Consider the following 119,746-nt stretch of genomic DNA (forward strand, 5'->3'; position numbering starts at 1 on the left):
GTTCTCCATATTCTCCAAACCTGTGCCTCGATTTTCTCATGTGAGAAAATCGGAGTTCACTCAGGTGATACTTGGATCAATCTGTGCAAAAGTTTGATCCGAGTGTTGTTAACATAATCGTCACGATTCTCTTGCAAGACAGAATATATAATTCAGTGTGAGCGGGCCCTTAGCCTGGCTTATATCTGCAGGTTAGCAGTGTTGTTGGAAAATACTTGTTACCTTTCAGTCACATTTCTTTCTTTGTCTTGAGGTATTACGTTCATTGTGACAAATGAATCCAAATAGTGCACTCGGTTCATGAATTCTGAACAAAATAAAAAATGGGGATTGTCCAGCCTTAGGCTACAAGTCTACAGTCACGGAATGTCTCTGCAGACTTGTGAATCCTCACATTGCATGCACTGCACACTGTGAGGATTCTCCGATGCCAGGAGCGAGCGGTCATGTGACCTCAAGTATGCAATTTGTATACTTTCAGACACATTCCGACTAGACTATATCTGGCCTCGCCCAATACACTTGCGAGGACACACCCATCTAGTTGGCATGTGACCAAATGTATGCAAATCGCATGCTTGCTTTCACGTGCCTGGTGAACATACAAAAGACCAGGTAAACTCATGTAAAATAGAGCTTAAAATGGGTGCAAACTACAAGAAGAACTATATGGAAATGAAAATTGGCGAAAATACAAAAAATAGACAGAAAACAGGTGCAGATGCAATAATGAATCAAGGATTTGTCTCTTTGTAAGTTAAAGTATTAAAAAGGTTGTCCACTACTTTTAGGGTATGTGTACTATAAAACAAACAAAATAAAAACAAATCGTTCCCCAACTTCCAGCCAACATGACAACGAGCGGGTGCCCTTCTGTTGTGAGTTTACTGCAGTTGTACCAAGCAACCTTCTGTGTGACATCGCTCCCTGGACACTCTGCGCTGTTCTAAAAAAACCTTTAGAAACCAACGTACTTTCCCAAACTGGAAAAAGTAAGTCAGAATCCACCGAACAAGGTTGGAAATCTGTAAAATATGAAGGAAAATGCAGCAAGTCTACAAAATATATAAGACCCCGGAACATTCATAATGGAAAAAATGAAAATATTTCACATAGGGTGACAAGGAACAGGTGAGTCATAAGTGACTAAAGGTGTCAGAAGTGTCTGAATGCAATTCCTGTATTAATTCTGCTAAAAATAACACCACTGAGTTTAACCCCTTAGTGACAGAGCCAATTTGGTACTTAATGACCGAGCCAATTTTTACAATTCTGACCACTGTCACTTTATGAGGTTACAACTCTGGAACACTTTAACGGATCCCACTGATTCTGAGACTGTTTTTTCATGACATATTGTACTTCATGTTAGTGGTAACATTTCTACGATATTACTTGCGATTGTTTATAAAAAAAAAATGGAAATATGGCGAAAAATTATAAAATTTAGCAATTTTCAAACTTTGTATTTTTATGCCCTTAAATCAGAGAGATATATCACACAAAATAGTTAATAAATAACATTTCCCACATGTCTACTTTACATCAGCACAATTTTGGAAACAATTTTTTTTTGTTAGGAAGTTATAAGGGTTAAAAGTTGACCAGCAATTTCTCACTTTTCCAACAAAATTTACAAAACCATTTTTTTAGGGACCATCTCACATTTAAAGTCACTTTGAGGGGGTGTACATGACAGAAAATACCCACTCTTGACACCATTCTAAAAATTACACCCCTCAAAACCACATTCAAGAAGTTTATTAACCCTTTACGTGCTTCACAGGAACTGAAACAATGTGGAAGGAAAAAATAAACATTTAACTTTTTTTGCAAACATTTTACTTCAGAACCAATTTTTTTATTTTCACAAGGGTAAAAAGAGAAAATGAACCACAAATTTTGTTGTGCAATTTGTCCTGAGTACGCCGATACCCCATATGTGGGGGTAAACCACAGTTTGGGCGCATGGTAGAGCTTGGAAGAGAAGGAGTGCCGTTTGACTTTTTCAATGCTGAATTGGCTGGAATTGAGATCGGACGCCATGTCGCGTTTGGAGAGCCCCTGATGTGCCTAAACAGTGGAAACCCCCCACAAGTGACACCATTTTGGAAACTAGACCCCCTATGGAACTTATCTAGATGTGTGGTGAGTACTTTGAACCCCAAAGTGCTTCACAGAAATTTATAAAGCAGAGCCGTGAAAATAAAAAAATCCTTTTTTTCCTCAAAAATGATTTTTTAGCCTGCAATTTTTTATTTTCTCAAGGGTAACAGGAGAAATTGGACCCCAAAATTTGTTGATAAGTTTATACTGAGTACGCTGATACCCCATATTTGGGGGGACCACTGTTTGGGCACACATCGGGGCTCAGAAGGGAAGGAGCGCCGTTTGGAATGCAGACTTTGATGGGATGATCTGCGGGCGTCATGTTGCATTTGCAGAGCTCCTGATGTGCCTAAACAGTAGAAACCCCCCACATATGACCCCCAATTTGGAAACTAGACCCCCAAGGAACTTATCTAGATGTGTGGTGAGAACTTTGAATGCCCAAGTGCTTCACAGAAGTTTATAATATAGAGTCGTGAAAATAAAAAAAAAAATTTCCACAAAAAAGATTTTTAGCTCCCAAGTTTTTATTTTCACAAGGGTAATAGGAGAAATTGGACCCCAAAAGTTGTTGTCCAATTTGTCCTGAGTACGCTGATGCCCCATATGTGGGGGTAAACCACTGTTTGGGCGCACGGCAGAGCTCAGAAGGGAGGGAGCACCATTTGACTTTTTGAGCGCAAAATTAGCTGTCGCGTTTGGAGACCCCCTGATGTACCTAAACAGAGGAAACCCCCCAAGTCTAACTCCAACCCTAACCCCAACACACCCCTAACCCTAATCCCAACCCGATCCATAATCCTAATCACAACCCTAACCATAACCCTAATCACAACCCTAACTCCAAAACACCCCTAACCCTAATCCCAACTCTAACCATATCCCTAATCAAAACCCTAAGCCCAACACAACCCTAATCTCAACCCTAACCTCAAACCTAACCTTAATCCCAATACACCCCTAACCCTAATCCCAACCCTAACCTTAACCCTAATCCCAAACGTAACCCTAATGCCAACCCTTGCAATAGTCTGGATGCAAGTACAGATGTTCGAGAAGGACCTTGGCAAGAAGGGGATCGTGCTTGTAGACCATCCATCCTGTAGAGGATTAGATGCGACCTTGAGCATGAACATGCTCAGGGATCTGGATCACCATCTCTATTCCACAGAAGGGCCTACACCATGTTCCAAATTATTATGCAAATGACATTTATTCCTAAATAAATGGTCGGTGCGAATGACAGTCAGTCTAATAAAAGTCATCACCCGTTAGATTATACATCAAATTTTATTGAAGAAACCTTCCAATGATAACAGTATAATCTCCAAAATGAGTAAAACCTCAAAATGCACTGTTCCAAATTATTAGGCACAGTAGAATTTCTTAACATTTGATATGTTTTAGGGTGGTTTCACACTTGCGTTTTTGTCTGCAGCGTTTTTTGCACAAAAAAATGCATGCGTTTTTTTCATATATTTAACATTGAAAACGCATGCGTTTTTTGTTGTACGCATTTGGTCGCGTTTTGAAACGCATGCGTTTTTTTGCTGCATGCGTTCTTTTTCAGAAATGCAACTTGTAGTATTTTTGAGAGGCTTTTTTTTACACATAAAAACGCATGCGTTTTCATGCGTTTTTTTGTGTCAAAAAATACATTGGAGTCAATGGAAACGCATGCGTTTTTAAGCACATGCGTTTGTTTGCTTTAAAAACACATGCGTTTTTATTTAAAAAAAAAACAGAAAACACACTGATATGCCACTCCCCACCATAAAGGTGATAAAGGGATCCTAACCCTAACCCTAAAGGGATCCTAACCCTAACCCTAAAGGGATCCTAACCCTAACCCTAACCCTAAAGGGATCCTAACCCTATCCCTAACCCTATCTCTAACCCTAACCCTACCCCTAACCCTAACCCTAACCCTAAAGGGATCCTAACCCTAACCCTAAAGGGATCCTAACCCTAACCCTACCCCTAACCCTACCCCTAACCCTAACCCTAAAGGGATCCTAACCCTAACCCTAACCCTAAAGGGATCCTAACCCTATCCCTAACCCTATCCCTAACCCTAACCCTAATCCCTTTAGGGTTAGGATCCCTTTAGGGTTAGGGGTAGGGTTAGGGTTAGGATCCCTTTAGGGTTAAGGTTATGATCCCTACCCCTAACCCTACCCCTAACCCTAACCCTATCAATTTCTGTTTATAGTGGGTTTTTTACTTTATTTTGATGATTGGCAGCTGTCACACATTTCTCAGCATGCGTTTAAAAAACGCAAACGCATGAAAAAACGCATGTAAACGCATCAAAACGCTGCGTTTTTTTCACCACATGCAAAAACGCATGCATCAAAAAAACGCAGCGTTTGCACGCGTTTACATGCGTTTTTTCACCATGCGTTTTTTTTTAAAACGCATGCGTTTTGAAACGCAAGTGTGAAACCTGCCTTAAAGAACTGAAAATGCTCATTTGTTGAATTTGCAGCATTAGGAGGTCACATTCACTGAACAAAAAAGCTATTTAACTCCAAAACATCCTAACAGGCCACGTTACATGTTAACATAGGAACCCTTTTTTGATATCACCTTCCCAATTCTTGCATCCATTGAACTTGTGAGTTTTTGTAGAGTTTCTGCTTGTATTTCCTTGCATGAAGTCAGAATAGCCTCCCACAGCTGCTCTTTGGATGTGAACTGCCTCCCACCCTCATAGATCTTTTGCTTGATGATACTCCAAAGGTTCTCTATATGGTTGAGGTAAGGGGAAGATGGTGGCCACTGGCCACACCATGAGTTTATCTCCTTTTATGCCCATAGCAGCCAATGACTCAGAGGTATTCTTTGCAGCATGAGATGGTGCATTGTCATGCATGAAGATGATTTTGCTCCTGAAGGCACGTTTCTGCTTTTTATACCATGGAGGAAAGTTGTCAGTCAGAAACGCTATATACTTTGCAGAGGTCATTTTCACACCTTCAGGAACCTTAAAGGGCCCTACCAGCTGTTTCCCCATGATTCCGGCCCAAAACATGACTCCTCCACCTCCTTGCTGATGTCGCAGCCTTTTTGGGACATGGTGGCCATCTACCAACCATCCACTACTCCATCCATCGGGACCATCCAGGGTTGCTCGACACTCATCAGTAAACAAGACTGTTTGTAAATTAGTTGTCATGTATGTCTGGGCCCTCTGCAACCGTTTCTGCTTGTGAACACTGTTTAGGGGTGGCCTAATAGTAGGTTTATGAACCAAAGCAAGCCTTTGAAGGATCCTACATCTTGAAGTTCGAGGGACTCCAGAGGCACCAGCAGCTTCAAATATCTGTTTGCTGGTTTGTAATATCTTTTTAGCAGCAGCTCTCTGAATCCGATGAACTTGCCTGACAGAAACCTTCCTCATTATGCCTTTATCAGCATGAACACGTCTGTATTCAGATTCAGCCACAAATCTCTTAACAGTACGATGATCACCCATAAGTTTTCGGGAAATATCTAATGTTTTCATCCCTTGACCAAGGCATTGCACTATTTGATGCTTTTTGGCAGCAGAGAGATCCTTTTTCTTTCCCATGTTACTTGAAAACTGTGGCCTGCTTACTAATGTGGAACATCATTTTTAAGTAGCTTTCCTTTAATTAGAATCACCTGGAAAACTAATTATCACGTGTTTAAGATTGATTTCAGTGATCCATTGAGCCCTGAGACACAATACCATCCACGAGTTTATTTGAAAAACAAAACAGTTAAATCTTTATGACACTAAAATCCAATTTGCATAATAATTTGGTACACATAATAAACAAGAGAAAGAAAGCCACTATCATATATGCACACCACCAAAAGTTATAATAAGTCAAACAAGCTTTTATTGGTAACATGTAAAAACAATTAAAACCATACAAACAAAACCCCCTCCATATACGTGTTCCCAACACTACCCAATACACAACACTTCCATATAGTAGTGGAAAACATGCATTAAATATAACAAATAATCAATAGTATATACATATTAGTAATTGCTGGCAGGTCCGCCCTATCCTGCTTCAACCCTATAGAAAACCTTTGGAGGGAGTTGAAAGTCCGTGTTGCCAAGCGAAAAGCCAAAAACATCACTGCTCTAGAGGAGATCTGCATGGAGGAATGGGCCAACATACCAACAACAGTGTGTGGCAACCTTGTGAAGACTTACAGAAAACGTTTGACCTCTGTCATTGCCAACAAAGGATATATTACAAAGTATTGAGATGAAATTTTGTTTCTGACCAAATACTTATTTTCCACCATAATATGCAAAAAAAATGATAAAAAAACAGACAATGTGATTTTCTGGATTTTTTTTTCTCAGTTTGTCTCCCATAGTTGAGGTCTACCTATGATGTAAATTACAGACACCTCTCATCTTTTTAAGTGGTGGAACTTGCACTATTGCTGACTGACTAAATACTTTTTTGCCCCACTGTATATCGCTTGACTCTTTGGATTATTATTCGCAGGCTGAGAATAACACTCCCATTTTCAATCTGCTTGAGCACTACACAATCAAATAGGACCTTTTTCTTTCCCTGTGTGAAATGAGCTGTGTGCTCTGACTTCTTATACCTATAGTGTACAAAAGTAAAATGGCGCTGCTTTCCCTGCCCTCATCTTTTATAGTGGCTGTGATTGTCCACCTTGATTCAATATGCTAGACCATGTGATGTGATTGCTGCAAGGCATTATAGCGCAGCCCACATGCTCATGACTAATGTTAGTGGCCCATTTTCTGAGTGTTTAGCAGCGGGGACCAGAGAACTGGAGTAAATTTTACTCAAAGTCGATTCTCCATGGATCTATCCACTCATCTCTTTTCAGTATCATTTAGACTCATACATATTCTTTCCATTGATTGAACACTGACACATTTTTTTTTGTTTTTTTGCAATCCAATTGTCTGCAAAAAAAAATCCTCAGGCATGTCTATTTTTAACCCATGTCATGGATCAAACTTGCCAATGAAAGTCTATAGATTCATGTAAAACTCAGAGAGCACACTAATGGCATCCAATTGCACCCATGTGCTATACAATTGTTTACTGACTGTTTGCTAGGAGACGCTTGAGAAATCTCCATCAGTATTTTTGGTTAGGAAAAAGTTTTGGCTTGCAAAACTGTTCACCGTCTTGGCATTTTTTGTGTTTTGCTACCTCACAGCCTGGAATTTCACAGTTTTTTTTGAGGTTTTGCATCAGTTCATGTAAAGATCATGCCTACATCTGTGAACCATTGGTTTTCTTTTTTTGTGACGCAAACAACAAATAGGACAAATTAACTGAAAACTTCAGTGTGCATAACTATTCACTGCCCTTAAGTCACCACATTGTAGAGCCTCCTTTTGCAGCAATTACAGCTGCAAGTCGCTTTGGATAAGTCCCTATGAGCTTTCCACATCTTGCTACTGGGATTTTTGCCTATTCCTCAAGTCAAAACGGCTCCAGCTCCTTAAAGTTAAATGGTTTCCTCTTGTGAGCAGTAATCTTCAAGTCTGACCACAGATTCTCAATTCTGAGCTACCTCCCTGATGAATGCCTTCCTTGTCCGGGCTGAGAGTTTTTGTTGGCCGCCCTCTCTTGGCAGGTTTGTTGTGGTACCAAAGTCTTTCCATTTGATGATAATGGATTTGATGGTGCTCCGGGGATTATCAGAGATTGGGATATTTTATTATAACCCAACCCTGACTTGTACTTCTCAACAACTTTGTCCTGACCTGTTTGGAGATCTCCTTGGTCTTCATGGTGGTGTTTGGTTAGTGGTGCCCCTTGCTTAGTGGTGTTTCAGCCTCTTGGGCTGTAAGGTTCTATCAGGAATGCTGGATGCAGTGATGAGCAGGAGGCAGAGCAAGAAGAGTTAATAGGTTTTATATATATGATTATCTCAACAGTAAATACTCCAAGCAGGGAGTGATGGGTTGTAAATATACAGGCCCACAAAGTGTATATGACAATAAAGTAACTACAACGGGTACAATAATGGGTAAACTTATCAGTCTCTGGTTTCTGGATGATGGTGGCTGGAAAATCCCACGATGGCGCCAAAGGTGGCGCGAGAAGTCCCTGAGCCGGTTCTAGAGAAAAGTGTAGCACTGTCTCTGTACGGCGATGAAGCATCCTGGTCTTCTTTCTCGTGGCCTTGTAATCCTGGAATGGGGTGCTGAACGGTGAAAGGTCTGCTGCATGGCTGAGTACAAAGTCCTGGACTGGAAGCCGCAGTCTCACCGCTGTGAGTCGCGTGCAACGCCAGATCAGCGCTACCAGGAGAGACTGCAGATGTTAGGTGCAGTGATGTTAAGGTCGGAGAATAACACGGAGTCAGTCTCAATAGAGGCACAGTCTGTATGCGCGGGGGATGGCACGCTGCAAAGCGGGCCTGTCAATTGCCGTCGGTCAGCGGAGAGGGAGTCAACCTTCTCCTCTAGCACACGCTGGGTCCCCGCCAAAAGCCCTGCTCCCATGCGCGCAGTCTCTTTTATATCACACCCGCCCCCAATAGTCAGGTACATAGGTCTACTCCGGTCAGGAAGTCCTTCCCCTGGCAACAATGGTGACAGTCCCGACAGTTCCAGCCCGGACACGCAAGAAAGACCACTATTCAGGTCCATCTTCCTACATATATATACTGACAGACCTGTGATACTTGGATTGCACTAAGCATGTGACTTATGAAGGTAATTGCTTGCACCAGAAATTTTTAGGGGCTTCATAGCAAAAGGGACGAACACATATGCACATGCTAATTTTTAGTTATTTGATCCCAGAAATTTAATTTAAGCCTATATTTTTCTCATTTCGCCAACTTCACAGACTATTTAATGCATCACACACAAATCACATGAAAAAATATTTAAACACAGGTTGTAATATAACAAAATAGGTAAAAAGTCCATGGGGGTGGCAGGTATATACTTCGTATCCATGTATGAGTTGCCATTTGATAACACCGATTTGGACTTAAGAAAAGTTTACTCATTATATGCCAAATACTTTGATTACTAATATCTCTATGGAGAGGCAAAATTAAAAAGAAACAAACAAAACCAATGTTTTATTCCACTCTGCAGGCACTATTACATCGTGTGTCAGGTTCAAATTTGGTGTAAGGTTCACTTTAAAGGGAATCCGTCACTGCCAATCAGTGGCGGGGTTATACAAAGCTCAGAATTCAGAAAACCTAAGTTTCCCTAAAACTTAGTGACTTTTGACATTTTCAAAAAGGTACATGAATCCAGATATTAGAGTACATAACCAAAATGGAATATGTGGAGCCAAGAAAGATCAACATCTATGGTAGATAACAGTTGTAGACATTTGTTTTATGATACACTGCCCAAATTATATATATATATACATATATATACCGTATATAAGTGTGGGTTTAAAGCAGAAATACACAACACACCCTTCTATTGAAACACTTGTTTTTTTTGTCTTACGTTCACTAAAATTTCAGAGGAAATTCCAAATTAGAACAAGATGCGAAAACTTGGATTTAGAATAGTATCAAGTGATCAAATGCTGATTTCAGGTAGTGCATCATGGTGCATTATGAGTGATGTCTGATGGCAGAAGAACTTCATAGCTGCATAAGACAAGTGATAAAAGTCTCCTGGAGATCACATTTTGGTTTGTGACCAAAAATGAAGGGCTAGTTACTGTAGCCAAGAAGCCATATCTATGGTAACCTATTGTGTGTGGATACAAGCCCCAGCCTGCAGCGATCACTGGGGGGAGATTAGAAGCGGATGGCATACTGTTTTACTATTGAGATAGAAGAGGCTGTCCACTTACAAAAATATATCCTTAGATGTATTAGAAATAGAAATCCATACAACCTGCTGTATGTTAAGAGTTTTTACAAAGGTCTTCCATTCTGAAGATATTAGCTTTGGTTCCGGCAGCTCCACATCTGGCTTGTGCTTAGCAAACTTTACATACAAGAAGGAACAGTGGCTGCAGAGTGGCTGCTTTCACACATCAGTTTTTTGCTGTCAGGCTGAATCCAGCAAATTTTGAAAAAAACAGATCCGTTGCAAATAGTGAAAAACTGATGCGACGGATCCGATTTTTTGCACCGGATCCGACTAGCTCATCCGGATAATTGGATCCTATGTTTCTGGAGAGAGAGAGAGACCAGAATGGAAAATGCGGAAAAATCGGAGCATTCTTGGTTTCAAAAAACGGGATCCGTCACCGGAATCCATCAGTTGACGAATCCGGCACCAGAGGCTTCCATTATAGCAAAAGCCGAATGGCGCCGGATCCGTCGCTGTCCGTTTTTTTTCGACAGACACAAAAAACGTTCCTCTGTGTTTCTCTGTTCTCTCCGGCCGCCGGACCGACAATTTTTGATGGATCTGGCAAAAAACGGATGAAACGTGAGGCCATCCATCACTAATACAAGTTTATGAGAAAAAAACGGATCCTGCGGCAACTTTTGCCGGGTCCATTTTTTTCAAAATTCACCGGATTGTGCCTGACGGCAAAAAACTGATGTGTGAAAGAAGCCTAAGGCTATGTTCACATGTTGCATTTTTGCAGCATTTTATTTTTTTGCTGTGTTTTTTATACATACATTTTTAAAGTCTATGAGATTTCACAAATGTCGTGCACACAGTTTTGTTTTATTTCCTTACTTAGTTGGAAAACTGCTGGGTTGTTGCAAACTGCATCATGTCACTTCTTTCGGTGTACAGCAGGTGCAGTGTTTTTTCACCCATAGGAAGCAATTGGTAAATGCAAAATTGCAGGTATCAGTTTTTGCTCTGTTTTTGGTGCAAAAACCTAAGGAAGCTAACTCAGCCTTTTTTGTGCCACTAAACCTTATTAACATGCACAAGAGACAGCTAAAATGTAGAAATTAAATCACAGCAAAAAAATGCAGTAAAAACTGAGCAAAACCTGATTTTTGTAAACAGCTTAACCGCAGATTAAATTTTGCATATGAAAACGCAGTGAAAGCGCAATGTGTAAACATAGCCTAAAACATTTTTTTTATTTTTTTATTTTGCCTCGATGTTGTAGGGATATTAGCACTCAAAGTATTTGGTACTTAGCAAGTTATCTTTTGAGTTATCAGATTGCAACTCATACAGGAAGGAGTGCACCCCCCAGTGAAAACTATCTTATAACTCCCACTTGGACTTACCGTATATACTCGAGTATAAGCCGAGATTTTCAGCCCAAATTTTTGGGCTGAAAGTGCCCCTCTCGGCTTATACTCGAGTCACGGTCTGTGGCAAGGTCGGGGGAGGGGGAGAGAGGATTGTCGCATACTCACCTAGTCCCGGCGCTCCTGACGCTCCCCCTGCCTGTCACACTGTCTTCGGGTGCCGCAGCTCTTCCCCTGTTCAGCGGTCACGTGGGACCGCTCATTAAACTTATGAATATGGACTCCACTCCCATAGGGGTGGAGCCGCATATTCATTCCTCTAATGAGCGGTGCCAGTGACCGCTGACAGGAAGAGCTGCGGCACCCGAAGACAGTGTGACAGGTAGGGGCAGCGTCAGGAGCGCCGGGACTAGGTGAGTATTTTATATTCACCTGTCCACGTTCCACCCGCCGGGTGCCGCTCCGTCTTCCCATCCTCTTGCTGTGACTGTTCAGGTCAGAGGGCGCGATGACGTACTAGTGTGCGCGGCGCCCTCTGCCTGAACAGTTAGTGCGGAGAGACGCCGAGACGGGACACTGAGGAGCTGCAAGCAAGAGAGGTGAGTATGTGTTTTTTTTTTATTGCAGCAGCAGCAGCGTTATATATGGCACAGCTTTATAAGGAGCATCTATGGGGCCATAATGAACGGTGCAGAGCATATACGGCACAGCTTTATAATGAGCATCTATGGGGCCATAATGAACAGTGCAGAGCATATATGGCAGAGCTTTATGTGGAGCACCTATGGGGCCATACTGAACGGTGCAGAGCATTATATATGGCACAGCTTTATATGGAGCATCTATGGGGCAATAATGAACGGTGCAGAGCATATATGGCACAGTTTTATATGGAGCATCTATGGGGCCATAATGAACAATGCAGAGCATATATGGCAGAGCTTTATGTGGAGCACCTATGGGGCCATACTGAACGGTGCAGAGCATTATATATGGCACAGCTTTATATGGAGCATCTATGGGGCAATAATGAACGGTGCAGAGCATATATGGCACAGTTTTATATGGAACATCTATGGGGCCATAATCAATGGTGCAGAGCATATATGGCACAGCTTTATGTGGAGCATCTATGGGGCCATACTGAACGGTGCAGAGCATTATATATGGCACAGCTTTATATGGAGCATCTATGGGGCAATAATGAACGGTGCAGAGCATATAGGGCACAGCTTTATAAGGAGCATCTATGGGGCCATAATGAACGGTGCAGAGCATTATATATAGCACAGCTTTATGTGGAGCATCTATGGGGCCATAATGAACGGTGCAGAGCATATATGGCACAGCTTTATGTGGAGCATCTATGGGGCCATAATGAACGGTGCAGAGCATTATATCTGGCACAGATTTATAAGGAGCATCTATGGGGCCATAATGAACGGTGCAGAGCATTATATATGGCACAGCTATATATGGATCATCTATGGGGCAATAATCAACGGTATGGAGCATTATATATGGCACAGTTTTATATGGAACCTCCTTTGGGGCAATAATGAACGGTATGGAGCATCTATTTTTATTTTTGAAATTCACCGGTAGCTGCTGCATTTTCCACCCTAGGCTTATACTTGATTCAATACGTTTTCCCAGTTTTTTGTGGCAAAATTAGGGGGGTCGGCTTATACTCGGGACGACTTATACTCGAGTATATACGGTAACTAAACTTAACTCATTAGGTACCAAATATTTTGCTAATATTTCCCCAAAGCAGAAGCAAAACTAAAGATGAACAAAAATGTTTTAATCTGCACTGCAGTCACTATTACAAGGTGTGTCAAGTTCAACATGTAAAATTTGGTGAACACTTGGACAGAGTTTGGTGTCTCATTTCAACAGCCCACTTCCTTGCCTAGGCATTGGTTTTGACAAAAAAGAAGGCTAACAACTGATACAGATCTTCTTCATGTCTCTAAAAGCCCCCAAGATATGTCAGTAAGTTGGATGTATTTATATTTCTATCATATCTGAAGATTGTTTTTTAAACTGATAACCCCTTTTAATTAGAGGTTTAGATGAAGATTAAAGAAAGGTGTCTCTCTGGAGTGGACATTGACTTTAGCATCTTCATTTTTGGGCTCATTCACACTTCCATTGTTCTCATATGAGTCCTATCTTTGGTTTTCATGGCTAGCACTTCTTGTACCTGTGATAGTCCATAGGGCCATTGACACGTCCAAGATTTTTCGAGGACTGAGCAGTCTACGCAAAATCGCGGAGACATGTTCAGGTTTGATCCTAGTGTTGAATCGAAACTGCTAATGCAAGTCTATGGGTCTGTGAACAAATTGGATATCATCCAAGTTCGGTCCGATTTTCACGGATTGTCAAAAAAAAAACAAGATGGAAAAATGCCTGAGAAAAATTGATGATACTCTGATCAAACTCTGATCAAAATCTGATCAAACTCTAATCAAAGTGTGATAAAAAAAAAACATCTGTTTTTTCCATACATGCAAAATACTGATGTGGAATGAGGCCTTAGGTTGGTTTCACACGTTCATGTTTTTTTTTGCAGATCTGCTAGTTTATACCACGTAACTGAGCGGTGGTATCATGTACAGTCATTTATGTAAATGGAAACTGCCAAATTATCAATCTTTTGACCCAGAAGCCCTTAACAGCACGAAAAAAACAAAACAAAATGCTTTTAATAGGAAAATTAGTTAACCCTGTGCACTGCCTTAAATTGCAACTTAAAAAGTAATGGCGGTTTCAATTTTTGTTATCAATTAATAGTACACATGAAAATAAGAACATTTGTAATATATTTTATCAGAAAAAAACTGCTTCTTTCGCCTCCTGGATTGATCATTCATTCTCAACATTCTCAATTCCAGGGAAAAATTGGTATTCAGTGAACACAGATTTTCCCATTAATGAGAAAGTAGATGACAGTCGGTGCTCATAATGTTTCATGGCTAACTCTTAACTGGTTTCATAAGAGCTTGCAGTGGGATGTCTGTGTCCGCCTCTGGCTTCTACCTTTTCCTCTCCACCAACAAATTTTAAAAGCACCAATGGCCATCTCCTAAGTAATGTGAATATCTGTCTTCATTGAATACAGATTTTACCCATGAAATAAGAGTGGAAATCAATGTAGGCGGTGAAAATAGCAAATTTCGCTGATAAGATGTATTAGAAAGTTGCTTATTTATTTTTATGTGTACTATTGATTTACAAAATAAAACTTATAACGACATGTTATGGCAATACACAGTGCCACCTCACTTTCCTTTTAGAAGTCTTTTCATTATTTTTGCTGTAAAGGCCCTATGGGTCTAAACATCGAGCGTTTGGACCCTTGGCTTTACATTGACGACTATCAACATGATACTAGATGCCACTGCTCAGTTGCACAGGATAAACTAGCACATATGGCATTTTCCCTGTGTCCATTATGTCTGCACTTCAGCTGGTCACCCATGCCCAGTGGGTGGTTCCATGGTGGCTGCACTTAGTGGCATCTCAGTGGTCCTGACATGTGAACCAATAGACATAAAATATTGGAACTGGCAAGGTGTTAAGAATGGTAAAAATAATTATACAGTACAAATGCAGATTAACTATAAATCCTTGGTTATATTTTTATATACTTTGACCAGATGAGTGACTTATTTTGACACCGTTCCCCCAATGGTCACGATATTGCCCCTTGATGGTATATATAATTGTGTATGTACTGACTACAATGAATTAGAAAGTGATGATGTTTGTAAGAAATGTGCACATGGGGATTAAGCTATTCACTGTATGGGTGTACGTTTATACTCTATGGCCATACGAGTGGTTTATTTATGCACTGTTGCACTCTTAGTCTTGATATTGCACTCTATGATTTATATAATTGGATGTGTACTGACCAAAATGGATCAGACACAGTGATGCTGTTTATAAGAGATGTTTATACACTGATTGATTAATGAAGATGCAATGATGAATGGACAAAGGCTGTTTGTAGCTGAAACATTACATGGATGAATAAGGAATGTTTTACATTAGAAGTGCTGCCTCTGCTGCCCGATTATTTGTATGCAAGGAACCAAAGGTTGAGCGATCAGACGGGTTTCCACCATTTACTCCTAGAATACCCAGTGCTGCTGCTTTCTGTTACTATGTGGTTTGTACGGAGGATGTCGCGACATTTTAATGTCCATGCATTTAATGACATTAGTTCTGGTTTCTGATTGATCAACCTTTTGTCACCTCCAGTGTGTATTCATTAAAACTTCATGATATTAGCTTGTTATGAATGAGATACTTAATTAACAATTCTAATCAAAAGTCTATGAGCCATCCACAATGACAAGATGACCTCATTGGATGGACCCTAACTATATGGACTCACCTCTATGTGTGCCTAACCAGACGAGAAGAGAGAGAATCCAGATTAGCTGTAATTTAAAATAATCTGGGACAGATGTGTGGTTAAAAAAGATGATAAAATTTACCACAATCGATTTGCCACAAATTTTAAGTACTCCAAAGTTTCCAATTGCCCTGTGTGAGTATGCCGCTATTTTCCTTACACACTGAACTTCTTCTCTGCTGCACTGTCACAAACATTATGCAGTTTTCTCAGTATTTTATGGTTTTCTCTCTATATATCTATGGCTAAGCTGTGACGTCCTCTCACTATCCAAATTCACCACAAAATGGCTGCTGCATTTCCTGCCTTGGCTTTTGTACAGGCTATGTTAGTCCCTCCTGGTTGGATATAGGTGCAATGCATTATGGGGAAGCCTAACCGAGCTCATGTCACGTGATCTTTGTCTCCAATCTTCTGCACAATGTCTAAATCGGCAATGCCCACTTTAGATGAAGTGCAAATTGTTTAATTGTTTCAGTTGCTGGGTTTAACAAATTCCTAAAAACTCAACATAACGTTATTTCGTATCCAATCAATTTGCTCATCTCTACCGGACAATAGTGCAGAACAGGTGGATGGCTTATACACGTTTAATGAAAAATGTTAACTTAGTACCTCACATTTTATACATGTGTAACAAAAATGGAATTTTTGTATTCACAAATTGCAGACTGCTGTCACATAATAGTATTTTTGTCTTGAAGTGTGTGTACCTCTATATTAATTTTATATTATACAAATTCTGGCATTGTCCTATGTCTTCTGCATTTTGGAGTGTGGTCACCTCCAGGGCCAGTGCACTCTTTTCCACAATGTTTTCCTGTCTATTTATCGTAAGTAGACCTAATCTTCCCCAGGTCATTTGAAGCCTGTTTGGGCACATAAAAAAGTGAGACAATATAGTTGAGATGTCGCTGGTGGATGGCTTATACTTGTTAACACATTACTCATGCAGTTAATTTATTGTAGGGTACTGATGCATGTTGTCTACGATTATGTTTGTATGTCAGCCATGGCACACATGCATTTGCATATGAATTTAATACTATAAGAGCGTAGTCTTGTCCTATGTTTACTGGCTTATTACAGTCACTGGCCATACTAGACATACAATCTAGTTTTTTAACTTAATTGATCACTTGTCGATTGCCTTACCCACTAATAGAAACATTGCCATAATTAATTCCTAGGTTCAGTTATGCTCCAAAGTTTACATACCCCAGCAGAATTTTTGCTTTCTTGGCCTTTTTTTCAGAGAATATGAATGATAACACCAAAACGTATTCTCCACTCATTGTTAGTGGTTGAGTGAAGACATTTATTGTCAAACTACTGTATTTTCTCTAAATCATAATGACAACCCATAACATCCAAATGACCTTGATCAAAAGTTCATATACCCCATTTCTTAATACCGTGTATTGCCCCCTCCAACATCAATGACAGCTTGAAGTCTTTTGTGGTAGTTGTGGATGAGGTTCTTTATTTTCCCAGGTGGTAAAGCTGCCCACTCTTCTTGGCAAAAAGCCTCCAGTTCCTTTAAATTCCTGGGCTGTCTAGCATGAACTGCATGCTTGAGATCTCCCCAGAGTGGCTCAATGATATTTAGGTCAGGGGACTGAAACCTTGGCTTTACTGATCCATTAACAGCAACATTTCAACAGATTTCTCAAGCTTGTTTTTTATTTTTATTTTTTGGAGCGCTGCCTGTTTTTTCTGATCTTTTATTTTGGAGGTTTGGGCATTAAATTCACAGGTCTTATTGTAACCGCTTTCTTTTGGTAGTGCTGCCAATTTATTTGTATATACATAATAATAATTTTATTTGTACATCATTAACATATTCTGCTGCACTTTGCAATTGAGGGGAACAGACAATAAAGACATCACAGAGTAACAGAGGTGTACATAGATATCACGGGGTCCCATAGCATAAGTTCTAATTGCTCCCCCCCACAAAAAAAAGAATAGCCTTTACAGCCTATTGCAGCCCTAGATTTCCTTTTCATTGAACCTATAAAGTATGATGCCTACAAAAGTGCCCCACAAACACTGTATGATACCTCCACAGTGAATTACTCTACAGTACCCTCCTCATGTAGAGTATGATCACCCTACTTTACCCTACATCAACTGCCCCGGGAAAGTATGGTAACCCCAATACATTATGATCTTCCAACTCCATACAGTGTAATGTATCCTACAACCCTCTTTAATCCTTATTGTATAATGCACTACCCATAGCCCTTTATACAGTATAATGCACCCACATAGTTCTCCATATAATATAATGACCCCCTTAGTTCTCCATATAGCATAATTCACTCCCGGTAGTCCGCCATATAATATAATGCACTCCCTGTAGTCTTCCATTTAGACTAATGCACCCCCTAGTTCTCCATATAGTATAATGCACTCCCCATAGTCCTCCTTACAGTATAGTGCACCCCACAGTCTGCAATATTGTATAATGTACTCCTATAGTGCTCCATATAGTATAATGCATCCCATAACCCTCCATACAGTATTATGCACCCCCATAGTCCTTTATATAGTATAATGCACCTCTACTAGTACTCCACATAGTATAATGCACTCTCCACAGTCCTCCATATCGTATTATGGCCAACACAATGTACTCACAGATTTTAAAAAAACAACAGTACTCACTTCTCCGCTTCGCTCACCCACTGCTTCGGACTCTGCAGCCTCTCTTCATTACTTTCAAATATATTGGCATCCAGGATGCCAATACAGTTGGATGTACGATGGTGGGGTATCCACGTGCCCTGCCGCCACTGCAGAGTAACACATGGTGTAACAGTTACAGGAGAAGTGAGGGCCCTTTTTCCCCTTGAGAAAGGCATTTGCCGAAACGCGCGTCGGGGTGGACAGGGGTGGTGTGCCTGCATATGTTACATATCTATCCTTTACGGTTGACCGGTATGTATATCACATTTGTGGCTGTTCTTACTGCTTACACGTGTTCTGAGCATGGTCTCATATATGGAGACATATGAACTGGCCTCCTATTTGTATATTTGATTAGTATATATTGTGCAGGGTTATTCCGTGTATTTGATATGTAGTATAAGGCAACTCTCCCCTGCCCTATTTTTGTATGTGCTGTGGGTGGCACGGTGATTGTTTCTTTCTGTTATCTATTTGCCTGATATTATCTTCAATAAAGTTTTTTCTATGTTTTGCATATATTTGGACTTTTACACTTGTATTAAGCGAGGCCAGATCCGCTAGACGGGATCTGCCAGGGAGTATGCAGATTGCATACCTGACCACCATTCCTTGGGAAGACAACAGCAAATACTCACAGCGCACAGTCCATGCGCTGGGAGGGTTCAAAAGTCCGCAGTCACATACAGTGACTGCAGACTTGTCATTTTAGACCGAACAACCCTTTTAAGTGGAAATTATAAAGGGAAACATGGGCCCAACATGTTCCAATATTTGTAACAGAGCCCTTTTATCTTAATGTTATTTAATATTTGATTATGATAATATCATCTTTTTATAGCATGACTTTCGCGTTTACTCCAAACGTTGAGGGAAGGAGAGCAAAAGAAGGTTGATTTAAAAAAAAAGGGAAAAGAAAACCATCTCCTCGATATTCAAAGCCAAGAAATACAATCTCACACTTACTTTCCATAGACACCTCCCAACCGAACTGCAAAAGTCATTAAAAGACTGACTTCTGTGCAGAGTTATTTTTGTAACTCTGGCTAAGGAAAGAGCAACCTGTGACGGTGACGGTATAACAGCTCTTACCAGAAGAATGTCTCACCGACTCGTGTAAGGAAAGGAAAGATGATGTCATTTTGTGCTGCAATTGCAGAAAGGGCCACAGAGAAGACCCCACAGACAGTGATTGATATCACATTTGTACCAAGTCTGTTCTGAGCAGCCATGTATGCCTTTTATTGAATTGTGTCCTCCTCCTCAAATAACATGTGATGTCCAGAGTCCTCACAACTAATAATTCTTCAGCAGAAAGATAAACCCCCATTAGACAGGACATCTTATTACTTCAGCATGTATACAGCAGCCTGAATGCTCAGCATTTAATTAGCTTTATCTTTCTAATTTATGGAGTTTTCTAATGGTTGGCGCCTATGATTTCTTGGAATTAGGAAGTATAAAGTCATGCAGATAATATGCAGAAAATAAAAACAGTAGTGCAGGAATTAATATATCTAGCAGTTTTTACATCAATTTAGGAATTTGCTCCTCAGACCTTGTGGGGTCATCACAACAGAACCAAATTTCAAAAAACTGACCGTCACATCCAAACATAGACTAAGTGTGAACAGGTGCTGAACCTAGAGTCACCAACTCGTATACAGTCAAATAAATAAGGCTTAGATTCAGTTAAATATTAGTACTTAGATAAACATTCGGTGTAGCTTGCTTCATGGGTGGGGTACGCTGCTGAGTAGCACCAAATTCTACTAGGCCCAAAAGGATTTCCTGGGCCAGATGCGGTTAAAAATAGTACTTAGGTAAACAGGCGATGGGTGGCTGGGCTACTCTGCTGACTAGCAGACACTGAAGCTTTGGAGCAGACCTCTGAATCCCAGGCCATAGTATGAGTAAACAACTCTGCAGACGACCCCACCCACCTGGAATTGACGATAGCAACGTCATGTAAAACACAGCAAGGGGACTCCATAAAGAGTCTCCATTTTTTCCAAAAATTCAGCCACAGACACCACTTAACTGGCATCAATTTCGCCAGAGTTTTTTAAAACGGTTGGTGAGGTGATTTTCAAAAATCATCAAGCTTTTAGTCTCCCCAGGGTGACAAAGGGGTAGAAAAGTCCTTGCGGATCCAGGATTTGTTCATCTTGATGAACGTTAGTCTGTCTACATTGTCACTGCACAGCTCCGTGGGCTTATCTGTCAGCACACCACCAGCAGCGCTGAACACACGTTGAGAGAGAACGCTGGCTGCGGGGCACAACAAGATCTCCAAGGCGTGAGTGGCGAGCTCAGGCCATTTTTCAAGATTGGAAGCCTAAAATGAGCAAGTGTCCAGTTCCACAGTCATGGCATCGATGTTAACTTGGAGATACTCCTGTAGCATCCTCTCTAGGCGTTGGCTATGCATCAGACTTCTTGTCTCCGGTGGCCTTGCAAAGCATGGTCTAAAAAAATCTTGAAACGATTGGAAAAAATTGCTGTTATCACCAGATACGCTGTTACTGTTACGGTTTGAGTGATGACTCGATAGTCCCACGGTTGGCAAGTTAGAACTTAGAGATTCATTACGTGCACCACTGGTGTTTTGTGGAAAAGCAGATGTAAGATTCTGTAACAGTATCTGCTGATACTCCTGCATGCGTGAATTCCTTTCTATGGCAGGAATTATTTCGGCAAATTTACTTTTGTACCGGGGATCTAAGAGTGTGGCAACCCAGTAGTCGGCATTACTTCGGATTCTGACAATCCGAGTGTCATGTTGCAGGTAGTGCAGCAAGAAGGCACTCATGTGTCTTGCGCATCCAGCAGGACCAAATCCTTGTTGTCTTGGTGGCGGCGAGGTGAGAATCATGCTTCCTTCCTCTGCCTTCTCCGCCCAACCTTGCACAACAGAAATTTGATTAAGGTCTCCCTCATCTGATGAGTCTTCCATGCCCAGCGCCAGTTCGTCCTCCACTTCTTCCTCGCCTCCTCCACTTTCCTCAACAGTTTGGCTGCTATCATGCGCCCTCGGTAATCCCTCTTCCCCAGCCTCCAATGCCAGCTGCCTTGGTGCTGCCGACCGTCTGGACCTTGGAGATATTATTCCTTCCGCATACGACTCCTCCTGTTCCTTCTCCTCCTCTTGTTCCACCACCTGACTCCGAATACTGTTTAAGGTGTGCTCCAGCATGTAAATCACCAGAATAGTCATGCTGATAATGACATCGTCAGCACTAAACATCTTCGTCGCTATTTCAAAACTGTGCAGAAGGGTGCATAGGTTCCTGATCTGAGACCACTTCTGCAGCATGATTTGCCCCACCTCTGGATCTCGTTGGCCCAGGCTATACGTCATTACGTATTGCACCAGGGTTTGTCGGTGCTGCCACAGTTGCTGCAACATGTGCAGAGTTGAATTCCACTGTGTGGGCACATCGCATTTCAGCCGGTGAACTGGCAGGCCCAACGACTTCTGTAGAGATGTAAGTCGTTGAGCTGCGGGATGCGGACGGCAGAAGTGAGCACACAGCGACCGCGCCCTCTGCAGAAGCCCATCTAGTCCGGGATAGTGGGATAAAAATTGGTGGACAACCAGGTTCAAAACGTGAGCCATACAAGGCATGTGTGTGACATTGCCCCGGCGAAGGGCCGCACCCAGGTTTGCAGCATGGTCGCACTCAGCCTTCTCTGGCTACAGGTTGAGTGGAGACAACCATTGATGGAACTCGGTCTCCACAGCTGACCACAACTACTCAGCTGTGTGACTCACATTTCCCAGACATTTCAATGTAAACACCACCTGATGCCGTTGAGCCCTGGTGACAGCATAGTAAGAAGGTGTGCAGGATTCCTTCTGCGCAGTTAGAACGCGGGTGGCATTACCAGACAGGTTTTGGGTGCAGGTGGAGGACCGAGAGGAGGTTGAGGAGGCAGAAGCAGTGGAGGACCTTCTAGATACAGAGGATCGACGAGCAACTCATGGGGACGGCAAGACTTGGACAGCAGCCCCTTCTCCTGATGTCACCACAGTTACCCAGTACCCAGTCACCGACATGTAACGCCCCTGTCCATGTCTACTCATCCAAGTGTCTGTGGTGAAATGCACCCTGTCACACACAGAGTTTCTCAAGGAAGAGGTGATGTTGTGTGCGACATGCTGGTGTAGCGCAGGCACAGCTTTCATTGAGAAGTAGTGGCAACTGGGCATGGGGTACTGGGGCACTGAGACGGACATGAGGTCTCGAAAATCCTCTGTATCCACCAGGCGGAAAGGCAGCATTTCTGTAGCCAACAGCTTGTAGATGGTGAAATTCAACCTCTTAGCTTTGTCATGGCTAGGAGGAAATGGTCTTTTACTTGTCCACATCTGAGAGACTGAGGGCTGGCTGCCGTGCTTAGACAGGGTTGAGTAGGGTTTCCCCGGCAAACTGCTGCTCTGTGCAGAAGGTGCAGGCAGAGATGTTATGTTGCCTTGATGAAAATGTGGTCTCGATGTCAGAGAGCGCTCAACACCAGCAGGAGTTTCCACTTGCAAATGTCCTGACGACCTGCCAATCACACTGGCTGTTGCGGGTAAAGAGGTGGAAGGTCTGCATCCAAAACCATGTGCGACTGCTGTCCCCACAGTCACAGAGGATGAAGAGGACACGGATGCACTTGATGGGGCAGACGGTGGTTGACCCGGCCCACTAGGTGGCATTGTAGCACAGTGAGCTTCCTACTGCAACTTATACCTCATATCCATGTGACGGTTCATGCATGAAGTACTCAAACTAGTCATTTTTTGGCCTCTACTGAGATTTTGGTGACAAATCTTACAACATGAGTTGGGTCATCCTTTGCGATCTCAAAAAATACCCAGGCTATGCAAGGCTTAGAGCCCGTGCGACCTGAAAAGCCACCACGACTTCTGCTCAGAGGCACAGTTGGGGGTGAGGATGCAGTTGATGACGTGCTTCCAGTACTCCGTCTCTGTCCAGGAAGGCGCAACCTAACCTCATCTTCAGACTCGTCACTAGCAACCTCCTCCACCTCCTCTGCTGACCTCATGGACTGGCGGGCTGTGGGTTGACAGTAAGTGGGGTCTCCAACCTCGTCATCATCATCCTGTGTGTTCTCACATCCGTCGTCCTCAGAGCCAACCTCTTCCTGCCCTGACCGAAAAGTCAAGTTTTCGTTCCAATCAGGTATCTCAGTCTCATCATCATCTTCCTCATTGTCTCCACCAACAGAATTTACTGTTTGGGAACGAGGGTCTACATTATGCTCAGAACCTTCTTCATCTGGGCCTGGATCCGACTCACCGAGTCGAGTTGCGAGGACCCACTGGAAGAAGCTACGGCGAAACAGCGCTTGTCGGGCGCCGGGGATCCGTACCTGCTCTCCACCATCTGCGTTAGGCACTTTTGCATTTTCATCCACACTTCAGGTAATTGACCTATTTGCAATATGTATGAGTCTCTCCTTCCGTCTTGGTAGGAACTTTTCCTCCTCTGACCTTTTATATGGAGTTTATCTTCCAGCTTTGTTAGCAATATATCTTTTGCACTACTGGATATACATATAGACTCGCCGCGTCAGTAAATATCTTTTATATGGGATACTCTTTACATTGGCAATACACTGGTTAATTTTCAGGGGACATTCATATGAGTATTGTGTGCCTTCCTGTGCTGCCTTGTGCATATATATATTCATGTCACCACAAATTATACCACATGTGATACTTTGGGTTTTAATTTTAATTTTATTATATTAACCCCTTTACCCCCAAGGGTGGTTTGCACGTTATGGACCGGGCCAATTTTTACAATTCTGACCACTGTCCCTTTATGAGGTTATAACTCTGGAACGCTTCAACGGATCCCGGTGATTCTGACATTGTTTTCTCGTGACATATTGTACTTCATGATAGTGGTAAAATTTCTTTGATATTACCTGCGTTTATTTGTGAAAAAAATGGAAATTTGTCGAAAATTTTGAAAATTTCGCAATTTTCCAACTTTGAATTTTTATGCAATTAAATCACAGAGATATGTCACACAAAATACTTAATAAGTAACATTTCCCACATGTCTACTTTACATCAGCACAATTTTGGAACCAAAATTTTTTTTTCGTTAGGGAGTTATAAGGGTTAAAAGTTGACCAGCAATTTCTCATTTTTACAACACCATTTTATTTTAGGGACCACATCTCATTTGAAGTCATTTTGAGGGGTCTATATGATAGAAAATACCCAAGTGTGACACCATTCTAAAAACTGCACCCCTCAAGGTTCTCAAAACCACATTCAAGAAGTTTATTAACCCTTCAGGTGCTTCACAGGAATTTTTGGAATGTTTAAATAAAAATTAACATTTAACTTTTTTTCACAAAAAATTTACTTCAGCTCCAATTTGTTTTATTTTACCAAGGGTTACAGGAGAAAATGGACCCCAAACGTTGTTGTACAATTTGTCCTGAGTACGCTGATACCCCATATGTGGGGGTTAACCACAGTTTGGGCGCATGGCAGAGCTCGGAAGGGAAGGAGCGCCATTTGACTTTTCAATGCAAAATTGACTGGAATTGAGATGGGACGCCATGTTGCGTTTGGAGAGCCACTGATGTGCCTAAACATTGAAACCCCCCACAAGTCACACCATTTTGGAAAGTAGACCCCCTAAGGAACTTATCTAGAGGTGTGGTGAGCACTTTGACCCACCAAGTGCTTCACAGAAGTTTATAATGCAGAACCGTAAAAATAAAAAATCATTTTTTTTCACAAAAATTATCTTTTCGCCCCCAATTTTTTATTTTCTCAATGGTAAGAGAAGAAATTGGACCACAAAAGTTGTGGCACAGTTTGTCCTGAGTACTCTGATACCCCATATGTGGGGGTAAACCATTGTTTGGGCGCATAGGAGAGCTCGGAAGGGAAGGAGCGCCGTTTGACCTTTCAATGCAAAATTGACAGGAATTGAGATGGGACGCCATGTTGCGTTTGGAGAGCCACTGATGTGCCTAAACATTGAAACCCCCCACAAGTGACACCATTTTGGAAAGTAGACCCCCTAAGGAACTTATCTAGAGGTGTGGTGAGCACTTTGACCCACCAAGTGCTTCACAGAAGTTTATAATGCAGAACCGTAAAAATAAAAAATCATTTTTTTTTCACAAAAATTATCTTTTCGCCCCCAATTTTTTATTTTCCCCATGGTAAGAGAAGAAATTGGACCACAAAAGTTGTGGCACAATTTGTCCTGAGTACTCTGATACCCCATATGTGGGGGTAAACCATTGTGTGGGCGCATGGGAGAGCTCGGAAGGGAAGGAGCGCCGTTTGACCTTTCAATGCAAAATTGACAGGAATTGAGATGGGACGCCATGTTGCGTTTGGAGAGCCACTGATGTACCTAAACATTGAAACCACAAGTGACACCATTTTGAAAAGTAGACCCCCTAAGGAACTTATCTAGATGTGTGGTGAGCACTTTGACCCAATAAGAGCTTCAGAGAAGTTTATAATGCAGAGCCGTAAAAATAAAACAAAAATTTTTTCCCACAAAAATAATTTTTTAGCCCCCAGGTTTGTATTTTCCTGAGGGTAACAGGAGAAATTGGACCCCAAAGGTTGTTGTGCAATTTGTCCTGAGTGCGCTGATACCCTATATGTGGGGGAGAACCAGCGTTTGGGCGCATGGGAGGGCTCGGAAGGGAAGGAGCGCCATTTGGAATACAGACTTAGATGGAATGGTCTGCAGGCGTCACATTGTGTTTGCAGAGCCCCTAATGTACCTAAACAGTAGAAACCCCCCACAAGTGACCCCATATTGGAAACTAGACCCCCCAAGGAACTTATCTAGATGTGTTGTGAGAACTTTGAGCCCCCAAGTGTTTCACTACAGTTTATAACGCAGAGCCGTGAAAATAAAAAATCTATTTTTTTCCCACAAAAATTATTTTTTAGCCCCAGTTTTGTATTTTCCCAAGGGTAACAGGAGAAATTGGACCCCAAAAGTTGTTGTTCAATTTGTCCTGAGTACGCTGATACCCCATATGTTGGGGTAAACTCCTGTTTGGGCACACGGGAGAGCTCGGAAGGGAAGGAGCACTGTTTTACTTTTTCAATGCAGAATTGGATGGAATTGAGATCGGTCGCCATGTCGCGTTTGGAGATCCCCCTGATGTGCCTAAACAGTGGAAACCACCCAATTATAACTGAAACCCTAATCCAAACACACCCCTAACCCTAATCCCAACGGTAACCCTAACCACACCTCTAACCCAGACACACCCCTAACCCTAATCCCAACCCTATTCCCAACCGTAAATGTAATCCAAACCCTAACCCTAACTTTAGCCCCAACCCTAACTGTAGCCTTAACCCTAACCCTAGCCCTAACCCTAGCCCTAACCCTAGCCCCAACCCTAACCCTAGCCCTAGCCCTAACTCTAACCCTAGTCCCAACCCTAGCCCTAGCCCTAACCCTAGCCCTAACCCTAGCCCTAACCCTAACCCTAGCCCTAGCCCTAACCCTAGCCCTAACCCTAGCCCTAGCCCTAACCCTAGCCCTAACCCTAGCCCTAACCCTAGCCCTAGCCCTAGCCCTAACCCTAGCCCTAGCCCTAACCCTAACCCTAGCCCTAACCCTAGCCCTAACCCTAATGGGAAAATGGAAATAAATACATTTTTTTAATTTTTCCCTAACTAAGGGGGTGATGAAGGGGGGTTTGGTTTACTTTTATAGCGGGTTTTTTAGCGGATTTTTATGATTGGCAGCCGTCACACACTGAAAGACGCTTTTTATTGCAAAAAATATTTTTTGCATTACCACATTTTGAGAGCTATAATTTTTCCATATTTGAGTCCACAGAGTCACGTGAGGTCTTGTTTTTTGCGGGACGAGTTGACGTTTTTATTGGTTACATTTTCGGGCACGTGACATTTTTTGATCGCTTTTTATTCCGATTTTTGTGAGGCAGAATGACCAAAAACCAGCTATTCATGAATTTCTTTTGGGGGAGGCATTTATACCGTTCCGCGTTTGGTAAAATTGATAAAGCAGTTTTATTCTTCGGTTCAGTACGATTACAGCGACACCTCATTTATATCATTTTTTTTATGTTTTGGCGCTTTTATACGATAAAAACTATTTTATAGAAAAAAATAATTATTTTTGCATCGCTTTATTCTGAGGACTATAACTTTTTTACTTTTTTGCTGATGTTGCTGTATGGTGGCTCATTTTTTGCGGAACAAGATGACGCTTTCAGCGGTACCATGGTTATTTATATCCGTCTTTTTGATCGCGTGTTATTCCACTTTTTGTTTGGCGGTATGATAATAAAGCGTTGTTTTTTGCCTCGTTTTTTTTTTTTTTTCTTACGGTGTTTACTGAAGGGGTTAACTAGTGGGCCAGTTTTATAGGTCGGGTCGTTACGGACGCGGCGATACTAAATATGTGTACTTTTATTGTTTTTTTTTTTTATTTAGATAAAGAAATGTATTTATGGGAATAATATTTTTTTTTTTTCATTATTTAGGATTTTTTTTTTTTTTTTACACACTTGGAAATTTTTTTTTTAACTTTTTTACTTTGTCCCAGGGGGGGACAATACAGATCGGTGATCTGCCAGTTTGCACAGCACTCTGACAGATCACCGATCTGTCTGAGAGCAGTGCAGCGTTACCAAGTGCCTGCTCTGAGCAGGCACTTGGTAAGCCACCTCCCTCCCTGCAGGACCCGGATCCGCGGCCATCTTGGATCCGGGACTTACTGTAGGGAGGGAGGTAGGAGACCCCCGGAGCAACGCGATCACATCGCGTTGCTGCGGGGGTCTCAGGGAAGCACGCAGGGAGCCCCCTCCCTGCGCGATGCTTCCCTGCACCGCCGGCACATCGCGATCATCTTTGATCGCGGTGTGCCGGGGGTTAATGTGCCGGGGGCGGTCCGTGACCGCTCCTGGCACATAGTGCCGGATGTCAGCTGCGATAAGCAGCTGACACCCGGCCGCGATCGGCGGCGCTCCCCCCGTGAGCGCGGCCGATCGCGCTGGACGTAATATTCCGTCCTTGGGAATTAAGGCCCACCCCACATGGACGGAATATTACGTCCAATGGCAGAAAGGGGTTAAACCCTTGGTGGTATGTAGCAGGTTCGTCTCCCCTGTTTTTGTCTGGTGGTAACCCCCCCCCCTGTCTTCTTTTTTTCCCCACTGTTTGGTGTACTTTAGTGTACTGTTTTAATTATTGTTAATAAACATAATACTTTTTAACACTACCCCTCTTTCTTCACTTCGTTTTTCCTTTGTGATATTTTTCACAAATGAATATGTGAGCTATTGAACGTTTGAAGTGACTTCAGCCTGTCTGAATTAGGACAATGGGAATCATACTCCACTGACGTGCAGACACTGCTCCTAGGCCCAAAACAATTTACTGGGTTATATGCAGTAATAATTTAGATACACAGGTGGTGTAGCCAGCTTCACAGGCGGGCTACTCAGATGACTACAAGACAATGCTAGATTACACCAAATGCTGTGAAAAACACTTGCACAGCACTGGCACAGACCTGCCTGGCAAAAAGTGCTATGAACTGCTGTAACCTACCCTGAAAAGGGCTGATATTACAACTAGTCCGGACTCCTCCCGACTCCCTAAACCTATCTCTCAGAAATTCGCTCTAAAATAAAGACTCTTTTACTGTATAGTGCCCACAGCATCAGCGGTGCAGTCTAACACTAAGCTGCAGCAGTGAAGAAATGGTGGCGACGGGGAAAATGGCTGGTTCTTATAGGGCAAGGACATGTGACATACACAGCCAATGACACATGTCCTTGCTTGTGTGCATCACATGCACATTGCTGTTTGTGTGCACTGCTGATAGGCTGAGAGACTGCACTGCCCCACTGTAAATGCGGGAAAGAAAAAAAAATGGAGATCGGCGTTATTTCACCCATCCACTATACACTGAAACAGTCTATTAACAATGATAAACAGTTTTAATGTGCAAATCAAGTTAGGTTTTCGGTGAACAAACAGTTATCGAACAGAACTCAAACAGCCGAATTTTAAGCAAATTGTTCAAGTTCGACGAACAACTCGAACACGGCCCAAAACAGCTCGAATTTGAAATTGGTGAACAGTTCGACTCGAACACAGCTCATCTCTACTCATCACTAATTGGGATAGCATCTTGGAGATGGGAATACCTCTTTTAATATCACTCACCGTCATTTACAACTGCATTTAAATAGTTAAAAAAACAGCAATTGTGGCAAGCTCAAGTCTGTGTTGTCACAAGAAGATGTCAGCTGTGTAACACAGTCGGCATCTGCCAGGTATGGTGCAGATTCAGATACGGAGCTGGTTCCATACACCGACTCCTGATGTGGTCATCATAAGTTGGAAATGGTTTAAGAATTGGTGCATACATTGAATTATTATATAACATCTGTTCTGCCCTGTATCAATATATCACAGCATTTGTGTTTTCAGAATCATCCCTACATATTTAGGAAGTGACTTCTAGAGTGTAGACATGAGCTGGCTACTCCTAAGTCCAGAAATATGCTCATTTTTTCTCCATCATGGCTTTTACATAGAGGAGCACTCCACAAAATTAAATTAAATTTCCAATATTTTCGTGTGCTCAACAATTGCTATAAAACACATCAACACATTGGGCACGTGCAACATTGCTAAGAAACAAAGTCACAAATAAATGTGTTATACAGATGTCTCTCACTAAATTAGAATATCATCAAAAAGTTAATTTATTTCAGTTCTTCAATGCAAAAAGTGAAACTCATATATTAGATAGAGTCATTACAAACAGAGTGATCTATTTCAAGTGTTTATTTCTGTTAATGTTGATGATTATGGCTTACAGCCAATGAAAACCCAAAAGTCATTATCTCAGTAAATTAGAATACTTTCTAACACCAGCTTGAAAAATAATTTTAAAATCTGAAATGTTGGCCTACGGAAATGTGTGTTCAGTAAATGCACTCAATACTTGGTCGGGGCTCTTTTTACATCAATTACTGCATCAATGCAATGTGGCATGGTTATTTCAAACTCTTTGGATAGCAGATTCCACATCTATATTAATAGAACGCCACTGAAAATTATTTTCAGAAACAATTTCAGGCTGGAGCAATGGCAAGGAATTAGTATTGACAAAAGAAGGACACCTTTGGGATGAATGGTCGCCTGAGCATAATCTAATAATCTCACTAGTATATTCTTGGTGAACGAAGTCCTAAAGGAAGTGGATCAATTTGTAATTAATTGTAGACGAAGAACCTTCTCAAACCCTTCCTGCAGGTTCCAAATCATACACCATTCGAAAAAAAGTTTATTTCTGGAAAAAAACTTTAAAGGGAACCTGTCACCTGATTTTGGCGGGACAGGTTTGCGGTCATATGGGCGGGGTTTTCGGGTGTTTGATTCACCCTTTCCTTACCCGCTGGCTGCATGCTGGCTGCAATATTGGGTTGAAGTTAATGCTGTGTCCTCTGAAGTACACGCCTGCGCAATGCAATCTTGCCTTGCGCACGCGCAGTATGCTTTGCCCAACTGCGGGCAAAGCCGAAAAGCCTTAGTGCGCATGCGCTGGCGCACTATGTCCCGGAAGTATTTTGCTGTGTTCTGGGACATAGTGCGCCGGCGCATGCGCACAATGCTTTTCAGTTTTGCCCGCAGTTGGGTAAAGCATACTGCGCATGCGCAAGGCAAGATTGCCTTGTGCAGGCATGTACTTCAGAGGACACAGCATGAAGCGGAGCGGATTACAGGGGTTTTATTCAAGCATTTTTTCATCACACAGAACCACTTCACTTTATGCAATTCTTCATCAACATATATGAAAGTCTCCTTACAGATAACTTCTCTTTTCAGATAACTTCGCTTCACACACAGTGTCTTAACCTAAGCAGAACTGTACCTTGCTCATGCAGTGAGGTGTGGGGAGGGGAATGAGTCCGGTGCTGTAGCTCTCTCACTTCTATCTTGAGGTAATATAAAGGCTCCTGGCTGTCCTTGCTGCCTCTTTGATTACAGCAATCACTTCTCAGGAAGAACTGGTCTATACAGCATGTCTGATTTCAGTCTGACAGGAGACTCTCTAACACACACACACCTTATTCTTGGATGTCCTGTACACAATAACAACTTTCCCAGTGTCCCCTAGGGCTGAGCTAACCAATCCCAGTTTGATGTAACCATTTTAACCCCTATAGTTTCTGGATAATTCTAAATCAAGAGTGCAGCTTCTATCTGTCACATTTGTCCGAATTATACGACCGTCTTTAAAGCGCCCTTACAAACATATACAGTAAAAGCACATCCCTGGCAGACAAATACATGAAAGAGCATTTTCTCCTGGAATGGTAGTTGTCTATCAAATTCTGAGATTTCTACTAGAATTGTCGGGAATTCTCCAGTCAATCAGCCATGTCAGTAACCTGTAGCCACTGGCGGAAACCCTGAGAACCGCATTTTACCTGACGGCATCCCTGGCTCCTCTTTAGATTAGCCGGCCTGACACAATGTCATATGTGCATCATACCGCAACGATGATGTCGCTGCTAATCAAAAAAAGAGCCAAGGACGCTGTGCGGTAGCAGGTGGTTCTCCGGGCTTCATTCAGGAGCCAGAGATTACTGACGCAGCTGATGGACCGAGTCCTGCGAATCCTATGGGTTCTTTCTCGGCAGACGGTCAGCCAGCGCTATCAATCACCATTGAAGGAGCAAAAGCAGAGGACGGAACGGAGCACGGATCCTCTTGGCTGCACCATGGGTTCAATGAGCACCCTAATTAGCACATATAATTACAGTCCAGTTTCTGCAAACGGCGTCAGCGATCAGGACACTACAGATGTGATAACTAGAGTGGTCTACAAGGCAATGTGCTTAGTTTATACAGTCCGTCTGGTCTGGCAGACACCCTTAAAACTAAAATACTCTTATCTTTTTCTAATTATGAAAATGGCCTCACTCCACATCTAGTGAGACTGGACAGAGAACATACTGTCTATGCTAAGATTCTTGACCTGATCCGATTTGTCTGTGGGATGACAAGATGAAACTGTGAGTACTCAAGGTTCTTTCCTAGGAGTTGCAGACATCCCCGCATTTCTGAAACCAGGCCAGCCAAAAAAATAAATAAAATCATCCTCTATTTCCGGAATTGACAGATGTTAAAATAAATCAGCCTATTACTAAAATCGTTATCTACATATCATGCACTCGGTGATCTGTAATGTCAGCGACCGAGTGCACTGTCACTAATTAGTGGAATAACATAATGAGCCTTGTGCTTCATGGAAAGCATCAAAGTAAGATTGGTAAGTCATTAATCTCTGGATAAAATCTCTTGTAATCAAACACATAATAATCACTGAACATCATATCATTCAAGGATTCCAGTGGGATAATCTGCTTCCAGCGGACCTGATCGGACCTGGCTGGCAACGCAGCAAAGCAGATTTATCCCATGTCTGATCTCTAACTAGTGCGTCAGTTTCTCTCCAGCCCGTTAGTATAATATTTCTCTTTTTTGTATATTTCATGCAGATATTTTGTGGTCAATGCTTCTGGGAGCCAGATGCTGGAGCCCACCATCCCCTCCCGGTCCGTGCGTCCTTTACACCAGTGTCCAATACCAGCATTCTTGCTCATCGCTCCCTCTCCCATCCCACTCTCCTGTATGCTGTCATCTGCCCCTATCACCCCCTCCACTTTTTATGAGCGGTGGCCAAATGTATCCCACGGCCTCACTTATTAAAGAAATATTGCAAGCAGATGTGCGCAGAATGGAATATGCACCCTTTCAACGCCACATATTCCTTTCTGAATGCTACCATTTATTTGCAATGTCCCTTTTCACAAATAATATGTTTTTTTTTCCTTTGCATGCATGCGAAATCTGATCAGTATATATGTTTATTCCTTTGTGATTTGCAACACTTAACAGCTGCAATAGTTTAACAGGGGATGGGGAGAGGAAAGGGGCTGCCTCAAGGATATACATGGCATGGGTGTGTAAGCTATGTCCTGCCAAATACTGAAAAGTGTAGGCTGTGCTGGAAACATGTACAATAAGGGGGAGGAAGGATCTGTGAGTGTGGAGGAGGGTGGTATTATATATAATGGATAATGGGGGTTTATTGTCTTATTTAGAGGAGGGGAGAACTTTTAATATGGTGCAATTCTAAGTGTGAACACCAGGTGGCAATGTGGTTCTGTGACCCTTTAGGTAAATGTGCAGGGATTTGGCACAGATGTGTTTGGCAGCCATAAAGCATGTGTCCCTGATCATTCCCAGATGTGGCGTTACAGCCTTATATGGAGAGAGATTGACTGCAGACATTGCCTGTGTCAGTCGCTCATTCTCGGAGTTTATTGCAGCAGTCGAGTCTTCAAAGTAAAAATGTGAGGTGCAGAGGATTCTGTTCATAAGTTCCATAAGTACAAAGGAAAAAAGTGTCCCTATGGGCACAATGCAAATTCTATACACACGCATACACATGATATAGTTGGCTAGGTGTCTGCATATGTACCAATGTGTGATCATTGTGGATTCAGTCCTACATATCTGTACTGGCGGAGCTTAGGAACACGGATGCAAAAAAGTAATACTATTATTTCTCCGGTTAATTTTAAACCCTCTGGTGACACCATTCATGTTTACTGGTGACGACCCTCCGGTAACGCTCAATTGTCACAGTTGTTTCAAGAAACGATGTAAACTAATAGTACATGCGAATATAAGAACCTTTGTAATATATCCTACAGTTCTTTCTCCACTTATGAGCCAATTCACTCCCCCCCCCCCCTGAGCTGCCTGTGCTCACCATTGAAAAACAGCTGAAAAGGAAAACAGACTGCAAGCTCACATGGCAGCTGGTATCAAAACCTATGGGATGAGAACACTGGGATAAGGCACTGCATCTTCTAGCAGGAAATTCCAGAGCTGGATTCACATCTACACTGCTTAGTACTGAGTATATTGTCCTCCGTGCTGCTCTCTATGTGACGGTCAGAGATGGAAGTACCAGAATCCGTCATTTTTGTGCACTGTGTATGGGAAACATAGCAGCTAGTCTCCATCCACTAGCTCAGAGACAAATGAAAATTAGAGAGAGAGCCAGCAAAGGAGAAAAATAATGACAAATGCAGGATACAAGTCATTTGGCTTGAAATGGTATTATTCCTCATGAACACGCGACACGCTCTACTCTAAAAAGTTGACTAAACAGTTAACAATTTCCTAGCTATGAGTTTACTTATCATTATACACAGCACCTCCTAAACTGCAGATGTCACTGATCAGAATCAGAGCTTACTGTCCCAATACAAAATATATAATAGGACCATAATATTCACTGGCAGACACAGACAGAAGCCCCTGTGCAAGAACAATAAATGAGCCCTTTACAGTCCAATAGGGCATGAAATTGCACAATTCCAACTGCTTTGGAGGTGGATGTGGCCCCCTTATCTCTTGAGCCCCTGTATGGCTGCACAGGCTGCACCAATGATATGTCCGCCCAATTCTCATGTTATATTATGTGTCAAAAGGTCCTTTGATCCCCATTAGGCATCATGGCTGTGACCAAAGTCCATAGCCTACCAGCTGAAAGCATGAGAAAGTTTATTTCATATGATGTAAGTATGTTGGCTAAAAAATAGTTATCACATTTACACCATTACCACAAAAAAGGCTAAGAGTAAAGAAGCAAGGGAGGAAATGTTGCAGACAGGTAGATAGATCTTCGATGCAAACTATGGAGATTATCTATCAACATGGAAATTTGGAAACAAGCGGTAAGCCTATTACAGATATCATTCACAACATTTGTGCAAAGGTTTACCAACCTAAATCAGCAGGGATGTTGTCACACCCGATCTTCTGTTGTGTATTTCCCACCCATGATGCTTCTGTGTATTTTAAGAAATAGTCCAATGGGCCCAGATGCAAGATTTGGACCTGGGCCCCATCCCATCCTGGTATATATATATATACAGGTCCTTCTCAAAAAATTAGCATATAGTGTTAAATTTCATTATTTACCATAATGCAGTGATTACAATTAAACTTTCATATATTATAGATTCATTATCCACCAACTGAAATTTGTCAGGTCTTTTATTGTTTTAATACTGATGATTTTGGCATACAACTCCTGGTAACCCAAAAAACCTGTCTCAATAAATTAGCATATCAAGAAAAGGTTCTCTAAACGACCTATTACCCTAATCTTCTGAATCAACTAATTAACTCTAAACACATGCAAAAGATACCTGAGGCTTTTATAAACTCCCTGCCTGGTTCATTACTCAAAACCCCCATCATGGGTAAGACTAGCGACCTGACAGATGTCAAGAAGGCCATCATTGACACCCTCAAGCAAGAGGGTAAGACCCAGAAAGAAATTCCTCAACAAATAGGCTGTTCCCAGAGTGCTGTATCAAGGCACCTCAATGGTAAGTCTGTTGGAAGGAAACAATGTGGCAGAAAACGCTGTACAACGAGAAGAGGAGACCGGACCCTGAGGAAGATTGTGGAGAAGGACCGATTCCAGACCTTGGGGAACCTGAGGAAGCAGTGGACTGAGTCTGGTGTGGAAACATCCAGAGCCACCGTGCACAGGCGTGTGCAGGAAATGGGCTACAGGTGCCGCATTCCCCAGGTAAAGCCACTTTTGAACCATAAACAGCGGCAGAGGCGCCTGACCTGGGCTACAGAGAAGCAGCACTGGACTGTTGCTATGTGGTCCCAAGTACTTTTTTCAGATGAAAGCAAATTTTGCATGTCATTCGGAAATCAAGGTGCCAGAGTCTGGAGGAAGACTGGGGAGAAGGAAATGCCAAAATGCCTGAAGTCCAGTGTCAAGTACCCACAGTCAGCTGCTGGTGTTGGTCCACTGTGTTTCATCAAGGGCAGGGTCAATGCAGCTAGCTATCAGGAGATTTTGGAGCACTTCATGCTTCCATCGGCTGAAATGCTTTATGGAGATGAAGATTTCATTTTTCAGCACGACCTGGCACCTGCTCACAGTGCCAAAACCACTGGTAAATGGTTTACTGACCATGGTATTACTGTGCTCAATTGGCCTGCCAACTCTCCTGACCTGAACCCCATAGAGAATCTGTGGGATATTGTGAAGAGAAAGTTGAGAGACGCAAGACCCAACACTCTGGATGAGCTTAAGGCCGCTATTGAAGCATCCTGGGCCTCCATAACATCTCAGCAGTGTCACAGGCTGATTGCCTCCATGCCACGCCGCAGTGAAGCAGTCATTTCTGCCAAAGGATTCCCGACCAAGTATTGAGTGCATAACTGAACATTATTATTTGATGGTTTTTTTGTTTGTTATTAAAAAACACTTTTATTTGATTGGATGGGTGAAATATGCTAATTTATTGAGACAGGTTTTTTGGGTTATCAGGAGTTGTATGCCAAAATCATCAGTATTAAAACAATAAAAGACCTGACAAATTTCAGTTGGTGGATAATGAATCTATAATATATGAAAGTTTAATTGTAATCATTACATTATGGTAAATAATGAAATTTAACACTATATGCTAATTTTTTGAGAAGGACCTGTATATGTGCTTTATCCTGGTATGTATGTTCTCCTTCCTGGCCACATCCTGGTATAAATATCCCCCATGCTGGTATATATGTCCACTATCCTGGGCCCCATACTGGTATATATCCGCCATCCTGGTAAATATGTCCCCTATCCTGGTATATATGTCCCCCATGCTGGCATATATGTCCCCATCTTGGTATATATGTCCTCCGCCCTGGTATATTTGTCCTCCATCCTGCTAAAAGTCCCTGTCCTGGTATATATGTATTCCGTCATGGTATGTATGTCCTCCGTCCTGGTATATATATCCCCCACCCTGGCGTATATGTCCCCCATCCTGGTATATATGTCCCCCATCCTGGTATATATGTCCTCTGTCATGGTATATATGTCCTCCTTCCTGGTATATATGTCCCATGTCCTGGTATATATGTCCTCCGTTCTGGTATGTCCCCCATCCTGGTATATATGTCCCCCATCCCGGTATATATGTCCTCCGTCCTGGTGTATATGTCCTTCCTTCCTGGGGTATATTATCCCCCATCCTGGTATATATGTCCTCCGTCCTGGTATATATGTCCGTCCTTCCTGGGGTATATTATCCCCCATCCTGGTATATATGTCCCATGTCCTGGTATATATGTCCTCCGTTCTGGTATGTCCCCCATCCTGGTATATATGTCCCCCATCCCGGTATATATGTTCTCTGTCCTGGTATATATGTCCTTCCTTCCTGGGGTATATTATCCCCCATCCTGGTATATATATCCTCCGTCCTGGTATATATGTCCATCCTTCCTGGGGTATATTATCCCCCATCCTGGTATATATGTCCCATGTCCTGGTATATATGTCCTCCGTTCTGGTATGTCCCCCATCCTGGTATATATGTCCCCCATCCCGGTATATATGTCCTCTGTCCTGGTATATATGTCCTTCCTTCCTGGGGTATATTATCCCCCATCCTGGTATATATGTCCTCCGTCCTGGTATATGTGTCCTCCGTCCTGGTATATATTATCCCCCATACTGGTATATATGTCCCCCATCCCGGTATATATGTCCTCTGTCATGGTATATATGTCCTCCGTTCTGGTATATATGTCCTCCGTTCTGGTATATATGTCCTCTGTCCTGGGGTATATTATCCCCCATCCTGGTATATATGTCCTCGGTCCTGGGGTATATTATCCCCCATCCTGGTATATATGTCCTCTGTCCTGGTATATATTATCCCCCATCCTGGTATATATGTCCTCCGTCCTGTGGTATATTATCCCCCATCCTGGTATATATGTCCTCTGTTCTGGTATATGTCCCCCATACTGGTATATATGTCCCCCATCCCGGTATATATGTCCTCTGTCATGGTATATATGTCCTCCGTCCTGGTATATATGTCCTCCGTCCTGGTATATATTATCCCCCATCCTGGTATATATGTCCTCCGTTCTGGTATATGTCCCCCATTCTGCTGCTGTTCTTTAATGTATAACGAAACAATAAACAGTTATACTCACCTCCCACCGCTCCCCCGCCACACAGTGTCTTCTTCTGAAGCCGGCATCTGACTTCATTGTGCAATTGGCGGGAGAGCATGACGTCACTGCTTGGGTCCCCAGCCATGTGCATGCTGATGTCAGTTGCTGGCCTCTGATTGGCCGGCAGTGTGTATTGCTGAGCCCCTCACCTGCCAGTCCTGGTTGCGGTCACAATCTCTGTGACCACGGTCGTTACGCCCACGCTTATCCTAATAATTGATTTAGTAGGTAAACCAGTTTAATTATGGAAAACACCAATTTTTGAAACTTCACCCAGACATGACCGTATTTCCAATTAGTCTTACCGGTTCATTTTTGGGACAGAACCACAGAAATGAATAATATCTTAGACTTGTGTAATATATTTATTTTAGGTTCATGCTTGTGTTTATTAGTTTATTTTGCTTACTTATAAAGTTCTTATATTTCTTATACGTCAGCAGGCGCTCCACAATCAGTGGTCAAATATACATTCAGGCACTATATGAGTACAAGCATCAGCCACCAGAGTAGAAACAGAGGCGCATGCTTATAATAAAAGATCCATAAACAGGATTATTGCTGGTTTACAAACAACAAGTTGGAAGCCATCATCAAGTCCATATTGTTGGTTCTATTAATTAAATTAGGTAATACGGAAATATCCAGTGCAATGTTATTTAGCTGAGCCATAGGCAGTATTAAAGTATACAAGCTATAAGAATAAAGAAAATAAAAATAAGAAGTTCCATCTTCATAAGCCATACATACCATAAAAGTGTCAAACTTTAATGCTGTGGGGGCAAAAGAATGGAGCCAACGTGCAGGTGCAGCGTGAATAGTCCGCTCAGTGGGATGGAGTCTCCTTTATTTGTGTAAAAGTCATGTTTAGGATTTGGACTTCTTTGGTTCAAAGTCATAAATAGTTGTGCTTCAATCTGAATGGAGTATTTTACACAAATAATTAATGTACAAAGAGACCCCATCCTATTGAATGGACTTTCTGCTAGCGCCTGAATTTTCGGTCCATTTTCCTACATCACATTACAGTTCATAAATCCACTATAACACAACCACTAAGAGCGCTTTCACATTGCATTGGGCGATAACGCTCGGTGGCATCGTCGGGGCATACGTCCAAATCTCGTTTTCTGCGGGCATACGTCCGAATCCCCCCCCAGCAGAAAACGGGATTCGGACATATGCACCAACGGGGCCATAGACTATCATGGTGCCAGGAGAGCAAACGTGCGCTCTGATGTGCATAATTTTCGGGAGTGTGTCCCTACTGGAGGCGGACACTCAGGCGCAGTCTACTACATCTGTGTGTCCCCCTCCTGTTGGCGTACACTCTCGAAAATGATGTACTTCAGAGCTCACATTTGCTTTCCCGGCACCATTACAGTCTAGGTCCCATCGGCGCATATGTAAAATCCCATTTTGTGGGGGGTTCAAACGTATATGCCGACAGGGCCACCGAATGATCTGTTCTCGGCGCCGCTCTAGTTGGTCTCCAGCAGTTTGATTTGCCGGATCGCTCCACTGTTTGCTTGGCTAAATGGAAGTCACTACTTAATGTAAGTCTATGAGGCCAGAATGAGCCCAGAACTCAGCTCTCATAGACTTACATTGAGAACTAATGACTTTTACCTCTGACTTCCTCTCAGTCCGAAGTTGCGGTCACAAAATGGTGGCAAGCGAGAGGAGCGACGCCGGGAAGAGCTGGTGAGTATAATATCAGGTGCGGTAAAACTGAAATTAGTGGCACCACTCCAGAGCTGAAATTAAAAAAATAAAAACCCTGGAGTGGCGCTTTAAGGGGTTAGTTTCAACATCACTAATGCTTATAATTGCAAAGTGCTTGAAAAAAAAACAAGCAACTTTCCAGTTTGCTTCTTTTTTAAAATCCTTTCTGTTCTCAATTTTACATTTTATTGGTTAAAACTTATTGGCTAGGTTACCGGCCACTACTGCAGTCTAGAAGTGGTGTCCAAGAATGTGCAGTGCTTACAAGCCCTTTGTAATAGAGTTTGTAAGTGCTGATCTTCTAGACAGCTTAGTGCCCCTGCGCTCCACCTGTACCGCAGAGGTAAATCTGCCTCTGCTTGCAGCACCACAGATTGCACAGCTCGGCCCAGTGGTGCAACTATGTCGCTGGGTTAAACTGTCAGTCATCAGCAGCACATCGCACCACAGCAAGGCAGAATAGTGGCCCACTCTTGAGGATGAAACATGAGATTAGACCTTTAGAGGGGTTGTCCGGTCTTAAGCTACAAGTTTGCAGTCGCTCTATATGACTGCAGACTTGTGAATCCTGACATCACGACCACTGCACGATGTAAGGATTCTCTGCGGCCGGGGACACAAGAAGGCGGCCGTGTGACTGCAAGTATGTGATATGCATACTCCTGGCCACAATCTTACTAGACTGTTTCCGACCTGCTTGTAGACACATGCAATGAGCCAGGACATGCACGTCTTGACAGCATGTGACCACATATATGTAAATCCCATACCTGCGATCATGCTCCCGCCGCTCCCGGCACTGGAGAATCCTCACAGTGTGCTCTGTGCGCAATGTTAGGATTCACAAGTCTGCAGTCACGTGGACTGTATATAACTGGACAGTGCCAACACTGGAGAATCCTCACAGTGTGCTCTGTGCACAATGTTAGGATTCACAAGTCTGCAGTCACGTGGACTGTATATAACCGGACAGTGCCAACACTGGAGAATCCTCACAGTGTGCTCTGTGCACAATGTTAGGATTTACAAGTCTGCCACTGGGCACTATACAAAATTGTTATTTGGGCACTGTATTGTACACCAAAAGGGAGAGACATCGCCACATCCATCCTAAAGCTGACCCTGTGCTTAGCCGAAGTCTCACCCCACGGTCAGTGAGTCCCCTGTATTGAGTGGAAAGGGCGCAACAATGTAACACGATTTATATTAACAGTCTCAAATGTGACGGTTTAGAAAACACTTTAGCAATTTATTCCTTAATAACAATGTTAATAACAGTCATGCTAATGATAATGTAGCATTCATTATTCTGTTACATATAGGGTAAGTTCACACAGGACTTTTTTGCTGCGTATTTTTGCTGCGTTTTTATGCTAATTTTCAGTTGCTTATAGGTGCGTTTTTGGTGCGTTTTTTGGTGGTTTTTGTTGCGTATTTGGTGCGTTTTTTTGGTGCATATTTCTGGTGCGTTTTTTTTCTCTTTTTCCAGGCTAATGCCCTTGGATTTTCAGCAGCAAAAACGCAGCAAATAATGATACCTGCGTTTTTGCTGCGTTTTTTTCAACACTCATTCAAGTCAATGGGTGAAAAAACGCCGCAAAAACGCTGAAAGAAGTGACACGCTCTATGTAAAAAAAAAACCGCAGCAAAGCACAAAATACTGATCAAACAAAAAACCAATGTGTGTGCATGAGACTTCTGAAATCTCATAGGCTTTGCTGTTACTGGAAAAAGCAGCTGAAAATTAGCATTTAAAAACGCAACAAAAAAGTCCTGTGTGAACTTACCCTAAGGCATCATTTTATGATTATTATTTTACTATTCCCAAACAAGAAAATCCCACTGGGTAACAACTCAGACACCGTCCTCTGCCAGTCACTGCCTGCTCCTTGGTTTCCTTTAAAATGCTCTACCCCCCTGTCAGCATGAGCAGCCCCTCTGTGCACAGAGATGTCCTGGTCAACTCCCCTGTCAGGGTCACAATGAAGGCTTGCCAGGCTGACCCTCCTTTTTCACAAGGACCATCCTCTGTAAATGTGTCTCCCCTCCCTGTGGAAGTGTGCACTGCCCCTCTCTGAGCTGTGTGTGTGAGCTCTGCATTCTCAGCAGCATTGTCAGGCTCAGGCTGAACTTCCAGCTCCCCTCCTTCCTGGGATACAGGGGGCACCATGAAGATGCTGAGGGGAGACCTCCCTGTGACCCTGCTGCACCTTTACCTTTTGCTAGGAGGTGGCACAGCACAGCAGGGCCAAGGTCAGGGCCCCATCAAGGAACCATCCCTGCCTGGCACTGGACCTGGTACTGAGATCTTTTTCCCCCCTCCAGACAGAAAATCTTCCTATCAAGGTAACATTACATGATCTTTGATTTTCCAGTAACTTCTACCTATCTTCATCCCAGACTCATGATCCAGACTGATAATAATGATCATAAGGTTTAGCGTTTGCCAAGTCGAAGTAACATCTCGTTCCCATCACCACCAAATTTTGGGGGAATGTGAATCGTAGTCTAAGTAGCGTGTGCTGGAAATGATAGATACATGGAAGTGTGTCGGATTCTGGTTTCTTATATTTACTGTTCTTCTTTTATGATTTTATAGTATCAGATATTTCGACCAAGTTTGTTTTATTTTTCATCGCGACCTTATAAGAATCCGTATTATTTGGCGACAACGTATTACCTTCCTTTAATCAGGGCAATGCTTCGCTTACAGTTATCCGTAGATCGTGCAGAGGTAACGTGTCCACCCACCTCTGTAATTTTGGAAATAAAAAAAAAAGAGATAATATTTTGGGCGGAGGTTTTGCCGCATCGGTGGGAGGAGACACCACAAAAGACACAATGGGGCAAATAGTAGCCAATGACTATGTGGGAATATTAACTGTATACTGGTGGTAGGGAGCCTGGAAGAAGTGACTAGTCGGCTGTTTTATTAAACTTTCCATTGAAAAATGTGGATGTAGAATTATTTTAATGAATACTTTGTGAACTTTACATAATGACTTAGTGTTAAATATTGAAACTTTACACGTATATTGATTGTATGGACAAAATCAGATTTGGGGTAAAATCCAAACTGCTTCTCTTATCACTATACATAATGGGTCATTATGTATTTTTAGCCCACAATGTGTATGGAAATAATGTATAACAGTTTTATTATCCCATAAGAATCCGAATTTTGGCTTTGAGGAACAAAACATTTTTTTTTTCTTTTTTGCAGTTATAACTTTTTTTTACCTTTTGTTCAACATTAGCTGTATGAGACAACGGGCCCGATTCATCATTTGGGATTTATTTCTTCTTTTTTCTTGCTTCTTTTTTTTGTCTTGTTTCTTTACTGTCTTCTTTTTTTTTTTCTTTGAATTTAGTCTTGTTTAGTCTCGCTGATGTTTTTTGCCACAAATTCTTCAAAATGGAACACGCGGTTCATGAATTTGTCAAAAATGATCTTTATTTTTGTCCTCAAGCAGTTTAGTTCAGTGACTTTTCACCACCAAAAGTCACAATTGTTTTGAAAAATTGCAAAAATGTGACAAGTCGGACAATCCTCCAGAACCTTTTGCTAGGCTGTAACCAAAGTGATATTTGCTAAAACATTTACCTTTGGTAAAAGTCACATTTCATGGCACTGTTTAAAACATCTGGATAAGCAAAGTTATAGAGATAAAATAAAAGAAAAGCCTTAAAAAAGAAAGGCAACTTAAAAAGTGCTGCAAAACGTTTAGAGAATAAGTTACAAATACTAAAGATACTAAAATGGAGCAAACAACTGTAGAAAACTGGACTTTTTTGCCAGATTAGTGTACTTTATCAGGCCTCTCAGCTCTCAGGGTTTTCTTGGGTGTCACCTGGATTTTATACCCAATCACCTGGTCACCTTTGCTATTGACCCAATGACTCAACAGGCAGAAGATCTTGCTGCGTTGTTGAGTCGCGCTTCCTACTTTTTGGGGCACAATCTACAATCTACGTCCGATCTCATGAAGTGCAAGTAGACTACCATAGATCCAACCAATCAGCTGCTGTGTTCTACTAATGTGCAATGCTGCCATCTAGTGGCCTCATTTCCCACTCTTTTTTGTACCGTTAGGATAAGGTAGCTGCCAGCAACGACCCTGCTCCTCTTCACTTCTCTTACCACAGAGGTTAGAGGCCCCTAATTGTGTGTAGGTTAGGATAATTATATGAAGATATACCGTATATTTTGTGAAAAAAAAGTAGTTGTGAAGTGATTATACTCTTCTCAGGAATAAAACTGCAATACCAAGAAGGAAAAGTTGTGGAATTCTGGACATCATAGGATGGATAGTCATGTTAATGATGTGCAAATGATGTACAATCATGTACAATGCCCATGCCCATCAGGGCCGTGGGGTACTCGGGACCGGGCCGGACAGTTCTTTGGGGAAGTCAAGGGGCTGTGACCCGGGTCCGTGCCCCTGGGCATGCAATAAAAATGCAAGGGGAGTAGTTATATGGGATTGATTCATGACGCCACCACTGGTGTTCGGCAAGAGATGGCCGATGCTGCGGTTCAGGTCCACTGGGGCCGATGGTGACGCAGCAAAGGTGGTACAGCTCCCCATGGGTAGAGCAGGGGCTCCAGGGCAGATAAAACAGTCGGTTCAGGTGGTGGTGAGTGTTCGGGTGCAGAAAATAAGCAAGGGACGCAGAAAAGTGCAGTTTTCTTTACCTTCACCTCTTGGTAGATGAACATGCAGTCCGGGGTACCAGTTACAGATGACAGCAGGAGTGCAGCTAGCCTGGAAGCATTCAGAGGGTTCACCTTGCCAGGAAGGGTTGGAAGCCTTCCTGCTGCACTCTATTTTCGGGTCCCTGCTGCCTGTAACTAGCTGCAGCCCTCTCCTATGTGTTGGCTCTGACCTGTATGGCAGACACCGCGAGCCTATCATGAGCACTGCCTGTTCACTAGCAGCCCTGGGCTCTTGGTCTGCTGCGGTGCCTCCGGGTGTTCGGTGTGGCCAGGGAGCTTGCAATCACCTGCCTGCCAGATACGGCTGTTGGGGCGTAAAGCACCCACACAGCCAAGGACTCTGGCGTCCCTTTAGTCAGCGCTCCACTCCGGGGTCAGTTCTCATGCAGCTGCAATTTCCCAGAGCCCTTGTCTCCACTTCTCTCTCCGAGTAACTTCCTAAAATACTACACTGACTCCTCCTCCCGACCAGAGAGCAGCTCCCCTGAAGTCTGGTCTAGAGCTCCCCCTTCTGGCCTGAAGCAGGAATTGTGATGCATGCTGTGTATTACCTGGCATGGGGACCTCTTCCTGCTTCCAGGCATGATATCACCACTCAGAGAGAGGCAATGTCACCGTGGCAACCGGACTCTGGGGTGCCACACGTGTCCTTATTTTTTCCGTTTGCTTTTCTTTGGCCTTCTCTGTCTGTAGCTGCACCGCAGATATATTTTAGCCTTCTAGCACTCCTTTAACCATGCCCCTTTATACCACACCCCATAAAGACCACTCCCATTTGACATAGAACACTGAGAATCAGTGTTGAGATCTTTCCCAGGTTGACCTTTGAACTTAGGTGTTAGGGATAAAGTGATCCTACATGAATATATTAGGAAATTGTATACACATAACAATGTCCTTGAACAATTTTCTACAGTGGCACTGGAGGTCTGTCAGTAGAATAAGACCTTCGTCCTAGAGTAATCAGGGATATTATAAAATCACTGGATTGTCACCCTGTACCACCGACACGGCATTGGAGTCCGCCACTGGGTCTGTATAGAGAACCTAAACTAATAGGAATGAAAACTAGGTCAGCACAAATGGCTGCATAAATACTATATTGGCCATCGTTCATAAATGATGTCAATTAATTCAACACATATTGCTTGTGTTGCTGATCCACTGATGTCTTCGATACGCTGAACAGTTTTTGGTGAACCAGCCAAATGTAATTTCATTGTTTACAGTTTCAGTCCATTATGACCCAGTGATATTTTTGATGCCATAAGTGAAAATATTCAGATATTTCTAACCAGTAAATAGTATTGTGTCTAAAACATCCTGTGATCCACTGATGCAGTGCCGAGTCTCCTGCTAAGTACCAATACTTCGTGGAGATGGCACTGGCCCAGTTGGTTTTGATAACATTTTGATCATTTACAATGTGTTGTGGCAGCCTGATGATCCAATGGGTTTGACTTACAAGACTGGCATTTTATAATTAATGTTATGCCTAGTGATTATTGGTGATTTAGGTGCCATCTGTGACCCATTCTGTTTTAGTTGATCCAAGAGGTAAAGGTTCTCCTTGTGGAGAGTGCCAAGTGAACATAAGGAGACTTATAGGCCATGCAGTGCTCTTCTGGGAATTTAAATATGCAAATAATCTCTTCAGAGAGAACAGGATCTCTTATGCCACCTATTGGATGTAGCAATCCTAAAGTCAATATAGACCCCTTAACAAGCATTGCCACGTGACTTGGGGCAAACACCCCCAAAAACATCTGCAAAATAGAGTTTTTAGTTTGGCTTTTAATGCTAAATCATGTGGCAAGGATCATTAAAGGGTCAATATTGATGTTTAGGATTTCTACATCTAATAGGTGGCATTAGAGTTGCTGTCAATCTGTTCTAGTGATTTGGTGTGAATCCAGAAGTAGAGATTACCCATGGTGATCTAGGAAGTTATATTTAACAGCGAGTGACCTCCCGGCTGGGTCAGGTTAACTGGTTGTTCAGTAGCAATCCCTGATTACTTAGTAACCATCCAGTGAGTTCCAGTTGTTGGTTCCCTGTTGTGAATTCTGTGGCAGAGCTCCCTCCTGTGGTCACAAGTGGTACTTCGGCTGGTTCTCTCTGTGAGCTTCCGTTGGTGGAGGAAAGTGGTACTGCGGCTTCGGAGTTTCCTTCCTCAGGTGATGTGGTGAAGTCGTTAGGTGCTGCTCTATTTAACTCCACCTAGTGCTTTGATCCTGGCCTCCAGTCAATGTTCTAGTATTGGACCTGTTTCCTCCTGGATCGTTCCTGTGACCTGCTGCTCTGCATAGCTAAGTTCCTCTTTGCTATTTGTTTGCTGTTTTTTTCTGTCCAGCTTGTCAATTTGTTTTTTACTGCTTGCTGGAAGCTCTGGGACGCAGAGGGTGTACCTCCGTGCCGTTAGTTCGGTACGGAGGGTCTTTTTGCCCCTTTGCGTGGTTTTTGTAGGGTTTTGTGTTGACCGCAAAGTTACCTTTCCTATCCTCGCTCTGTTCAGATAGTTGGGCCTCACTTTGCTAAATCTATTTCATCTCTACGTTTGTCTTTTCATCTTAACTCTCAGTCATTATATGTGGGGGCTGCCTTTTCCTTTGGGGTATTTCTCTGAGGCAAGGTAGGCTTATTTTCTATCTTCAGGCTAGCTAGTTTCTCAGGCCGTGCCGAGTTGCATAGGGAGCGTTAGGCGCAATCCACGGCTGCCTTTAGTGTGGTTGGAGAGGATTAGGGATTGCGGTCAACAGAGTTCCCACGTCTCAGAGCTCGTTCTTGTTTTTTGGGTTATTGCCAGGTCACTGTATGTGCGCTGACCTCTATGTCCATTGTGGTACTGAATTACCTTTCATAACAGTACTGGAGGCCAAAAGTACTAATGATTCCCAATAGAGGGAAAAAAGAAGTTCTGAGACCATTTTTTTTTCTTTGCACTGTGTTTTGCCTTTTTTTTCCCCTAGACATTTGGGTGGTTCAGGACACAGGTGTAGCAATGGACATTAAAGGTCTGTTTTCATGTGTGGATCAGCTCACTGCAAGAGTACAAAGTATTCAAGACTTTGTGGTTCAGAATTCTATGTTAGAACCGAGAATTCCTATTCCTGATTTGTTTTTTGGAGATAGAACTAAATTTCTGAGTTTCAAAAATAATTGTAAACTATTTCTGGCTTTGAAACCTCGCTCCTCTGGTGACCCAGTTCAACAAGTTAGGATCGTTATTTCTTTTTTGCGTGGCGACCCTCAGGACTGGGCATTTTCTCTTGCGTCAGGAGATCCTGCATTAAGTAATATCGATGCATTTTTCCTGGCGCTCGGATTGCTGTACGATGAGCCTAATTCTGTGGATCAGGCAGAGAAGAATTTGCTGGCTCTGTGTCAGGGTCAGGATGAAATAGATGTATATTGTCAGAAATTTAGAAAGTGGTCCGTACTCACTCAGTGGAATGAAGGTGCGCTCGCAGCTATTTTCAGAAAAGGTCTCTCGGAAGCCCTTAAGGATGTCAAGGTGGGATTTCCTATGCCTGCTGGTCTGAATGAGTCTATGTCTTTGGCCATTCAGATCGGTCGACGCTTGCGCGAGCGTAAATCTGTGCACCATTTGGCGGTATTACCTGAGCTTAAACCTGAGCCTATGCAGTGCGATAGGACTGAGTTGAACGGCAAGAACACAGACGTCTGAATGGGCTTTGTTTCTACTGTGGTGATTCCACTCATGCTATCTCTGATTGTCCTAAGCGCACTAAGCGGTTCGCTAGGTCTGCCACCATTGGTACGGTACAGTCAAAATTTCTTCTGTCTGTTACCTTGATCTGCTCTTTGTCATCGTATTCTGTCATGGCATTTGTGGACTCAGGCGCTGCTCTGAATTTGATGGACTTGGAGTATGCTAGGCGTTGTGGGTTTTTCTTGGAGCCCTTGCAGTGTCCTATTCCATTGAGAGGAATTGATGCTACGCCTTTGGCCAAGAATAAGCCTCAGTACTGGACCCAGCTGACCATGTGCATGGCTCCTGCACATCAGGAGGTTATTCGCTTTCTGGTGTTGCATAATCTGCATGATGTGGTAGTGTTGGGGTTGCCATGGCTACAAGTCCATAATCCAGTATTAGATTGGAAATCCATGTCTGTGTCCAGCTGGGGTTGTCAGGGGGTACATGGTGATGTCCCATTTCTGACTATTTCGTCATCCACCCCTTCTGAGGTTCCTGAGTTCTTGTCTGATTACCGGGATTTATTTGATGAGCCCAAGTCCGATACCCTACCTCCGCATAGGGATTGTGATTGTGCTATCGATTTGATTCCTGGTAGTAAATTCCCAAAAGGTCGACTGTTTAATTTATCTGTGCCTGAGCACGCCGCTATGCGGAGTTATGTGAAGGAGTCTTTGGAGAAGGGGCATATTCGCCCGTCATCGTCGCCATTAGGAGCAGGGTTCTTTTTTGTAGCCAAGAAGAATGGTTCACTGAGACCTTGTATAGATTACCGCCTTCTAAATAAGATCACGGTTAAATTTCAGTACCCCTTGCCATTGTTATCTGATTTGTTTGTTCGGATTAAGGGGGCTAGTTGGTTCACCAAGATAGATCTTCGTGGTGCGTATAATCTTGTGCGTATTAAGCGAGGCGATGAGTGGAAAACTGCATTTAATACGCCCGAGGGCCATTTTGAGTATCTAGTAATGCCATTCGGACTTGCCAATGCTCCATCAGTGTTTCAGTCCTTTATGCATGACATCTTCCGAGAGTACCTGGATAAATTCCTGATTGTGTACTTAGATGACATTTTGATCTTCTCGGATGATTGGGAGTCTCATGTGAAGCAGGTCAGAATGGTGTTTCAGGTCCTGCGTGCTAATTCTTTGTTTGTGAAGGGATCAAAGTGTCTCTTTGGTGTTCAGAAGGTTTCATTTTTGGGGTTCATCTTTTCCCCTTCTACTATCGAGATGGACCCTGTTAAGGTCCAAGCCATCCATAATTGGACTCAGCCGACATCTCTGAAAAGTCTGCAAAAGTTCCTGGGCTTTGCTAATTTTTATCGTCGCTTCATCTGCAATTTTTCTAGTATTGCTAAACCATTGACCGATTTGACCAAGAAAGGTGCTGATTTGGTCAATTGGTCTTCTGCTGCGGTGGAAGCTTTTCAAGAGTTGAAGCGTCGTTTTTCTTCTGCCCCTGTGTTGTGTCAACCAGATGTTTCGCTTCCGTTCCAGGTCGAGGTTGATGCTTCTGAGATTGGAGCAGGGGCTGTTTTGTCGCAGAGAAGTTCTGATTGCTCGGTGATGAAACCATGCACCTTCTTTTCCAGGAAGTTTTCGCCTGCTGAGCGAAATTATGATGTGGGCAATCGAGAGTTGCTGGCCATGAAGTGGGCATTCGAGGAGTGGCGTCATTGGCTTGAAGGAGCTAAGCATCGCGTGGTGGTCTTGACTGATCATAAGAACTTGACTTATCTCGAGTCCGCCAAGCGGTTGAATCCTAGACAAGCTCGTTGGTCGTTGTTTTTTGCCCGTTTTGACTTTGTGATTTCATACCTTCCGGGCTCTAAAAATGTGAAGGCGGATGCTCTGTCTAGGAGTTTTGTGCCCGACTCTCCGGGTGTATCTGAGCCGGCGGGTATCCTCAAAGAGGGAGTAATTGTGTCTGCCATCTCCCCTGATTGGCGGCGGGTGCTGCAAAAATTTCAGGCTAATAAACCTGATCGTTGCCCAGCGGAGAAACTGTTTGTCCCTGATAGGTGGACGAATAAAGTTATCTCTGAGGTTCATTGTTTGGTGTTGGCTGGTCATCCTGGAATCTTTGGTACCAGAGAGTTAGTGGCTAGATCCTTTTGGTGGCCATCTCTGTCGCGGGATCTGCGTACTTTTGTGCAGTCCTGTGGGATTTGTGCTCGGGCTAAGCCCTGCTGTTCTCGTGCCAGTGGGTTGCTTTTGCCCTTGCCGGTCCCGAAGAGGCCTTGGACACATATCTCTATGGATTTTATTTCAGATCTTCCCGTCTCTCAAAAGATGTCAGTCATTTGGGTGGTCTGTGATCGCTTCTCTAAGATGGTCCATTTGGTACCCTTGTCTAAATTGCCTTCCTCCTCTGATTTGGTGCCATTGTTTTTCCAGCATGTGGTTCGTTTACATGGCATTCCAGAGAATATCGTTTCTGACAGAGGTTCCCAGTTTGTTTCGAGGTTTTGGCGAGCCTTTTGTGGTAGGATGGGCATTGACTTGTCTTTTTCTCGGCTTTCCATCCTCAGACTAATGGCCAGACCGAACGAACCAATCAGACCTTGGAAACATATCTTAGATGCTTTGTTTCTGCTGATCAGGATGACTGGGTGTCCTTTTTGCCTTTGGCTGAGTTCGCCCTTAATAATCGGGCCAGCTCGGCTACCTTGGTTTCACCGTTTTTCTGCAACTCTGGGTTCCATCCTCGTTTCTCTTCAGGGCAGGTTGAGTCTTCGGACTGTCCTGGTGTGGATACTGTGGTGGACAGGTTGCAGCAGATTTGGACTCATGTAGTGGACAATTTGACTTTGTCCCAGGAGAAGGCTCAACGTTTCGCTAATTGCAGATGCTGTGTGGGTCCCCGACTTCGGGTTGGGGACTTGGTTTGGTTATCTTCTCGTCATATTCCTATGAAGGTTTCCTCTCCTAAGTTTAAACCTCGTTTTATTGGTCCGTATAGGATTTCTCAGGTTCTTAATCCTGTGTCTTTTCGTCTGACCCTTCCAGATTCTTTTTCCATACATAACGTATTCCATAGGTCATTGTTGCGGAGATACGTGGCACCTATGGTTCCATCTGTTGATCCTCATGCCCCGGTTTTGGTGGAGGGGGAGTTGGAGTATATTGTGGAGAAGATTTTGGATTCTCGTGTTTCAAGGCGGAAACTCCAGTATCTGGTTAAGTGGAAGGGTTATGCTCAGGAAGATAATTCCTGGGTCTTTGCCTCTGATGTCCATGCTCCCGATCTTGTTCGTGCCTTTCATATGGCTCATCCTGGTCGTCCTGGGAGCTCTGGTGAGGGTTCGGTGACCCCTCCTCAAGGGGGGGGTACTGTTGTGAATTCTGTGGCAGAGCTCCCTCCTGTGGTCACAAGTGGTACTTCGGCTGGTTCTCTCTGTGAGCTTCCGTTGGTGGAGGAAAGTGGTACTGCGGCTTCGGAGTTTCCTTCCTCAGGTGATGTGGTGAAGTTGTTAGGTGCTTCTCTATTTAACTCCACCTAGTGCCTTGATCCTGGCCTCCAGTCAATGTTCTAGTATTGGACCTGTTTCCTCCTGGATCGTTCCTGTGGCCTGCTGCTCTGCATAGCTAAGTTCCTCTTTGCTATTTGTTTGCTGTTTTTTTCTGTCCAGCTTGTCAATTTGTTTTTTACTGCTTGCTGTAAGCTCTGGGACGCAGAGGGTGTACCTCCGTGCCGTTAGTTCGGTACGGAGGGTCTTTTTGCCCCTTTGCGTGGTTTTTGTAGGGTTTTGTGTTGACCGCAAAGTTACTTTTCCTATCCTCGCTCTGTTCAGATAGTTGGGCCTCACTTTGCTAAATCTATTTCATCTCTACGTTTGTCTTTTCATCTTAACTCTCAGTCATTATATGTGGGGGCTGCCTTTTCCTTTGGGGTATTTCTCTGAGGCAAGGTAGGCTTATTTTCTGTCTTCAGGCTAGCTAGTTTCTCAGGCCGTGCCGAGTTGCATAGGGAGCGTTAGGCGCAATCCACGGCTGCCTTTAGTGTGGTTGGAGAGGATTAGGGATTGCGGTCAACAGAGTTCCCACGTCTCAGAGCTCGTTCTTGTTTTTTGGGTTATTGCCAGGTCACTGTATGTGCGCTGACCTCTATGTCCATTGTGGTACTGAATTACATTTCATAACAGTTCCCATCCATTTTGATCCAGTAAGCATCCGTCTTGAACCAATAGTGTTGTAGACATCACTTATGACCTGATGGCCACTCATAACGACCTAGTACCATCACATCTATTTGTAGTAACTTAGTTTTCATTCCTGTTAGTTTAGGTTCCTTTTACAGTCCCAGTGGCCTACAATGGCTCAGTGGTGTAGTGTGATGATCCAGTGATTGTATAAAATCCCTGATCATTCCATGGACTTAGAGGTTGCTTGTCTACTTATTCCACTGACTCAGAGATGCTGATACACAATTTTTACCAATTTTAAGAAGAAACTAAACTTCTTAGGCCTATAACCATTCCAAGAGGTTGGGTACAGTACTTAGAGTACGTGAGTGATGCTTCTTAATGACTAAGATATATTTCATAGTAAGCAGCCATATCAGTTGTCCATGTCAGCTTGACAGTGGAAAAACCACACAACAATTTAGTGAGTTTTAAAAACTGTAATATACTGTCACGCCGTTTACGGCGATAAAGCGGCAGGACGGTGTACTGGAACCCGCACCTATCCCTGCCACTATAAGGCGTCCTGGCTTTCCCTTATCTCGGGGGTACCTATGAAGGTTAGGAGGCCCGAGCTGCCAGCGTATCCCTGTCTCCTGTGCAGGCCCTAACAGTGACCCCCTCTCCCCCCAAGGGAGGTGGACTGCCCCAGTGTATAAATATCACAATTAATAGGTAAACAGACAAGGTAAAAGAAAACCACACTTAGCTTGATGCTGCAAGGCACAGCAAGAAGAAACACCAGATACAACGGACACAGCTGTAGAACAACAGTTCCCAGCTAGCTCCTACTCTTGGCTTGGTCGCTGAAGAATGAACTAACACCGACAGTCAGCTGATGAACCAGGTAACCTCTTAAAGGATGGAGGGAGTGGTCAACACAAATATCAGCTGACCCAGCAGCAATGCAGTAATGCAGCAATGCAGTAACATCAGCGGCCACCGGGGGGGGGGAACTGCATTAACCCCCGATGACCAGAAAGGAAAAAAGGTCTAATACTGAGGCAAACCAGATCTGCCACAAATCCAAAATTGGATCGTGACATATACACTCTATGAACAAAAGTATTGGGACACATCTCTTAAAGGGGTTATAAAGTCACTATATATTGATGACCTTCGAGAAAGACTACCAGCCCGACAGATGGCACCCTCACTGAACAAATGTTATTAGCTCGGGGAGGGGGCAGATATAAATACAATGAATGGAGCTGCAAAGCCCATCTCCATTCTTTTTGTAGTGTCTGCTTCCGGATACCGCTCCTGTTCAAGATTGGATTGGTTGGGCTTACTATCTCTGGTTAATCCAATAAATAACCACTTGTATGCAAGGTATATGTCATGCACCACTAGAAATAAATCATCCAAAACAAAAAGTGCAATACAAAGACACAGTATTAAAATTATTTTTTATTAATTGTAATATAAAATAAAAAAATAATAATATACAAAATAAGGCTGATAAGTATCGAACACACTATAATGGTATGACAGGACACCTCAAAATTTGCAAAATATTACATAGACCCTGTACTCATGACACATAAATATTGCACTAAAGAAAAATTAATTAATACAGATAGTATAATAAATAAATAAATATACAAGTGTATTTATCATATAATCCCTAATCAAAAAAATAGTGAAAATAGTATATATAATGAAAAATAGTAATTTTTTATTTTATATTACAATTAATAAAAAATAATTTTAATACTGTGTCTTTGTATTGCACTTTTTGTTTTGGATGATTACTATCTCTGGTGTTGGCTGGCTGTAAACACGTTAAATGAGCTGCAAAGCAGCCAGGTACTGCAGAACAAATCCTAAAGAAAGGTCCATAAATGTATGCGTTAAACTGAGATGCAAAGCTCAGGAGCTGTACTGCAGTACCTGGCAGCAGTGGCTACACAATGAATAGAGCTGTTCTTTCCAACTACCCTTTGCCTTTTGTGTTTACATCCAGCAGCCACAAACACTTTGAAAAGCTGATTGGTGGGTGCTGTGTGTTAAACCCTTGCCAATCTAATATTGATGACCTATGCTATGTGACAACCGCATTAATCATTATATTCAGGTTTTTCATTCACTATCATTGCCACAGGGTTATAAAATCCAGCCCCTTGCCTTTATAAATATATGTGAAAGCATGGCTCATTCTAAAGAGCTCACTGAGTTTGATCATGGTACTGTTAGAGAACCCACCTTTCGAACAAGTCAGTTTTTAAAAAATCACCTGTGAGTGGCATTATTAAAAAGTTGACATATTAAGGAATCACTGTAAGCTTAATCTCGAGGCCACAAAGTTTCAGAGAGGGTTCACTGAGTGCCGAGGTGCGAAATGCAAAATTGCCTGACAATTGGGTTCATTCGATTTCCAATACAGGAAAGATATATATCTTGGTACCGTGTTAGCCAGTAAATACGTGATTCTCCAGAATTTCTTTTAGTCTATGCCTGATGAAGAGACGTATGTAGTCTCGAAAGCTTGCAATTTGTTACCATCTTTTCAGTTAGCCATTAAAAGGTATCAACCACTGAGGACTCTCAATTCTAAATATTTTTTCGATTTCCAAGGAATACATTTTGGATGCAAATTGAATTCCTTGCCCAAATTTGGTCAAATCTTTGAATTTTGACAGATTTACTCAACTGTTCTGTGGAGTAATGAATCACCCTTCTCTATCTGGCATCTGATGGTCAAGTCTGGGTGTGGTGAATACTAGAAGAACGTTACCTGTTTGACTTCATAGTTCAAACTGTAAACTTTGGTGGAGGAGGGATAATGCTATGGGGCTGGTTTTGAGGGGTCGGCCTAGACCTCTTAGTTCCAGTAAAGTGAAATCTTAATGCTTCAGCATACAAGACATTTTGGACATTTGTAGCATCCAGCTTTGTGGGAATAGTTTAAGGATGGTCTTTTTCTGTTAAAGCATGACTGCGCTCCAGAGCACAATTGAAGGTCTATAAAAATGGGTGTAACGATTGCGGTCGCAGAGGGTGCAACCACAATTTGTCATCACTGTAGGGCAACTATTTGAACTGGAAGCACGTCAGAGAACCTGCTCCACAATACAAGCTGCCAGCCAATCAGAGGCCAGCAGCTGACTTTGGCGTGCCCATGGCTCGGGGCGTATGGCAGTGACGTCATGCGCTACCTGACGCTTGCATGCTGAAGTTAGTCGCTGGCTACAGAAGAGGATGCTGTGTTGTGTGGGAGTGGGGGCAAGGTGAGTAGAATTGTATGTCCTTATAGGATTTAGAACGGTACAAGAGGAAGGGGGCAGGTCCAAATTATGCATCGGGGCTAATCGGACTCTAGTTACGCCACTGTCCATAAAGGCAGGGTTGGCTGACTTTTTTTGTAGAATAACTTGATTGGCTTGGCTTCACAGAGCCTCCCTCCCAACATCATCAAACATCTTTGAGATGATATAGAACGTGAAATTGCGAGCCAGGCCCTATAGTCCAACATCAGTGTCTGACCGTACAAATACTTTTCTGGATGAAGAGGCAAAAAATCCCAACTACGGGCCCCAAAATCGTATGGAAAGCCTTCCCTAGGATAATGGAAGCTATTACAACTGCAAAGGTGGGGCAACGGATTAGTGGCTACAGATTCACAATCAGGTGTCATAAAAACTCTCCTAGGTGTAATGTGACAGTGTCCCAGTACTTTTATCATATACAGTGTATGGTCTGTCTAACTTCTTACCTAACTGACCAAGTCAAAAAGCCATTTTTAGCACTCTAAGAAGATGTTTAGGATGTACATTATAAGGCCCCAATGGAAAACCAACCACTTGGAGTGTGGATAAAACATGAAGCACAGATGACTTTGACTTTAATAACTTTTTTTGATAACTGTTCGCAGAATGTTATCTCACTTAAAGTGTAACCGTTTATATATAAAATTCTCAATATAACAGCAAAATCTGTATTCAATGAACACAGATTTTTCCATTACTGAGATAGATGACAATTGGCGCTATGAAGCTCTATGGAGGACTGTTACTGTCATTTCAGGAGAACTTGCATGTAACGTTTTTTGCTCCCAGCGGTCCGCCACAACACGGCGTAACCGTTGCAAGACGTGTGTCAATGCGTCGCAATGCGTCGCTAATGTTAATCTATGGGGCAAAAACGCATCCTGCAAACAACTTTGCAGGATGCGTTTTTTCCCCTAAACGACGCATTGCGACGTATTGAAAAAAACGCCAGTGTGAAAGTAGCCTAATTTGTCACCAAAAGATCCTATAATAAGCAGATGCAGTTTTCAGTATATTAATATAAAAATAACGTGATTGTATTTCTTTGGTTTTCAGATTGTCCTGTGGATATTTTCTTTGTGTTGGACACATCAGAGAGTGTTGCTCTTCGTGTGAAACCATTCAAGACACTTGTGACCCAAGTGAAAAAGTTTACTGAAAAGTTTATAGATAAACTGACTACAAGGTGAATTTTATTCATTCATATGATTCTTTTCACCCTAAACTAATAAGAAAATGTACATAATTATGAAGAACTATTACTCAAAAGCATAGGTGTATGTTCGCATTTGGCCCTAAACGTCTTTCTCATTTTAGGTATTATCGATGTGACCGCCATCTTGTGTGGAATGCCGGAGCTCTGCATTACAGCGATGAAGTCATCCTCATTAGCCCCCTGCTTAGTCTAGCCAAAGATCGGGATACCTTAAAGGCTAGGGTGGATAAAGTAGAGTACATTGGAAAAGGTACTCACACGGACTGCGCCATCAAAAGAGGCATTGAAGAGGTCTTGATTGGGTTTGTATAATATATCTTATACTATAACTAAAAGTCTTCAATTCTTAATTTTTGTCTTATTTTCCTTTGTCTTGGAGTTTTTGTTGCCGTTGTTTTGGCGCTAAATTGTTCTAATATGGCGCAGGCAATTCATGGGATTTGAGCAAAGTAAATAATGGCCAAAGGCAAACGTTTCACAAAATGTCGCTAAAATAGGGGCAAAGTTTTTTTAATGTTATTCCATGGGGTGAACTGCAGTACATTTGTGACAAATGATGAATTGGACAAAAACGTCTGTAAACCTAAACTCCGAGATAAAAACAATCTGGCTGGTGAATCTATTTTTCTACTTATCTATACATCTCATCTATAATCTGTGGGGCCACTTCATCAAGACTGGCCGGCAGACATGACCATACCCCGTTCCACCTGTCCGCCTATCTCAACCCATTTCGGTGGAGCTGACTTAAACTGGCATAAACGTCAAAGATCGCAGCATTTTTGTGCAACTCTGCGTCGCGCAAACATTTTTGTAATGTTTCAGGGCTTTTACACCAGTTTTGTGGCATAAATGTTTTGATGAATTGGCCCTCTTGTGTTTATTCTACTGGTATTCTATCTGTTCTCATACAACTTGACTTCATCGTACAGAGGATCCCACCAGAGGGAGAACAAGTATCTAGTTGTGGTGACTGATGGTCATCCTTTGGAAGGATACAAGGAGCCATGTGGTGGTCTGGAAGATGCTGCGAATGAAGCCAAGCACCTTGGAATTAAGGTCTTCTCTGTGGCTATATCACCAAACCACCTGGTAAGATGAAGACTCTTGGCTACTTCCATATTCTGCAAATACATTGACGTTTTTCGTTTTCTTATTTCCGCGATGTGCTACTCAGCTTCTGATGTTTCCCCTTTTCACGTATGCAGGAGCCACGTCTCAGTGTCATAGCCTCTGATCCCAACTACAGGAAGAATTTCACAGCGACAAGTGCTGCAGGTCTGTCTGACCTGGAGATAGAAAACACCATTGATTCCATCATTGACACCATTGTAAGTATTGATAAAGAGCTCAAGATACATTTTGTGTACAAGAAAACAGGAGACAACATAATTGAAAATCAGTCTTGGTTCCATTTTACATTGCTGTTGTATGTTTTTCTTTGTAAGGAGAAGTGAAGGATCTGCTCATTCTCACCATATAATGTTAATTTATTTTCGAGCAATTACAGCTCATAGATATGGGCAAAGGCAAATCCATTGACGTTAATAGGGCTTGTGGACATTCCAGTATTTTTGATGCAAACAAAACTACTAATAAGTCTGATAGAAGCTTAGACAGAATGGCTTAAAGGGTCATTCCCAATATAATAAGTTATCCCTTTTCAATAGATGGGAGCTAAGTTACTCATTGCTGGAGTTCTGACCACTGGGACCTCCAGTGATCCTGAAGATTAGGCTGTGTAGCGTGGTAACCCTGAGATGAATGGAGTTGCACATGTTCGACCTCAGCTCCACTGATTTCTATGGAACTGATGGAATTAGCTGTGCGGTGTAGTCAGCTTTCTCCAACAACACCATAGACTAGGGGTGGGGAACCTCAGGCCATTCATGGCCCATGATGACCTTTTCTCCGACTTCTGTGCAGATTTCTGTAGACCTTTTAATTTGTTCTTGCTCTGTGAGTACAACCACGCAGCGTTCATTACTGACCTCGGAGATGTGTGCAATGAATGATTACGTCTGACACCAGTGACAGCATCAAGAATTACTTTGTGGGTGGAGTTAGGTCAGAATTTGTACGGCCCCCGAAGAATGGCTTAAATATGCAAATCGCCTTGGCAGAAAGTAGGCTCCTCACCCCTGCCATAGACGATGAATGAAGCAGAGATTAAGCTTGTGAATCTTTGCTCTGAGCAACACAGGCTTCTACATGTATCATTGGGGGCCAGTCCCATAGACAGGGAATATAGCAGAAATAGAATATCTCATCTCTGCTCATTCAAGATGCTGCTCAACAAAGCCCCTTTCTGTGCATCATTGGGCATCTCAGCCATTGGGTCCCCAGCGAACTTAAAAATAGAGCTAGGCAGCCCCATCTTGATTGGAGAAGAGGTACGTATTCCCAACCTCTGTCCATTCATTTTCTATGGGACTGACTGAAATAACTCTCTGACAGTCCCATAGACAGTGATTGGAGCGAAAGTAGAATATCTCATCTCCCTCCATTCAAGACGGGGCTCTACAGAGGCTCTATGTTCGGATCCCTGCAGGGTCCGATTGGTTGGACCGTCTGCGATCAATAAGATATTTCCAATCCATAACTTACATTTAAAGGGGTTGTCCCACAATGGTATCATCTATCCAGTGGATAGGATTGGTCATAAGTGTGTGATCGCTTTCTTTATTCTGATTCATCCCCATTGCATACATGGAGTGGTGAGGAACACGGGGTTCTGAACCCCTTTCTACTGATCAGCAGAGGTCCCCAGCAATCAGACATTTACTGTATTAACTGCCCTGTGATATTTGTCATATGGGAGACATACTTTAGTGTAATATTAATATCATGTTTCAGTTTTTTATACAGAACGTACTTTTTACTTTATATAGAAATGTTTGTGGTCCTGAACGGCAGATAAACTGTGATCAGCTACCCACCAGAAACAAGACTCACAAGTCTCCCAAGTGGAATAATTAGGTCTCTTGATACATTATACTTGATTATAGTGTTTGCTTATATGTAAAATCATCTTGGACAATACTGTAAAACATTTGTCTTCAGACTGTGATATGCTCTTAGTATGTAACGCTATATACACAGGGTATTACTGGAATATAATTCTTCCATTTTTTTTTTGTTTCAGAAAATCAATGGTGAACATGGGGTAAGTAGTTCAAATATGTAAACGGCATCATGAAAAATTCATTAGTATACAATGCTATATTATGTCACTAATGACCCTTTCTGCTGCTTCTTATTGTTTCAGTGCTGCTCCTATGAGTGCCAGGTAAGGAGATTTGTGGTTGGGGTCATAAACTCTTGAAATTGCCCAAACAGTTAATTTTATGAAATGTCTTAACTAAAATGTTCTTGTTTCTACTTAGCCTCCCCGTGGACAACAAGGTCCCCATGGTTCCCCTGGTTATGAGGTGAGGGGTATTGCAAGGTGAGTAAAATATTTTTCAAAAAATCATACTTCAATCTAGCTAACATTTTTCATGCAACCATAGGGAGAAACTGGTAAAACTGGACTTCCAGGAGATCGCGGACCTCCAGGAGACCCTGTAAGTTAACCTTTTTTTTCTGATTAATTTCCTTTATGATTGATGTACAGCCGTATTAATCCAAACCTGTAAATTCATGATTTATGTGAACTATTAAAACATACTGAACCAAACGTACAATTTTACATCATGAGAGCAAAAAGTAAAGTGAATGTCATCAATTTAAATATAAATATGTTCAAATTTATGAGCAGATGTATTTCAGAATATAATATATGAGTGGCCACGGCATAACTTCTCTAATACAGAGCTTAATTATCTGAATAAATCACTTTTAGCTGTATTATTCTCACTACTTGCAGCCACCTCTAGAGGGAGCTGAAGAGCTCAGTGCATACTGATATCAATGTAAAGCCACGTGCATTAACCCTCTAAGGTCTCACCAAGTGGTGGATTCGGACAGACTGAATTTTGCTATTTACGTCTATCTACACAGATGATTTTAGATTATGTGTTTTAAAAAAATTATGCTCCAGCTCTCCTTCAATTTTACAATGTTGCATTTTGGTAAAATGTGTCCCCTTTTAAACACAAATTATGTAATGATTCATTTCCTACTGCAGCTATAACTTTTTTCAAATGAAGAAATAAAGATTTTTGGGGGATTAAGGCTATTTTTCATAAAACTTTAATGGATTATCCAGGCTTGGGGTAGAAGTCTGCTGTGACTCTATGTGACTACAGACTTGTGAATCCTTACAGTGTGCAGCGTGTGCGCTGTCAGGATTCTCTAGTGCCTGAGGCAGGCCAGCGTGTCACCGCAAGTTTGTGATTTGCATAAAAGTGGTCACATGACAAATAGACGTGTCTGGTCTCTCTCAATACACTTGTATGGAGCAAGGCCGAACACGTCTAGTTGGAATGTGTCCAGAAGTAGGCAAAATCCGGACAGCACGCACTGTGAGGATTCACAAGTTTGCAGTCGATTGACGGCAGACTTGTACCCCAAGCCTGGACAAGCCCTTTAAAGATAGCAATGCATTTTTATTGTTCCCTGGAAACAGAGATCCATTGATATCGTACTGTAGAAAATGTAACATTAACATGATATGATGTTAGTCTCACTCAATGTATTTTTGTGCATAATGAATAATGTTTTTATTTTTCCTGTATTTGTTAATTTTTAGCCATAAACTTGCATTAATAGATTTGTGTTATAATTTACAGCAGAGTACGTTGTACAGTTGGAAATCCTAGTAAAAGAATTCCCCTTTGCCTGTATATTCAGTGTCATGGAACATAATGCCTATGACATTAGATCATGCCTCTCATTTATTCCTTGAGCTTTTTATCATGGCGGTCTGCCAATGATTTACAGGAAAAGTGCTTTCCACTTCTCGTAAACGTTCCATCTTGTAAAACGTCCACTATACTTCAGTTTTCATTTGTATAAGTTTGTTCTACAACTTATACGTTAGTACATTTTTCACTGCTTTTGAAGGCACGGAACACTTTCTCAATAAACTAAAATTATGCACATACTACCTCTCCAATATTACCAAGTTATATCGCCCAGGGCTGAATTCACGCATCCATTTTTCTTTTTTAAAACCGACACCACCCTGACCCAAGAGTTTAATGAAACATTCATTTTTATTTTTAACGGATTCCGGTTTCCTTCTCGGCGCATGTCCTATTCTCCAATTTTGGAGATCAGGCTCAGCCATTCAGATCTATCGGAAGCCATCAAAAAATGGATTGAAAAACGTAAAACATCCTTTTTCCATCCGTTTTAAAATGTCAATGGGAAAAAAAGGTTTATGCAGTCTACCCACTTCAGTTTTTAAAAATGGATGAAAAGAGAACAGATGCAAGACAAATGAAAAAAGGGAGCAAATGAGAAGAAAACGTCCATTTTTTGACAAACGTAAAAATGGAAACGGATTTGTGAATGCAGCCTTAGAAATCACATTTCAGGGACATAGGAGAATTTTCCTACAAATGGATATTTTGTTAGCCATATAGGACCTTTTAATTGGATAGGTTACTGCTCAGTTTTAAATAAATATCATATATAATAATAATAATCACTGGAATTATATTTTTGCTCTGTATATGCTTTATATATGCTTTACTTATTTTAGGTCTTTTCCTTTAGGTTTTTAGTTTCATAGTTTTAAGGTTGAAAGTAGATATAAATCCACAGAGTTCAACCTAAAACCCTAATAGGTTAACCCAGAGGAAGGTAATATTCCATAAGGCATAAGTTAATTGCCCCCCATTAGGCTGGGGTCACACGATCAACATTCTCTCGTCCAAGAAAATCGGTCCGATTATGTGTAATTCAGTTTTCTCTTATGTGGAGAATAAAAAAAAGAAGTTTCTCCCATCTTCTCCAATAAGTCTGTCACTGAAAATCAGACCAGATGTCATCCGAGTGTGGTCCAATTTTTCTCAATGAACCATAGATTTGAATTGCCGAGTGTGTTCCGATTTACGGAAGCAAATCGAGCATGCTGCAATTTTTTTTTTTCTTCAGGCCACTCCTAGAAAAAAATCAGACATGTGTACGGCCTCATTAAATAATGTGGGGACAAGTGCTATCCAAAAAAATGATGGACATTGGACAGCACTTGTCCGATTTTTATGGTTATGTGCACATGCCCTAAGGGGAAAAATTCCTTCCCCACTCCACGAATGGCAATAAGACTGGTCTCCTGGATCAGCGTCCCATCGCCAAATCTAGTACCTAAAACCCAAACTTAAGCTCCACTTATGGAAATCTACTTGCTCTTCAGTTTTCAATATAAGTTCCATTTTGGCACTGTGTCTTTCAGTCTTCCATTTGTGAAACTCTAATAATATCTAACTTTTTCAGGGCCGCCCTGGTGACATAGGACCTGTAGGATACCAGGGAATGAAGGTAAGTTTGATAACATTTACAATGGATGTCATCCAATATCACTTTTTTTGCTCATGTTGACCTTCACCTTCTATTGTCTTCTCTTCTTTTCCACAATAGGGTGACCAAGGCTCAAAGGGAGATAAGGTAAGTAGGCATGAGAAATTCTGCAGAAAAGATAAAAATTATCTCTTTTGACAGCGCCACACTTTTGCCCTCATTCCATTTTTATAAATGAAGTATACTTATCACTTTCATCTTTCCTAATACTCCGCCACTTGTGGAGATATCTATCCCTTTCCAGGCTCTCACCCCCTATTTAAAAGGGGATGAGACCAAATTGAAATCTACGTACAAATTACCGAGGTAATCCATATGGTATTTGTATCCAGGGGCTTAACAATAATAGGTGCTTGGATTGCAGCGGTGCCCAAGCCCTGGAGCCTGAGGGACCCAACCAGTCCCTTTGACCCATAATAAAAGACCAATACTATTACGGACCCATCATAGTTGGGGACCATGTTGAAAAATATCCATTGGGGCCCACAAACTTCAAGTTACGCCAAAGTGTGCATCCTTGTTTTATTGAGAACCATTGCACAAGAACAATTGTAGCTAAACAACTTAACAAATCACCACCGTATCCATTAACATGACAAAATGTTTTGCTACAAGTCTCTGATTTTCTGTTGCAGGGAGGAAGAGGAGCAAAGGGGGCAAAAGTAAGTATTTTGCAGCTTTAAAAGTCTAGTTAAGAAACTTGATATTAGTCTATTATCTGGATGACATATTTCTCTGTCTCCCATTCGTGCTTCTCGTAGCTGGAGATGTGTACTCTTTATCCACATAAACCATAATTATTGCTTCATCTGTAAGCAGAAATGACATCAGGCTCCTATTCTTGCTGCTTTCTGGGAACGATGAAGCTGTTCCATTTATGGTAACACATGACTCCTCTTCATGAAGATTACAGTACCGCATACGACTATGTCTAACAAAGGAGAAACTACCGATAACCGCAAACAGTTTGGGTTGTTGAGCCTTAGTGAATCCTATCTATGTATCACCAGGGCTACAACTATATTTCCTACCTACAAGAGCAGCTGCTTCCTTTAGTTTTTAGCTGTGATACAATAACTTACGCATAGTCCAAATATTTATTTCATATTAGCAATCTCTACTTTAGCTACTATTCATTTTATATACATTTCTGAAGTTACTGTATGTTACTGCAGATTGGTGAATCCTCACCGTGTGCAATGTGCGCACTGTCAGGATTCCGCTCCGATGCTCCGATGCCTGTTCGAGCATTCATTCTGTGACTGGAAGATTGCCGTTTGCAAATTTGTGCACATATGATGGAATAGCTAAATTATATGAACTCGAAGGGCCCTAATAGGGTATTTTTAAAATACTTTTTCTAAACTATACAGGCCCTTAAAAATCTCATTCCGCCTGTATTTTCTGATCGTTTTCATGTCCTTAAATATATTCAGGATTAAAAATGTTTCTTTTATTTTACAGGGTGAAAAAGGCAAAAGAGGAAATGATGGAACTGATGGACAAAAGGTGCGTGAAATTTACCGTATTTTATGGATACTTGAAGGCATCAGACCATAAAGTGAATCTATGATTAGAGGCATAAAAAGTAAAATCAATATTTTTTCTTTACTGCATACAAGTATATCCTATGAATAATACTCAGATATAGAACAGGCACCTTAATGTATCAAATCCAGAATACCTAAACATTATGTCAGCCACAGTGCCAGTTACCATGTCTGCCTTTATGTCCTCTCTTCCAACCACAGTGCCCTTTATCATACCAGTCCCAATGCCCTCTCATTGTGCCAGCATCACTTTATTGCCACTGTTCTTGCTGTGTGCTAGTCACAGTGCCCTTCTCTATGCTATACAGCCCTTATTAAACTCTATAGGGAAGGGAGGAGGAATGAAAAAAAGCAATCTGCATAGTGAAAGATATTTCAGTTCCGTAATGAATTCACAGCAACACAGCTCAGTACTGCTGTTCAAAGTTCACAATGATTCTGCTTCTCCCTTTTTATGTATGTTACAGGGAAAGAGAAGCAGTAATTCATCATGTCTGTGTGTAATATATATAGAGAACATCATAGTAGCTAATCTTACCACCCATTAGGACAGAGACAACTGAAAATTAGACAAAGATCCAAGTCTTTTTCCACACCCAAAAGCTGGATTTGCATCTACACAGCTTAGTACTGCTGTATGATTTTTTCCATGCTTCTGTTCTTTCTGCCTATGTGTCAACTGATGAATGAAGAGCATAAATCTGTGTGCTGCATTGTGTATTGGAGATATCATCTGTCTCCTTCCACCAGCTCAGAGTCAATTGAAAATTAAGAGATAGAGCCTGCAGAAGGAAAACTGGTGAAAAATGCATGATCTAAGGCACATAATGGAAAGAAATAGTGTAATTCCTCATTTACACATTCAGGAAAGCTTATACTAGAAAGTTACTTAAAATAACAGGTAGATTTTAAGACTTTTTTTTCTATGTATTTGCTTCCCATAATTTTACAAATCATTAGAACAGACATACAAGTAACAGTTCTATTTTCTTCTTACATCAACAACTTTACAATAGATGCACAATGTTAAGAGCTATTGTGCTTGAGTAACCGGAACTAAATAGAATAACTGCAGTCTTGGGATAACAAGTATTTTTTTCTACATTTTTTACACCTTCAATTATCCTGAGTAATAAGGAGCACATTATCTTTATATAATAATTATCTCTGGGTTCTAGAAATCCTCAACAAATAATTTGACTTATTTTCCATTTCATTATTTCTATTAGGGAGTTGATGGAGAGCATGGATTCCCTGGTTGCAAAGGATCGCCTGGTTTTGAGGTAACAAATACAATTTGTAATTGTTTTTTTTGAGATTTTCATGGCTAAACAACCCTATACACATTAGACTAAATTCAGCCAATCCTGTCAATATTGTCTGGATCGGCTGACAGTCTAAGGCTGTGTTCACACTGCGTTAAACGGACTGCGTTAATGCAAGTGCCGAAATGCGATCGCGCTAGCGCAGATAGAGCTAGCAGATGCTCTATCTGCGATAGTAGTGACGGACCCCGAAATGCTGCAGCCCGCATCCGAGGGTCCATCACAGAATGATGGCACATCGCTAGCGCATGCCCATTATGGCATGAATTGGTGATGCACCCGAAATAGGGGTTAATGGCAGCGTTAACGGACTGCGTTACACCGCGTTATGCTGCGTTGTAACTCAGTCCGTCTAATGGACTGCCATTACGCAGTATTGACCCAGCCTAAGGTGTATGTGGGCTGCAGACTCTTCCCAGAAAGACGATGTTGAGGAGAGAAGTATCTGGTCGTTGGTTGTTTCCCCGGCCGATCCTTTTGTTCTCCCTAGAAATGAGACTCCTCTTAAAGAACACCGGAGCGCTTAGCCCTAAGACTACCCTTCAAACTTACCCTTAAAAGGCTCATTCCCCATATCAATATGGAACTCCCTGATAGTCTATTTTATCACTAGTGGTTATCTATTTAGTATTTTATATCAATTCTGCCCTTGCTACAACAGAAATCAGCTCTCCATGTAACGACTTCCTGCTGAGACTATGATTGATCATTTATTCCAGCAGCCAATCTGAGGAGACAGAGCTGCAGGGGGAGGGATATAGCAGCAGTCTGAGCCAATGTGGAGCCAAGAGGCGTGTCTAAGACTGCCTCAGACTCCCAGTAGACCCTTGTAGCTAAGCTGGAGTCACAGGTCTCCGCTTAGTAGAGATATCCATATAAAAGCCGCAACAAGACTTGAAATTACATAGCAAGAAATCACCTCTTGTAGGTTTTGATGGACATATCAATTCACAGCCAATGTTGGGCAGTTATAAGAAATATTGAGAAGTCTTTAAATTTATATTTAGCATTTCCTCAGTCCAGATGAAGTACAGTAGAAGTTTGGTTTGTACCAAGCGGAAGAAGAATAACGATAAAGGGTTCATGACATGCTGTTCATCTACGTTTTTTTTCCTAATCTTCATTTTGATAAATAGAAGCCTCCGACCCATTATTTGTTTATTTAATCGAGGCTGAGAACTAATAATAAATAATAATCTTTATTTATATAGCGCCAACATATTCCGCAGCGCTTTACAGTTTAACAGTTTCAAACACAACAGTCATAGGTAACAATGTTAACAATACAGTAATAAAGCAAAATAAGACAAAATAAGACGGCCCTGCTCGTGAGAGCTTATAACCTACAATGAGGTGGAGGAGATACAAAGTACAGGTGTGTATTTACAATGATGTATTTACAATCATGGTCCAGCCATCTTCAGGGAGAGGGCAGCAGATGGAGATAGTGAATGGGCTACACACAAACATAACATAACTTTGATTAGTGAATGTGGTAGGCCGCTCTGAACAAATGGGTTTTGAGGGAGCGCCTGAAACTATGCAAGTTGTGGATGGTCCTAATATCTTGGGGTAGAGCATTCCAGAGGATTGGCGCAGCGCAGGAGAAGTCTTGGAGTCGGGAGTGGGAGGTACGGATTAGTGCAGAGGTTAGTCGAAGGTCGTTTGCAGAGTGCAGTGGTCGGCTAGGCCAATAGACCGAAATGAGGGAGGAGATATATGGGGGAGCCGCACTGTGGAGAGCTTTGTGGGTGAGGACAAGTACTTTGAATTGTATCCTGTAATGAATGGGTAGCCAGTGTAACGACTGGCGAAGAGCGGACACGTCCGAGTAACGATTAGCCAGATGGACGACCCTGGCTGCTGCATTAAGTATGGACTGGAGAGGGGAAAGTCGAGTGAGGGGGAGGCCAATTAATAGAGCGTTACAGTAGTCCAGACAGGATTGGATCAGGGCGACAGTGAGAGTTTTTGTTGTCTCCATGGTGAGAAAAGGGCAGATTCTAGAGATGTTCTTTAGGTGTAAGCGGCACGAGCGGGCAAGAGATTGTATATGGGAGGTGAAGGAGAGATCAGAGTCAAACATAACACCCAGACAGCGCGCCTGCTGCCGGGGTGTTATTATGGTGCCACCCACTGAGAGGGAAACGTCAGATTTAGGGAGGTTAGTAGAAGGCGGGAGCAGAAGAAGTTCAGTTTTGGAGAGGTTGACTTTCAGATAGAGAGCGGACATGATGTCAGAGACTGTGGACAGACAGTCAGTGGCGTTCTGTAGTACAGCAGGGGTAAGGTCAGGGGCTGACATGTATAGTTGTGTGTCATCGGCATAAAGATGGTACTGAAAGCCAAATCTGATGATGGTCTGTTTAGTTGGGGCTGTGTAGGGGGAGAAGAGAAGGGAACTAAGGGATAGATGCTAATTGCAATTACCATGGACACTTAAGCCACTGAATATTGTTAAATTTAGCAAGTCCAAACTTTAAATTAAGATGCTTGAGTTGTCATTATAGGGAGAATCTGGACCTCCTGGGCCCAAAGGAGATCCTGGGTCATATGGAGCCAAAGGAGATAAGGTAAGACTGTTTGTCATATTGTACGTCACTTATCACTTGGATGAGATGTCACATGCGCTAGTCACGCAGTACAAGGGTCTTATGGTATAGTATTCATCTTTTTAGGGTGATCCTGGACAGGCTGGGTCTCCCGGAAAACCTGGCAATGCTGGTAACATAGGAGACAAGGTAAGATTGTAAAAGTCTGTTTTTAGTATCAATTTGGATCATTTTATAAATGACATACTGCTGCTGTGGTAGTTTATGGGAAAATCCAGCTTGTTAACACCATAGTTCATTAATGAAAATATATAGACTAGAAAAGTGGTGTAATCTGAGCCATAAATGGATTAAAGGGGTGTCCTATTTTCAGCAGGTGCTCGCAGCTACCCAGGCTCCCTCCTCAATTGACATTGGGGACCATCACACTTCTTACCCAAACTGTGCACTTTTCAATGCAGCAACTAGACTCAGCTTTGCCTCTGCAGCATTGGAGAAGCGCAGTCGCACTGTAGGTGGGCGATCTGTTCAGATCCAGAACATCATTTACAAGCTCTGTAGAAAAGAGCTTGTAAGCACTGCACATGTTTGGCCACTTCTGCTAAACTATAGCAGTGGCTGATTTCCTAAGTAATAAATAGTAAAAAATAAACTTGATAAACCTGCTGGGTTTTAAACTGCAAACTTGCTTGATTTTCCAAGAACGTTGTAATTTTAGCCATTGACGAACCTGACAATAATCATTTTAGTGTTGTGGCCTGAGGTCTAAGGGGTAACGTTTTTCCTTGTGGAGAGGGACATATCGGTCCTGACATGCCAATGTAAGGAGACTTATTTGCAGTGCAATTTGTAAGAATGGTGAACAAAGTTAATATGAGAAAAAAACTGCACCAATTGTGCCCACAATGAGTTTTTGGTAACGCTATGTATGTTTACTGCTTAAAAAATGTAGCATCCTATAGTTCCAGCAAAGTGGATGGGATTTATAGAAACCTCACGCCCACTGTACTTCTTTTTTACTCAGCGTAAACTGACCTTCGGTGCGTGTTACAACTCTGCAACATGTTCATTTCTCTTGCCGGATACGCTGAGCTCTATGTGCAGATTTTTCCCGTAGACTTGCAATAGATGCGGAAAATCTGCCGGTAAAAAATGTACACACTTTTTTAGTGTGTTTTCCGCAACAGAAAAATACAAGAGGAAATAATTTTGGGGAGGCATCACACGTGTCAATGCCTATTTATCTTGACTGCTACTTACCTTTAATACATTTATCAGTTATCCAGTTTTTACATATCTTTTCCTTGCTTGTTGACTATTCAGAGTTCCGAAGCACTATAGCAACTTGCATTTTCATTAGACATACATATAATATTTATGGACATAAATCCATTTGTATGCAACAGTGATGTTTTGCACAACTATTTGACACCCTGTTCTTTCACACTTCTTGATGTCAGGCCTTATTTTATCTGCGTCTTGCACCAGCCTTTCTAGAGGCATGTGCTGAGTGGCTATCATTATTACTTTGCGCATGTGCTGTCCTTTATCTCTGTTCTTATTAGTAAATTATACTTTTGCTATTATATATACAGTGAACATTTTTTGTGCAAATGCCTATTGTATATTCTATATTCTTTGGTTTATCGATTTTTATGCTTGGCTGGGCTCAAGAGCTTACACACTATTGTTCAATTATTTGCTATATATGCTTGACATAAATATGGAATAGTGTGACACAATTGTGGTTGTATTTTTTCCTCCATCACTTTCACATCTTTAATCATATATATACAGGGGTTGGACAAAATAATGGAAACACCTGGAAACATCAACAAAAGTTAGATAAATATGGTGTAGGTCCACCTTTTGCGGCGATTACAGCCTCAGTTCTCCGAGGTATGGTTTCATACAAGGTGTGAATTGTTTCCAAAGGAATTTTAGCCCATTCTGCAGTTAAAACACCCTCCAGTTCTTTGAGCGACGATGGCGGTGGAAATCGACGTCTAACTTGAACCTCTAAAATCGACCATAAATGCTCAATAATGTTGAGGTCTGGGGATTGTAGGGGCCAGGTGAGGTGCTCAACTTCATTATAATGTTCCTCGTACCATGCTTTAACGACTCTAGCTGCATGAATTGGTGCATTATCATCCTGAAAGATGGCATTCCCCTTTGGGAAAAGTGCTTGAACCATTGGATGCACTTGGTCGCCCAAAATGCCTAAATAATCTCGGCTGTTAATTCTTCCATGAAGGGATAGCATTGGCCCGGCGGATCTCCATGAAATAGCACCCCAGATCATCACAGAACCTCCATGTTTTACGGATGGGAGAAGGCAGTCTTGATGGAATGCTTCTTTCGGCTGTCTCCAAACGTACACTCGGCCGGAGGTCGGAAATAGGGTAAATGATGATTCGTCTGAGAATATCACATGTTTCCACTGCTCCAGGGACCAATTCTGGAGGTTTCTACACCACTCTAAACGCTTGGAAACATTTTTCATTGAGAGCAGCGGTTTTCTAATTGAAGCTCTTCCGTGGAATCCAGATTTGTGCAGTTCCTGACGAACAGTTTTCATGGAAACTGGGTTCTGTAGGAGTTCATTGAGCTCAGCAGTGATTTTCGGAACCGTGGTCTTGCGATCCTCTCTCACAATTCGCTTTGGAGTCTGACGGTCTCTCTCAGTCAACTTTGACTTTCGGCCGGACCTGTGCTTTGCTGCAGACATTTTTCCTTCTCTTTCAAACGCAGTCATTACTTTGGAGACAGTACCTCTTGACACGCCAAGCATTCGGGCACTTTCTGTTACACTAGCGCCTGCCATACAAGCACCAACATTTTGGCCTCTTTGAAAATCTGAGAGGTCTGCCATTGGTATCAGGTTCTCATCAATGTTCCTACAATTCTTCAAAACAAACTGTTAATTTACATACACATATCACATAACACAAATAATCAACTACAAAACATTACCATATGTCCATCGCTGCATGCTTATGCAATGGTCATATGGGTCTGAATGGTTACACGCAAGCACCAAGCCACAAGATATCCAGGTTGGACCCGGAGAGCTTGCGCTTGCCTTTTTTGCACACCTCTTTTTCTCTTTACTTTATATGCTGCAATCTTTTGGGGGTATGTTGTTGGCTAATCCCTTATTCTATGTGGTGTCCTCTACAATTTGTTTTTCTTCACAGCAGAAAAAACTCATGTAGTCCACTCAAGTGTGTCAATGAAGTCTGGTCAAAGCCAAATACCAGGAAGTGTTAAAAACAAAGCAGCTTTGAATAAAACATGACAAATCAGCAAGAAACAAAAAGGGGAAAAAAGACACGTAAAAAATACACTAAAAAATGCAAATAAAAAATGCAATCATCCTAATTTACTTAATAGGTGCAAAAATTTGGCAGAAAATCAGCAATATCAAAAACTCACCGAAAACATTTTATGACTTTTTATAATGTCAATTTTTTTTACATTTAAGACCATTTTGGAACTGATAACGATAAATGTCAATGGCAGTTCCAAAAATTGGGCACATCCTTGCTTTCCTCTACTGATATATTTCTGGTTTGTTATGGTAAATCCATAGTACTTTAGACTATTGACTACCATAAAGTTACAGTTTTTAATATGTTGTGGATGTTTTGAGTAAAAACTTTGTTATTATAAAATATGCTGTCCAAAGTGAAAAACAAGATACTGTACTTGTAGGAAAACTAAAATTACCCAATTTATGTAAAGAGGAACTTAATAATTCTACCTTATACTTATCAAAGAAGCTGTCCTAGGTTTATATCCCCAATATATCGTCTGGAAACTGTGGATTACTTATTTTTAGTAATTTTATTATCTGTTTTTTTTTTTCTTGTGAACGCTTATGCTTGTTACCTATTTTATAGGGAGATCCTGGAGGAAATGGCCCACCTGGCGAGAAAGGTGAATCAGGTGATGAGGTAAGTATCCAAAAAATTGTGATCCTAAGTAAAAAAAAACCTTCAATTTACGGATTGTTACATTTAATTTGGTCTCTGCAGGGTAATGCTGGGCCTGATGGATCTCCAGGTGAACGGGTAAGAGAGCACATTTCTTCTGATTATAAGTGACCGGATGTTTTGGTATGGTCATGTGTTAGATGCAGATTTTGCAGTGTATTTAATTCTTCAAAAATCTCCGGCGTTTAGGACATGTTGTAGCCTTGCCCTTGATACCATATATCAGTTTGACCATGGATTTTTTTTACATCATCTGGCAAAATTGCTGCATATTTACAAACAGATTTGTTAACTTTTTATTACAGTATGGTAAGTGTGCAGAAAACTGCTACAATTAGTGGAGTATTTGATATGAGCACTAAAGGGAATCTGTCAATAGGATAAACACTCCTAAGCCATCTATGTAGGCATGTGGTTCATAGGAAGCTGAATAAAATGATACCTTGATATCTGCAATTCAAAATCTTATTCCAGGGAAATCCATATTTTTCCTTATATGTAAACTTGCTGTGAAGATCTATGGGTGGGACATAGATCTCCCTGAGAATCTCCCTCCAGAGATCATTTTAAATGAAAGGGGGAGATACCAGTGTACGACATGTAGCTCAGGAGAACAGACTGTCAGTCATTGCATGTCTCACACTGGTAACAGCCCCATTCATTTTACATAAGTTCCGGAGACAGATTCTCAGGGAGATCTATGTCCGGCCCATAGATCTTAACAGGTCATTTACATATAAAGTAATATGTGGATTTTTCTAGAATAAAACATTGGATCGCAGATATCATGGTATTGATTTATTCAGCTTTCTATGATGTACATGTCCATATAGACGGATTAGGAGGGTTGATTCTATAGGCAGATGCCCTTTAAAGAGATCTGTCACCAGGTTTTTACTACCCCATCTGAGAGAAAAATGATGGAGTATGTAGCTGACATTGAGTCTGGGGTGCCAATTACTCTATTTATTGTTTATGGTGCCAACTTTCGCTGCTTAGGTAAGATCTATTCAGATCTAAGGCTAATGATGGTAGAACCTGTGAATGTTTGATTCCAGCGGGTTCAGCCGAACATCTAAAAAAAAGTTAGGTTCGGGCACCAGAATGGTACCTGAACCCGAACCAGGACGCCATTTAGATGAATGGGAGGCCTGAACATCTGTTGTTTGCCACGCTGTCATCTGCATTACAGTGCAGTAAACACAGGCTCTGATCGTAGGTGAGATCATTACTGCCGGTCAGAGAGCTGCAGTTCCCACGCTGTTAGATGACGGTGTGAGCCAGCAACTGTGACTAGCGGTTAGTAGTAGTACTGCTAGTTAGTAGAAGTACTAGTTAGTAGTACTCTCCCATCAGCATACACCTGTGAGTATTCATCAGCAGGCGCCTTTGCTATAAATAAATAAAAATTAAGTAGGGTCTCTTCTATTTTTGATAGCCAGCGCATTCAAAACTCACAGTTGCGGGCTGCAACCCTCAGCTGTCAGCTTTATTATGGCTGGTTATCAAAAATAGAGGCATCCCACGCTGTTTTTTTCCATTATTTAAATAAATAAATACTAAAAAAGGTATGGGGTCCCCCCATTTTTGACAACCAGCCAAGCTAAAGCACACAGCTGTGGGCTGGTATTCTCAGACTGGAAAGGGGCCATAGACATTGGCCTACTCTCAGACTACAAATAGCAGCTCGCAGCTGCCCCAGAAAAGGCGCTTCTATTAGATGCGCCAATTCTGGCGCTTGCCCACCTCTTCCCATTTGCCCTGGTGCAGTGGCACATGGGGTAATATTTGTAAGGTTGATGTCAGCTGTTTTATGGCCGCTGACCTCAAGCCCAGAGGTTAGTCTATAAGATGCCCTCATTACTAACCCCATAGATAGATTGTAGAAAAAAACACAGCAAGACTAAAGTCCTTTAATTCAAAGAATGACAGACTCCTTTATTTGAAATAAATATAAAAAAGCAAAGTTATACTCATGTTTACACCTAAGCAATGGGAGCCCATGTCACCTGTAAGAGACATGAAATAATAAACAACCATAATACTCATGTTTACGCCTATTCCACCGATGCCCATGTCCCCTGTAAAAGAAGAAAAATAATGAAAAACCATATCCCTCACCTGTCCGACATGAAGATTATTGATATCTGTCCCATGAAGATGCAGATGATTTGGATAGTGGTCACATCAGTGATGTGACTGCTATCCATTCCAGCTGGCTCACACTGAGACAGGAGCGTAATCACACTTCTACAGTGTGCAGCGAGCCGTGACAGGAGAAAGGTCACCGGAATTCATAGCTGTGCTTTTTTTAAAAAAAAAATAAAGGATTCTGTGTCATTTCAATTAAAGGACTTTATTATTTCTTTCTTATAGATACAGTACCTCTCCATTACTAACCTCTGGGCTTGATGTCAGCGGCCATAAAACGCTATCCTCAACCCCACAAATATTACCCCACTTGCCATCCCACCAGGGCAAGTGGGAAGAGCCTGGCAAAGTGCCAGAATATTCTGGGGTGGCTGTTGGCTGCTATTTGTAGGCTGGGGGGCAATATTCATGGCTCTTAACCAGTCTGAGAATACCAGCCCCCAGCTGTCTGTTTTAGCTTGGCTGGTTGTTAAACGTGAGGGGCACCCCACACCGTTTTTTTTTATTTATTTCTTCAAATAATTAAAAAAAATGGCATGGAACCTCTCAATTCTTGATAACTAGTCAAGATAAAGCTGACATCTGAAGGCTGCAGCCCATAGCTGTCAGTTTTGACTGTGTTGGTTATCAAAAATAGAAGAGACTCCACATTATTTTTTTTTACATTTATTTATTTTTTAGCACAAGCATTGGCTGATGAATATTCCTATCAGCGGCACCTGCTCCCGCTGTTAACGGTGATGAACCTGCCCAAGAGTGGCAGGCTGACCAAAATTACCGCAAGAGCACAGCCATGACTCATCGAAGAGTTCACAAAAGACCCCACAACATCCAAACAACTGCAGGCCTCACTTGCCTCAGTTAAGGTCAGAGTTCATGACTTCACCATAAGAAAGAGACTGGGCAAAAATGGCCTGCATGGCAGAATTAGAAGACGAAAACCACTGCTGAGCAATAAGATCATAAACGCTCGTCTTAGTTTGCCAGAAAACATCTTGATGATCCCCGGGAGAATCCTCTGTGGACTGATGAGACAAAAGTTGATCTTTTTGGAAGTTTTATGTCCCATTACATCTGGTGTAGAATGTCTTCAGAGAGAGATTCGTAGTTAAAATTAATAGCTGGTGTAGAAGTAATACAGCAAGTCCACCTCTGAATGGTCTAAGAAAAACAAAATTAAGACTTTGGAGTAGCCTAGTCAAAGTCCTGACCTTAATCCGACTGAGATGCTGTGGCCTGACCTTAAAATGGCAATACATGCTTGGAAATCCTCCAGTGGGGCTAAATTACAACAATTCTGCAAAGATGAGTGGGCCAAAATTTCTCCAGAGAGTTGTAAAAAAACTCATTGTCAGTTATAGCAAACGCTTGATTGCAGTTGTTGCTGCTAAGGGTGGCCCAACCAGTTATTAGGTTTAGGGGGCCCTGTAGGTTTGGATTTATGTTTCATTTAATAATATAGACTTTCATTTAAAAATGGCATTTTGTGATTACTTGTCTTATCTTTGTCCAATTTTTACATTTGTTTGGTGAAATGAAACATTTAAGTGTGACAAACATGCAAAAGAATAGGAAATCAGGAAGGGGGAAAACACTTTATCACACACGTGTATGTATAACTGTTCCAAGGGTGTTTTTAATAGTATTTTAAAAATGTCTCTGAATGCTGAGCTCTGTATAACCCCGCTCACACCACTGATTGATACCTTTCTGTGTACACTGTGCATAGGTGAAAGCTGCCAATCAGTGGTGGGGGCAGGGCAATACAAAGAGCATGAATATGAGGGACGACATAGAAAGAGGTTTACTAGTCTTCCGATAAAACAGTAATTGTTTCAAAACTACAGGAGGCAGCCCAGTAAGTGACACATCACTGGAATCAGGGCCCCTGTCTCTACTTTATACTGATTTCAGATTAGGCAGCAAAAACCTGGTGACAGATTCCCTTTAATACTGTGTTTAGTACCATTTCCACTTCACAATAGGTGGCAGATTACTGTTTGTCGAGAACTTGAGATATGACTTGGTCCCTGACTCGGGATATTGTTTATAGATCAGGAGTCATACAACAAATGTTAGCACTTTTGATTATTTCCTAGAGTAATAATCTGTCTGCATCATGTAGTGGACACACACAAGTGCACAGCTCATTAGAAGCCGAAGCAGTGATCTTGAAAACTACAAGGAATTTCCAAAACGTTGATGGAAGTGGAGTAACACCATCAAAACTCACATTTACGAGTTTTGCAAAAATTGTGCAACATTTCAAATACGGTAGTTTTATGCCAGAATTCTAATCAGGGCCTTGGTGTTTTATTATGAATGTCATGTTATCAGAGTTTTATACACTTAGTAATTGACATAACTTTTTCTGTGTTTTTTTCTACAGGGCGGTCAAGGAGAGCGTGGACCTCCTGGGGTATCTGGTGTACGAGGACCCAGAGGAGATAAGGTACATTTTGGGGAAGATTTCCTTCGCCACATGCAACTGAATTTTATCACAAATTTTGTACAAATGATGGACTATTTTGCTTTAGACACTTCTTACCTATTATAACAATTTTTATAAGTGTCCCAAGATAAGTAAATCAATGGTCATATGTTCTGGGAAGGCGTCAGCACCGGAGATGAGTATAAGTGTTATAATTTTACTGGGGACAAACATTCAGAATGAGAAGGGGTTGTCCAAGTAGTGGACAACTCCTTTAAGAATAATGATATATCAGTTTGTTGGAAAAGATTCATTTTAACATGTATTTTAATAACTGAAATCCCTGGAATCTGTATGCCTATCAGTCCAGTGGGTGGGCCTTCTTAGTGATTGACAGTCTTGCCTGAATGACTGTGCTTGCAGAAATAGTTCTCAATCACTAGTCACTAATCACTTAAATGGGGAGGCCATCTTGCAGACATATGTTCCTTCCTACAAATTCTTTATAGACAGCGTGCGGCAGGATGTGCAGTGAGTAAAAGTTAGTGGTCAGCAAAGCTTAATAGACTATTACAATCTTCGTGATGGGGTAGAGTAAAACCATTGTCTCAAAGATTTGGTAGTGGCAGGAAAGCTGGCAATCAAAGAAAGCCTTTCACCAGGTCAAAAGTGTCCAGTTTTTGCTCTTATGTTATTCCCGCTGGTCCCTTGAGTAATAATATTATTATTTTTCAAATTTGCAATACTGTGCCAGATATCGACATTTTATTTAGTGCTAATTAGGGATGGGGCGAATCCGAACTGTAAAGTTCTGGACCCGTAGCGAACACATAGTGTTCGGTCGCAAAGGTCCCAAACATGGGTTTCCATGGGAAACCCGTGTTACAGTTTGGGTCCAGGGCCAGTAAAAGAAAGCATAAAATGAATAATAAACATTATAAATATTATACCTACCTATCCAGCGACACGTCCTCCCGTCCCGCTGCTTCCTGGGCTGCTCATTTTCTTCCGGCGGATTCACTGCACTCGGCAGTCTTCGGCTTTTTGCGGCAGTGTTCTTTCGATGACATCACCACACGAACACTGCAGGCAGAAAAAGCCGAAGACTGCAAAGTGCAGTGAATACTGCCGGAAGTTAATGAGCGGCCCCGGAAGGAGATGCGGCCGGGAGACAATGGGACAGGACGACGCGTCGCTGGACAGGTAAGTATAATATTTATAATGTTTATTATTAATTTTATGCTTTCTTTTACAGCCCCCCGCCCCATCCCATATCTGTAAAGTCCAAGATCAGAGTTCGGACGCAAGTTCGCGTCATCTCCGGCCCCGGCCTCGAACTTTACAAAAAAACTCGGCAAACCCACCGATCCCTATCGTTGGGGGGTTCGTCCATCACTAGTGCTAATGTTTATAGCCTTTACTAAGGGGCCATAGCTCACTGGGTAATAATGCAGAGGAGCCTAAAGAAACACCCCCAAAAAAATCCTGTAAACCACACCCCCTTAATAAACATGATGAAAATTATCACTAAATAAAAGGTTCTGGAACTGTATAGCAGAAAGAAAAAAAGAATGAATACTCAGGACAGCAGCGGGAATAAAATAATCTGAAAAACTGGCCAATTTTGACCAGGAGAAAGGTCCTCTTTTGGCATGTACAGTGTTGCTATTTTGCCTACGTAGGCCCCAACAGTCACTAACCACTGATTCCTCTGCCCTGTAATGATATGAGATGACTCTATTGAAATTGTCCTAGTCCACACTGCAAAGCCAAAAGATTTTCACAGGATCTTAAAGGAATTGCCCGGTCAAAACTGATAAGTCTGCAGTCAGTCTGTGTGACTGCAGACTCATGCATTTCCCCAGCATATGCAGTGTGGGCTACGGGGATTCGCCGGTTTCAGACCCGCGAACAGAGGGTATGTATGAGGTATACATACTCCCGGCTAGTGGGTGCGGCCTCGCTCGCTCTCCATACACTTGTATGGAGCGAGGCCTCACCCTCGAGTCGGACATGCCTCTGGTGGTCCACGTCACTGGTCAGGCGCGACCTCTGCTCTATGCAAGATTATGGAGCGGGGCTGCACCCACTGGCCTGTGATATGTATAACTTCTACATTTCCTCCGTTCCCTGGTCTGAAGCTGGCGAATCCCCACAGTGCACAGTGCTTGCACTGGGGGGGATTCATAAGTCTACAGTCACACAGAGTGACTGCAGATTTATCCATTTTGACCGGACAACCCCTGTAAAAAAAAATATCTTCCAATTAAGTGTGTTTCAGTGATTAGTAAGAAAACTGGACGATTTCAGGATTTTATGTAGTCACAGAAATTATCTATATAAAAAAAAATGTAATTTTCCAATTATCCATCCCATTTTATTTATTGTTACCGTTCCTGCCCATAAAATATGTACCACATTTGAAAGGTTTCTGAATTTTTCATGTATTTCACATCTGTTTTGAAGCCACGGTTTAATTAGTTTATTATGTATGTGCTGTAAATTATTACATTCTCAATATTTCAGCAATGAGTCACTCATTAAACATGAACATTTTATATTTGTTGTATGTGTATTTTTTACAGTTTTTTTAATTCTGCTTCTAGGGAGATCCAGGCCAAGCTGGAGACCAAGGCCGAGATGGACCTGTGGGTTCTTCTGGTGATCCAGTAAGAAGCAATAGTTTATGATACGATTACTATAACATCTCTATTTATCTCTTCTATGTTACATTATTTCCAAGGATCCCACATAGATTGGCTTCTCTTTTCTTGTAGTTGGATGGTTGTCCCATAAAAGTGAAGAACCTTAGGCAGAAATGAATTGAGCTTTTACAACATTTGTGAATGAATGTTGAATAGGTCAATTGATGTTGGATGTTTTATTTTATTTTATGTTCGATGAGAACCAACTTTGTGTTCTTTTATTAATATATCTTTATAGAGAATCTGATTTTTAAGAAAAAGAGCTCCAATGCGACACTTAGACATAGATAAAATTCTGACTGCCTGCAGCCACCTCTTGATAGGACCTGCTGCAAAATGTTCATACCTTGAACTCCATGATAATAGAGAGGCATAGCCTGGTTTTCCTGCACCCATCCCTAGCTGAAGCTTAAAGAGAAGGGTACAGACACTATTATCCCGCCCACCAATAATATGATTGTGTAGCCCTTTAAAAGTTGAAGTTGTTCCTGGAAGTGCATTGTGGCATGAGGATGCACTTCTATCTTCTCAGTCTCACAATGTACTGTATTTCCTACCTGGAAGCAGCGTCCCTACTGATTGACAGTTTTTTTGCTCTGGAACATAGCCACTGACCTGTCAATCAACCAGGGGAGGGTGCTACAAGATAGGAAGTATGGAGTGAGGCTGAGAAGCTAGAAGTGCATCTTCACACCCCAGTGCACTTCCACGCAACTTCAGAATGTAATCTCTCATATCTGGAATAGAGCTTTGAGGTCATAAACATATAAATTATTGAGGATAAGGCTTAAATTTATGACAGGTCACCCATGCCCTCCAACCCACCAGCGTTTGTGTACTTTTTGCTAAATACCCTGCCTAACCAGCCCTTTATTGTGTTTGACACCTAAACACATTTTTAAAAAAATGTCTATATAAGCTCTATTTTTCATATGTAAAATTTGCCTTTTAATTAGCATGTCCAGAAGTGAAAAAAACGTTAAAGGGAACCTGTCATATTGAAAATGGTATCTGATCCAAAGGCAGGATGTTATAGAAAAGGAGGGGCTGATCAGATTAATATACTGTATATTTTTGTGGGAAAAGTTTCAGTATAGCTTGTATGTTATTCATTGAAATCCCTGGTGTGTGTACGCATACGAATCCTTCTCAGTGATTGACAGTGTTCTCTGTACATGCGGACATAACTGTCAATCACTGAGTAGGACCACCCACTGGACTGGTATGCACACAAACACCAGGGATATCAATTTATAACATACAAGTAATGCTGAATATTTTCTAACAAACCTATATATCATTCTTCTCAGCTCCTCCTTCTCTATACTGTGCTGTCCACAGATCGGACTACATGTACAATGTTTCCTTTAAATAAGCGCCATAATATTTTTATTTTAAATCGGATTTTATGAAGTTCTCAACATTTTATTTTGCATCAGTTTTAATCTTTTGGCATTCATATCTAGGGGTGTGAAGCTGACAAAACCTCTGGAATAGTTTACCAGTATTTGAAATGTGGATTCTGCTCCACTACTATAAAAATGTGGATATTTTCTCTCTCACATCATTTCCTCCGTATGAATTTTTTTTCCATGTTAAGGTGATTTTAAACATTGGCAGAAAAACATCTTTGCTCTTCCAATGACCAATGTAGTGGAGAAGAAATTAAGCAGATAATACTAAGGCAGCTGTGGCTACCGACGGTCCAAGAGCGGATGAGTGTTTTGTATCCCTGTGGAATCGCACACATATTTTCATCCTTCTCTTACTAATAGGTCGTATTACGGTAAATTGAAAGCGATTCAGTTGAGGGCAACCTCTTGGCTGTTTTGTGCCACTTTAGAAACTTTTTTTTTGTACATATTTTAGAGAATGGGCTTCTAATCTGTGGAGGTTAAGGGTAATCTAACAAATACATTTTTTGATTATGAAGAGGAGGTGGAGACATGTGCCCGGGGTGACGGAAGATGGGAAAGAGGCACCATTGGCACCAGAAACAGTTTTCATTTTACAATAATAAGCATGCAAACTTTTTTTAACAGAAGACATTTACATGGCTGAGAGAAGTGGTTTGCTTTAATTTATGGGCATTGCACCAGCAGGAGAAACTATGAAAAAGTATGTCAACTTTTGTGACTTTTGTATTGGACAATATAACAGATCATTGCTTAGTTCTTACTCTGCCTGAACATGAACCATAAAAAAGATCCCAAACTTATGTTTTATTTGTGGCAGTGATATATCAAACTGAGATTAGCCAGATGAATGGAGACAGAGGCTGATTAGCCATTTTTGGGCTAGTGGCAGAGACCGAGAGAGAACTTTTTGAGTCTGTGTGTTGATGGGCAGTAGGATGGAGTCTATGAGACACGTTAGTGATTTAAAGGCAAAGACTGAGATATTTGAGGAGTTATTGCCTGGTCAGAATGGGGTGTGTGTGCCAACCCAGAGTTGGAGTGTATAGTGAACAGGGAGACTGGCTGCCCTGAGGACTATTAATGGACCTAAACCTTTCAAATTTATTAAAGCTTGTGGACTATGAGCAAAAGAGGCAGTTGAAGTTTAGTGAGTAGTAATCCCTTCTTCTGGGTAACAAATGGAAGTTCAAGTTTACATTGCGTTCTGTAAAACGATAAGCTTCCTGTGTTAAAGTTACAGTTCCACCTTTGTTGCATGTTATATTGATAGCTCCTTTAAAACAACTGTACTCTTATTCCAAAATTAACTTGGACTAGGACTGTGTTAGTTACCGTTAAAACAAACCTTTGTGTTGCACAGAGTATTAATTGAAATGTGCGTTTATTAATGTTGGACATCTTTAAAGGGGTTCTCCAAGAATGTAATAAAATGACCCCCATCACATAAATCAAACGTCAGTCTGTCCTAGTCACATGTCAATACAGACAGTCTGAAGATGTACTGCTTCTGAGACCTGTGTCTCAACTGACAGGGGCCGTATTATAGGCATATGTAATGGAGCTGCCAGAAAAGCACATGACAGGAGAAGAAAGAAATCCGCTTGGCTGACTGAGCCTCAGTCCTCTTTGTTCAGTCAGCCAAAGAGAAGATTTATTTCTTTTCCTGTAACATCCCTTCTCCAGCAACTTACCTTATGTGTTTTTATATTAAAGCTTCTGTCAGTTTAAACATAGATCTTGGGAGCCGTGCTTCTTCAGAATGCAGACCGTCCTAATAGAGGATTAGGAGGATGGATTGCCGTTTAAATTGTGTAATGGGAGCCATTTTATCATATTCTTGGAAAATGCTGCGAAATGCTACATTTGTAGATCAATTACAGATTGTTAGATGTTACTGGATGTGTTGTAGTATTATAAGATAAAGCATTGATAAGAAAATGTCATTTTTCTAGCATCAGGAATGTGTGACTTACTTTTGATTTTGAACATCATAAATTAGGTGAAAAAATGGTGTAGACACAAAAATTACTGTAAAAAAACATTTAAAATTGGTGACCAGAGTACCGATGACAGCTACTAAGTATACTCTGAGCTGCTGCACATTGGTTATGCAACTGGCATGGGAAAACTAATGTAAACATTACATAGTAAGTGGGAAAACATGACTAACATGGAAAATGACTCGGCATAGAAGTGAATAGTAAACTTAAAGAAAGCAAAAGGTGCCAGGCAGCTGCTGCCAAGGCAAATATGTTCATAGTATGCATCATCAAGGTGATGAGAATATAGATTTCCCTCTGTGCAAATCAGGCCACACATGGAGCATTGTGTACAGTTTTGGCTACTCGTGTGCAAAACACACATAGGAGAATTGGAACAGGTTGAGTTACATGGAAGAAAATTGGTATATCAAAAAAAATGAAAAGTGGAAAAAAAAATAATCACAATTTATCCATATGTCAAAAGTAAAAACAATGATCTCTCAAATGATTTAGGAGATATGAATGTATTTCTTAAAAGATATATTAAAATTTATCAGTGCTAGATTTTTTGGAGATGAGTCATTGGCCAGAGATGTATTATTATTTTCCAATTTTGGAAGGAGGAAGGATTTTTTTCTTAAGATCGGAAACATTTTCTATTTGCTCACTGTCTTTTCTGACATAGATAGCTCAGCTGGTATGTCTTAGTCTCAATTTCCAGTAATGCTGCTAAAACTTTATAAAGAACTATTATGTCTTTCAAAAACTGTCATTTTTTGGATTACTCTGACTAGAGTTTGTTTTTATCACCCCACACCGTTTCTCTTGCCCTTTGCACCTCTTGGCTATTATGTGTTGCATTTCCAGTGTGCTGTCAGACTTTAGATAAGCTGAGAATTTGCCTTTCCCAATCTTATCAGTCTGACTTGCCGGTTTCCCTTTTCTCAGATAAAACTTTCAAGCTTTCTTCAGTTGTGATTTTAAGTTCGTGAACAGCTTGTTATTGCTTTGTAGGGTGAAGCAGGACCACAAGGACCAAAAGGATACAGAGGAGATGAAGGGCCAAGTGGTCCTGAGGTGTGTATATTATTATTACAAGCTCATATAGGAAAACAATACCATCAGTCTTAACAATAAAGCCCCCATATACTTTAGATAGCTGATCGTTAGGCAGACAGCTAACTTCACCAACTCTCCCATACACAGCCGCTCTCAAGTTGGTGATCAACATACGGATCAACAGTCCAAAGTTGGACATGCCACATCCATAAATCAATTGCACCTTGATATGGTCTCGCCAACCACTTCAATTGATTGTGGGGGAATCTTATGCTTGCACATCGGACTTCCTGTAATTGATAAGCACTGTATATGTTATATTCAATATATGTTTTTTTTTTTTTTAGAAACATAGGCCCGATTTAATTATGACTGTCTTAACGGATATGCAATATGCAATATGCGTTGAGCTCATTAAATAGTGCACTGTGCTTCATGAATTTAGCTCATCTTCAGACTGTGAGCCCTCGCGGGCAGGGTCCTCCCTCCTTATGTACTCGTGTGCCTTGTTATCTGCTCATGTTTAATGTATTTGTCTATATTTGCCCCGTATTCACATGTAAAGCGCCATGGAATAAATGGCGCTATAAAAATGTATAATAATAATAATAATAATAATCTTATTAGTGGTGTGAGCCTCTGTGCACCTCTCCAGAAATGTTACTCCAGTTAGAGACTGGAATACTATTTCTAGCATAAGAAACACTGGCACTTTTTGATGTGTGGGCATAGCCGTACCCCATCCTTCCCTGGTTCCTTCCCAGCTCTGACCATTCTGGTGGAGCTGCCCTAAATTGCTGTGAAAATGCAGTCGCAATTATAGATTGCTCCAAAAATGTGCCAGTTTTAATTGTGTTTTACGCTTGTTTAAACATTTTGATGAATTGGGACCATAGACTTTAGAAAAAAAATTAGGAAAATAGTTTTATGAAGATTAAATATAGCCTTGAAAAATTTGACTTGATCGAAACTTTTTGTCACGTCGTAATTTTGAATAGTTCAACTTTTCCAGATTGACCTAGTCATATATATTTGCATCTTAGTAAATTAAGCAGATTAGGTTCGCAAGTGCATACAACGGTAAGGCCGCATTCACACGTTCAGTATTTGGTCGGTCTTTTACCTCAGTATTTGAAAGACCAAGCCAGGAGTGGAACAATCAGAGGAAAAGTATAACAGAAAAATGTCACCACTTCTGTATTTATCACCCACTCCTGGTTTTGGGTTACAAATACTGAGGTGAAGTACTGACCAAATACTGAACGTGTGAACGTGACCTGAAGGACATTTTATTCCAAAGATCTGAATTTTACTTAACATTCATGCATCTCAGATGTTCAGACATTTGTGAAATCTAACGAATCAATATACATGGAAGTGTTATGGCCATGTGTTTGATGTCTTAAAGGTCTTCTTCACCTTTTAGACTTTGATGACATAGACTTGAAATGTGCCATTAATGTCTATTTTCTGAAAACCTCTTAAAATGTAATGATGTCAGCAAAATGATGCTGTGACCAGTCCCTTGTGAATCCACAGACTACAATGTTTTGAATATTTTTTTCGAAATACAAAATGTCTGCCATCTGTAGAAGAGGCTTAGACTTTGAAGAAATTATTGAAAACATTTGTTTTTTTGCATTGTTTTGTGTTGGGAAAAGGCGATGGTGTCATAAACATGACTCTTGATGCCATATGTAGCTGCATGTCCCATGCTGTGTCTCCTCCATATTCTGCTGAGCTGCGTGTTCTGATCCAGCCAGAATTCTGGGGACAAATGTCCAGAATGAGACTTGATGAGCTGCTTTTGATTCCCGCTGGACTTCTCCGGCATATGTATTAAACTGCAATCATTTGCAGCTGTTTCCTGTGTCTCCTCTGTTTTCCATTAGCCATAAATCCTGTTTTTCCTTTCATTTCTTCTTATTTTTGGCTTTATAATTTTACTGCTTTAGGGGCCTAAAGGACCAAGAGGAGCTAAAGGATTACCTGGAGAGCAAGGAGTGGCAGGCGAGAGGGTAAGAGCACAATTATGAAGAGGAAATGGTTAATTCTGCAACTGTGAATACAATGGGAGTGTTATTAACTTTCTATTAACCAACATTGTACTTAGTGCACCTGCTTATCTGGACAATGGAAGTGAAAAGTAATATCTAAAGGAAAATGCTTAAAACATTGTAGCTAGGATTCTAATTTTCATGGAAATGTGGCACTGTTTATGGAGCGCTAAGGATGTATAATCAAGTTCCTAAGCCTGAAATAATGCAGATGGTGTTTTTACTATTGCAGTTTGTCATGGCTTTGGAAGTTTATGTATATACTGTACATGAACCCAGCTGTGACTTGTGGAACAAAAAATAATAAAATGAATGAAGATCATAACAATTCCAAAATTGTAATTTGAACGAGAACAGTAATGAGTTACAGGCATCATTATTATTATTAACTAGATGGTGGCCCGTTTCTAACGCATCAGGTATTCTAGAATATTCTGACTGATAGAAAGTGTTCAGTGAATGTGACTGAACTATGTCGCACTGTGACTGACTGAACTTATTCAGTAAACGTGAGTGAACTATGTTGCACTGTGACTGACAGAACTTGTTCAGTAAACGTGACAGAACTAAGTGGCACTGTGACTGACAGAACTTGTTCAGTAAACGTGAGTGAACTACATCACCAGTGGCGTAACTACCGCGGTCGCAGCGGTCGCCATTGCGACGGGGCCCGGGCTGATCAGGGGCCCTCCGCCCGGCAGGTCAGAGGCACCGGCCGACACCATGTTGCAGTGCAGGAGGAGATCCCTCCGCACGGCAACAGTCCCAGGCGTATCTAGGGGGAGGGGGCAGCCGGGGTATGGGAGAGGAACTTGGAAGCAGCTCCAGTCAGCACTGTGAAACTGTGACAGGGTCTCCTGCTCTGAGCCCCGGGACTGAAGGGGAGAGCGGGGGAGGGGCGGGACATGACAGCGGTGTGCAAGCAGGAGAAGCTGAGGAGCTGCAGGTTAATATCAGCCTCCCCTTTACCAGAGAGGAGTGTGAGATGTGTGTATGAGCTGGTGTGTTTGTGTGTGATATCTATAGTGTGTGTGTGTGTTATATATGTAGTGTGTGTGTGTGTGTTATATATGTAGTGTGTGTGTGTGTGTGTGATATCTGTAGTGCGTGTGTTATATATGTAGTGTGTGTGTGATATCTGTAGTGCGTGATATCTGTAGTGTGTGTGTGTGTGTGGTATCTGTAGTGCGTGTGTTATATATGTAGTGTGTGTATGACATCTGTAGTGTGTGTGTGATATCTGTAGTGTGTGTGTGTGTGTGATATCTGTAGTGTGTGTGATATCTGTAGTGTGTGTGTGATATCTGTAGTGTGTGTGTGTGTGTGTCATCTGTAGTGTGTGTGATATCTGTAGTGCGTGTGTTATATATGTAGTGTGTGTATGACATCTGTAGTGTGTGTGATATCTGTGTAGTGTGTGTGTGATATCGGTAGTGTGTGTGTGTGTGTGTGTGTGAGATATCTGTAGTGTGTGTGTGTGTGATATCTGAAGTTTGTGTGTGATATCTGTAGTGTGTGTGAGGCAGGGGCGTAACTACGACAGACTGGCAAGTCAGGGGCCCGATAGGTCAGAGGCACCCGACTCCCCCCGTCGCAGCCGCCGCAGTGAACTATACCGGCGTTTATGATGCCGGTACAGTTCAAAGCAATGATGGAGGAGAGAGCGTCAGCTGATGCTCCCTCTCCCATCATTCCCTTCTGCCTCTGACACTGCGGGTGCGTGATGACATCACTTCATCGCGCACCCGCTGTGTGTGGGGCCTAGGCAGTGCAGCATCTGCACAGGTGATGGTGGCCGCCATATTGGCAAAGCCTGTGGCGGCTGCTGGGACCGGGAACAGGTGGTTCCGGAGCTAGTGGGGGGCACGTGGACCAAGCCGCCCAGGAGGGGGATGCCGCAGCGGCTCAGCCATATGGAGGATCCGGGGATGAACATGGAGGTGTACGGGACCAGCGGAAGTGAGGTGTGTCTGCTGCCCGTGTGTCGCCGTCTCGGCCCCCAGCGTCCCTGGCCCCCTGTGACACCAGCCCCGTTTCCTCCCTGCTGTCCCGTGCCCCATGTCCTAGTAGGTCCCCAGGTTCAGGTCATGGTGCTCCTCTGGGCTCCCCGTACACACCTTGTTCCTCCTCCCCTGGTCTCCCAATGCTCCTCATCTCCCATGCCCTGAGTCCTCCTGCACCCCCCATACATTTCCTGCCCCTTGTCCCCGTGTGACTCGTCTGCCCTGCTCTCAAGTCTCCCCTGTCCCCTTTCTCACCGTGTGTTCTCCATCTACCCTGTCCTTGTAATCCCTGTGCCCCCTTCTTCCCTCCTCCCAAGTCTCCCCCCCATCTTCCTCTGTCCCCTTGCATCCCTATCTACTCTGCCCTCGGAGTCCCCTTGTGTCCTCTTGTGCCTGTCTCCATTGCACCCTAGTCCCCGTGTGTCCCATTGTGCCCTTCTCCCTTTCCTCTTAGTCCCTATGAGTCCCCTTGTGCTTCTATCCCTTGTCCCCGTGTGTAGCCTTGTGTCAGTGTCCCTTGCCCACTAGTCCCTGTGTGTCCCCTTGCGCCTGTCTCCCTTGTCCCCTTATGCTTGTGTCCCTTGTCCCCGTGTGCCAGTCTTCCTTTCCCATTAGTCCCTGTGTGACCCCTTCTCAGTCTCCCTGGCCAACTAGTCCCTGTGTGTCCCCTTGTGCCAGTCTCCCTTGTCCCCTTGTGTCAGTCTCCCTTGCCCACTAGTCCCCTTGTAACCTTCTCCCCTGCCTCCTAGCCCCCATATGTCCCCTTGTGCCTGTCTTCCTTGCTCCCTAGCCCCCCTATGTTACCATTGTGCCTGTCTCCCCTACTCCCCTTGTGTCCTTGTCCCCTGCCCCCTAGTCACCATTTGCTCATGTCTTTCTCACTGCCCCTGTATGAGGGGCTGCATTATACTGTGAGGGGGGCTGCATTATATTCTATGGGGGTTACATTGTATTGTATGGCAGGGCTGCAGTATACTCTGTGGGGTGACTGTATTATACTATATGTGGGCTGCATTATACTGAATCGAGGACTATGGGGAATATATTATACTATATGAAGAACTATGGTCCATCATACTATGGGAAGTGAATTGTACAACATGGATGACGATGGCGGTGCATTATACTATATGGAGCACTATGAGGAGTGTATTATACTATATGGAGGACTGAGCAGTGTATTTTAATATATGGAGGACTATGTGGAGTGTATAATACTAAATGGAGGACTGAGGAGTATATTATACTATATGGAGGACTATGAGGGGTGCATTATACTATATGGAGCACTATGAGGAGTGTATTATACTATATGGAGGACTGAGCAGTGTATTTTAATATATGGAGGACTATGTGGAGTGTATAATACTAAATGGAGGACTGAGGAGTGTATTATACTATATGGAGGACTATGAGGGGTGCATTATACTATATGGAGCACTATGAGCAGTGTATTATACTATATGGAGGACTGAGCAGTGTATTTTAATATATGGAGGACTATGTGGAGTGTATAATACTAAATGGAGGACTGAGGAGTGTATTATACTATATGGAGGACTATGAGGGGTGTATTATACTATATGGAGGACTGAGCAGTGTATTATACTATATGGAGCACTACGAAGAGTGTATTATGCTATATGGAGGACTATGAGGAGTGTATTTTAATATACGGAGGAGTGTATTATACTATATGGAGGACTGAGGAGTGTACAATACTATATGGGGGACTATGGGGAGTGTATTATACTATAAGGAGTACTATGGGGGTGCATTATACTTCTCATATGGATCCCCATGACTTCTATGTTAGCCCCTGATGAGTATAATGGTTTATTTTCTTCTATACATTACATAACAATGGCAGTACGGGGGACAAATATATGCCAGGATGGGGCACTGGATAGTTATGCAACTGAGGTCACATTATACAACTTTGCAATAAAGCTATAGTGTGCAATATTAATAGGGAAAATGTGAATTTGGGTGGAAAATATTTTGGCATGGTGGGGGGCCCCATTTGAAAGTTCGCACCGGGGCCCATAACTTTGTAGTTACGCCACTGTACATCACACTGTGACTGACAGAACTTGTTCAGTAAACATGACTGAACTACGTGGCACTGTGACTGACAGAACTTGTTCAGTAAAGATGACTGAACTACGTGGCACTGTGACTGACAGAACTTGTTCAGTAAACATGACTGAACTACGTGGCACTGTGACTGACAGAACTTGTTCAGTAAACATGACTGAACTACATGGCACTGTGACTGACAGAACTTGTTCAGTAAACATGACTGAACTACGTGGCACTGTGACTGACAGAACTTGTTCAGTAAACGTGAGTGAACTACGTCTCACTGTGACTGACAGAACTTATTCAGTAAACGTGAGTGAACTATGTCGCACTGTGACTGACAGAACTTGTTCAGTAAACATGACTGAACTACGTGGCACTGTGATTGACAGAACTTTTTCAGTAAACGTGACTGAACTACGGCCAGACTGCGCCTGTTGCTGATTGGTCATGGGTGGCTGGCGCGACCAATCAGCAATGCGGGATTTCCCTTACAGACAAAAAGACAAAATTAGACGATTATATAGTAGACTAGATTGTGGCCCGATTCTAACGCATCGGGTATTCTAGAATATGCATGTCCCCGTAGTATATGGACAATGATGATTCCAGAATTTGCGGCAGACTGTGCCCGTCGCTGATTGGTCGAGGCAACCTTTATGACATCATCGTCGCCATGGCAACCATTATGACATCATCGTCGCTGTGCCCGTTGCTGATTGGTCGAGGCCTGGCGGCCTCGACCAATCAGAGACGCGGGATTTCTACGTCGATGCTGTGCCGGTCTCTGATTGGTCGAGGCCTGACGGCCTCGACCAATCAGAGAGCCGGGATTTCCAAGACAGACAGACAGACAGACAGACAGACAGACAGACGGAAAACCCCTTAGACAATTATATATATAGATACTGGCAGTTTTAAAAGAATAAAACATACAGCCATGTTCACGGAACTGAGAACTTTCAAAGTCAAACTGTAAAATTTCCCAAGAAATGACACCGACTAATAGAGATTATGTGCATTGGTGGCACTAATGTTATCATGGCTTTTCTAGAACCTGTTAACAAGGTAGTATGCACTAGGGAAAAAGTCACATTAATTTACCATATATCCAGCTGCTACACTGATGCCTTCATCCTGTTCCAGTCATGTACTAGTTGCCCATCGTCAACAGAATACAACACAATCTTATCACTCTCACCCACAAAACTCTCCACAGTTCTAAACCACACTAAATCTCCTACTTTTTGTCTCTAGGATCCTACCCATGCTCTTCATTCTGCTGTTGACTAAAGACTAACATACATAATGTGAATCTCCCATTCTTATCTGCAAAACTTTTCTTGTGCTGCATCTGTTCACTGGAATGTACTACCCCAGACAATCCAATTAATTTCCAGTGTACATAGTTTTAAGCATGCCCTCAAAAAAACCCGCATCTTTTTAGGCAAACCTATCACATCACCTGACTTAGCTAATGTTTCTAAGTTTTCACTTACTAACTTTTTTCAGAATCTAACCATTTCTACCATCTGGTTTATGCAACTTTTCAAGAATACCCTTATTTGTTATAATGATGGCTTGACCAAACAATTCAACCACTTTTTTCTGTTACCCCTATTTCCTTAAAGATTGTAACTAGAAATGAGCGAATCCGAACAGTAACGTTCAGCGTCTGGACTGAACACCTACTGCTCGGGCATGAACACGGAACACCGACTTCACCAGGAAGTCCATGTTACTGTTCGGGTTTGGTCCCTAGAACATTGGGTGTTTGTCGCACTGTCATGTGCATGACAGCGCGGTAGTGACAGAGCAGCAAACACGGCTTCTGATTGGCGGTAAAATCATTACCGCTCATCCAACAACTGCAATTCCCACGCTGTCCAATAAAAGGGAGCATTGGGAGTATTCATCAGTCGGCACATGCGCTCTAAATAAATGTTTTTAAAAAATGGGGTGGTTCTCCTGTATTCCTGATATCAGTAAGGCAAAACTGACAGCTGCGGGCTTCAACCCTCAGCTGTCAGCATTAGCAAGACTGGTTATCAAGATTGAAGGGGTCCCCAACCTGTTTTTTTAATTATTTAAATAAATAATTTAAAAAAGGGTGTGGGGTCACCCCATTTTTGATACCCAGCCTTGCTAATGCAGACAGCTCGGGGCTGGTATTCTGAGGCTGGTAAGAGGCCATGTATATTGGCCCCCCAGCCTAAAAATATCAGCCCGCAGCCGCCCACAAAAGGCACATCTATTAGATGCACCAATTCTGGCACTTTGCCCGCCTCTTCCCACTTGCCCTGTAGCGGTGGCAAGTGGGGTTCATATGTGTGGGCTTGATGTCACCTTTGTATTGTCTGGTGACATCAAGCCCAGATTAGTGTTTATAAAACACTTATCCATTACTAATCCTATAGGTATATTGTAAATAAACACACAGCAAGTATAAATTCTTTTATTTGAAATAAAAGCAAAACACATGTTTCCTTTATTTAAAAATAGCAAACACAGTTATACTTACTTAACGCCCATTCCATTGAATCCCTTGTATCCTGTAATAAAACAAAAGTAAAAAAACAACAATATCCCTCACCTGTCCCGACTTTCTGTCCCACTGTCAGGGGATTACTAGTTTTCAACCTTGACGGTGCCAAAATGCGACCGCCCATTCTGAGAACCACTGGTGAATGAGCTGCTGCAAGCGCAGGATCAGAGAGCAGCGGTGACATCATCGAGGTTACCGCAGATCACTGAGACTGCATTCCCAGCCAGGCCCCTGAACTGCGGTGACCTCAACATTGTGAGAAAACGTGTCACGGTGCAGATGTGAATTCACTACAGTTCACCAGGAGAATTTCACTGTCGTGAATTTGAACTGCGGTGAACTCAGTTCTGCACCGTGAGACTTTTTCTCACTGTGCTAGCAGTGATCTCACCGGAGGGAGGTCACCGCACTTCATTGGCCCTGCTGGGAACACAGTCTCAGTGACTTGCGGTAACCCTGTTGAGGTCACCGCTGCTCACTGATCCTGCGCTTTTAGCAACTCATTCACCAATGGTTTTCAGTATGGACGGTCGCATCTTGGCAGTGTCCAGGTTGAAAACTATTAATTCCCAGACATGGATTACGGCATGGGAAAGAATGTCTGACAGGTGAGGGATATTGTTGTTTTTTTCTTTCAATTTTTTTACTTACAGGAGACAAGGGATTCAATGGAATGTGCATTAGATGATTATAACTGTGTTTGTTATTTTTACATAAAAAAGAAACGTGTGTTTTGTTCCTGTGTGTTTACTTACAATATAACTATTGGATTAGTAATGGATAGGTGTCTTATAGACGCCTCTCCATTACGAATCTGTGGGCTTGATGTCACCAGACAGTGCAAAGGTGACAGCATCCCCACAAATATGAACCCCACTTGGGCGCATCTAGTATATGTGTCCTTTTTAGGGCTGCTATTTTTAGGCTGGGGGGGCAATATCCATGTCCCCTTACCAGCCTGAGAATACAAGCCCCCAGCTGTCTGCTTTAGCAAGGCTGGTTGTCAAAAAATGAAGGGGGACCCCATGCCGTTTTTTTAAATTATTTATGTAAATAGTTAAAAAAACAGCATAGGGACCCCTCTATTCTTGATAACCAGCCTTTCTAACGCTGACAACTGAAGATCCTAATGTCTCGATGATTTGTTACTTTATAATGTCTGATATTGTTTGTACATGCTACTCTGAATTGTAAATTGCTGCGGAATATCTTGGCCCTACAGAAATTATAAATTATTCTTATTGTTAAAGGCTTTTTCCCCTTTAATATTTATTGTGATATTATTATTTCTTCAGTTGAGGACACCATCTAGGTTAAAAGTGTATTTTAGGGTTAAATTATATCATTTATGTACACTAATAGATTCTGTCCTTAGGGCGAAGATGGCCTCCCAGGAAATGGTACAGATGGTTTTCCAGGTTTTCAGGTAAGATTATTTCTCAAATGTATAGTATTTTCTGTATCTCTGGCTCACTGATTGTATAGCCTAACTAGGTCACTAACAAGAGCATGCCAGTGATTAATTAGCTTTGGCCCAAATTTGGACACCGCGTCGATCAATTTTCCAATTGGAACTTAAAATAGACATTTATTTTTGCAAAAACAAATGTTTGTAATGGTAAGAAAAGCCAGAGATTTGTTAATGATATTTTCATATTTTTTCTAGGGATACCCTGGGGGTCGAGGTGACCGTGGCACAAATGTAAGTTTAAGTGTACAACAATCACTCTCAGCTTATGTCCTATTTTTGAAAGTTCTGCCGGAGAATCAAACATTGTCTACCTAACCTCCTAATTCTATCTCCTATAGGGAACAAAAGGGTATCCTGGACCTAAAGGAGATGAGGGAGATCCTGGGGAGCCTGGTGTAGATGTGAGTATGATAATTGAATGTAAAATTGAATTGGCGTCTGTTTTGCTGTTTTGGATTGTAATATTGAGCTTATATGTATGAAACGTAATTCTTCTACTATGATGTTGATGAGTTAATTATACTGTAGAAATTATTATTCTACCTATTAAGTGTGCCTGCACGTTTCCTACTTCTAAACAATAGTGACTAGTAGCCACTGCCACCAGCCATTAGCAACATAGTGGTACAATTTGGTTTCACAGTTTTCCATTCTGTTTTCTGTACCATCTTTGTTCCTCCTCTTTTCCTTCACTTCCTTTGTTCCCTGCCTTTTCTATCCACGTTATACTTCTCATTTTGATGAATTTTGCCAATGTGCCAGACTTAGAAAAATATCACATTTCTGTAGCTTTGAACTGCAAAATGTAACAACAACAAGAAAATGTTTTTATATTTCAGAATCTTGTGCCAGGGACACTTGGGCCCAAAGGAGGAAGAGGCTACCGAGGCCCAGAAGGACCACCTGTAAGTAAAAAATACGCGTATGAATATTTTCTAATTAATGTCCCATTAACAACTACTTTGTCAATGTTTTTAGTATTGCTTAACAATCTCTTATTGACATCTAATAACTTACATGTTTTTGAAAAAGTTAACTTTTGTTCTATTTACTTTTTTGACCTTTATTTGTAGGGACCTCCTGGACCTCCAGGCCCACCAGGCCCAGATGTAAGTTATGCTCGGCTTTTTCAGTCTTACTGCTTTATCTTTTGTCTACATTTTTCTGTTCAATGATTTAACCAACACAAACAGATTTTGTGAATGCTGGCGGTGGTAAACAAACTTCCAGTAAATTGCAACAACCACTTTGACTTGGCATGTAAACTTTTGCTGTGCCAGTTGCTAGCATTAGGAGATTTCAGACAAAAAAACGGTACGGCATATGAAACATATATTCCAAGCGACTCATGCTGAATCCAAACTAGGAGGTTGGAAACTGTCCAAAGTTAGACATTTTTACTGGATGACTGCTTTATACATTTACTTACAGTTTAAACTCCATTTCATCGTTTTATCCACAGGAGTGTGAAATTCTGGACATTATCATGAAAATGTGTTGTAAGTATTTTGTATTCTTCGCGAACACATTTTTAGCTGGAATCACAAATAAAGAACACATGAATAATTATGTTCCTGAAAAAGTTATAACTATTTAAGTCATGAAATTGTGATCCACAAAGCATGAACATTATGTCTCCCAAATCAATGGTGTGTACTCATTGTAGATAGTCTACTATTTAGATTTAATATATTCGTGTTCGGAAATAGCATATTGCTTGAAAAGGAATAAAAAGTAATAGTCCAAAAGCTTTAGAAAAGTACTAAAAATTAAAAGTTATACACACAGTGCTTTTTATGAGGAACTATTCTTATTCTAATGTAGAGGCTTTTACTATAATCTAATTGTGCTGTTAGAAAAAAGAACTTGAGTGAATGGCTAGTTTTCTAAGCAATATCCTAACATATTCATTGTTGCCAGTGCTAATTAGATCTCCAGGAGTCACAACCAGAAAAAAAGTCCTGGCAATATTTGGCATATGTTGATATTTAGTCAATATTATCATTTGAAGTGCTTCAAAAGCTAACTATGTCAACTTAAGCAAGTACCCCTATCTGGTCAGGACTCTTAATTTATGCCATGCAAGATATCTGACCAATAAAATTGGAACAGTCTTTTTTGGTTTCGCAGGTCTGAATTAGCTAGATAAATTCGACTTACAGAATTTAGTTCAAGCAAAACATAATATTTTATGTGTTTTGGACCTACATTGTGCATATTGTTTTGCTTTATGTATCCAGCTAGATATGTAGCTTGCAGGTCATTGCATCATAACAAATGGCTATTATTATTGGTTAAATCCATTGTTCTCCAGTCAGGTTGAAGTGAACCTCTGGTTTCCAGACATTTAATGAGGAACAGTGATCTGGAAGCCTCTCCAGTTGCCAAAAAAAGCCATCAGGACTCATTGAAGTACTTTTTGGCTCTTTTTTTGATTGCTAAAACCAGTGATCATTTTAAAGTTTATGTAGATGTCTGTCAGTATCCCAACCAATAAAAGACAATCCATCATTAATTGGATGCATCCACAAAGCATATTGTTAGCCTTTAAAACTGTTGGCAAATTTCAGGATGAAGTCATCATCCCAATTATTTTGGACATGTTTAGCTGAAAAAGATATGGATGAGGTCATTTGACGTAACATAATGTTCCTCAGATGTCCATTTTTCCCTCTGATGTTGAGCGTTCTCAGTAAGAACTGTAATGCAAAGTGCAAAAAGTCAAGCTCCTTATGTAGTTGTGCTTAAGCCGTTGTAATAGCCGGCCTGTTTATTATCATATGGATCTTTGATGTTGAATTTATTTATAACTAGCTGCCTTTTAACTTTCTGTCTTTCTTTTTCAGCTTGCTGTGGTAAGTATGCATTGATATCTGTCATCCTACACCTATATTTCATTGATTTCCTCAATTCTTGCTTTTTCGTGTTCCTGAACGTGTGCATTGTACACTCTTAATACTAGCTTCTAGAAATACTTTACAAGTACACGATCTAGCCTTCAGACCAGCTAGATGTGCTACTCTACTCTATCGTCATTGTACATAACAATTGTATCCTACTTCTCATGGAGAACCAGCCCCTTCCCCTTACGGAATTTGCTCCTGATGTTCACTATCTGACAGAGGTTAGCTGTTGTGGTAGATCGGTTCACTCTTCTGCTTAACGAGGTAGTCAAAGGAATGCTTCTAATGTAAATCTTCAGCTGGTTTATTAAAAACATGCCCCCATAAATCAGTCCAAAACAAAATAGACATACTCAGTCTCGTTGACCTAGATAAATAGCATACATTACAGTCCATAAAACTGTGGGGTCCACCCTTTTAAGCATGAGCTCAGCTCTTTAGGTCAGTTCTCCTTCAGAGCACACAAAACACAACCATTAAGTCCAGAAAATTCACTTTTACCTTCTGGACCAAACCCTAGGGTGGAGATATGGTCAACAGCCTTCCCTCCCAACTCTTTAGCTGTTCACAATAAACCTGGCCCTGTCATGGCCGATAAACCCCTCTCAGCACTTAACATGCTGGAGCAAACTTCCAGGTTCATATCACTGAACCTAATAATCTCAGTGAAACATATCTCCCCTCCAGCACATTATCAGTGACCCTCTTACACTGTATTTAGCTTTTCATCATCCATTGACTGTGATCATAGTTTATAGTCACGGTAATATGAATTATACTGTCTACATGTCTCCTGCAGAATGCACCTGTGGTCCTATCGATGTCCTCTTCGTGGTTGACAGTTCTGAGAGTATCGGAGCCACTAATTTCCAGATAGCCAAGGAATTTATCATAAAAGTCATTGATCGACTGAGCAGAGATGAACATGTGAAGGTTAGAGCACTAGATGCAATACCCGGCACAGTTTCTGCGCTGCATAAAATTTGTCTCAAGCTTCTTTTGCAGAAGTCCTTCAAATTGAAATCACTGTGAAACGATTGGTTTCTTGCAAAAGTGTTTATGTTCCAGGAACATTTCCTTTATCTACCTGTGTAATTACGAGGATTAGTATTTCCATGTTCTCACTATAACATACTAGAGTAGCAAAGTTTCCATCTTTTCACCATCACCTAATTGACCGTCATAATGTAAACTTCATGTGTTTTTTGCATACTGTTTCCATAGCTGACAACATTCTCTATTTTTCTCTGATTACAGTTTGACGCTGGGGAATCTCGAGTTGGAGTGGTACAATACAGTCATGGAAATACTCAAGAATCTGTAGCCATGGGAGACCCCAACATCAACACCATTGGACAGCTGAAGGAGTGAGTGATACTCAGCATAAACAGTTTATATAGTTTGAAGCCATAAAAATAGAGATAGATATTTAATTGCAAATTACTTTACAAAATATTGTAATTGTAGAGGATGATACAGTTCCTTATGCATCTCGATAGTGAGTCCCAGTTTATTTGCAATGTGCAACCACGATTTCCAGTTTTTGCTACATTTCAACATTATCTTTTCTATAGGGCAATAAAGAATTTGGGATGGATAGCAGGAGGCACCTGGACAGGAGAGGCACTTGCTTTTACAAAAGATAACCTACTGAAACGGTTTGCATCTGATAAGAGAGTGGCCCTAGTGTTGACTGATGGTCACTCTGATATCCTAAGAGACAAAACACCACTCGATGTCCTGTGTAAGGTTGCTCCGGTAAGGAACATCTGTGTTCTTAATAGTTTCATTACCTTGGGACCAAATTTATATCTTCAACATATAATTAGAAGTAATAATTGCACTTGATAAAGGTCTTTGTGTAGGTCTTTTTTCTACTGGATGTTGACATATTTCTTTGTTTGCCGTGATATCGTCTGGAAACGGACTTCTGTTTGTGCATCCATACACAAGTTGCTGGTTTTCTGGGACTGTCTGAATACTGTTTTTTCATAGCTTATATCTTATATATTCAACAGGTGGTTTCTCTTGGAGTAGGAGACATCTTCCAATCTCCTGCCAACCCTGACCAACTGGGCGAAATTGCTTGTGGTGGAGCACCAACTACAAAGGGGTTATCTTTACAGAGGACAAGTTATACTGAGTTGCTAGAAGATGGATTCCTACAGAATGTCACTGCTCATATCTGCAAAGGTAAGAGAGGAACAACCAAAATCACGTGCAATTTCACAGAAACCACTCATAGAAGATTATCTATTCGCTAAAATTGTACTTATTCCTCTTACAGAAAAGAAGTGCCCAGATTACACCTGTGCTAGTAAGTATCTTATTATTGAATGTCCTGTCTTCTGATTTATATGTTTTCACATTCAGTCTACATTAATATTTTAAAAGCATCTACAAACTGTGCCCCTAGAAAGACTGATGGGTCTCTTTGCCCATTTCATCCTGTAATGATCAAGACCCGATAAATAATTTCTTTCCTTTTTTTGTAGTTAAATTTGAGGCTCCTGCTGACATCACTTTACTTGTGGATAGTTCTACCAGTGTTGGAAGCCGAAACTTTGAGATGAGCAAAGGTTTTGTACGACGCGTTGCACAACGTTTCCTAAATGCGGAAAGTCCGGGATTTGACTCTGTGCGTCTTTCGGTAGTGCAGTACAGTGGTCAGAATGAACAACAAGTCGAAGTACAGTTCTTGTCCAATTACACAGAGGTTGTAAGCGCAATAGATAAAATGAAGTTCATCAACGGAGGTACAGACGTAGGAGCAGCGCTTCGTGCAGTGACAGACCTCTACCGTGAAGATGCAGCCGCTGGAGCGAGCAAGAAGGTGCTGTTGTTCTCAGATGGAAATACCCAAGCAGAGGACTCTCTTCTAAAGGCTGTGCAAGATGCCCTGGCTGCAGGAATTGAAATCACTGTTTTGTCCGTAGGAAGTCGCCCCCATGAAAATAATCTACGAGTACTTCTAACTGGCGCTCCTGCAGATTCTAAAGTTGTCTTCAGTGAAAGGAGCTTGTTCCGAATCCCTGAATACTCCTCTCTACTTCGAGGTGTTTTTTACAAGACCGTTAGCCGCAGGGTTTCACTGAAACGCCAGTAATTTTACAGCCCAACTGTTCGAATCTTGACACAATGGGCCTGATTTGTCCCTTGGCCATATGTACTGTGATCTAAGAAAATAACGAATGGGTACAAGTTTCCAGTGTAGGTTGTAATTGCATCCTTTTTTTATCACAGACTCTCATACCGAAATCATCAGAGCAGAGAATTTTTTGTAAAGGCCACTTTTGAATTGATCTTAATATTTTACATCTTGCAACGTAGATATGGAATAAAACACCCGTTCATTTTGGTTCCTCCCCTGTAGAAAAAGAATCTCTGGTGCTTACAGGGAAACATTAAAGTAAAATATCATCAATGATATTTCAGATGTGTTCATTTCCATTCTAATCATTTAAAAGGTGTGAGAGCTGTGCAAAAAATGCTATGTGTGCAATGTGTCTGCACTCATAAGTGTCTGGTAAATTCAGATGTCCATACACAATTAATATGGCTGCATTTTAGCATCTGAATTACAAAGCTTTGGTAGAACGTGGATCTCCCACTGTTTTACAGAAGAAATTTGGACGACAAAAGGGTTCTATAAGGTGCTAATTTTGGTTCAGTAGACTTAAGGCTGTTCTGGGACTTGCAGGCATTAAAAGGAAATTAAAACGCAGCCATAAATACAGGCCATGCGGCCAAATTGGCCATAAAGTAGGTTTCTACAAGTTTAGCAAAATTTGAAATGAGTCCAGAAATATCACAATATTTTTTTTTTTTTTTTAATTCAATATTTCAATGTTTTAACATTTTTGTTTGAAATCTTTTCTGTAAAAATACTATATTATCTAGATTGCCATTAAATCTATTCATGACATAATTAAGATGTTGGAAACACTGCAAATTTGGATACTACTTTAAAATAAATAGGACCACTATAGTCTGTAATTTTATGATGTATCACCAAGAGTGCCTTAGAACAAACGTAAAGAAGCGATGCTATAAAAATATAAATGCATATTGTCATTTTGTGAGCTACTCCAACCATGGGATCATAGGTAAAATCTTCGACTTTATGGTTTTTGCTATGTGACTAATCCCTGCTCGATTGCTACTGATTCTAAGGTGCATTCACACCGCACGATTGTCAGCAACTAGCGTTCCTAGGAACTCTCATTTCCTGATAATCGTAAGCAGGTTGTTGCTCACTTGACGACCGAGCTACATGCTCGATTGTCCAGTGAGATGATCTTTTAGGTTGCTTAAGAGATTGCCTTTCTCGGCAGCGCATTATTCTTTGTAAAGAGAACCTGTTCTGCTGAGAAAAATGGAAACCTATGCACACTGAAGGATCTATTACTTATTGTTCTGTGTGCATATTAAATGGAGTTTGCCTGTCTAAAAAAGCTATTAAAAAATCGCGAATCAGCAAAGTTGAGGATCGTCGGTTGTTTAGTACCTCCAGTTATCAGGTGTAAATTCAGCTCAAGTTGTCTATTCAACTAAACCAAAGAACATAAAACCCCTTAAAAAATATATTTTATTAATAATTATTAAAAAGAACAAGAGTTCAAAAAACAACACAAGTGATTGTTTTTTTCCTCACTTGTGTTGTTTTTTGAACACTTGTTCTTTTTAATAATTATTAATAAAACATATATTTTTAAGAGGTTTTATGTTCTTTGGTTTGGTTGTCTTTTGGACCCATTCCTGGTTCATTCATTGTGTGGTTTTGCAAGTTGTTTATTCCCAAAACAGTTTCTGTGTATAGATGACCATAATCCATTTTAAAAGAAAGAGCATGTAGGTGATAATAAGATGGGAGGCTGGGGAGATGTACAGCAATATTGACACTAGACAGAAGTTTTTGAAAGTGGTGACACATTATTTGATATTGTAGATCAAATGACAATTAAAAAAAAAATTATAATAATTTAGTGCATCACCTAAAATCCGAATGACACCCAAAAAAATGACTAACAAATTGTTAAGACGGCAATTACACTCAATAAATCTGTTTGGAGTGTAGTTCTCCATTTTGATGGTCGTTTCAAAAATTCTTTCATTATTCAAAATTCCACTCATCTAGAGGAGCAACTTTATGTTCTGCAAAATCCAAAATGTGGCCCTCCAACTATCAGATTCCATTTCTAGCACAGATATCATCTTAGATGTGCCATTGGGCCCCGCTACGCCCCAGGATCCAGGGATGACAGTAAATAGTTATGCCCCTGCATTCATTACAATGATATTAATAAGTTTGGAGATACTCATAAGTCATTTGATAATATCATATTGACAAATGAAATGTAAAAGCAGAAATTTGAGTTTTCTCCAATAAGCTGAGATGTTGTTCCAATGTTTCCTTCATTTTACTTTTGCAAAAACAAGCAGGGAAAAGCAAGTGTCACTGAGACCATAGTGTCTTCTCTTCTACCAGCAGGGAATTACAGAAACTCGGTGCAATCTTAAATGTAATCCCGAGCTAATTGTCCGGAAAGTGAAGGGTTAAAATATTTTCTTCATATTGGTGCTATATTCAAGTGAATGAAGAATATGTCATCATCTCACGGACATTATTATGTTGGTTGTGACACTTGCTGTAGGGATATTGAACTGAATCCCTGTATGTCTCGGTTTCTGCTCACATCGGTCTCGGAATAAAGGGTTTTACAACCACTATGTCTCCGTTTTGAGTTATTCTATGCATTAATTATTGATCTGTACAAATACTGTGTATGCAATTAATACATATTTGCATAGTTTTAATGGAATTACTGTATACAGCCTACAGTTGTGGGCAAAAGTTTTGAGACTGGCACACATTTTGGTTTTTACACAAAATTTGCTGCTTCAATTTTTATAGTGGAAATTTGCATTAGCTCTAGGCTGTTATGAAGGGTGATCAGATGAATAGCAAAAAAAATCCAAAGTCAATCCTTGCCAGGAAAATTAACTTAATTACAAAAAATATATTTCCACAGAATGTCATCCCTGCCACAAAATGACCTTCTTATATCATTTTAGTGATTTTCTTGTCAATTCAGGAGAAAGAGGTAATGAGGACAAGGCAGCTGATATCGCTCTATCATGCTGATTGAATTATAGGAGCAGACTGGTTGCTTTAAAAGGGGGCTGGTGGATAACCCCTTTCCAACTTTGGAGATAGCCAGTACATCATGGTTGGGAAGGAAAACACCACAGGCAATTGTAAAACAATCTAATCATTGTATCTTACAGAAAGCAATCCATCTAAATAAGTCAGGCCTGCATATGGAGCAGTGTGGGACACACTGATATTGCAAAAAGCTAAACCACAGAAACAAACAGTGCAATAGTCCAGATATAGATATATCATACAAAAGTTTATTCAAATATAAATATTTGGACAAAGAACATGTGCAAAAGCGTGGGTTAAAGGTGACAACAGGAAAGATGGAGCACTGGGAGCCGGACAGCAATCCCCATAGTAGAGAGCAAATGCATGGTACTGTGTATATCATTCTCAAACAGATTTAATACATGACAAGTTCCCCATCAATGGCAGTGTAGGAATGAAATATAACAAACCGGGAACACAAGAAAAAATTATCAACCATATTAGATAGAGACACACCAGTAGCAGAACAGGGGAAGTCGTGCCGTCTACCACCCACCCACCCCGACGCGCGTTTCAGAGTAATCCTTCAGGGATTGGGAAGTGCTTCTTGAACTTGGACATACTGGATACGCACAGGCTATTTTGCGAGCACAGTAGCTGTGCACGCATGATTGCCACCGGGTGATCAGCTGATATCACAGCTGACACCCGACACTGCCAAGACCGGTCGCAGATATCGATCGCAGCATTTAGAAGGCAGGCAGAGGGAGCAGGACACCTTTCCCCTCTGATTGGGACCTGGCGACGTCATTGCGAGGGGCTCAATCAATGTCCTGGTGACCCTATGGCGCTATGATGACATCCTGGTCACCACGCTCTAGCAAGTTAGATTATACACAGAGCATGACCTAACTAACTTATGTCAGTGCAGCACTGACAGTTATAATCCATTGCAATGCTCGTGCATTGCAATGGTTTATAAAAGAGATCACAGCTGTAAAAGTGCGGGTCCCTTAGCGGGACTAAGTAAAAAAGTAAATATATATGTGTATATATATATATATATATATATATATATATAAAGCAAAATAATGATAAAAAACATACAGTGGGAAAAATAAGTATTTGATCCCTTGCTGATTTTGTAAGTTTGCCCACTGACAAAAACATGAACAGTCTATAATTTTAAGGGTAGGTTAATTTTAACATTAAGCGATAGAATATTAAAAAGAAAATCCAGAAAATCACACTGTATAAGTTATATAAATTTATTTTCATTTTGCAGTGAGAAATAAGTATTCGATCCCCTACCAGCCATTAAGAGTTCTGGCTCCTACAGACCAGTTAGATACTCCTAATCGACTTAAAAGACAGCTGTCCTACATAGTGACCTTTATAAAAGACTCTTGTCCACAGACTCAATTAATCAGTCAGACTCTAACCTCTACAACATGGGCAAGACCAAAGAGCTTTATAAGGATGTCAGGGACAAGATCATAGACCTGCACAAAGCTGGAATGGGCTACAAAAGCATAAGTAAGACGCTGGGTGAGAAGGAGACAACTGTTGGTGCAATAGTAAGAAAATGGAAGAAATACAAAATGACCAATCTGGGACACCATGCAATATCTCACCTCGTGGGGTATACTTGATCATGAGGAAGGTGAGATATCAGCCTAAAACTACACGGGTGGAACTTGTTAATGATCTCAAGGCAGCTGAGACCACAGTCACCAAGAAAACCATTGGTAACACATTACACTGTAAAGGTTTAAAATCCTGCAGTGCCCGCAAGGTCCCCCTGCTCAGGAAGTCACATGTGCAGGCCTGTCTGAAGTTTGCCAATGAACACCTGGATGATTCTGTGAGTGATTGAGAAAAGGTGCTGTGGTCAGATGAGACAAAAATTGGGCTCTTTGGCATTAACTCAACTTGCCGTGTTTGGAGGAAGAGAAATGATGCCTATGACCCAAAGAACACCAACCCCACTGTCAAGCATGGAGGTGGAAACATGTTTTGGGGGTGTTTCTCTGCTAAGGGCACACGACTACTTCACCGCATCAATAGGAGAATGGATGGAGCCATATACCGTAAAGTCCTGAGTGATAACCTCCTTTCCTCCGCCAGGACATTAAAAATGGGTTATGGCTGGGTCTTGCAGGAAGACAATGACCCAAAACATACAGCCAAGGCAACAAAGGAGTGGCTGAAAAAAAGCACATTAAAGTCATGGAGTGGCCTAGCCAGTCTCCAAATCTTAATCCCATAGAAAACTTATAGAGGGAGTTGAGGCTCCGAGTTGCCAAGCGACAGCCTCAAAATCTTAATGATAATGAGATGATTTGCAAAGAGGAGTAGACCAAAATTCCACATGACATGTGCGCAAACCTCATCATCAACTACAAAAAACTTCTGACTGCTGTGCTTGCCAACAAGGGTTTTGCCACCAAGTATTAAGTCTTGTTTGCCAGATGGATCAAATACTTATTTCTCACTTATTAACCTACCCTTAAAATTATAGACTATTCATGTCTTTGTCAGTGGGCAAACTTACAAATTGAGCAAGGGATTAAATACTTATTTCCTGCACTGTATATACTGTATATGCAGCTCTGGAAAAAATTACAGACCACTGCAAAATGTTCAGTTTGTCTGATTTTGCTTTTTATAGGTATATTTTTGGGTTAAACCAGTTCATATTCTATTTAGGAAGTGATATTATTATCTGACATAAAATGTGGATTATAAAGTGTAATCTAATATGAGACGCAAAAAGAGAAACAATAGGTCCTTAAAGACTTCCATAGGTCAAATATAAATGCTCCATATTAGCACAACAAGAGCTTGCACAGAGCCAGGGGTGTTGCTAGGGTCTTAAAAATTCAAGGGTCTAAGGCCCACGGAATATGCCGCCCACCACTCCATATATACAAGTGCTTCTCACTAAATTAGAATATCATCAAAATTTAATTTATTTCAGTTCTTCAATACAAAAAGTGAAACTCATATATTATATAGAGTCATTACAGAGTGATCTATTTCAAGTGTTTATTTCTGTTAATGTTGATGATTATGGCTTACAGCCAATGAAAACCCAAAAGTCATTATCTCAGTAAATTAGAATACTTTATAACACCAGCTTAAAAAATTATTTTAAAATCCGAAATCTTGGCCTACTGAAATGTATGTTCAGTAAATGCACTCAATACTTGGCCGGGGCTCCTTTTGCATCAATTACTGCATCAATGCAGTGTGGCATGGAGGCGATTAACATGTGGCACTGCTGAGGTGTTTTGGAAGCCCAGGTTGCTTTGATAGCAGCCTTCAGCTCGTCTGCATTGCTATGTCTAGTGTCTCTCATCTTCCTCTTGACAATACCCCATAGACTCTCTATGGGATTAAGGACAGGCGAGTTTGCTTGTCAATCAATCACAGTACCAACACCAGGCATTGGTACTTCTGGCAGAGTGGACAGGTGCCAAGTCCTGCTGGAGAATGAAATTTGCATCTCCAAAAAGCTTATCGGCAGAGGGAAGCATGAAGTGCTCTAAAATTTCCTGGTAGACGGCTGCGCTGACTTTGGTCTTGGTAAAACACAGTGGACCTTTACCAGCAGATGACATGGCTCCTCAAACCATCACTGATTGTGGGGACTTCACACTAGATCTCAAGCAGCTTGGATTGTGGCCTCTCCCACTCTTCCTCCATACTCAGGGACCTTGATTTCCAAATGAAATGCAAAATTTACAGGGCCGGACTGGCCATCTGGCAATTCTGGCAAATGCCAGAAGGGCATTTCTGGTCGTGGGCTGCCTTGTCTGCTACCTTGTTATCAGAATCTGCATCCTCGAGATGCCAATACTGTTAACAGTTGTGACAGAGCACAATGTTGCTGGCTCCGTCGCTTGCCCCAGCAGGCTGCTGGTGTCCTTTCTGGCTGCGACCTGCTTGAGCCCAGCACCAACAGGTGATGTTGGCAGTGCAGTAACGTCACTACATCGCACCACCAGCATCGACTGCGAGAATGGATAGAAGAGTGAGATGCTGCTGAGGATGAGATCTTTGGGGAGGTTGTGGGGGACCATCACACTATATAGGGCACTGTGAGTTGGACCATCATCGTATATAAGGGGCTGTGGGAAGGACCACCATAGTAAATGGGGAGACTGTGAGGTGGACCATCATACTACATAGGAACTGTAAGGTGTACCATCATAATATATAAAGAGCTGTGGGTTGTACTATCATACTATATAGGAGGTGTTTTTAAGGGGACCATAATGCTATATAGGGGGCTGTTGGAGGGACCATCATACTGAAATGGGGTCTTTGATTTGGACCATCATACTATATAGGGGGCTGTGATGTGGATCATCATACTATATAGGGGGCTATGAGATGAAACAATATATGGGGGATTGTTGGTGGTACCATCATACTAAATAGGAACTGTGAGGTGTACCATCATAATTTATAATGAGCTGTGAGGTGTACCATCATACTATATGGGATGTTGGGACACCATCATACTAAATAGGGGGCTGTTGGAGGTCCCATCATACTATATGGGGGACTGTGAGGTGGACCATCATACTATACAGGGAGCTGTGCCGGGACCATCATACTATAGAGGGGGCTGTGGGGGGACCATCATATAGTATTTTGGCTATGGGGAATCTCAATAGTGTATGACAGATCTATCATACTATGTGGGGTGGCTGTGGGGAGGACCAGCTTACTGTGTAGGATGGTTGTGGTGGACATCATACTGTGTGGGGTGGCTGTGGTGGACATGATACCTTCTGGAGGTCTATGGGATACATTATGCTGTGTTGGGGGCTGTGGTGACCATCATGTTGTATGAGATAGTTATGGGGAAAATCATACTGTATATGTGCTGTGGGGTCGTCATACTGTTTGGGGGCTTTGGTAGACATCAGACTTTTTATAGGGGCCTGTGGTGGACATCATACTGTATAGGAGTCTGTGTTGCCTCTCATACTGTATATTTGGGGCTGCGGTGGATATCATACTGTGTAGAAGGCTGTGGTGACAATCTTAATGTGTAGTGTGCTGTGGAGCATCATACTTTGTGTAAGGTTTGTGGGAAAATCATAGTGTGGGGCCATCATACTTTGTGGGGGCATAATATCCTACGGGGTCAATGTGAAAAAGACATTAGCACAACTGGAGAATGGTGCTCAGGTAGGTTCCCAAATCGTACAGATTTAGGTAGAGAGCTTGGCACACACCAGATGCTGAAGTATAGTATTTAATTCAAAAGGTAGATACATGCAAAACCAGACGTTTCGGTCATATAGACCTTCCTCAATGTACCGAGTGGTAATTGGTGAGATTTAGGTGATCCCACGCAAGAAAAAGTAACTCAGTATAGATATCACTGGTAAAGAGTGCTGCCAATACAGAGTGGCTATGTGGACCCTGTCCTAGTTAGTTATGTGGAGATTGTGTGTGGGGATTATGTGGGGAATAATCCCCACATAACTAACTAGGACAGGGTATTTGTCTGTAATATTGCAATATTATTATTTTGATATTATAATTATTTAATGTTATATAGCAATATTATTGATATTATTATAACTATTGATCTTGCAGTAAATCTTGATTTCTCCAGGCAGAGTAATATTGGTAATATATCCCCATCTGGTGCTTGGGGGTGGGAACACCATGGGCCTGTGTGATTTCAAATGCCAGGGCTGAATTTCAGTCCCAGTCTGTCCCTGCTGGCAAGTGTGGGGTGCATCACATTCACCTGTAGACCGCAGGCCTCTGCTTTCTCTAGGTCTCCCTCCTCAGGAGACGCCGCAGGGAACACACAGTTCATTGTAACAAGCAAACATTTATTGGGCAATTCAAGTTCTTCAGACTGTAACATGCCTCAACATGCAGTTTTGGGCACTTCTTATTCCTTACTTCTTTAGTACAGTACATCTCCAGAATCGCTGTCCGTTCCTCCTGGATTATCCTCACGTTAAAGTGAGCCTGTTGCCCCCCCCTGCGCAGTGGAGCGGGTAACCGTGCTCCTCGATAGAAGTGCCGAAGTCTCGCGAGACTTCATAAATCTTGTGAGACATCGGCACTATCTTCAATTCTTCAATGGAACACGGTGACCCGCTCCACTGTGCAGTGGTGCAGTGGGGCCCTGGGCTTGGTTACTGGTGGACCCTTGGTATCCCAATCCTACACTACTTGTGTCTCTTGCATTCTGCAGCGCTGTGTCCTTGTCTTCAGTCTTCTATCAGGTAGTTTGTTGTGTAGGACATATGCTACTTTAGGGCACAGCCTCGATTACACTTTTACCCCCTTAATGACCACCAATACGTCTATTAACTGACCTGAGATATAAGAGAATAGCCTCCCCATACAGGTGACAATCCAGCAGCTGTTGGCTGTCCACTATAGCTGACAACTTGCTGTATCAGCCACAATCAGTGTTTGCACCGCCCAAATCTGTTTAACCCATTAGATGCTACTGTCAATAGTGACTACATCATATAAATGGTTAACAGAGTGTGGGGGCTTCATCTTTATCTAAATTGGTGCACTCAGATCATGATTGTGTGGTCCTGGTGTTTGCCATAGCAATTTAAGACCAAATAGCAGCCTTAAGGTACCTTCACACATAACGATATTGTTAACGATATCGTTGCTTTTTGTGACGTAGCAACGATATCGTTAATGAAATCGTTATGTGTGACAGCGACCAACGATCGGGCCCCTGCTGGGAGATCGTTGGTCGCTGAACAAAGTCCAGAACTTTATTTCGTCGCTGGATCTCCCGTGGACATCGCTGGATCGGCGTGTGTGACACCGATCCAGCGATGTCTTCACTGGTAACCAGGGTAAACATCGGGTAACTAAGCGCAGGGCCGCGCTTAGTAACCCGATGTTTACCCTGGTTACCATCCTAAAAGTAAAAAAAAACAAACGCTACATACTTACCTACCGCAGTCTGTCCCCGGCGCTGTGCTCTGCTCTCCTCCTGCACTGGCTGTGAGCGTCGGTCAGCCGGAAAGCAGAGCGGTGACGTCACCGCTCTGCTTTCCGGCCGCTGTGCTCACACAGACAGTACAGGAGGAGTGCAGAGAAGCACAACGCTGGAGGCTGTCGCCAAGTGTCGATACCACGGCCCCGTGTGGGGAGTTTGGCCATTTAGTGAGGTGTAAACATGTCGTATGCTGGACAATCAGGTGCTGAAAATTACGAGATTGGAAAAGGCATTCAGAATAGTCCACAGGCAAGACCTTTTCATAGGAAAGCTAGGTGTCAGCCGGGCAAGGTGGGGCAAAAGATTTCGAAATCCAGTTGTGGTTCATTTTAATGAAGGTTAGATCATCTACATTTTGGGTAGCCAGACGAGTCCTTTTTTCTGTTAGTATTGAACCTGCAGCACTGAATACTCTTTCTGATAGGACACTAGCTGCCGGGCAAGCAAGCTCCTGCAATGCATATTCTGCCAATTCTGGCCAGGTGTCTAATTTTGATGCCCAGTAATCAAATGGGAATGACGGTTGAGGGAGAACATCGATAAGGGATGAAAAATAGTTTGTAACCATACTGGACAAATGTTGTCTCCTGTCACTTTGAATTGATGCTGCAGTACCTGTCCTGTCTGCGGTCATAGCAAAATCACTCCACAACCTGGTCAGAAAACCCCTCTGGCCAACGCCACTTCTGATTTCTGCCCCTCTAACTCCTCTGGTCTGCTGGCCCCTGCAGCTCGTGTGAGAACGATCACGGGCGCTGTGTGCAGGGAATGCCAGAAGCAAACGGTCAACAAGAGTTGATTGTTTGGTTGCTAATATTAGTTCCAAGTTCTCATGTGGCATTATATTTTGCAATTTGCCTTTATAGCGAGGATCAAGGAGGCAGGCCAACCAGTAATTGTCATCATTCATCATTTTAGTTATGCGTGTGTCCCTTTTGAGGATACGTAAGGCATAATCCGCCATGTGGGCCAAAGTTCCAGTTCTCAAATCTGCGGTTGTGCTTGGTTGAGGGGCAGTTTCAGGCAAATCCACGTCACTTGTGTCCCTCAAAAAACCAGAACCCGGCCTTGCCGCGCCACCAATTTCCAGTGGCCCCGGAAAAGCTTCCTCATTAAAAATATAATCATCCCCATCATCCTCCTCGTCCTCCCCCTCCTCTTCGCCCGCTACCTCGTCCTGTACACTGCCCTGGCCAGACAATGGCTGACTGTCATCAAGGCTTTCCTCTTCCTCAGCTGCAGACGCCTGATCCTTTATGTGCGTCAAACTTTGCATCAGCAGACGCATTAGGGGGATGCTCATGCTTATTATGGCGTTGTCTGCACTAACCAGCCGTGTGCATTCCTCAAAACACTGAAGGACTTGACACATGTCTTGAATCTTCGACCACTGCACACCTGACAACTCCATGTCTGCCATCCTACTGCCTGCCCGTGTATGTGTATCCTCCCACAAAAACATAACAGCCCGCCTCTGTTCACACAGTCTCTGAAGCATGTGCAGTGTTGAGTTCCACCTTGTTGCAACGTCTATGATTAGGCGATGCTGGGGAAGGTTCAAAGAACGCTGATAGGTCTGCATACGGCTGCAGTGTACGGGCGAACGGCGGATATGTGAGCAAAGTCCACGCACTTTGAGGAGCAGGTCGGATAACCCCGGATAACTTTTCAGGAAGCACTGCACCACCAGGTTTAAGGTGTGAGCCAGGCAAGGAATGTGTTTCAGTTGGGAAAGGGAGATGGCAGCCATGAAATTCCTTCCGTTATCACTCACTACCTTGCCTGCCTCAAGATCTACAGTGCCCAGCCACGACTGCGTTTCTTTCTGCAAGAACTCGGACAGAACTTCCGCGTAGCGTGGTACAGCGTAGTCCATCAGGGCTTTGAAAGCTTCGCTTTCAACTAATCGGTAGGGCATCATCTCTAACGAGATTAGTCTAGCTATGTGTGCGTTCAAACCCTGTGTACGCGGATGCGAGGCTAAGTACTTCCTTTTTCTAACCATAGTCTCATGTAGGGTGAGCTGGACTGGAGAGCTGGAGATCGTGGAACTAGCGGGGGTGCCGGTGGACATGGCAGACTGAGAGACGGTGGGAGATGGTATTGTTGCCACCGGTGCCCTAGATGCAGTGTTTCCTACTACGAAACTGGTGATTCCCTGACCCTGACGGCTTTGGCCTGGCAAAGAAACCTGCACAGATACTGCAGGTGGTGCGGAAAATGGTGGCCCTACACTGCCGGAAGGGATGTTGCGTTGCTGACTAGCTTCATTGGCCGAGGGTGCTACAACCTTAAGGGACGTTTGGTAGTTAGTCCAGGCTTGCAAATGCATGGTGGTTAAATGTCTATGCATGCAACTTGTATTGAGACTTTTCAGATTCTGTCCTCTGCTTAAGGTAGTTGAACATTTTTGACAGATGACTTTGCGCTGATCAATTGGATGTTGTTTAAAAAAATGCCAGACTGCACTCTTTCTAGCATCGGATACCTTTTCAGGCATTGCAGACTGAGCTTTAACCGGATGGCCACGCTGTCCTCCAACAGGTTTTAGCTTTGCCACGCGTTTTGGGCAAGATACGGGCCCGGCAGATGGAACCTGTTGCGATGTTGATGCCTGCTGCGGCCCCTCCTCCTCCGCTTCAGAACTGCTGCCGCCTGCACCCTGTTCCCCCAATGGCTGACAATCGGGGTCAAGAACTGGGTCATCTATTACCTCTTCTTGTAGCTCGTGTGCAACTTCGTCTGTGTCACCGTGTCGGTCGGTGGTATAGCGTTCGTGATGGGGCAACATAGTCTCATCAGGGTCTGATTCTTGATCAGCACCCTGCGATGGCAATGTTGTGGTCTGAGTCAAAGGACCAGGATAGTAGTCTGGCTGTGGCTGTGCATCAGTGCACTCCATGTCAGATTCAACTTGTAATGGGCATGGACTGTTAACTGCTTCACTTTCTAAGCCAGGGACGGTATGTGTAAAGAGCTCCATGGAGCAACCCGTTGTGTCGCCTGCTGCATTCTTCTCTGTTGTTGTTTTTGCTGAAGAGGACAAGGAAGCGACTTGTCCCTGACTGTGAACATCCACTAACGACGCGCTGCTTTGACATTTACCAGTTTCACGAGAGGAGGCAAAAGAGCTAGAGGCTGAGTCAGCAAGATAAGCCAAAACTTGCTCTTGCTGCTCCGGCTTTAAAAGCGGTTTTCCTACTCCCAGAAAAGGGAGCGTTCGAGGCCTTGTGTAGCCAGACGATGAACCTGGCTCCACAGCTCCAGACTTAGGTGCAATATTTTTTTTCCCACGACCAGCTTATGCTCCACCACTACCACTACCCTCATTACCAGCTGACAATGAACGCCCCCGGCCACGACCTCTTCCACCAGACTTCCTCATTGTTTTAAAAACGTTACCAAACGAACGGTATTTGTTGCTGTCACACAACTTACACGGTGAGCTATAACTTCAGTATGATTTAGCTACCCCTTTACAGGTGGGTGAGACCACAACGAAAATCAGCCACAATGTTACACACTCTGTTGTTGTTGGCAACAAATGAGATGGCACACACGCAGGACTGTCACTGAAGCGCAAATGTAAATATTTATCTCCCACTGATTTGTGTTTGTTTTTTTTAAAAGGGAGACTTCAGAAAAAAAAAAAATTAAAAAAAAATTATTTTTTACAGAAGAATTTATAAAACAAATAAAATGAAATGATTGTTTCAGGGAGAATTTAGGGAAAAAAAAAAAAAAGGCTTTGTAGGGCCCACTGAGTGAGAGAGGACGCACACAGGAGTCAGGAGTGGCACACAAGCCCAGAGGCCAATATTAATCTCCCACCGATTGATTTAGTTATTTTTTTTGGTAGATTTTGGAACCCAAATCAAGCAAAAAAATTAATAGGCTTTCTATGGCCCACAATTGGGGAGAGAGAGAGAGATGGCACACCCAGGAGTCAAGACTGGCACACAAGCAGAAGGGGCAATATGAATCTCCCACAGATTTTTTTTTTTTTTTTTTTTTTCAGGGAGACTTGAGAGAAAAAAAAATACAAAAAAAATGATTTTTTTCAGGAATAATTTAGAAACCAAAGAAAATAAAATGATTGTTTCAGGGAGAATTTAGAAAACAAATAAAACAAAAAATAGGCTTTCTAGGGCCCACTGAGTGACAGATGACGCACACAGGAGTCAGGAGTGGCACACAAGCCCAGAGGCCAATATTAATCTCCCACTGATTGATTTAGTGATTTTTTTTGGTAGATTTTGGAACCCAAATCAAGCAAAAAAATTAATAGGCTTTCTATGGCCCACAATTGGGGAGAGAGAGAGAGATGGCACACCCAGGAGTCAAGACTGGCACACAAGCAGAAGGGGCAATATGAATCTCCCACAGATTTTTTTTTTTTTTTTTTTTTCAGGGAGACTTGAGAGAAAAAAAAATACAAAAAAAATGATTTTTTTCAGGAATAATTTAGAAACCAAAGAAAATAAAATGATTGTTTCAGGGAGAATTTAGAAAACAAATAAAACAAAAAATAGGCTTTCTAGGGCCCACTGAGTGACAGATGATGCACACAGGAGTCAGGAGTGGCACACAAGCCCAGAGGCCAATATTAATCTCCCACTGATTGATTTAGTGATTTTCTTTGGTAGATTTTGGAACCCAAATCAAGCAAAAAAATTAATAGGCTTTCTATGGCCCACAATTGGGGAGAGAGAGAGAGATGGCACACCCAGGAGTCAAGACTGGCACACAAGCAGAAGGGGCAATATGAATCTCCCACAGATTTTTTTTTTTTTTTTTTTTTTTCAGGGAGACTTGAGAGAAAAAAAAATACAAAAAAAATGATTTTTTTCAGGAATAATTTAGAAACCAAAGAAAATAAAATGATTGTTTCAGGGAGAATTTAGAAAACAAATAAAACAAAAAATAGGCTTTCTAGGGCCCACTGAGTGACAGATGATGCACACAGGAGTCAGGAGTGGCACACAAGCCCAGAGGCCAATATTAATCTCCCACTGATTGATTTAGTGATTTTTTTCAGGTAGATTTTGGAACCCAAATCAAGCAAAAAAATTAATAGGCTTTCTATGGCCCACTATTTGTGAGAGAGATGGCACGCTCAGGACTGGCACACAAGCCCAGAGGCCAATATTAATCTCCCATTTTTTTTTTTTTCCAGGGAAAATTTATAAACCCAATAAAAAAAATAATAATAAATAGGCTTTCTATGGCCCACTATCTGAGAGAGAGAGATGGCACGCTTAGGACTGGCACACAAGCCCAAAGCCCAATATTAATCTCCCACTGATTGATTTAATGATTTTTTCAGGTAGAATTTAGAACCCAAATCAAGCAAAAAAATTAATAGACTTTCTATGGCCCACTGAGTGAGAGATGGCACACACAGGAGTAAGGAGTGGCACACAAGCCCTGAGGCCAATATTTTTCTCCCACTGATTGATTGATTGATTTTTTCAGGTAGAATTAGGAACCCAAATCAACCCAAAAAATAAATAGGCTTTCTATGGCCCACTATTTGTGAGAGAGATGGCACGCTCAGGACTGGCACACAAGCCCAGAGGCGAATATTAATCTCCCACTTTTTTTTTTTTTCCAGGGAAAATTTATAAACCCAATAAAAAAAATAATAATAAATAGGCTTTCTATGGCCCACTATCTGAGAGAGAGAGATGGCATGCTTAGGACTGGCACACAAGCCCAAAGGCCAATACTAATCTCCCACTGATTGATTGATTGATTTTTTCAGGTAGAATTATGAACCCAAATCAACCAAAAAAATAAATAGGCTTTCTATGGCCCACTATTTGTGAGAAAGATGGCACGCTCAGGACTGGCACACAAGCCCAGAGGCCAATATTAATCTCCCACTTTTTTTTTTTCCAGGGAAAATTTATAAACCCAATAAAATAATAAAAAAATAGGCTTTCTATGGCCCACTATCTGAGAGAGAGAGAGATGGCACGCTTAGGACTGGCACACAAGCCCAAAGGCCAATATTAATCTCCCACTGATTGATTTATTGATTTTTTCAGGTAGAATTTAGAACCCAAATCAAGCAAAAAAATTAATAGGCTTTCTATGGCCCACTGAGTGAGAGATGGCACACACAGGAGTAAGGAGTGGCACACCAGCCCTGAGGCCAATATTTTTCTCCCACTGATTGATGTTGTGATTTTTTTCTGGTAGATTTTGGAACCCAAATCAAGCAAAAAAATAAATAGGCTTTCTATGGCCCACTGAGTGAGAGATGACACAGACAGAGATGGCACTCTAGCAGAAATGTCAATCTTAATCTCCCACAAAAAAAAAAAAAAAAGGAACTGTCCTTCAATTACTATCTCCCTGCAGTAATCTCAGCCAGGTATGGCAGGCAGCAATAAGGAGTGGACTGATGCACAAATTAAATAAAAAGTGTGGACAAACAAACAAGATAGCTGTGCAGAAAGGAAGGAACAAGAGGATTTGTGCTTTGAAAAAAGCAGTTGGTTTGCACAGCGGCGTACACACAGCAATGCAGCTATCAGGGAGCCTTCTAGGGCAGCCCAATGAGCTACAGCGCTGAGGAAAAAAAAAAAAAAGGAGCTTCCACTGTCCCTGCACACCGAAGGTGGTGTTGGGCAGTGCAAATCGCTACAGCACAAGCGGTTTTGTGGTTAATGGACCCTGCCTAACGCTATCCCTGCTTCTGACGAAGCGGCAGCAACCTCTCCCTAAGCTCAGATCAGCAGCAGTAACATGGCGGTCGGCGGGAACTCCCCTTTATAGCCCCTGTGACGCCGCAGACAGCAAGCCAATCACTGCAATGCCCTTCTCTAAGATGGTGGGGACCAGGACCTATGTCATCACGCTGCCCACACTCTGCGTTTACCTTCATTGGCTGAGAAATGGCGCTTTTCGCGTCATTGAAACGCGACTTTGGCGCGAAAGTCGCGTACCGCATGGCCGACCACGCACAGGGGTCGGATCGGGTTTCATGAAACTCGACTTCGCCAAAAGTCGGCGACTTTTGAAAATGTTCGACCCGTTTCGCTCAACCCTAATGATCACAATGAATCTCAGGTCAGGCCCTATACAGACCACAGAACTAGCTGTGGGCATTGAGGACCGGCTAAGAGCCACTGGATCAAAAGATCCAGAGGAAGGCGAAGAAACCCCCCGGAGAGTTATGCCTCAGGGGGGAAAAAAATTCCTTCCTGACCCCAGTTGTGGCGATCGGATATTTCCCTGGATCACATCTGTCGTGCTGCATATTGCTTATATCTACATGTATAATAAGCTCAGGAGAGTCAATGTGGAAGGGAAAAGATAAATACACCTTGTTCTTAGGAGCTTACAACCTAATATACAATATACACCCTGCTCCTTGGAGCTTACAATCTAATATACAATATGCATCCTGCTCCTAGAAGCTTACAAACTACTATACATCCTACGCCTAGGAGCTTACAATCTAATATACAATATACACCCTGCTCCTAGGAGCTTACAATCTAAAATACAATATACATCCAGTTGCGAGCATACAGAATAATGTACAGGTAAATGAGGGAGGGGGAGTATAGGAGCTCACTACATTGACAGCTTGCGATCTTCAGTTCAGCCTGGAGACATGCTGGTGGGTGCCGCACCCGCTGGTCATTAGAGCGATACTGAAATGACGAGATGGCATATGTCGGCACATCCAACCAGGAAATAAAAGTTGAAATATTTATTTGTGTAACATTAAAAGAGCTTACAATCTAATATACAATACACAGGCAGCCCCTGAGAGTTTATAGACTAATCTACACCCTGCTCCTAGTTTACAATATAATATACAACAGGGGTGTCAAACTGCATTCTTCAAGGGCTGCAAACAGGCCATGTTTTCAGGATTTCCTTGTACTGCACATGTGATAATTTAATCACCTACACACATCATGATTACAGCACCTTGTGCAATGCTAAGGAAATCTTGAAAACACGCATGGTTTGCGGCCCTCGAGGAATGCAGTTTGACACCCCTGATATACAATATACATGCTGATGAAAGCATACAGACTAATCTACACCCTACTCCTAGTTTACAATCTAATTCCATGTATACTTTGCTGATCTAATTAGCAATAGATATCCTGCTGCCAAAGGTGCATTTACACTGCAGGATTACTGCGATCACGAGTTTCTTAGGGACGCTCGTTCACGATAATTGTACCATCTAAACAGGCCACAGATCATCCAATGAATGAGCAAAACGCTTGTTCATCAAGTGAATTGATCTTTTCTGCCCCACAAAAAGATCATCGTTCTTGGTGGCACATCCTCCTGTGTAAATAGGACATGTGCTGGCGCGAATATTGCACACTGAAAGATTTATTACAGATCGCTCATTGAACATCTGAAGTTGAGTCTGCTAGTGGAATACGCCACACATTGGGAAATTTAATGCACCACAAGGCCGGCGTTAAGGGTGAAAACTTGACACTTGACCATACACAAACCAACTCCCTGCTTCTGCAGGCATACCAAATTTTTC

General features: G+C 42.0%; 1 protein-coding gene across 1 annotated transcript; it reads left to right on the forward strand.

The window, feature by feature from the left end:
• The first annotated feature begins 42,313 nt into the window (after positions 1–42,313).
• Positions 42,314–102,054, forward strand: COL6A1 (collagen type VI alpha 1 chain). The gene is made up of 35 exons (XM_069733259.1): positions 42,314–42,593; positions 57,194–57,323; positions 57,455–57,655; positions 58,286–58,445; positions 58,562–58,684; positions 60,499–60,519; positions 60,622–60,642; positions 60,740–60,784; positions 60,866–60,919; positions 63,738–63,782; positions 63,882–63,908; positions 64,457–64,483; positions 65,286–65,330; positions 66,601–66,654; positions 69,207–69,269; positions 69,375–69,437; positions 73,154–73,207; positions 73,289–73,324; positions 77,787–77,849; positions 80,435–80,497; positions 84,948–85,010; positions 86,948–87,010; positions 95,055–95,105; positions 95,346–95,381; positions 95,489–95,551; positions 95,990–96,055; positions 96,224–96,259; positions 96,613–96,649; positions 97,997–98,005; positions 98,853–98,986; positions 99,311–99,420; positions 99,628–99,811; positions 100,072–100,246; positions 100,341–100,370; positions 100,549–102,054. Exons 1-35 carry the CDS (start codon positions 42,416–42,418, stop codon positions 101,157–101,159), a joined length of 3,141 nt encoding a protein of 1,046 aa, XP_069589360.1. The 5' UTR covers positions 42,314–42,415; the 3' UTR covers positions 101,160–102,054.
• The last annotated feature ends 17,692 nt before the right edge of the window (positions 102,055–119,746 follow it).

This window comes from Ranitomeya imitator, chromosome 7 (assembly GCF_032444005.1).
Source record: "Ranitomeya imitator isolate aRanImi1 chromosome 7, aRanImi1.pri, whole genome shotgun sequence".
Classification (NCBI taxonomy): Eukaryota; Metazoa; Chordata; class Amphibia; order Anura; family Dendrobatidae; genus Ranitomeya; species Ranitomeya imitator.

What these genes read in the sequence shown, in the direction of transcription:
- COL6A1 (XM_069733259.1), top strand. Translation starts at nt 42,416, where the DNA reads ATGAAGATGCTGAGGGGAGACCTCCCTGTGACCCTGCTGCACCTTTAC. An exon ending in CTATATCACCAAACCACCTG is followed by an intron (nt 58,446 to 58,561) that starts GTAAGATGAAGA and finishes TCACGTATGCAG; the next exon opens with GAGCCACGTCTCAGTGTCAT. An exon ending in GAGGCCCAGAAGGACCACCT is followed by an intron (nt 96,056 to 96,223) that starts GTAAGTAAAAAA and finishes CTTTATTTGTAG; the next exon opens with GGACCTCCTGGACCTCCAGG.